Source organism: Labrus mixtus, chromosome 3 (genome assembly GCF_963584025.1).
Source record: "Labrus mixtus chromosome 3, fLabMix1.1, whole genome shotgun sequence".
NCBI lineage: Eukaryota > Metazoa > Chordata > Actinopteri > Labriformes > Labridae > Labrus > Labrus mixtus.
Genome location: NC_083614.1, coordinates 8,651,446 through 8,795,624, shown reverse-complemented (window position 1 = coordinate 8,795,624; position 144,179 = coordinate 8,651,446). Strand labels below are relative to the sequence as shown.

General features: G+C 39.2%; 2 protein-coding genes across 2 annotated transcripts in view; one reads left to right on the top strand and one right to left on the bottom strand.

Annotated features, from left to right (window-relative positions):
* Nucleotides 1-36,064: 36,064 nt before the first annotated feature.
* Nucleotides 36,065-111,084, top strand: LOC132957753 (uncharacterized). The gene is made up of 5 exons (XM_061030599.1): nt 36,065-36,338; nt 39,430-39,551; nt 44,929-44,976; nt 99,719-99,924; nt 109,311-111,084. Exons 1-5 carry the CDS (start codon nt 36,281-36,283, stop codon nt 109,531-109,533), a joined length of 657 nt encoding a protein of 218 aa, XP_060886582.1. The 5' UTR covers nt 36,065-36,280; the 3' UTR covers nt 109,534-111,084.
* Nucleotides 111,085-136,163: 25,079 nt separating this feature from the next.
* The window catches only part of lmo4b (LIM domain only 4b), an 11,336-nt gene continuing 3,320 nt past the window's right edge, over nt 136,164-144,179 (bottom strand). The window contains exons 3-5 of the mRNA XM_061030598.1: nt 140,639-140,735; nt 139,290-139,445; nt 136,164-137,114 (exon numbers count right to left, since the gene is read on the bottom strand). Of these exons, the coding sequence (XP_060886581.1) occupies nt 137,106-137,114; nt 139,290-139,445; nt 140,639-140,735 (262 nt within the window). The 3' untranslated portion in view covers nt 136,164-137,105. The remainder of the gene's footprint in view (nt 137,115-139,289; nt 139,446-140,638; nt 140,736-144,179) is intronic.

Below are 144,179 nucleotides of genomic sequence, written 5' to 3'. Positions count from 1 at the left end.
ATGCAAACCTCACTGCAATGAATACTTGATCAAATATATAATGAAGTCAAATTGTTACTTGATGTGTTTCCAACATTATGATAAATATGCTCTCACATCATGTTAAAAGGCTACCCCTGAAATGCAGAATAGCTATCATCCACTCTGTGCTTCTCCACGTTTCTTTATTTGACATTCATTGATGAAGATTTTGTATGGCATCTCCTCTACAACTACATACATTTGAATATTCTAAAGACTTGGCCTTTATCATTTGATGAATGTTTTCCTCTTGAGTTTGTGTCGAGTCTCCTTACAAGAATTCCACGGCGTTTACCAAAAGCCATCGCACCAGGAAGTAATCTAATAATGAATACAACAGCAGTTTACGCACGGCCTGCCTTTGTACCCTTAATATAAACAATAGCACTGCAAGCCTCCAGACCTCCTCTAATGGAGTACCAGAGTAAACACATTCATTTAATCACAAGGCTTTCTTTCAAAGCAAACTGGCCAAGCAGCAGAGGATGAGAGGCTAATGACCCATGAGCAATAAGCAAGTGTTTGACTCAATGGACTCTGAATGCAGAAAAAAAGCTTTTACCGAATAGCGTATCAATATTTTAAAGCAAAGCCTCTATGGCGTCCCCCTCTAACTGGATTAGCTGTGTGATGTGTTCTGACAGTATGTTGTTAGTGATACTCCATTTGCTTTGTCTATCATCTGATTTTCCCTTGGTAATCTACACAGCACCGTTATATTTCATAATTTGTTTTGCTATCAGAGCTGATTTGTAAATGTGCAAATTCTAATTAGCCATAGCTACTGTTTCTAATTTATTAAATATTAAATGAATCCTGTGGTGTGGAGTCTTTCTTCACATCCCCCAGATGAAAGTTTGTGGTATGCAAATTCAATTGCCTTTTAGATGTCAGCAATTTTTTTTAAACGTCCCATTTTGCGAGTGAAGCCATTTTCCCTCCTGTTGTTTGCCTGTCTCCGGCCCTCCTGAAGTTGATATTTATTCATCCCCTGTTTGCTTAAGGTTTTAAATATAAGTAACACAGGCTCCACTGCTTTGTTTAACTTCCTGAGTGCTGTCTTAATAACCTACTTGGTCACTTACAGAGAAGGACGCTTTGCAAATACTCCATGGAGTGAACTTGAAGATCAGAGCGTTTCCTTTTTCTCCATACATACCAAACTAAGTCGCTTTGCACTTTACAAACCGGGCCTGGCTGATAACCATTGATCTAGGATGCTTAATTTGTTTTCACATATGCACTAGGACTGGGAATCTTTGGGTGTCTCACGTTAAGATTCGATTTTGATTCTTGGGGTCACGATTCGATTGAGAATCTATTTTTGATTCAAAACGATTCTGGATTCATGGTTGAGAGACTGGCTGAATTTCTTGCTGCTCCATTTGGCAAGTATATTCTACTAAGTTAAAGAGCTAGCCTTAGCACTTAGCAGGGAGTGACTGATTAGTCCAAAATAAAATCGATTTTTAAAATCTCAGAAGATAAGAATCTCGATTTTTACATAAAACATTTCTGAGGTATGACGCAAAAAAGAAGACGTGGAAGTTGCAGAACAAGCACCAGAGTCCACTATACGGTGCTATAATGATAATACTTGTCTTAATATCAATGCTAAGTGTAGTTTGGCGGAATCACAATGTCAACCAATGAACAGAGAACAACAAACTGATGAGCAGAAAACAGAATGCAGCCGTTTAATTACGTGCACGGAGATCGTAGCGGTCGCATGCATACACTCTTTGCACCGTGCAGCAGTCACAGTATATGAACGTCACTCCCCCCTCCTATTGGCTCAAGGTGAATTCTCCAGAGATTATCCTGCGGCGTTCTAACATCAGCTCACTCGGTCTTGCTGCGGAAAAATACTAGACGTCTGGCAGGAGAAACTCTTCATGAAGGTCGAGCGAAAAATGTGGCTGTTTGTGTTCACACATACTGTACAGCTCCTCCTGGAAATATCAGAGGAGTTGTTCAGGAGTTTTCTGAGAGTGTGAAAGCCTTATTAGGGTATGCCTCCCTAGTATTCTGTATTAAGAGGAAGCATGTAAACAGAGAGAGTCAAATAGGTCTATGTGAAGGGATTTCAAAGTAACTAAATGTTGATTGATTCAGCTGCTAGTCAAAGCAGACAATGCTATTAAGCCCAAATTAAAAGTGAAAACAAGCAGTGAAGATCCACTTTAATCTCATTTGTATAATATCAACTATCAATGTCCCCTTTTCTGGATAAGACAAACTGTATAAAAATGTAATACAACCAGACTGATGTTGAATTTGAGGCCTTCACTGAACAATCAACCTGTCAGAGCTCTCTGCTTTATTGTAAGTGTTTCAAAATGCCGCATTTGCATTCACTCCACCTGCTTCTTCACGACTCTTTTCCTACTTTGCTCTCTCAGTTTTATGTGATTTGAATTGTTTTTGAACGCCACTTGTATTCAACTGCCAGACATTTATTGAACGTCCACTTATCTTCACACTAATTAAGTTTTAAGAAACACATCCATCAAGCTATTGAGGCAGTTAATGTCCTATTTCAGTGTGAATGTGAGTTTCTCCTCAGGAAGATGTGCATATCTCTCACCATATTAGTGCGAGGCTCAAAGACAAACCAGATCCACGTTTTTCAGTTCAATATACATCACATATTGTGTACCAAGAGGGAATTGAGATGTTTTTATTTGAACCTAAATGAAGTAAAAATCTTCATATAAAGAGTTACTGTCTTGTCTCTTTGTTCTTTCAAACCCCAAACACAGCATGGACTTTAAATTTGGCCGCAGTAGTTAACACCCAAGCCAAGATTTTACAAGTCATTACCACGTTTTTTTTTTCCCTTTCTAACAACGGCTCCTTTTATTTTAGCTCCTCTCCGTCTCTCCTCCGTCTTCCCCTTTTGCATAATAAACCTCCACCCAATTTGTCATGAAATCCCTCATTTGCTGGATACTCAGAAAGGCAGATTATGCTTATTTTTCATTCGGACAGTGGGAGATGGAGCCAGGTGTTTGGCAGCAGCAGAGTGTTCAGGTGTAACTGTGCCGGTGACGGGACATGACGAGCAGCCGCAGATGAAGGATGAGGCGTGGAGGATTTTGGGAAGAGGGGCACCCCACGACCTGCTCCCTCAAGAATACCCCCACTGATGGAGAGGAGGTAAAAACTTTCTTTTGAATCACTTATTGCTAGAGTCAGCTAATTAGCCAGTGAAAGCCATATTGAAAATACAGCTGTTAATCTGGGAGAATAGGGACGGGATTCTGCTTTGCTCAACAAGATTAATTCATGCGTCCACGGACAATAGTGGTCGGGTCTGTAACAAGTCCATTAAAAGGCTGTGGTAATATTATAAGGGGATAATATTGGCCTGAAAGCTGTTGTGTTCGGGGTTTCATGAGTATCATTTCTGTGATTAGGACTTGATTTCAGAGCCTGATTACAAACAGCATATAATGGACCTCTCTCTTGCACTGTGATCTTCTTTGTTGTGTGTTAATGGGGAGACCCATTTCATTGACTCAGTCCACTCAGTCCGCTCTCTGCTCCATAAACGTGTATCTATATATACGTGTCTTTGTTACACCTCGATATAAAAGCCCCTGTTATTCTTATGTGACATCAAAGCCTTATTCTTCATTTATGGCTCGAACTCAATAATGCTATATCATGATCTTTAAAATGCAGTCCAGTTTCTATCAGGTAATGATCAAGTAATAATAAAAAAAACAACTCTTTCTGAAGGTTGTAATAAAGCACTTTTTTGAGTATTTTAAAGATATATTTTAAGAAAAGCCATTTAATGATGACACTCACAGTATAGAAGCTGCTGCTGGTGGTTTACTCAAAGAGACCATGGCCATGGCGCTGGCAGCCTAGTGGTGATGTTTCATGCCCCATGTCCGGAGGCTTTAAGTCCTCATTGCAGCGGCTGGGGGTTACAATCTGACATCGGCCCTTTGCTGCATGTCATCCCCTAATCTCTCCTCCCCACACATCCTGTATTTTTTCAGCTGTCCTATCTAATAAAGGAAAATAATGGCATGACAAAAATATCTTGTTGAAAGAGACCTCGGCCTTAGATTCTAAATTATATTTGTTATAAATCCAAGCATGGTCAGATGATATTTCGATCACATCTTTTAGTTTATTGTCACTGCCCTGCCAAATTTAGTGCAACAATGGTCCCTTTTTCTTCAGGATTTCTTTTCGCTAGTAATGTAGATATCATTGAGTCCTTAATTGCTTCTTTCCCCCATGGAGATGTCTTAGCCTGTGTTGTCGTGTGGTAATGTACACATTTGTTTTCACTTTCTTTTAAAGGGGAGCGATTTTTATGCTTTTTTTTATGTTTCGTGCCATGTTTGACATTTGAATCCCTGGTTTTAACTCTCCCTGCGAGTAAATTTAGTTGCTAAACAGCAGCCAGGCCTGCAAAGCCAGCTCATCTTAGCACACTGCACCTATCTTATAAGCCCCTGAATTGAAATATCCCCTGCTTGAAATATTGACTTTAATATCTCATTTGAAAAATTCATGTAACCTTTTGATGTTAAATCCATACTCAATTTGGCAGAATGTTATAGGAATATGCAGAAAGGGGATAGGAGGCATTATTATGTTTTTTTTTCCTGCAGAGAAATTTCATTTTATAGTTGTAACACCAACCTCCCCTGTGTTCCTTTTAGTCCATGGGGGGGGGGGGGGGGACGTGGCCATTAAGACCAAATGAAAAGAGCTATTGATTGGGCTCTTATGCCTTTTCTATTTGCCTCATTTCCTAAATGCACGATAATAAGGGCTCAGCCACTGAAACTAACAATATGCCTTAATGAATGGAACTCTAAAGAATTAACCTAAGTTTGCATAATGATTCACAGATGTTTCCATCAAAGGATGATGTGCATTAAGGTCTGTTGTTTTGTGGATTCATCTTCCATTTACTAAATACAAGCTCATCATCCTACAGCATTAGGATTCAATGGAGACCATATTTGATGATTTCTGTTTTGACAAATGGGTGGGTGGGTTTTTTATCAGAGATGATGTTTTTTTTTAAAAAGACATGTTATTACGGTAATGTTACAGCTGATGTAGTCAAATGAGGAACAGGAGGTTACAACATGTACAGAAATAACATGCTTTTACCTAATAGAGTCAGTCTTTGAACAGAGCTGTTGATATCAGAGCACTGAGAAATGAACATGTTCTCAGATCGCTAACAAATGAAAGCTATGCTAACAAAGAAAAAAGCTAATTGTTTACCCCAGGTGATCTAAGAAAATGGAGGACTCATGTTCAGCATCAGTCCAGGTTACACTGACAGTTTCTTTATGGTTTTATTGAAATGAGTACAACAAAAGACATTCCTTCTCTCCCTTTATTCAATAGGGATAGGGTTAGAAAATCATTTTTCTTGATATTTTCACCGCTATGTACAAAGTTTTCATACAGGATCCCATCAATTTTTGTCATTATCTACAATTTAATATATTTCACTTCATACTTTGGATGTACTTTGATGATAAATAATTATGAAGATGAAAAGAATCTTGACATTTTGAGACAAATTTGATTTATTTTTAATTTGGGTCTGGATCCTACTCAGAGTTGATCCCTTATTTGGGATTTGACTGTACAATTGCCGATGTTTTGTGCAATGTGGAAAGCATTTAGATTGTCTGTAAGGCCTTAAGGATACACGAACCATTTGGTAAACAATGCTGAATGCAAACAAAACAAATGTTTGTTTACAATGAAATCTCCACAGGGTGACTTTAATTATGTTCCTGAAGTTAATCCTGGCCTAATTAATTCTGTTGTTTTCTTTAACGTGTTTCAGCTTCTTGGACACATATTTTCCTCTCATGTTCTTTAGTATGACGAAGTGATCCAGGTTTGTCCTACTTTTTGTAGCTGATAATCTTCTTTATTCCTTTGGTCACAACAGAAGCATGTCAAATTGCCACGAGTCTTCCTATCAGCAACGATTTCCTGATGCTAGGTGAGATATTTCCTTCAGGGCACATTATATATTATATGTCCAACCAGCATATCTAAACATGAAAGCAAAACAAGGTTATCTCACAGCCCCTCACTCCTTTGATCCAAAATACAGTCACATCCTTAAGTAAGATGTTAATTGCAGTGTCTTTACTCTACAGAATTGTATCGTCTAATTTGCTTTGGCTGTTTAGGTTTGCATTACCTCAGGCTATGTATTTGCATAATGAGCATTTGGAGTTCAAGCGGTTTATTGTGGAGCCAGTGCATGGGGGTGAGGCTGAGGTGGTTTCTTATAATTGGTTTGGAAAATGACTTTTTTCTCCCAACACTCTTTCGGTAAGAAAACTGCATCTTTTGCATGGCATTTCTGATACAATGGAATCCTTTAAAAAGCACTAAGATGCTTGAAGTTGGGTTTTGGTTTATTCAGGCAGGAATCAGGTGCAGAAAGTCTACGAGGCTCTGGAGCCTATCAGACTTGGCGGCCAAACAGTGTAATAATATCTCCCAGACTGTTACCTGAACATCATAGTCTACCTTTGTCTTTTCTGCGGACTTACTGTTAAATTTGTGTTGTTGTTTTTTCAGAGCAGCTATAGCCTCATCTTTAAATAATCAACCCTTTTTATGATGTTATGTTTCCACTGTTTTAGCCTTCTCAGCTAGTGACAGTGAGACACCCCGAAGGATGTCATTGAACAAAGGGAGCAGTCTGCTTGTGGCCCGTGTGGCCCGGTGGCACATGGTCAGGTATAAATGAAATTCATCACTGTAACACTCTAGAAACAACAGTAGTGGGCCTATTACAGGGCTTTGCCTGCTACAGTAGCTTCATAGCAGGACAGTTTTCCCTGCTGCTCTCTTTGCTGTCTCAGCTTAACTCCATCCTCTATCCGGGGACGGTCACCTGCAGAGGGGCAGATGGTCTCATTTCTCCCACTGGGACTGTCTCTCTAACGTGCAGCAGAGTTGCAGTGCTTTCTTTTGCGACATCTTTCCCAGATACGTCCTTAGTGTCTGTAACGCTTTGTTAGGTATTCATTTCACTAACAGTTTTGATGCTTCTGAGTTTGTGTGGATATTTATCTTTATGATTTTTACCTTTCTAATACATGAAAGTAAGAGTAACAAGAGGTGGTTTGATTGTTGACCTACTTTGGCAAGTGTGTGAAAACTAGGTTGTTGGATAAGTCAGCTAATGTAGTGTGTGTCCCATCTGTTACTGTGTGAAAACAATACAATTTGCAAGCCCAACTTTTACATGTTCCTGCCCACACTGACCCCCACCTGCTAATCCCAAGTGTATCCACTTGTTCTCTCCACAAGAAACCTCTCTTCTGTGATATTGTGTCTAACTTCCTGTCTACACTGGAGGGCAAAATGTTTTTTTTTCAAGGAGATTTCCTGTTTTTGGTCATCTTGAGCCTGTATTTTAACATACTGTATAACTGATTTTTATTCATGTTGTGATGTTCAACCCTACGGATTACCAGAGCTAAAGAGATATTAGAAACTTATTGTAAACATCAACAAACACCAACTGCTATTGGCTGGTTTAATTTAAAAATATAGAACAAAACACATACAAGGTAAAATCTCTTAATACACTTTCTCAGAAAATGTCAAGGATAATTCAAGAAGGCTTTGCTCGTTTCTACAGAATAAAATACAAGTATAGCAAACGGTACTGTCTTAAAAATGGTATCAGTATCGACCAGTGTATGCAACAATCTAATATCCTAATTTATGAGTGTTGTACATATTTATCTAGTAACATTGTTATGTTGATGAGTATGTTTGTAACTCACCCAGTGCAGTGATGCACCTATTTGAGTTAATTTATCACAAAATAGAAAACAACATTATAGTGCTAGCAGAAAATGTAGCATTAGCACTATGTCCTCTGATGGTGTTTCTTGCACTGGCAGTGCCTAATTTCTATACAAAACCAATGCAGTTCATTGTTTTTTTGCACTCAGTGTCCCCACCACAAAAACACTTCACCATCATCTGCATTTATGTTGTGGCGCTCACAGGGCTCTTACATGAAAATAGTTCAAAGTTTGGACCACCGCTGCACTTGTTAGTGTCAATTAGTCCTCTCCAACCAATTAAAAATCCAGCAGGAGTAATGATAACAACTTGTTCAACAACAAGTGTTGTTCTTGTACGTTCCTTACAAATGTGGCACCGTTTAAAAGGGAATTAAAAAGGCTTTCCAACGGTGTAAGATTTATTGCCAAGAAGCATTATTACTACAAAGAAATAACCTACCAAACATAAATTTCCTTACTTTTTGTGCAATGTTTAGATTGGTACGCAGTATTGGCTGCTACAAACTTGTTGGTCCCTGGTGTTTGGGATATAAGGAAAGTACTCAGCATAAACAACTTCACAGCTTCTACAAAAATGCTAAATATATACAGCACAGTAAAAGATCTGGTAGATACATGTGGTATTGTTTTTTATTTATGTATTTTATGAAATGGACCTACCAGAACTTTAGCAATAGCATTGCCAATAATTGGCTGATTTACATGACTCAAGTCCTTGTGAACAGAACAATGCTCATCTCCAGTTATTATAGTTATAGTCGTGTTGACAAATCACTGTGTTTACTAAACTGTATATCATCAATTTGGATTGTTATGCCAGTTAGTCCAGGTTTATGTGCAAAATAAGGTCTGATAATCTAGCTATGTTATCAATAATAATAAAAGCAAAAACATTACTATTCTCACCTTTTTATGGCCCTCTATTTTTGTTTTCACTAATTACCTAGTCTTGCACATTCAAGTCCTAATGCTTGCGGAATAAAATATATTCCTGCATATACAGTGGCCGATTTGCTTTGCACGTCCCACATCTCAACACCTCATTCATAATGCATGATCTTGTTAGTGTCTTACCTCTTCTTTACCCCCTCACTCCCCATGTCCCACTCCCCCAACCACAACTGTTGGAGAAGCTGGAGGGTACATCTGAAAGTCAGCTTGCGTTTCCGGCTTCTTCCAGACTTGCAGACATGGGATCGGCTCATATCCATCTAAGGATTATCCCCCACCCTTCCAAAAAAATCATTATATGGAAGTGTCAAAAGAAATGAGATTAGTTCTCTCTTCTTCCCTCTTTGCGATGGAAAATACATTTTATGTGTGAAATTCACCCAAATAAGTTTGGGCTACAGATGAGTAGGCTCCTGACAGTTATGAATGAGGACCATAATACATGAAGGCACAGACAGAAGGAGGAGCCGCTGAAAACATTTAAATGAATCATTATCAGCTGTGTTGTGGCTCCGACACCCACTCACTTGACCTCTCATAACCTCGGTAGCATTCCTTTAGAAAATTTCAGTCTGCATTGAACTGGTGTCCATATGCAGAGTCTCTTCCTCATTACAGTAGGCAGACAGGGCAGAAGCATCTATATGCTGCGGTAATGAAGACCCCACAGAGGCCAAGGGAAAGGCTCCAATCGAGTGGGAGGAGAGGAAAAACAGGTGGAGGGCTTGGAAAAGAAGGTCAGGGCTGGAAGTGGAACAATGAAATGAAATAATGTCTAGGTAGTTATTTAAAACGCATCTGCAGAACAGTTTCAAATGTACATCTCCTAATTTTCTGAAAAACACTGATTGTGTTCAAGGCCCATGTGTGTGTGTTTGAGCCTGATCTGAATTCAGAAGATGCATATATTGGCCTAAAAATATTACATATATTGTTATCAATAGCTAAGAATACGACCAATCTGAAAGCATTAATCTGAATATGGTTAAACATTAAGATGGACTGAATCTCATTCCAACCACTTTAAACTCAGCTGCAACCTTTAGTGTCTGCTAGAGGTCACAGTGTGATGAAGAACCACGTCGTCTTCTGCAAAATGTAGTGATGCAATCAGAGGTCCCTAAACTGGACACTCTACCTTCCTGGCTGTGCCCTGAAGTCCTGTCCATAAAAATCACAAACAAACAGAATCAGTGACTAGGACCAACCCCTACTCACTAGGAGCGATTTTGTTATACACGGACAGGGTGGCTCATAGCAACAGCCCAGATAGTGATACATAATTGAAGGCCTTGTCCAAGTCCACAAAAATGACAATAGACTGGATCAGCAAACTTCCACTGGAGTCAACTGTTCCTCATTCAGGGAGGAATCTTCCTCTTTCCTCCAGTTCCTGAAATTTGAAGATTTGTTAGCACAGTCAACATTATTTCTTTGTACATTTTCCTGTGTTGTTCTGTACTAATTTATTATCTGATTGAAGTTTAAATGGAACATTTAGTTGTTTGGGGCTTATAAAACGTACAATCCAAATGTTAGGTTCCTCGTAAACATGTTAATTGCTAGAGAGTTGGCCAGTAAGTAAAACGTAGATAAACTATGAAAGAAATATTTCTTTATTGTAAAAACACATTTCCCATGTTTTAAATGATAAAACTTCTTGTGTGTTAGCTTGAAAATCGGACTGCAATGTTGTTTCATGTCAGTCTCTAAGCATGATGTTTTGTTTAGGTAAAAAAAAAACTGAAAGAACATTTCAGTTTGAGAAAAGAGGGATCATTTTGTCTACTTGGTCTCTAAGCCAAAAAATGATAGAAATGTCCTTTTCCATTATGATTTACACAGCAGAGAAACACATTTTATTATTTACATATGTGCTGGTAATCTGGTGTCTTTCTGCCATTTGGTGGCTATATAGCATTTATAAGTACTGAACTAGTGATATGTAGAGAGATGACCTTTTTTATCCCTCCTTAAATGGTGTGTTAGTGGATGGTTTCTACGGTCGGCCAAAAATACCAACCAGTGGACACAGTATTGATGAATTAACAATCTTTCACTTGAACTGGAAAGAAGCTTTTTTTTTTACCCTGACTGAATCAGTAATACCAGGAATAATGAACTGCTATTGTAATATGAACGGGATCTTTGTTGTCTCTGGATAGCAGACCTGGACTGCACACACTCCCATCTTCACGATGAGGCTTCAGAAACAAGGTCCTTTTGTTTCAGGTTGAAACGATGTTCAGCACAAATGCTGTTTTCATTGGAACAAGGTGTAAAATATGACTGATCAACTGCTGGTAATCGCAAAAGCAGGTCTGTGCAAACATCTTTAAAAACCCCTCAGGGTGACCGACATCACAGTTAAGCAATCAAATCTGTTTCAGGTTATTGTTAAAAATTAAACTGATAGCACAATAGCTTCCTTTTTCACTGTGACTTCAGATTCAAATGCTATGGTGAATCTACTGAAGGACTCCAAGCTACGTTTTACCTTTACTGTGGGCATGTGTTTGAGTGTGGAGGGGGGTTTCTGAGAACTCTTTGGAGATCACATTTTGTTAATTGCCATCATCCATCAAGCATAACATTCATAAATGGGATAGCCATTGGACATTTAAGATAATGCTCAACTATTATGATGGATTGTGGTTTCAGAGCTCTTGCTCAATCTGGTTAATGTCTGAGATAATAATTTAGCTCTAATCACTCTGATATTGTTCATGTGAAATGACCACAACCTCCTGAGGTAGCCCACAACTTATACAACAACAAAGCCGATGTAATCACTAAGATACATTTCCAAATAAAACAGTGAGTGATTTATCCTTAAAGGGATAGTTCTGTTTTTGTAAGTGGGGTTGTATGAGGTGGTTGTCAAATGTCAGTGTATATGTCACAAGAGGTGGCAGTCATCATGGCGTCCTTATTGAGAAACCAGCAGAGGAACATGTGGCATCCTGAAGTCATGCTAAAAACAAAGAGGCCTGCTAATGGCAAAGTAATGCACCGAAAAATCCCTTACTGTAGTGTAGACTTATACATACATTGTTAATAGATCACTTTTACATAGAATTAGCAGTCATACTGGTTAAAAGCAGACCTGCGTGTATAGCCTAGCTTCTAGTCCTCATACCAGTTTCTCAAAGAGCCATGCTGATCAACACCTCCTGTGTCTAATACACTTACTTTTGACCAGTACCTCATACAACCCAGCTTAAAAAAAAGATATATCCCTTTAGAATTGCACATAAACATTTCAGGATACACAGTTAGATGGATATGAGCTGATCCCATGTCTGCAAGTCTGGAAGAAGCTGGGAACGCACGCTGACTTTAACAGTTATTTTAAATAAGCACATTTATTCTAAAGGCTGTCACGAGTAAGCTTAAGTCAGAATCATTTTAATTATAATGTATTTATTGCATTTAGCTTTCAATTAAAAATGAGCTGTGCCCAAAACAATGTTTAGATTTAATTTGGTCTGGCTAGCTCTTTAACTTAGTAGAGTGCCAAATGGAGAAACAAGAAATTCATCCAGTCTCACAGATGACTGGAGTAGATCCTGAAGTATGTACTAATTCATAGAGTTTGAATCATGAATCCAGATTTGTTTTGAATCAAAAATAGATTCTCAATCGAATCGTGACCCCAAGAATCGAAATCGAATCAAAATCGAATTGAATCGTGAGACACCAAAAGATTCCCCGCCCTATCTTTGATGGAGACATATTTAACATAAAAGTAGTATCCAATGAAAAAACTGCTATAAATTACAAACATCAGAAAAAAATGATTTTAACATTATTAGTCATTCAGTTCATGTCATGTAATAAGAGTAATTTTCATTTAAAAGAAACAATAAGCCTGCCGTGTAAAACTACATTGTAGGAGAAAAAAAAAAAAACTAAGATGTGTTTCAAAATGACTGACAAAGTTCCCCTTCCTCCCCCGATAGTGTGTCAAACTTTAAATTACAACCCATGGCAAACATGAACTCAATAAAAAATTCAATTAATTAAAACTGAATGAGGCGTAAAAGGGTGCTTTTGATTGGTGTCACCATGGAAACTGGATCATTGTTGTTTTCTTTAAAGCACAATGATCTGAAGTCGTGAAAAAAACAATTGATAATGAAGCAATAACATAATTTGAATTAAAGAATAGCAGCAGCTAGAGATGACAGGTAGTACATCCATGGGGGTCTGCAGGTACCTCAGCTGATATGATGTGTTTAAGGTGTTCATGGTGTGTTCCATGGAGCTGGGGCTACTATGTGTTTGGTTACATACTCTTTCCTGTGTCAAAGGTTACATAAAACATCATCGCAGTCTGACTTTGAAGAGACACATGTGTCAGTGTCAGTATATGACAAGCAGGTGGAGCTGTGAGCAAAGTTAATCCCAGAGAAAAACTCTGAGTAACATTTCATGTTTTTTTTTTCAAAGAGAGAGAGAGAGGGAGAGAGAGAGAGAGAGAGAGATGAATGTTGATGCTTTTATTCCTGAGAAGCTTCCCTGTAGATGGAGCTTATTATTACTGTGCAGCCTGCCTCCACACAGTTAGCTCTGTGTAACATCAAGACCTTGCCTTTCTGCGCTTACTCCATATCTGGCATAACTAGAGGCTAACACTCTCATTTTAATTGATGTTACTTCCACATCTCTGCTTTCTTCCTGTGTATTCTGATGCTTCTCCTGGTTGTTGATGTAAGTGACAGTGTGGAGAGGCGCTTCTAATCCGGAGGTGGCAAATAATCAGAATAATTTGGGCGCTATGTGTGTGCGAGTGTGCTTGTGTGGGGCAATGGCCTGTATGTACTGCTTGTCATTTTTTCAATTACTGGAGCTGTGGTTAAATGTTCATTTTCAGCAGTCAGCCCGGAGCAAAAACTACTGAGCCCCATTAGGTTTTACCCACAGCCTCACACTCATTAGTTTTCTCCGGTCAGACGAGAGTGAGGGAGAAGCTGGGTCGGCCTCTCTAAAGAGGTCAGGGTGGAGTCTAGTCGCAGCAGAGATTGTTAAGGAGTTTCCAGCAAGTATCCTACAATAGTAAGATTGCTGTGAAGACTTGGGTGACCTTTTTGAAGCAAATCAGAACACAGGCCTAATTGACCTTATCTCTCGTTTTCCTTCTCTGTGTCTTTCTTCCTTTCTCTCACATGTGTAAGAAACTACTGACCAATGAGAGAAGCTGGAAAACAGGACGGCACAAAACCAACTAAAAAGTTATGTTTGAAGGGGCACAATTACGCATTTGCCTTGTTTTCTGTAGTATGTAGCGATATCAAATGTTCGATTCAAAGGTGGACAGCGTTTTGAATAACCGGTTTATAGAAGTGTATAGAAAGTCAGCAAAAAGCCGAGGCTTTAGACTGCTCTGAAAAGATGTTAAGCTTGTTCTTCTGTGAGTTTAGGTCAAGCCAGAGGACTTTCAAACCGTCCTGGTTCATTAACGTTTGCATTACAACATGACCATTGTATTAGTTAAGAATAATTGGTTTGTATGGACTCAAATATGTCGATATTGTTGTTAATATTTGTTGCTATGCATCACTTAAACAACATTTTCTGCGAGTGTTTTATGCTAATACATGCTGGTGGTGATTTAGAAAAGGCTTCATTCTGTAATATGTCGAGCAGAGAGTGTTTGCCTCTTTATAGTTAACAGTACTCCAGGCACTGTCTGCAGCACATATAGCAGAGCATCGTGGCTGACCTTATTGTACAGGAGAGTTGTTGGTAATCAAAGATCATGATACATTTCTCATATTGTAGCTTTTGGCTGGGGAAAGAAGATCTCTGAATACTTTTGATGAGACAAGTTGTCATGAAATCAGACGGGTATTCATATAGAAAAGTTTGGCTTTAAGATATGTTCCCATGTTCAACTTTTAAATGTTGCATTTATAAAAACGTGTGATATCAAGCTTGCAATATAAAAGCTAAATCCATAAAATAAAATAATAAATATCTAATAAGTCTGTTGGATCTGGGATCAATGAAAAGTTGCTATTTCCAATCTTATCATATTAATACAGAACAAATTTAGTGGGATAACATTTTTACCGAAAGCTCGCAGGCTTACAGAGTGATGGCCAATCAGGAGACCAAGAGTTCTTGAGAGGTGGGCCTTATAGGGACAGGAGCTAAAGTTGCTCGTCTAGGACAGGTTGAACTGAGTCAGATAAGATCCTTGTTTCATGGAAAGCTAATCTAGTGAAGTGCTAGTACAAAAATACAGAGTATCAAATGAGCATGGTAGGATTGTTGGAATCTGGATCTAAAGGAAACCTTTCAGAAATGTACATTCTGTCCGCTGCTTATAGGCACGGCTGCTTTTAGGCACGGCTGCTTTTATCTCCTCTCTTGCGTCTAGCGTGATGCTTTCAGAGGAGTACAGGCATCATTAACCAACGTCCTCTGTTTCCATTGACCTGAGGGATTCTGTCTTGATTTTGTGCCGCTCTGGCTCTGCCAGCTAAATGGAGGTTACAGAGAGATTGCATCCATTATTGAGGTATTCAATTCAAATGTCACCCGTTTCCACTTGGCACTGTTTTCTCTTCCCTAATGTTTGCTCTGGGCACGGGGGGCGGGGGTGTAGGACACCAGTTTTCGTGCTTGTTGTCTCAGCACTGAGAGGGACTTTTTTTTTTCTCCAGCAGACATTAGCAGAGACAGATTCAAGGTGACACTGTTGTAAGTCTCGCCACTTCACCTTGCACTCTGACACCTGGACGTTCTCTCACACTTTCTCTGCATGGTTAGTATCCTCCTGAGCACCGGCCTCTGAAACAAGCCTGATTGTAACTATTCATCATCCGGCCTCCGCTTAATTGGTCTAAAAGTAGATTGTAGGCTGGCACAAGCCCCTCAGGTTGCTGTGGACAGAATACAGTTCAGATAAGAAAATACTAGAGGTGCTCACATGGAATAAACTCACTTTGTCTCTAAGTGCAGGTTACCCATTCGTCCACTACAGACTCGGCTTTCATTACCCGGTTACCCTCCTGTCAGTGTAATTCAGTCCTATCATCCCTCAACCCAGTTGAAATTAACAGGTAATTTGTAAATGTCACTTTGGGTTAGACACCTCATTTTCTTCCTTTTCCAACAACCCAGCACCCACAAGCTAATTTTTCTTGTCTTCTGAATAAGGTTTTCATTCACAAATAGAGTTATGGTCCACTAAATAAATGAGAGTAATTGATGAGGGGAAAAAAAACTGTGATTTACCGTAACCTATTAGAGTCAATCAATGACATAGTACCCAGGATTCCTTTAGTTACTGTAATGCGGCATGTCTGCCGTGATTGTAAAGACGTCCAAATGAGATGAGAAATGAGATGTGGAGAGATTTTAGATGTATTGTGTTTCACTCACAAAAATCTCCCAACACACTGTAACGCTCTCGGATTTTAAAGGATAGATCATTTATAAAGTCAGGGACAGATTTGTAGTAAGCACCACTTATACCTACATTAGTGAACACTACGTAAAGAAAGTTTACTTAAGAGCATATTTCATACACAAGATTAATACAACGTGTTTTACTTTAACTAGGTTTATTGAAGATATCACTTTTGTTGTCTTTGGCTGCACCGATGACATACAGTAAGCTGTTATTGCAGTTTGTCTTCATCTCAATGTCAAATCTTTGGCTTTGAACTTCAAAAATAAACAAGGAACTGCTTTTTTGTTTTATCCACTAGACGTTTCGTCTCTTGCTGTATCTTTGTCAAATTCACAACTTTATGTTCTTCTCTTTTTTGCTCCAACTGAAACCTTTTCAACGCTGAAAAATGTGTTTTCATTTTTCTGTTAAAGAGCGAGGAAATTGTTGCTTTTGTCATCACAATTTAAAAAGAAACACTGAGATATGTCATAAGGCTTTGAAAATGAACGTGGCTTGACAGTAAAGCCAGGGTTCACATGTTGATGAGAACGACTATTTGTAATGTTTTTTTTAATTCCCTTGAAATCCCAACAGCAATCCATAAATCAGTTTCTCAGGAAAAAAAAATCAAAGAAAGAAAATGGTTTAATGCTTGTGTGCCTAAAGAATAGTAAGTTGTCCTCCGTATCTAAATGCAGGTAACATATTATCTTTTTGACTTAATGAGTCGTCTCTCAACCAGAAGGTCGAGGGTTCAATCCCCAGCTCCTGCAGTCACATGTCTGATGTGTCCTTGGGCAAGACCCTTAACCCAAAGTTACTCCCGCTGCTTCGTCGGCGGTGTATGAATGTGTATGAATGGATCATTTACTTCTGATGGTCACTTTGTATATCAGCCTCTGCCATCAGTGTGTGAGTGTGTAGGTGCGACTTTCATCATTTGAGTAGTCAGAAGATTAGAAAAGCATAATACAAGCACACGCCGACACAAACACTTGAAGGAATCTTGGTGTTCATCCGTTACTCTATCCACTATCCTATCTCTACAATAAAGGCACAAAAAGCCCAAAAAGAAATCTAAAAAAATAAATAATTTAAAATATTATTATTTTTTTTTTTTTACTTGACCTTCAAGGGGGGCGGGCGGGGTCGTTGGGGGAAGCACTGATGTTTTTTTATTTTATTCCCACTTCCCAGAAATATTCTTAGATGCCTTCTGATCAGACCTTATATATATATATATATATATTTTTTTTTTACAGCATAAATGACAGAACTGAATAAACAGGTCATCATGGGTGGTACAACACAGGTCATATGTTGTTTGTAGTTGACTCTCAGTTCAGGTTTACTATCACAATATTCCAGAGTATGAAGGGGGACGATAGGGATAAAACCCCAGATTTTTTTTAAATAGACGCACTTTCCTTGAAGAAAGGATGGTGGTTCCTTGTCTTACTGGACCTTATGGGGTTTACCTGTTTAACTAAGGCTGCCAAATCAACAACAACAAACATTACTATCTTGATTTCAAAAGTGTGTATTGGTTTGAAAATGTGTATTGTTTCTTTTAGAAGGTATGATTTTTTTTTAGAGATGATCATAAGGAGCATGACAATAAGTACCAGGCAGGTAAATCAATGCCTGTTTCACGTCACACATCCTGAAGAGTCTAATAATGACAACTTTTCCTTTAACAGTAATGCTGTGAAAAGACAAAACATTTAGGTAACATCTTATATTATGACAACCAAAATCCTGGATATCTGCTCATCTCATTTTGGAGTATTGCGTTGTATTGATGCATCGGCCCGCTTCAAATTGCATGTACTCACAGTAAATCAGTTCAGTCAGAGCATCTTTGTTTTCACACATGATGAACTAGTGAGGGAGGGTCCAAATTATTTGACAGATTTTGAATAAATAAGCACAGAAGTTTGGATTTGATGTGAATCGCTTCAGTCTTCCGTCAACATTATGACCTCTTCAATTCTAAAGATAGAAAACCCTCTTAAATTTAAGAACATTTAATGCTTTGTTCTTTTGCTGTCGGAAAACAGTTTCAAGCACATCATTCAAAATAACATTCAAGCTAATTCCCCAATCAGTCAGTGCATCGGCTAAGTGGAATTCAAGACTGATTTCACCATGTGATACCCGTGTGCCTCCAGCCTAAAAGCCTCTGTGTGATTGATAATAACTAGAATTGGGGAGACGTTTGGACTGGGAAAAGGCCTCTCTCATTAAAAATATGGTGTTCGTAATGAAGAGGAAATAGAATTAGCACTGAGAAGGATGAAGGGGAGCAAATTGCTGAGAATATTGTGAAGACTGATCGGCAAACCTGCTCTCCTCCAGCCACAGCAGAAAGTCATTATGTGGGTTTTGGATATAGGTTCCCCATGACCGCATATTTATTATCTATCTAAATAGAATCACTTACCTCTGATGCTGCCTCTGATAGCCAGTCACCACAAATATCAGTTCCCCTCGGTGCCTCTGCTGGCAATTTTACATAAGGCCCAATGATTATGCGCACAACCAGACAGGATTGCATTTTGTTGTTAACTTGATTCCTGTTTTCCTGTGAGAAATAAGTATTTGTGGGGGAGATTTTTCGTCCTTTAAGGGTGTGAAACGAACACTGTTTGACATCCTGCATGGTGGAAAATGAGGTCAGTGGTAGAAAGTCTGTGCACCTTTTAAAACACTGAAAGAAAAATGCCTCCTTGTATTTCTCTGACAGTGATATGGCCTCCTCTATGATCTTGTATCTTTATTCTCTCTATCCTTGCTGTCAGTATGGTGCAATTTAGCTGTTTTTTTTCTGCACAGCCATTGTTCAGGCATTAAGACATAAATATGTCTTACAACAGGGGATGCGGCACAATGCCTATTCATAAAGGCAACATATGCAGCGCTCAAAAGCATGTATGCACATAGGTATTGGCCCATTTGTCAAGCCAGGAGAGCTAATTATCTCATACCGTGCGATATTGTTTTCTAGCCACGCATTTCATTTTGCAACATTAGAACATACGTGGTGCGGGCAGCAGAAATGGTTTCCATGAGCATGAATGCATTAGAAAATTTTGGGAGGGGATGTTGTATTAGAACTCCACAGGGATATCAGCATGCTACACCTCTTTTGGTTTGTCATTCATCTTCCTCGGCGAGGGCGGAGAAGGAACCAGTGGGTAGTGACGCCTTCAGCCAACTTGGCAGGTTAATGAAGGTAATTTGATTTCATACATAATGGCTGCCCATGCCACGCAGGGCTTAATTGCACTCGGTGTCTGGGCGTCATTCCGTGGTACCATCCGAGGCCTTGTGTATTTCCTGAAGGTTGTGCAGAGGCAAACAAGTTCCTGATTCAAGCGAGATGGAACCGATAGCTCTTTTTCATCTTCTAATAGTTTATCTTATTTCCCAGGCAGCTGTGAGCTCTGCTGTCACAGTGTGACGGCGGCAGCTCGGTTTTAGTGAAGCAAACTAGTTCATTACAACATGGCAAACAAACACCATAGTAGGCCTTACAGTCCCGGGATGACTCTAACAGAACGTGCTGGTGTTAACTCAGTCCTATTTGTTACACCTCGAGTAGATATTATCCGTGTGGCATCTTTTTATGTGAGATTTTTGGATTGAATTTTGGTTTGGTTGTCAACTTGCAGACATGTTTCCCTGATTTTCAGAGAGGTTTTATTTGTTTTAATGGTTAAGATATCTCTTTGCATGTGCAGCGTTTGTGTTTGTGTATAACCAGGACTCCTACACAGTGTGGAATAAATATGGAATAAATATGGAACTTAATTTTAGTCGTTACCAGAACTGGATTCATTTGGAAAAAAGAGAATGGATTATTACATCATTATTGTTTTCTTTGCAATCACATTAACAAATATTCATAAAAACACATGTTACTCAATTTTGTTGTATATTTAAACAAGCAAGAAACAACAAAATGATGCATATTCAATGTCTTTAGAAAAATGTATGAGTTCAGGTTTCACTGGTTAGTTTGTGAACAAAATAAAATCCTATGTATTTTTACTCCAATGTCAAATATGAGCTGAAAAATCAGAGAGACAATTTTTTGATTGAAAATGTTTTTTTTAACCCTGAATGATTTTCCACTTATATTTTTTAATCTTTCTACAGAATATAGCAGGGTCATCCTAAAACTGCTGTTAACATGGTTGCTCCTCTCAATCAGTGAAATAATGACGACTGTCCGTTTGTAGCCGTCATTCATATGAAGTATCCTTATAATTAACATTTATTCTGTTATTCTGTTCATCACTTCAGTTTGGTATTTGGATGCTAACAACAACAACAAGATGAATGCATATAGAAAGACAAAGCCTTTAGCAGCTCTTTATTAGCTGTTGATTGTGTCAGCTTGCGGATATGGAAACCATGGAAAAGCATTTTAAGTAATTTCTCTTTTCTCTATATTTTTTACTGTTTTACTAATTTTATTATTCACACAACATCCTTTTGTATATAGATACTAGTAATCAATGGAAATAACAACTTTCCTATTGAACCCCACATTCATTTGAATGTATTATATACAAATATGTGAAACAGCACACGAGCTTCATCGTATTATATGGTCACATCTAAGTCATATTTGTTCAGTATATGGAATCAAAAGAAATGCTAAACCAGCGGCAGGTTAGAGGAATCAGAAAAACACCACCCTAAAGTTAATTATAGCTTTTTTCTCACCCTATAATTGGATCCTAATCAGCATGGGGTTCAAGCTATTTTCCTAAGACCTCTTCATTTGATCATTATCTACAAAGCTGTTGTAGATATTATAGGCCATATTCCTTTACTCTGCCATACAATCTAAATGGATCTTGTTTCAAAGCCTCAAGGACAGTCTGTGATGAGCTTGACTAGACTGCACTTTGCTGCTTATCTCCATCTACAGAGATGTCTGTAAACATCAACACATCAAAAGTATGTTGCACGGGCAACAATTAAAAACAGAAGTTGACACCGAGGGATTTCTCAATATTATGAATTCAAACATCATGATGTAGATATTAAAAATATATCATTTATTGACATTAACTATATTAACTATAATAAAGACTTTAGTGCTCTTCTAGCTTGGGCTGTGCAAAACTTGAACATTCATCACTTTAATATACAAACATCAAATTTTTCTCAATGCTTTGACAAAACATCTCAGGAAAGTCTTGAAGAAGTGTTTTAGAATTAGGCACAAAGAAGACCAAGACTAAAGAATATAACTATATTTAAAAGGTCAGCGGTCAACACTAGTGAGGCAAGAAATCTAAAAACTCTTTTCTGTCCCTTATTTAATATCCCAACCCGAGAACAGAAGGCTGGTAAATAAACTGTTTGAACTTTGATACTTTTGATACTTTTTTTAAACTGAAACAAAGCTTTTTTAATCATCAGTAGTATTTAAAAGGGGTGAAGCTTTAAGAAACGACAGATCTCGGTTGTGATTTTGAACCCAAAGCTGCTGCAAGAGGAGAGAGAGGACTGTCTGTCATTAACACTGAATTTACCGTACCAGTGTATTTGTACAATTTAGACAGTATGAAGAAGTCTCCCTGCAATTGTTGTTGATAAAAAAACAAGAAATTACCCAAAAATGGATGCCTAGGACTTGTATATTGTTGCCGTGGTAACATGTTTGTTATCATTGAGTATTACTAGTATCATATAAGAGTTTACATTTCTGGTATCTTTGTAAGCCTGGAGGATTGTGACCATATAAATATTTGATGACATGAGTTGCCTTTTAATGGCAATTATTTTTAAATGACTAGATTTCTTGGTACAAGGAGCTCTAGTTATGTGACATCTAATGTTTGAGAGGAGTCGTTGTGAAGAGGAAATGTGTCAATTGAATAATTTCTCAAAAGTTTGAAATGCTTTGTTAATATATTTTATTTTTAACAGAATGACAACAATGGGCTCAAACAAAGAAAAAGACTGAGGGACAGCCATAGTAAATAAAATAAAGAAAAGATTAAATAAGATTAAATGACTTAAATAAAAACATAATGCAGCACAGAGATTTGACTGTTGCTTGTTTAAAACCAAAGCATGCTGTGGCATTCTGTCAGAAATCTCTGACCATGTCTGAAGCGTTCATACTGGACAGACTTTGAAGTGTTGTTGTTTTGGGCTGAAAGGGAGGCAATGCTTGCTAAATCATGAGATATATTGGCGGGGGCGGAGTCCGTACTGATGAAGATTAATGCCAATATGTTGTTAGCAACAACCAGGCTCATTGTCCTCTTACTGTATAACAATGTTCACCAGATGCCAGGCATGCATTGGACATCCACTGGACTCTTGACTCTGCACAGTGGATAAGCACTCCTACAGATTCTCTTAATAATGAGCTAAAAGCCTGTTTGTTTTCCTCTCCTCAGCCTTCTAGTGTCTGTCAAATCATCTGAATAAATGCCTCGTATAGTGCGTGTGTCATAAATCTAACCTTTTGCTTTTTTATTGTTATAGCCTACAAAAATGTAGGCTTTGTCTTTTGCACGTAGGCTTACCTCTCTCAATCTTTTGCAATTTTTTACGGCAATGAATGTGTATGTGGGTATGTATGACATGTGCTTGGATTGTGTTTGTGTGCTGTTGTATGTGTACATATTTTAGATTGTATATGCTGCAGCTGGATTGCTCCTACAGAGTTTTGTTGTATATATTTACAATGACAATAAAGATCTATCTATCTCTCTATCAGTTGTTTCGATTGATTTTGATTGAACAAGCAGAAGAGTAAGTTTCTCTTCTCTAAACCAGTATTACACGTCAAGTAGTGAGGGAAGGATGACCATGTAAGAAAATATTGGATTTGCAAAATAGGTTATGTGTATAAAAGCAACACTGATACGTGAACTTTGAGGATACCAATACTTTTTTTTTTTAAAGAAAATAGTTTTCAAATACCGTTATAGTGGATGATACATAATGAATGAATAGAATAGAATGCCTTTATTGTCATTATACAATTGTACAACGAAATTATTAATAATATAATGTTTCTAAATGTATTGTGCACCAATTTTGCCCTGATGTGATTGATTAAAAAAAGCAGCCTTCTGAATGCCTCTTAACAACTTTATCAAAGAAAAACAAATCTCATTGTAAATAGTCAACCATTTGTGTGTCTGGTACAGTATATGCTGCAGACAGTACTAAGAGTAGCGCTACATTCTGCTTGACAAAATATGGGATGGAACCAGTCCTTATACACCCCAAGCATCCTTTACATGGACTTGAGGATCCCGGTTATGAGCCCTATCCTGGTTTTGTTCATATTCAGGATTTGGCCTTTTAGATGTACACAGAGAAACTTGGTTTTTCATTACCCTGTATTTATTAAAATGACTAATATCCCAGTTTCTGATTACTGCATGTTATTTGCGCAGGCCTCTGAAATGCTCTGAAACTGGCTTCCTGTAGCCTGTTCACCACAAACTTGCATAGGTAAGTTTTCTCCCATCTGAACTTCCAATTATATTAGATTTTTTTTTATTACAGAAAGACAAAAATCAGGTTCTTTGTTTTTCCAGGTTAACGCAGCCATGTTTGTTCTGCTGATACGTCACTTGACCGAGGTTGCACCTGAGCAGGTAAGTGGCAGCTTTCAGAAACGTGGGTATGGCGTGTACATGTCACAGTATTCTGTTTTCTTTGGTAGTTCTCCAGGAAGCAAAATCAGGATATGATGTTTACATGGACAAACAAAAACAGGATATTTAAAAACCCCATCGACACGATAGAATACTCAAGTCCATGTAATTATTTGTCTCATATGGAAACATATTTGAATTACATGCATTGAAACCAATAAATCCTACGTGGAGTATATCAACCTGATAATATCTACCACCAATACATAAGTTGGGCTCCTGTTCCTAATGGCAGCCAACACCTTTGAGCATCATTGAATTCATTTCACAGAACACATTAAAGTAATGGAACAAGCACTGATGCAATTAAGCCCAATTAGATGAACATTTTTAATACCAGCGGATCTTGAAGTGATAGTGAGTGACATGTGGACAGTAATGAAGTACTTTGATAAAGAAAGATGGGCAGAAGAGGCTTTATAATGAGATGGAGCATATTTCCAATGACAGTATTAGCTTCCATTGCCATACTGGTATTGTTCCCTGTTTTCTGAAGCCAAGCCAAGTGAAAAAAAAAGTGTCACTCTCACTGGGAGTGTTGAGTGGTTTGTTGGAATGCACAATGTCTTTGCTCTTAGTTGAAAATTACCAACACAGATGTAAGGCCTGCTGGAAAGAAGTGTGCCCTTGACTGATAATCCGCAGAGTAATACTCAAACGCTTGAACATTTTATCATTATTACTACAAAACTCAATCATGCTCTTTCCAGTGTTTTTCTGGACCATATCAGGTTTATTATGTGTTTGACTCTCGACTCTGATAACATCTCCATCATATTTGAAGAGGTTGGGATGATCTGCCAGAGCTTGGCATTCCATATAGCTGTTCCTATCCAACAGAGTGTTAGAGATGACAAGACACACTAGATGAAGTGTCTATGCTTTCAAAGCAAAAATATTTTTTTACAGTATATGTGCAAGTGTAGTCATCATTTAGTGTCCTTTGTACTGTTTTAATCCACTGCTGTTGTATACGTGCACAGTTACTGAGTGCACTGACTTTTCTTTTGAAAAAATAGGGGGAAAAAACTTTCCTTTTATAAGGTCAACATCCACGGTTGTTTGGCTCCATAATCTACCATAAAGCCAAAGCCAAAGTCCACTTCTGAAAATGGCTCATTAAGATTTTGATCAATCTTGTGCTTTCGGTGAGACAGACGTAGGAAATGCCATCAGAAAATTGCATTTCCCAATGACATTAGGCGCCCAGTTGACCATCCAATTCCATGTGTTTCTATTGAGATGTTAAGATCTGATATGATTTGGGTCAGAAAACCTGCTTTTTTTTCTTTAAGTGAGGCAATTAAATTTCCTTGATGGTCTCTGAGAGCACTTAGCTTAAGAGAATACACTTTTAAATCAAAAACCTTTCAATCATCTCAAATCATATTTGGGAAAAATCTGCCCCCGAGTCTGGTGTCACATGCAATGCAATTGAGCATGTGACAGACCCGCGCTGAGATGGGCAATGTTGGGAAAGGTTATTGTGCGTGTCTCCGAGGGTTGTATATTGGCTGTGACATGTTGTTTGTCGGTGTTTCGATGTAGTTTCATATCAAAGGCGCAGGACAAGATAAAAGGGGCTAAACTTAACTGAAGACAGGCCTGTTTTGAAATGGAGACAGACTGTATCAAACAACATAAATAAGACGACATATATTAATGGAATTTTTCACCAAACACATGGGATCCAATTCAGCACTTCCTCTTTAAGACTAATGAAGAGTAAAGACAGCTTAGATTTCAATAGATTGATCGCTAAAAAGCTGGAACCTAAAAGAAGCTCTGTCAACAAAAAATATAAGAAATTAAATTGAGATGGGAAATTAATGTCACAAGTTAAGCTAACTGACCTACATGTAATCTAACAGACTACATGCCTATTTAAGATTAGTGATGAAACACACCACAGCTGATCTGTGATCTGTTGGAATCACCACCCAGGGCTCGGGCTGCACGTGCTCAGCGGCTTGTAAAACAGATTGTAAAGCGTTGATGTTTCATTGTGTATCGTCACACACTGATGAATGAACCACACTTTGGGGTCAGGCTTACTAGGGATCACACTCTGGATCTGGGCCCGAGTTCCTAATGTGAATCCACCCTCAGGAAAAGATGATTACAAAAAAGATTCCAGTACATTACTTTATTGCGACATACATACAAAAGGTTAGGTAAAGATAAAAATACTAACTTAACTGAGAAATCTACATTATGCTTGGGTTTGGTTGATAGTTTTATATGAAGTAGTTTTGTTTGTCTGTAGTATACCAAATGTATTATTATCATTTGTATAAGTAATAAGCATAACGTTTTTGAATGTAAGGTTGGTGTTTTTTAAAAGTGAAACATTTCAGTGTAATGAATAGAGTAACTTTTGACTTGGACATTGAGGCTCCTGTGAGGAACTTAAGGTGTGTGATGATTATTACGCCCCCTGTGGACAAAGCTCTACCTCTACCTATCAAAAATTACTATATAGAATAATCAATCTTGTCACTGATGGACCCTATGGTCATATAGAGGCTCCAGTATTAATTTCTGTCTGTTTTATAACCAGCTAACTGCTCACAGGAGCTTTAAGTATTCAAGAGTCATTATATTCCACAATATACGGCTGGCAGTGGTTTTGAGAGATTTGAATCTTAATGGCATTTTATTTAACTTCCTTACTCGTGTCCTTGAAGTATACAGAAATAATGTTTTTTATGGTGTTCAAAGATTGATTAAAGGTGAAAAATAAGCAAATTGACCACCTGGTAAGTCTGTAATACTTCTTTCTCTCTAACCTCCTGTTCACTGGTTTACCATCCTGTTCTATTTTCAGACGGCTAATTAGGCAAGTTTTATAACCAGGTTTACTTAACTCTGTCATGCAAGGATAAATTACCATTTTGCACTTCTCACTTAGTCATCTTAATTACCAGAGGCAATTTATCAGGCTGTCTGCAGGCTATGAATAATTAGAGAGATTATTAGATGAGAGGGAAAGCTGTATATATCAGGATACACAGTGTGTGTACAAGAGTATATGGTATGTTTTGAAGGGACTGGAGGAAGTGTGGTGTTTTAACTACATAAAATGTTACAGTCGATCATGTTATAGTAAAAAGGTTCAGATTAACAGATGTATTTTACAGTCTGTCCTCCCCTTTTAGAGATCATTGGAAACAAACAGAGAGCTCAGTGTTATGCAGGTTTACACGTTTTAATGCATGTGTATCAGGAGTGTGTTTGGGCGAGTGCTGGCCCTTTGCTGACTTTGTCCTGACATTCATTCCCACACTATATCAGCAGCCAGAGAGGGATGCATCACACGCCCCCTCCAAATAGATCAAAGAGTGGTGTGTCACGCCGCTGTGGGCTTACTTGAGAGACTACCAACATGAAAATACCACATCCCGGTCCTCAGTAGGGGGCCGGTCTGTAATTGTGTCTTGTCAGACCTCCAAAGTCCCTCGCGCAGCTTCGTACCTGACATTTTCCTCCAATGAATTTATTTTTCATTCTTTGGTGTTTTGGCAGCGGGGCCACTTGTGACCAAATTTAGATCTTTTCTCCTTCCATATGTTCTGTGAGACAGTGATAAAAGTGTGTGCAAATTGTACTTTTTATGAAAAGAGAATGCTCCCCCCCCTCCCAATCAAGAAAAGGTCACATCAAGCAGATGATGAACGTGAAGATGCAACAGTTTATTATTCATTGTTGGCCTCACTGTAATTTATTTTGCAAAATGAAATCCATCAAAAAACAGAAAGTACACATCAGTGATTCATCTCCAAAATCTTTTTACTGTCAGTTTGCAGTAAATGTTGCTGCTGCAGATGCTCTTTTCATTTAAATCAAATTGCATAAAATACAACACAGTCATATCATACAGGGCCTTGTCCACAGCAAAGGTCCTGAACTCAAACAACCCGTAACACATAATCAGTTTTTCAGAGACACAGACCACACTCAATGATATAACAAAAGCTCACTGTTTATGCTTTTATTACATTTGACCAAATGAGACGTGCAATCTCTTTGATGTTAATTTTTTTAAACAGATTTTTGGGAAATTCAGGCCAGACATGTTTATATATTGTACTTCAGTAGATTAGCTTTAAGAAGACTCTGATATTCGATATCAGTATCAGATCCTTGAATCCCTGTCCAAATGATTTGATGAGATCATTCCCCCCAAACCCAGATCAGCTTCTTACTTTAAGGACTGAGTGGTTTAAGTTGACAACTACTGCTTTTCTTCATAGGCTTGAATTAAAACTGCAGACATGCCCTATTGCCCAAAGAGTTAAAAAAAAAACAACAACTGCTAAATTGAGTCAATCCAACCTCTATTAGTTCTAAAATAAACATTAGCAATACATGAAAAGTAAACATGTGTACCTAACCGTATCAACACAATAAGTTTACACTGCGCTCTGTCAAAGGTAATCTTGTACCGTGCAGCTCCACACCTCTGACTTACTGTAGTGCTCCTTGAAATCTCCCCGTGCTAACATGCTGTGTGTTACTGAGCAGCCTGAAGATTAGCATATGACATGACAGATTACATTAAATCATGTCTGCGACGTACTTTATGACATTAGCCTCTTAGCCCAGGCATACAGATGCATGCAAATGCTCCCCCAAACCCTCTTATTTAAATCTGCTGCATGACATGGCACCTTTGATATGATTATTAGTCATCTAAGCGACTTGACTTCACCCTCATCAGATAGGAGGTGTCAGCCAAGGTGAGAAATGATGGCCACTTTGAACATGAACCTTGACAAGCTGCGGCGAAACACTGAAAAGCAGACGACTGACTGGAAATGTTATTTAACAAGGGATGTGTACGTGCAGAGATTTTTCTGCTGTACTTACCCCATTTCCTCACAAAGTGTGGAAAACTCGGGACAAAAAGAATCACCATCTTTTCAAACCTAACAGAATAAAGTTGTTGGATATGCGGTTGTTCTTTTCATGCTGTCCAACTCATTAGTAACAGAAGTCAGTCTCTCTCAGTCATCACTGCTGCCCAGATGGCTCCCCAATCTGCCCCGTGTAGAGTGAATCATCATAATCACACATAATCTGCTTTTTTAACACATGCCTTTTGCTTCAGTTTTTTAAAATTATACACTTCAGTTATTCATAGATGAGTCTTTCCTGCTTTTAGATCCGCTACTGACATGTAGATTGTACATTTAGATGCAGTTTGAGACTTCTTGATGGGTGAACCTCGTTCAAGTTGTCAGTGCCATCCAGTGTTTGCATTCAGTGATACCCGCAGCCACCTACTCTTTGGGGAGGTAGAGATTGTAGATACTTCTCCTCAATTATTCCCAGTTTCATTGGAGAAGCCCCCAACACCACTCGGGTGTCTTGTCTGTGCTCCCTGGTCTTTAATCTTAATTATAAAGCTATCATTACAGCATGAACCCTGGGCTGCCAACAGTGGAGCCCTGGGCTCATCTGCTCTGAATCAATCAAACTAAGTTCTGCACTGGAGGACTTTTCTCTTTTTTTCAATCAGGTCATTTTGATTCTCCCTTATCTCATTTTCATAATTATGCTTGTCCCCCTCACTAATGGAGTGAAAATGTTCTACCTCCCGAAGCTTTACATGGTCAAGTCTGAATATTTAAACCATGTTGCAACCTTGAACGTCTGACCTTGTCTTCAAACTTTGTGACAATAACTAGTTGTATTTTTTGGTAGCAGGCAGAGCTTCAGTGCATAATCCAAAAGATCAGATTGTGTTCCCTGCGGTGCTTGTTAATGGAACATTGTTAATAGTGGAGGAGGAGACGAGAGCAAAATAACTTCAGCAGTTTATTGTTTACGAGAACGTGTGAGATATGGAGCTATGTGTCTGTGAAACGCCCTCATTCACACTCAAATTGTCAGCTTCTGCTGTAAATCACGGCAGTAAAATTGGATGACAGAGAGAAAGTAGGCAGCAGCCAATGACAAATTTTCCTTATCTCAAACACAGCTGACATCTTTAAGCTGTGATTAGGTGGGACGATCAAAGGCATTCAGTTCAATTGACAAGTACAGTATGTCTGTGTATGTGTGTGAATGTTGGGGTGGGACAAAATACTGATACGACAACATATCGTCGACCTGAGTCAATATTATTATTAGTTTTCTTTATTTTGGGCTTTTCATGCTTTTATTTAGAGACAGGACAGTGGATAGAGCCAGAAATTGGAGAGAGAGAGAGAGGGAAAGACATGCGGGAAAGGAGCCACAGGTCAGATTCAAACCCGGCTGCCCGCTTTGAAAACTACAGAAATCCCAGGAATATCATTATTTTGCTTTTTTAAATACAGCCTTCTAAAAAGAATTCCAAGGCAATTTGACATTTGCCAATTCACGAGTCCTTATGGTGGCACTAATGACATGGACGACGGTTATGTGAACAGACTTTTATTGGCAACATGAAATGTATCATTTTATGTTGCAGTGTATTCTATAGTAACATCATCGTTACCATGCACATTGCCAACCCCAGTAGGGCTTAGTGTCAAGGGGTTTAGTTTAATCAAACTGATCAAGTAATCTGCAATCACAAGTATTCTGTGCTCAGTTTAAGTTTTATGAATGTTTCTGCAGAGATGGTGCCACCTGCATTTGTTCTTGAATGTGTTCAATATGTTCAATAACTAGGTGGGTGAAGATTACAAATATTTTCATTTCATCTTTATTCTGATGGATTTGAAAGAATTCAACCATCTGTTTCGTCCCATTAGTGATTTGAACCCTCCCTACACTACGCTGTGTCGTGACTAACCCATTGCTTGGCCTGCAATTTGTTGACTCATGTTTGGTTTGAATGAAATGAAATCCCATGATATGTTCAGACTTTTGCAGCAGTTTTTAAACATTGTTTGAAAAACATTCATACAAGGATTGCTAGTAGTCCTGTTACTTTAGTGTCATCTACAACGATTGTTGTAACGTTTGCATAAAAAACAGACCAAGCTGTCTTTTGTCTTGGCTTGATGTAAAAACACATTTAATAGTTATTAAATTAAAGTAATTAAAGGCTTAATATGTGATTTTTCACACTTAAATATAATAGAAATCAAGTATATCCTCTGAAAATAACTCTGTGAGTCATGACAGTCTACAATGGCTGTAACACCCGAGTCCCACTGTCTGTGATGTTTTCCGAGTTTTCCGAGTCATATTTTCTGTTTGTTGACATAGGCGGACCAGCCGGCAGCTGACTCCTCCCCTCGCGTATAAAAGTTGTTTAATTGAGGGACTAGAGAAAAGAAGAATAACATACTGTACTCACTGCTTAACTGTGTTTCTAGATCAAAATAAATTTACATGCAGTGTGAAGATACGAGCATAATAAAGATCGCTAGCATTAGCATGCTAACCCACAATGCACCGCAAGTTGTTTTGGTTTCATGCTGGTGCTCAAGGGCGACATCTGCTGGATCAAAAAATCACATATAAAGCCTTTAATAAAGTCCGTTGGTGTTAACATGATTTCAAGATTTTTACTTTATTGATCCCCGCAAGGGTAAATTCTGTTTTTACACTCTGTTAATCATGCAACACACACATAGGCTGGAGAAAAAGAGGATTTTCTGGTTCAAACTTCACCAACTGACAAGGTGCATGAAGAGTGAAAGGCTTAGAAGAGGTCAAAATGCTCCAGCGACACTTGTAGTAAGAAGATCAACTTTATTAACAATTTAGACCGACGCGTTTCGGCTCGTGGCCTTCATCAGGGTCATACACACACAGGCTGAAATATACACACATGCACACAAACAGGATCCTATGGACATGCACTAATGGAGAGATGTCAGAGTGACGGAGCTGACCACAGCGGGCGCTCCTGAGCTGGTGGTGGGGAGGGGGGTTGGTGCCTTGCTCAAGGGCACCTCGGCAGTGCTCAGGAAGTGATCTGGCACCTCTCCAGCTACCAGACCAACTTCCATATATGGTCCGCACCGGGACTTGAACCCGCGACCCTCCGGTTCCCAACCCAAGTCCCTACAGACTAAGATACTGTCGCCCAACATGTTGATATCGATGTGATTAAGGTTAATAATATTCATGTCTTTTATCACATTAATTATGTCCCTATGTGCATCATAGTAAAGCCACCTTCCTGCTTCAAGAGTGAGGGAAAGTAACGACTAAGCTGCATCTTTGAGTGGCTCATATCACTTCTCAAAGCTCACTGACAGCTCAGTTGATAAGTAAAAAGTAACCTAATGGAAGTTCCATGTTTTCTTTCACAACAAAAGCAGGTTTTATCCAGACAGGAAGTAAAGTACCTTTAGCTGAAGATATTACAGAATACAAAATAAAAGGGGTTTGAAAGATGAATTTAGTTAAATAACAAGAAGATCATGTATAAGCAGCAAACCTGTTTAACAGTAAACATGGCGGGGGCTCCAGGGAAACTCAAGCCCCTCCACACACAAGGACTGCTGTCACCGTGTCCTAACTGAGTGTGATGCAATAGTTTGATGCTTGCTGTTAATACATGTTAAAGAAAAAGGGAAACACTCGCAGCCTGCTAGCTCATATTGTTAACCCAGCTTGTATTACAGCCCTGATACCTGCAGAATATGAACATCATCAGTTCACCCCTCAGGTTAGACTCTGTTTCAAAATATTACTAAAGCTGCTTCATGTTGTCTGAAAAAAGTAGGTGTAGACAAGATCATTCAATTTAAAACCTTTGAGTTCAAGGTACACATCCGATCTCTGTATATACAGAGGTTTGAGCAGAACCATTAATTCCACCACCCATAGGCCTCTGATCTCTTAATTTCTCTAGGATTGAATATCCAAATATAGTGCTGCAATGAAAAGATAGTCATTGAGCTTTCAAACTTTTAGTCCACAGCAGAGATACTCAAAGGAAATCCTACAAAAAGCCAACCTGTAAGTCACATCATTCATCATTAATGACGGTGAATCAGATCAAAGAGTAGATGAATTGAGCTTTTCAGCTTTCAGCAGGCGCTGCAGGTACAGTCGTGCCTCATACTGTCCATGCCACCTAGTCCAAGCACAAAGGGAAAAGAGCTTGACAAGTGAGCGCATGACAGAGAAGATTATGTTGAGTTCAGAGGTCACTTTTCTTTAATGTGCAAACCCTTTCAAATTCCTTTTATTGCTGTCGGAGAGACAGCCAAAGCTAAGTTTAATGCGATAGAATGAAGGTCCTCATTGGTTTTAAAATATGCAAAGAAGTACATGCTAACATTAACCGCTGCCTACATTATTTATCCATCTGAAAAGTGTTTTATCAGCACTAGGCATGCTTTACTTTACTTTTAAATATTCAAATTAGAGAGGAACTAAAAGATCTACTGTGCAAAAAAGGCAGTTTAACTTTTCATTTTAAAATTAAGTTCACATATTTAATATGTTTGGTTAGAAATGGTTCGGTTTATTGCATATTCTGTGGAGCAGCATTTTTTAAAGGAACTGCTGGAGGCCTAACCCTCCTCAGTGATCAATATTTTCTTAAACAGAGCTGAAAAAGAGTCAAGCTGATGATCGTTCAACTTTTTAGGGAGACAGTCAGTTTTGACTTTGTGAAAAAGTAGGATGTCTTCAATGTTTTGACATTATAATTATATTTACAAAACAGCTAGTAGCTTGTTAGCTAACCAGCTCTGTTGAAACATGTGAATCCAAGGATCTCTATGTATGCAAGAACTATATTCCATAAAATGTGTCCCATTTAAAGCACTTCAAATCCATTTTAAAATGTATGAGATCATAAACTTAAAGATAAATCTTCACAATCTACTTTGTGTCTCATCTTCTTTTTAGTGGATGTTTCCTCGGCTTTGTTAAGATGGCAGGAGGTTTAAGAGGGAGAGGGAAAAAGCTTTTACTGTGGTTTACTTTGGCCATGCATCTTTGGGTTTACTAAAAACTGAAGGCTGTTCTTTGCTCTATAGCCCTCCATCTTCCCCCCTCGCTCTTTATTCCCTAACACCCATCGCAAATGTGGTCTGGTATGTGCCTGCTAATTTATCCTTTCAATGCATGATATCCTGTCATCTCCTCATTTGTCCCTGAGTGTTTCTAATCTGAGATAATCCCAGTCAAATCCTTTGATTGTGAGTTTGGACCTGATCCATCTCTAAAGAAGCAATTTAATGGGCTTCATGGCACTTGGAGTAAAGTCATTTATCTAGTGGATTGGATGTGAATGCTTGTTTTAATAAGTGCTTGTCACTAATAGAGGGAAATGTGCCATTTAATTACGCAGAGTGTAGACCTATGCCATCCCCACAACTTCAAGGATTTTGGTATTCTTGTAGGCTCGGCTTCAAGCCGGCAGAGAACAGCTAGCAAAAAACAAGTAAAATCCAGCTTGTCCTTCAGCATTTCTGTGGATATCAAGAGGTTGTGCACCACGATGATGTAAAGCATTCAGAGCTTACACTCTGGTTCCCCATTTCAAGGTGAATAGTTGTCATTACTAAACCTTTTAGCCGCGCAGCAATAACCGAAAATAATAACATCTCATCCACCCAAAATAAAAACCATCCAATTCAAAAATTAGAAACACATCTTCACTTATTTCAGGTAAGAGCATTTTAGGAACATTGTGAAACTTGCTAAACCTTTTGTCATCTCCCTCACACCAAACAATGAGTCAACTTCTCGTTTGTTTCCCCCACCCTCTAAGGTGATGCCACACCAATGAGGGAATGTAATACTGATTTTGTGGTTTCACCTTGCTTTATTTTGTTTTAATTTCAAGAATCAGAAGAAAAGAACTTAAACACTGTAAAGTTTAAAGATAAATAAAATTAGCACTTAAAAACATGCAGGGTAAATGCTGCTGTGATAGCAACAACTTTTGTTAGGAAGAGTTAGGGAGTAAGGTTACATTGTTTTTATATTTATCCTGTCAAAGTTCACTGACTTAGTGTTTACAGTTCTTAAAGTTTAAGTGGCAAACAACGATTGTCAGTTAAACGTGTTCAGCGGCCTGCCACAGTGCCAGTAGTCCATGGCTATAAGCAGAGGTGTAGTGGTGCCTAAAGAAGTGGGTATACTCTAAAGTATTTACCCAAAGTGGTGAGTCCAGCAGAGTCTAAACAGCCTATGATGTAAACAGTGACATGTAAGACTACTCTTACATATTTAGTTAGTGCACACTTTCCAGTTAGAGACAGAGTAGGGAGGGTCATCCCTTCACCTTCCTCAGAAAAGAATTGCACAATACTACTGAATATCGTCAATCAATCAATGATTTAGAAGTGTGTATACCCAAAGGAGACGGAAAAACAAGTAGGTATACTTTTTATACCGGCCTATACCCTGCACTACACCACTTTCTGAAAGCTCATTTTAGTTATCATTTGAGTGTTTTATCTCGTATCGTCTTTCATTGTTGTTTCTTTTCTATTCTTTCTTCAATCAGGCAGGTGCTGAGTAAACACTCCACAACAAGCTGTAACATTACGGTCAGCTCCGATTCAGGTTGAAAAAGAGCCAAGAAAGAACTGTTTGACAAAGCAGGGTCATTAGGAATCTCATACAGCTCTTTTCTATGAGATCATTGAAGCACTTTTATGTTTTATTTTCAAACGTAAAACAATAGAATACTGAAATTATTTCATGACTGATGACTCTTCCCCCCCTTCCACATTGTCATCATGACATTTTCCTGAGACAGAACCGTTGTGACCTGAAAACATAAAATAGAATGTCACAAAGAAACCACAACCTGCTATTGGGTACATTTCCTTTAGTAATGTATTCAGTCAATGTGCAGTAAGATGGGGAAATTCCTCAAATTGCTTCGTCATTTCCCAGCAGTGAGCATACATGATTACTTGTTGCAACACAGTGTTGTTTTTAGCAGAGCAGTCTTTGCTCTTACATGCTCCTGTTTTATTTTCAGCCTTCATCTATTTTCACATAAAACAAAGAGAAGTATGCTCCTAACACATATAGAATCCACTTCTTTGCCGTTTGAAGACCTTCGATTCCCGAATGATTCACAACTTCTGATAGGCAGCCTTTATAAAAAATACACCAAGTTTCCTTTTTTTCTTCACCATGTGTCTTCCTGCTCTGACGTGCCTGCACTGTGCAGCTGTGATTGGCTGTTTTTTTCTTTAACACTTCCTCAAAAACAAAAACACAGGATACAGCTGAGATTGAGTGCAGTAATCGAAGGTCTAGTTCTTTACTACTAAACTTCTATTTGGACACATAGATTAGTTTTCCAGCTGCTCATATAACCTCAGTGGGAGAACACAGAGGAATGTTAACAGGAAGTAGAACAAACAGCAGGAATTTGAGGGTTCAGAAGGAAAGAGAAGAAGTAGTCTCAAAGCCACAACAAAGAGGGAAAAATGGGCAGTGAGTACAAATCACTGTCGCCAGCTGGCTCATGCAGAAGTTTGTCCATCGGTATGTACAAAAGTTATTACCCTCTGCTTTGTATGGAACATAATATACACTATAGAATTTATTTTGTACATGTTTGAGTTAGCACTCCACTGATTATGCACATCAACATTTCTGTCAGTCTGTCACAAAGAGAACATCAAGGTAGCCACTGTGGAAGTAAAGCTAACTTGGTATAGCACCTTTCACAGAGCAAGGTCACAAAATAATCATCAAATGCTTGACTTACAACATTTCAATTGTAAAAGTCTTTTTTTTTTTTTTTTTTATTATATCTATGCTGTGTTTACACCTAGTGTTCCCACTTTGTTGGTATTTAAGACCTCTTCAATGTTGAGTTTTTGAAAAGCTGCAGATTCTTTTTTTCAGGTTGATTTTCAATTTGCACCAGTAGAAATAGTCCCTTTATGATGCTCTAGTCTCCCCTGGTTGCACAATTCTGCATGTACATGAACATCATCATGTACAATTAGAAATAGTGTCAGGTGAATATTCAGTAAATCCATCCTCGAGCTCGTTGTCCTTTCCTTCAAAGAGTTTGTTGAAATTAAAAATATCAGGAGATAACAATTGGATGAAGAGAAACTCACTGATTTAGATGCTTTGAGAGAGTTTTGGATTCTTGATAAGGTGCAACTAATTAGCAGGCTAATGTTCCCGTTTTTGCTCTGTGTTCAGTCTCATTTTGTCACGTTGATAACATTTCAAGCTCAAATGACAGAGAACATGTCAGGTGAACATTAGTTTGTATAATAACAATCCTATCTTCAGTCTAGAGGTGCTCTTGGCCTGTGCTTGGAATTCATGACGGCTGTGGTGTTAACTTACCAATCCCCCAACCCCCACTCAACCCCACCCCCCACTGTAGCCAGATGGCTGTCACACAGGCGGTTCCTCGCCTGGACCATGCTGATTTCCCATCATTCTTTAGTTAATGAGGTCGTTAGCAATGCAACGGACAATTAAATTATCTCAATCTGGCATTTCTCCTCATTTGTTTACTGTATGCTGCACTGTACAGTGTTTGAAACTCATCAAATAACGCTGCTTCTGTTGAGATCATGGCTTCTGTTTCTTTTCTATGATTCATCTCCCTGATACTGAGCTGCAGGGAATTAAAACATCTCTGACAGACGCCCACAACTAAAGCTGTTTTCAGACTGTAGAAGCAGAATCAACAGAGCTTGTAATAGATTTCTTGTGTGTAAATTTCCTTTGTGAGATCGGCCTCTTGTCTACAACAAACTTTGCTTCAGTAAAGAATCACTCTGCATGGAGACAACACAGCCTGTAGCTGCTGCTGCTGCTACACAGAGTAAGTTTTGTTAGCTGCTAAAACATGTAGAGGGTTTGACTTCAGCCAGTTGGTCGAGCACTCACCTTCATGTGAAATGTTCCTGAACACTGTCACCTCTGACAGTTAATTAAGGAGGTCACAGATCACGCAGACGTGTCAGCTCAGCTACGATTGACGCCGCCGTTTGTTTACATCTCTGTTGTAATGTTGTTTTCTCGTTATATTTTTCCCAGCAGCAGCAGCAGCAGTACATCGCTTATTTAGCCCCAGAGTGCCTCAGGGCTTGCCATAATGATGGTAAAAGCAGTTCAGATTTGGAGGGATGAAATGTTAAAAAGGACGTGTTGGTATAATTGGTGAACCTGCCATCACAGTAAGTTTGGAAATATTTTCGGTCAGGCTGTTGGAGCACGCACACTGCCTGTTAGCCACACTGTCATACTCTATAGGTTAGTGTCGGCATGGCTCCATTATTCTCCTCAACCTCTTCTACACATGTTAAGTATTTTGACAAGGAGTGAAAACCAACTAAACCTGATATTATGTTAGACCGGCAGATGGAAAGGAAGCAAAAAGATTAATTCTGACACACATTTTGTAAAGTACCTCACTGAGCTGATGTCCATTAGAAGGCCAGGTGGTTGGTGTAAGGGACAGGGAGGTAAAGGATGTGGCAGCAAGACACAACACAGACTCAACAAAAAAAAAAGAAGCCTGATTTTTGACCAAACTAAAGTTGGTGTTGGGGAAAGAAAAGTTTATCCTGCTTTCCTGTTTCCCAGCTTGTCTTAAAGACATTAATGAAAGGTGAGATATATGCTTGGTCAGTATTAAAAATCTGCTTACACAGAATCTGATGGCTTACATTAAAAAGCAGCCTTTGATTATAAGATGTTTCCATCTGAAGATAGATCTTCACCTGAAGCGATCTGGTACATTCAGAGGCCCAAAAGAGACAGGAGCTTCTGAGGCAGCAGTTTATCCTCCAGGCAGATGACAGCTAGCCCTTACTGCTGCATACGCATGTTTTTATGGGATGAGACCAACAAATCTGGCTTCTAGCTACTGTCCAATAATTAGCTTGAAAATCACTTACAGCAATACTAGTGACGTGCGAGGTTAGAATCAAAGATGCTGGTCGTGAATGAATCTTGTGGCTAACCCCGGCCCTGAGCTAAGACCACATACCCGGCAGGTAACGCTCAATATATTCCTCTGCTCACCTTCCATGTCCGCCCCTAATTGATCTGAGACTGTTCATTTTACTGTGAGATATGAGTCAGGGTTCAAGCAGCTTTTAACAGTGGTAAAGGTAGAATAAGATACAGTATATGGATGTCATCAGATTAAAAGTTCTTAACCCTTCACTTTAGCCTGGTTCTAAACAGAAACAAACATCAGGACGAGTCCAAATTGAAATTGCCTGTAGTTCGTCTGTACGACCCACTTTGTTAAATGATGGTTCACATTTTGCTGCTGCAGCACAGGAGACGCCGATAACATCTGAAACAGCTGCAGCCATAGTTTTTTGTATATTCCTACTGTCAAACCACTTCAATTAAAGCACAGATTTACTCTGTAATAATTCCACTGGGAATAAAACAACGGTAAAATGCTTAAGGGAGCAGTACTGTGTGTGTTATGAAAGCTATAATAGGTAATAAACCGCAGTGTAGGTGGCAATTCTTATTCAATTAACAACTTCCGTAAGAGAGTGAATCTGCAATTAGCCTCTGATGCAATGTTAAAACAGATCATAACATTTTCTAACCTGCATCTTCTCCTCTTCTTCTGCAGAGACGTCAGAGTGCTTTATATGCAGGGATGTTGAACTTAAAGCCAGTGACCCACTCAGGAATTTCTGTGACTGCAAGAATTTACTTGCCCATCACGTGTGCCTGTCCACATGGATCCAGAGGGTAAGATAGTCTTTCTATGTAAAAAAAAAACCAAGAAATTGATATTTTGAATTTCAGTGTGACTACTTTTTTCTCATCAGTCATTTGTCAGGATGTGAGGGAGGGAAAATGTCTGTGTTGGATTTCTAACCTTGAATAAATGTGCCTGCAATGTTAGCATTCGTCATTGAGACAAAACAATGCTGTTTGCCTTAAGGTAATGAGCTCTTGTTCAAATAGAAATACCAATTAATTTTAATGAGGGTTACTAACAATGATAACGCGTCATTGTTAAGCAGTTGGAACATAGAGGCTGAAACAGTGAGGAGTTCTTCATAATGGACTGGAAGAAATCCAGGAAGCTATTGTTCATCAGACACCTGTCACCAAACGCATAACTGCTCATTAACATCTGTAGCACTCTTTGAGTCAAATCGTTGTATTGATACAGCAGTCACTGATAAGGTGTTTTTGCCCTTGCAGAGAAGCACTTTACACTCGTCTTAGTTAATGAAGTGTTAGTTTTATGTAGGTGGCTCACATTTCTCTTCCTGTACATCATGAAGCTTATTGTTCCTCGTGCTAATTACTCTTAACTTCATTCATCTCCAGCCAACCGCTGCTGCTGCTGCTTCAGCCAGACTTGTAAAAACTGTATAATTGCCTCTTTTTAAGTCTTCTCCCATAAGTAACCAAAAAACAAAAAGGTGTGTTGATTTGGAAATGTAAATAACTGCCAACTTTTACATCTTAGCTCGGTTATAGGCATAAACGTTCCTCTCCATGCAGTTTTTTTTTATACGTCACATGACAAGAAGATGGACTTCAGAGGTGTTTTATGTTGCATGGACAGAAAACCAACAATATCCTTCATGGTAAAGCTGCTTTTATGGAACTGAATAGAACAAATTATGTGTAATAACAAAAGGGCCACCGACTCTCATGAACAGGACAGACACTTGTCACCAAACTCATTTTACTACCAGCCCTACATTGTTTCTTTTTTTCGTCATTCACTGTTATGAACCCTCACGGCCAACTAGCAAGAAACAAGCTTTTGGCTAACTCATCGTTAGCAACAAGCAAAGGTCATCAACAAGAAAGCATTGATGAACCTCCTTCAAAATATTACCACAACAGACTGATAAAACCAGTGGCTTGCTTGAGAACAGTTTGGAGTTTGGAGAATTTAGTTGTGAAGAACTAAGTGTGTTATTTAAGAGTTGGTGGTGACCAAAACAGAGCAAGACAAATGGTGAATAATGTACCCGTACTTAGCCAGAAAGAGAGGGAAAATAATATACTTAGAAATGAATGGTTTCCTGAAACATTGGTGTCTGCTGGATAAATAAACATAATTTATTATGTAACACAGTTGCCATATCAACTATCAATATGGATATGTATTTTTAGCTTTATGCCAAAATAAAAAGGAAAAAAGGTTGATGCAGCTACAGATAACTGTCAATAGGGAGCCATGTTGTGCCTTGATTTGGTTTTTATATGGTTGGTTTTTTTAAGTATAGTGCGTTGTACAAAATTAAATTACTTGCAAAGTAAGTGAAAGTTTCTTTTAAAGGAGCAATATGCAACTCTAACACGGGAAGGATTTAAAGTTGGCAGTGCAGTCCAAATTCAAAACATTGGAGAGCCCTGTCTCCCCTGCTTCAGTGTTTAACCAGCTCTGCATCGGTCTTGAAACCTTCCATTTTCAAAAAGCATCTCCAATATTGATCCTAGTTTGACCACTTTTCTGCTTATTAGAAAAATGCCAAGGCTATTAGGTCGGGGAGAATCAGTTCTATCTGAACCAGTTCGCTTACCTGCTTCCATCGTTGCAACACCTGTTGGTTTCCAGTTTGCCTGACAAACCGAGGGGCGGCTGTGTGGGGGGCGCCTTAAAACTGCCTACCTTCTCTGTTAAAAACAAAAACAAACCATTCAGGACCAGAATCTGAACTTAGAAGTATATACTGGCTGCTGTGTTGTCAGAGAAGCCAGCACTTCAACATAGCATGTTTCCTTAATGTCTGATGATATAGTAAGGTCACTTTATCATTTAGTTCAGTGGATATCTTACACATTTCCCCTTTAAATCAAAACTGGAGGAACTGATGAAGAGGTGATTTTGGTATCAAGTGAAAATAAGTAAAATGATCCAAACTTTGGATATAATGTATTTGACTCTGCTGAAGTTATTTTAGCAATCATGTCTTAAATCTGCATCTTGCACTTGGCTTCACAGAAGGGTAACATTTCATTGTCCAAGAGCAGCTTTGACTGGAGGTCCAGAGAGCACAAAGAGCAGGCAAACAGAAAATACCATCAATCTGTGTAACTTACAGTATGCACTTAAGGACATTATCTGTATGATGACTCTGCAAAGGGTCTGCTCGAATTGGAATTTCACACTGAGTGAAAATAATAACATCTTAGGTCTAATCCTGTATCAGAACCCTCTGTATCTGTAATGTGATCCACTGTACATAATAGATACATTAGTTAATATCACATACTGTCATTGTGTATTAATCAAGGATAAAATGTCTGCTGTTGAAATGCTTTCTGTAGTGTGGCTCACTCCTGTAAGCTTTTGGTCTCTTGATACTCCACAAGTGGTAGACAACGTGCTACAGCAGACCTTTCATCTGCACCACCCAGCTGTCAGAGTGAAGAGCCACTTCCATTAAGTGTGTGTCTTCCCACTATACAATTATATACAGACACACAAGCTAGCACTCATGAAGCAGACACACACACACACACACACACACACACACACACAGTCCCACTCTCAGCTGAGAGCGTGTGCTGATGCTACAAGACTACTTTAGTTTTTTGTGTGTGAGGGAGGCAGACAGAGAGGGAGAGAGAGTGTGCGACCTTTTAGAGTGCTCAGGGTAGGGAGCCCCTTTCCCTTTTACAGAACAGAAATCAGCAATTGACCTGTCACTTTTGCTCTGATAGCCATCTCTGGAAAAGAGGTCATGCACATATGTCTAAAGTGCCTCTTAACCGCATTTTATGAAGCCAGAAAATGTAATCCAATAATGATTTGACTTACGGGAGAGAAAGAGAGAGAGAGAGAGCTAGCCAGCTGGGAGTGATAGCATGCACCGTTAGCACTCCTAAAAGCATCTTGAACACAAAAGGCTAAATTCAACGGCTTTATTTAATTTGAACCACAACAGTGTCACACAGATGTTGTCACGAAACAGCGGGCACGCTGAATCCAACACAACAAAACAGCGCTGGCATTCATTTCCACAACTGTTGATACATACTTGAGTGTGTTCGCTGCAGAGGTTCAGACTATCTGAACAATTATCATCTGCACTGAGGCTAACCATACGCTATCTTTTTTTAGACTGCCTCATTTGTACCCCCCGCCCTCTCCTTCCCAAGTTCCCAAAGACAAATAGCGCGGCGCAAAACTAATTAGTAACCAGGAACTAGTTAGGAGATGCCCTTTGAAAAACATGTCCTGAGGCAGGATTTAAATATAGGGACAGAGTCAGTGACTGAGTGTGCCTTGGAGATCCTGGCCTCCAGGCGAGGCAGCACTCTGACCCCTGACCCTCATTATAGGGAGTGCATTCCTAAAGGGGTGAAACCCCTCGCAGCACAAAGTACAAGGGCATGGCAGGACTGTATTGCTCGAACCGCACCAGCCGATTGTGGCCTGGTGTGTCTCACTGCCTAACCCAACGACGGCTTGAGAAGATACAGAGCAAAGATGCAGACCTTTTTGGAAAGTAATGCTGTACACTCGCTATCCCAACAGATAAATATGTTTTCCATTTTATTACAGCTGGTTTCAATCCAGTGCAGTTACTGGTAATAGTATTCTGCTGTGATCTCATCCATCAGAAATAAAACACATAGTAGTAGGAAAAAGGCAGTGAGAAGAGAGCTGAGGAAAATGCTAACAACTTAGCAGCTAAATATAGCACTGATTTGAGAGTTTACAAAAGTGTGAACAGATGAAAAACATAATGACAAGTTGATATGCTGACATGGATTTGATGTGTTTTTCAAGTGTGATGTTAGTGGGTTTGTGCATGTGTGACAACAGCTAGTACGCCCTTGACTGTGAGTGTGCATGCTTACATTTTCCCTTTAATTGCAAGTGGTGTGAAGAGTGAGTAAAGCCCCCCCTCCCCCACCCCCCCACTCCTCTTGTCCTCTCCTACTCTGTCTCTCTCTCATGGGTTGATAATTCTCATCACTGCAAACAGACTTGGTTTACATTCATTAGCCCAACACTCACAGCAATCAGGCCACAGTGCCAGGGGCAATGGTCCTCTTTATAAAATCACATTGCCTAATAGCAGTGTTCTATAATTATATGCCATTAACATCTATCAAAGTGGGCTCCTACATGCAATGCATATAAGCAGTGGCTTTGGCAGTTTGTGTTTGTACAAATGCTTTTTCTTGTTAATGGCATCTCCAGATAGTTAGCACCGGCTTGAAGATTGTTGTCAACATGTTATTTTTGTTTCATGTGCACTTCTGTGATGTCGAGTGGAACATTAAGTGCATGCATTAAAACAACATCCACTAATGCAGGAAATGTCCAAACTATTGATAACGAGAGTCTATGGTGGTCTGAAGGTGCAAAACGAAACAACATTGTAGAAAACACAAAACACTCGTGATGGTTTGGTAGTTTTTTTGTGGAGATACAGTTTTGTGTTTCATGAAATGTTCTTGTGTATTTCACTTTCATTCAATGTTTTTTTCCCTTTGATGTGTCTTTGAGCGTTTTTCTTCAATCCTTGTGTTTTGTGAAATGTTTTTCTTAAGTGTTGTGTTGAATGTGGACTTTTTTTGTAATGTTGTGTTTTTTCTTTTTCTTTAAATACTGTCATGTTTAATCTTTGCTGTGTTTATGATGTATTGGGTTTTCTGTCTATGATTTGTGAACAGTCTTTCTGTTTTCTTTGTTTTTTCTTTCTGAAAATGTGTTGTTTCGTGAAATGTTCATTTTTATATTATCTTTGTTTCTTTGTTATTATTATTTTCTGCACTTGCACCGTTTAGGGAAAGAAAAAGTGTTTTTTTGGGGCTAAAGGCCACCATACTTAGCAGGCTTTAGGCTTTGTAGTTACATAAGCATTATTACCTAATGCACCTTTTGGTCTGAGGATGACTTTTATTTATTTAATTTTATTTCATGTTTATTTGTAAATGGTGTAAGTAACCTGTTGCTAAACACTACAGCCTTAGATATTTTGCAATGGCCGTCCCTAGATGGGCTTTTATCACATGTTCTAAACAGCTATAACTTCTTCTTGTTCGTCACTTATTTTTTTTATTCCGAAATCTGCTTTTGAATTGTTTTTTTTGATGGTGGACTGTCACTAAATGTCTTTTAAATGTTGTTTCTTTACAGGGATGTGGGAGTGAAGACAAGCTGCAGTGCATTGTCTGCAAAGCTAAGGTAAGTCAGATTTTTACTCATGAGGCCAAAATCATGAATCACAATTTTCTTCAGGAGGCTTTCAAATCTGTTGTGATGTTGGCAAGGAAAGAACTCCCACAGACACAAAGAAAGATATAAAGTAAGAAAGACGAGACCTCAGGAAGGATTAAAAAGATTTAATGAGACATTCGATGATGTCTCATTCTTTTAATCTGCCTTCGTGAAATGTACATAACACATTTAAACAAACACCATTTAAGTCATTAAACAGTGGCTGCATCTCACAAAACAGATTGAAGCAGAGCAGATCCATAATACTAATGAGCAATCAGGTCTTTGTTTTGCTCTGTGATTTAGTTGATTTGCTAGCAGTTGTGTTGCTTATGAGCTGTAAGCTGTCTTTTATTCCTTATTATTGCAGCAGAACACTCGCTGTGGAGAAGAAGGGAGAAACATTACAATATTTGGCAAAGGATATAAGCCATGTAATGACAAAATCTGTATTCATTTCATGAGCAGAAATTAATCACGCCTTCCTGTGGTACATTCCTAATGCAAATTCTCCATGAACACATTGTGTCTTGTGTTTGTGGCTTTCTTCGTCTGAAACGGTGGGGCTGATGTGTCATCACAGATGGGGTTGCAAGCTGGATAAGGTGTCCACATTACTAACCATCTGAGATTAGAGAGTATGCTGTTGATGTGTTGTATGTATTCATGCTTGTGCTGTGGGTCAAAGCATCAAAAGCTGGCGACTGAGTGTTTTATTCATTGTTTGCTCTACGGCAGCGGGTTGAAAATGTGATCTTTGCCGTCTGTGCTTGTGTGTATGCATGAGAGGGAAGGAAATGTCACAGTTACTCTTGACAACGACCTTTGAGGATTTTAAGATATTTTAAACATGAAATCACGCACACATTCAGAGACACACACTGATGAAAGTTAAATGAAACATTTAGTCTGAAAGGAAGTCCCCACTGACTGTGTTTGTCTCCATTTGGAGCCGAGTGAGTCCACTGGGGGGGGGGGGCCTCTCCTTTCATAGATAGTAACATGTCTCTATTAGATGAACTCTTGGTGTTGTTTGGATCTGCAGGTTTTTAAAGTTGAACTGAAATGGGTTTTTTTTATTTGCTGAAAATGTAAACTAAAATGGTATTTTGATCATTTTGAATATTTATACATTTTTATTAAAAAAAAGATAGAAACTTTTGTAATTAATCATTCTCTATTTGTATAGCTCCAATTCATAACAAATGTTATCTCAAGACATTTTTCAAAAGAGCAGCAGAACGACCTCTGTTATATATTATATAATGTCATCATCGTTGTTACAAAGAGCCGACATTAATCTATCATGAGCACTAAGCTACATTTATCAAAGTTACAATGGTTAGGAAAGACTTCCTCTAAGAGGCAGAAACCTCGAGCAGAACCAGACTCATGTTGACCAGCCATCTACAGAAACTGGTTTTAGACTGTTTTTTAATGCACCATTTGGCTTCAATGCCTTGGAAGCATTTGACATCTTAGACCTGAACCAGGGTTGCTCAGAGACATTTTGAATCTATGGATCCAGAATCGTTTTGAGTGGAATATAGATTCTGATTCAAATCGTAATCCCAAGAATCGAAATTGATCGGATCAAATAGTGAGACACCCAAAGATTCCCAGCCCTACTTGTAATGTGAGTCATTGGCCGCTCCTACATATTGTTGAATTTGTCCTGCTTTACTTAAAGGAGAAGTTCCAGATGTCTGTCTGGTATTCATGTGTTTACAACAAATCAAATCAAACTTTGTCATTTCACAATGCAACAGCTGAAGGCAGAATGAGAAAGCACTTCCCAGGGATCTCTCATCCACTAAAGACAGGGTCCTGCATGACATCATCACTGTCAAACAGCTTACTGAACAATGTTCTATATGTTACACAACGTGATTCAATTCATGGCATGAAATAACACCACCACCCAAACCAAGCAAAGATATCAGCACTGTTTAATTTCTGGGTCAGAAATATAGCAAAACATTTTTAGTGCCCACACAGGAAATCCGCGGTCAGATGACAGTCAGAAAAACAATGCCCCCTGGAAACCGCTTACACAGGAAGCTGTCACTTCAGAGAAACAAAGATAACATAAATAACTTACTCTTGGTGACTTCATGAGGACCAAACAAAAAGTGTAAATAAACAGAGATTACGCATTTCCTGATTTCTTTAGGGAAATTATTCTTCCTTTCAGTCGACTAGGATTGTCACAACACCAGAATTTTTAACTGGGAGATGATTCTAGTAAATATCAAATAATATGGAAACCTGTTTTAATAGTATGGCAACAAAAATATAGTCCTATGTTCTTAAAATTGGGTAATTCCTTACGAAATACGTTGTCAGTGGTTCAGTACTGGATTTTGCAGCAATTGGTTAAAAAAAAAGACTGGAGATCTGAAGTTCTTTGAAAGATTCAGTGCTTTTTGATACAATGGATCAATAAAATAACTGAGAATGTTTTGTTTGAATTCATGTGGTATCGAAGTATTGAACATATTCACAACCTTCCTGTTGACAGAAGAACAAAACATCCTGTGATTTTATACTGTATCAAATTTATAATGCAATCAGTGTTTCCCACAGGATTTCATGAGACTGTGGTGGGGGGACACCGAACCCTGTAGGGGGGTCCGGGGGCATGCACCCCCGGGAGAAAAAATGTGAACATTTTAAAGTTAGATGCATCAATTTTGTGCAAAATTAAGAGGTTAAATGTATCAAAAACTTTGTTCTCTTCTAACAATTTTGTGCTCTTTCAGTGCACAAATTGTCAAAACATAAAATCCAATGCCCATGGAAGTTAAATGGCTTTAGGCTTGGCCCATAGAGACCCTCAAGCAGGCATACTGTTCCTACTCCTCTTTCAGTAATGATAACCGCTCCTTTCCAGCCTCTTGTCCAAATTTGGATCACATCTCTACAACATGCTTCTATTTGATGACGTCATGCAGTTTGCTGCGCAAAAGCATATTTTATAAATTAATCGTAATGTTCAGTATTATAAATATTTAGAGTATTAACAGAAGCTCAAACGATTTAAGAACATTTCAAAATCAAAACGTTCAGACGTGGTTTATGACCAGTTTTTATAGTTTTTAATAAGCAGGGAGGGTGACGTGCAGACGCACAGTGAGCAGTTTGGACGCCATCAGTCTGTTTACAGAGACTGCAGTCTGCAATGTCGTTCACATACTTGTCTGGTAAACATGTAAACTGTAGAGTAATGATCAATTTAACTTTTTGTTTCTTGTCCGTCCACTTACATACGCAATTCTGGACTCTCGCTCGCCCGTATAACTCTCTCTCTCTGCCTCTCAAGTGTGGTCCGCGGACCCACCTTTATCTTTAAATGCACGTTTTTGACATAATGAGGAAGAGAGCCTCTTGAAAAAAGGTCTGATCCAATGTTTAGACTCATAAGTAAACTTTAAGTGCAGTTTTTCAAGACAACAGGTGAGCTGCGGAGCTGCGCGGCGTCTTTAGGCGAAATGGATTTGTTCTGCTCTTTCATAAGTTGTTTTGCAGGTTCAAAAAGACTATTCAGCTAGAATTTCGATATCTAGGTTTACAACTAGTTATGCTGCTTTGTCTGACAGGGTGATCAAACGTCTTTGATTGATTGTGTTTAAAAACTCCGAAACCTGCGCAGTGATTGAAAAGCTCCGAGCGGCTGTGAATTGTAACACTCTGCAGGAGGTAAACAAGGTACGGACCAATTTAGGGAACAGACATAAAAACAATCACACATTCCGGTGTAGGCTACTGCAGCCACACATCACATTTAACGGGGTAAACTGTACTTTAAATGTACTTAGAAAAAAAAAGTTCTTATAGTTGATAATAATTCCCTGACTCTAGCATGGCGGCCGCCACAGTCTAATTAATTAATGGGAAACACTGGCAATGGTCCAAATCCAAAATAAACTTTTTTCCAATGCTGTAGTATTTATCTGCTTTTCAAAAAGAGGTCTCACATATATATCTTGAGGTTGTTGAAAAGTATCATGAGCTGTTGGGCCAAGCTGAAAACTCTCACTTGATTGTAATAATGTAACTCAGTGTTTTATGGGAAGCCATTTTTTTCTGTTTCCCTGTCAGTTTTTTGCTGCAGGCAAACAAGTTTTCAGGTATTAAAACCATCTCTGCTGTTCTTTTACCTAAGAGGGGACAATTCTTACACTTCCTCACTAGCTCCAACTGACCGATACACTTGTCTTGGTCCATTGTACCGATGGGATGGTCATCAATTATTAATGCGGAGCAGTAAATGTCTGAGAGACATCCCACTGAGTGACCAAACAGCCATGAACAGGGTTAGTGGCAGTGGCCTGGTGAATGCTGTGAATGGCAGCTGTGCCATTTAGAGAATTATTGTAGCGAAGTTGTTGCTGTGTATTGATATGAACTTTGCTGCAGTAAGTTAATGCATCAGTATAATAACATTTTAATGTCTGCAGTGGCACGGTCATTTAATACTTCTCCACAGAGAGATGTAGATGTAGATCAGCATCGTCTGTAATGATGATAGTGATAATCATTTGGTCCTGTGCTGCTATCACTCTTTAATGCATAGCTGCAATCACCCTTGGTTAACATTAAAAAGATTTTACCATTAGGACTTTGAGCAAGCGATGCTCATTACAGTCCACAGTTTAATGTGGCAGCCATTTTTTGTTTCTTGTTGATGCTTCTTTTCCTGTTGTCTTCCCTCTTTGCAACGGGGTTTCAAATGTGGGCCATTTGTATGAGTTATGCTAATTTGTTGGGGCAATGAATGCATTAATTTCATTAGCACATGGCCTCAAAGCAATAATTACCAGAGTAGGTGTGTCACAAGCAATCATGTTAAAATTTGCCAGTTAATTATGAAGATTTTGTTCTGAGGGACCTGGATTTGACATGAGTCGCCGAGGGAAAAAAAGAGAGAGGGGAAAGTTAATGCATTCCAGTGGCCGAGGCTAGGTGCTTGTTGTTGAACACAGTGGGGGTGGCTGTGGCATTGTGGACCTACTGGCACGATTTTTTGCATGTTGACAGCTCACATTCTGGACTAATTACCGCAAATAGCAGAGGGCTAGCTGGTGCTCGGTCAGTCCAGGAGGGTGTAATTATAAAGAAAAGGAGGTCCAGAGCCGCCTAATGGCCTCTGCTGCCTTTGACTGGAGTCCGGTGGAGAAGACATTGGTGGGGAGATGTGACGGGGGAAGAGATTCGTAAGCTCTCTTCTTTGGCCCTGATTAGCCCATGTCCAACACAGAACTGGAGTCAGGGGGACAGACTGTGTGTCTAATGATGCAGACTTGATAAAAAAAAAAGAAGTAATCTCTGTACCAGGAGGGGCTCCTTACCTTATAACAGTAGGAGCTGTTATGGGACTTTGTTTTGAAAAGAAAAGGGATGCTTTTATGTCCTGTTTTTAATTTAATCTCAGTTGTGCTAAATCACTTGAATAATAGATTTCTGATTTCAGATTCAATTTTCATTTTTGCGACAGGACACCCATTTTTTTTTTCTGCGAATAATGTTAGTAAGTCAGAAAATCAAAAAAGCACCCCAAAGTTACTTGTGCATTCCCTGAAAATTACAACTTGTGTCGCTGATAGTTTATCATGATATTAATTGAAACAAATATTCAACTGCTGTATACAAGAATGAACCGTTTCCGAGTCAAATGAAATACCAAAATCCAGGGGACGCACGTTTTGCTCAGTAACTAGAGGAGGCGTCCAATGTACTAAGGTGGTCGCAGGTTGACTCCATATACTCCTACTACGCTACTTAGTGTGCATCAACTCCCAATCTCTCGCCCCACATTTCCTGTCCCTCTCAAACTGTTCTATCTAATAAAGGTGTAAAAGCCAACAAAAGATAAACAAGATCAACCTTGTAGGGCACGTCACACATTTGTAGCCTAGCTTTCTATCTGTTTGACTGCTCTAGTTGTATTAGTATCCAAGGCAACCACTACAAAGCCTTTTTTTTATTCAACCTATTATTTTATCCAAGAGACATGTCCTGACCTGAGCAAGATTCATAATAACATACAAAAATACACATGGACACAAGCATAGAAAAATAAACATTTAAGCAGGGAATTTAAAAGGAGGGATTTGTTGGAGTCAGCTGTTTAAGGTAAAATAAAAGCATCAACACTTTCAGGTATCAGCATCCTATTTTTAGATTTCAAAGCAATTGTTCTGATTAATTTCAACATGCTGAGGAGAAAGAGTACACAAATATTCTTCTTTTCAATATCTGTATGGGCCTTGACAACAGTCAGGCCATTTTCTGCAAGCCAAAGTTACATAGATATTGTTGAATATTTAATTTGCACACAGATGAGCAAAGCAGTTCTTCTTGATACTATAGTGGTAAGGTAGAGCTCTACAATTTGTGTTGAACCTTGAAGAAGCATCGTAGCTGGTTTTTTTTTTGTTTGTTTCTTTACAATGATTTAAAAGATTGATTAAGAAGTAAATAACAGAGTCATCAGCATAAAATGAAAGTAAGCACAAGTACATTAATTATGGATTAGATAGTCTCACAAAGCCTCTCAGATCAAGCCCAGTCAAACAGAGAGCCAGAAGATATCAAATGCTAGTTAGAACAATTCATTATCTCAGAAGCCTTTACAACAAAGGCAAAAAAAAATCATAAGTGGGGCAACATGTTGCCTTAGCCCAGGCCAAGTTACAATCATTTATAGTATAGGAATTTTTCTAAGTTTGCCCTCAATCACAGATAAACCCTAAAAGGAGCATAAACTGATGAAAACCTTTTTTTAAATATATGACAATCTGTACATTGTGAACTGTTGCAGTGAGAGGTCTCTTGGATCTAATAGTGTGTTGTGCTACTTCACTTATATATGAAAGTAAACTGTGATTCGACTGAGTGTAAAGCCTTTCGGTTAGAATGTCTAAACTTTTGAATAGGTATGGGCAGGTTCAATTTGGTAAGAATGAATAACTGGGGCAATATCATTTATAATTTGAGAATCAATTTTATCTTTTTTGCTATAACCCCCAGTGGCTAATATTTTTGACAAAAAGTATGTTTTTCTGAATTGCATGTATTTATTTATTTTTTGTCAATTTCACTGAATTGTTGACTTGAGTACACGTTCAGTTTTTAGGGATGTTGAGTTTATCTTCTTTTGAATAACCACTTTTCCTAACAGTTAGCTTTTTCACTTTATCATACAGTTGGATCAGTTCTTTCTTGATCTACTGTAGCTTGGATGTTACCACATTTATTATAGCTGGAGCCCTTTGAGATATATTGCATTGCAGACAACAAAATAGAGTTATTACAGTTCGTTTTGAATCGTGTAACATTTTCACTGCTAAATGGCCAGTTAGTGATTTCTGTTTTGGTTAAAAAAGGTTTTTGTTACTGACCTTGTCACTCAAATCTACTACCTCTAAAGGAAATGGGCAATTAAAACCAAAATACAGAGGGAAAAAAAACAGACAGAGCATCCCTTTAATAAGCAACAGCTAAGTTTAGACACTGTGCTCGTAATACTTAAAATCTTCAGAGACAAAATTCTGCACCGTTTCTGAACCTTCCCCGCCCCGTGTCTCTCAAGTGTCTCCTTAAAGGTGCAAGCATTTACACTCCCATCCCCCTCATTGGGAAAAAAAAATGTTAATCATCAGTTGATTTTATATGGAAAGCAGATTATCCTTTGATTTTGATGAATGCAGCAGCTGCCAGACTCTTCATTTGACTAAAAGCAGGACATTCTGCCGAGGCCTCTCCAATGTCACTAAGCCTCTGTCAGGACAGCACAGTGACAGGGGATGACACATGAAAGGAGTTCCTCCTCATGGCTCTCCCAGGACAATGGAACATAGCCTTGAGGTAGTACATGTGTGTGTCTGGATATGTGTGTGCTAGAGGATGGGTGTGTGTGTGTGTGTGTGTGTGTGTGTGTGTGCGTGTGTGTGTGTGTGTGTGTGTGTGTGTGTGTGTGTGTGTGTGTGTGTGTGTGTGTGTATGTATGTGTGTTGCTAAGTAGTGGACCACATATGAACATGAGACTAAACATCAGAAAGGTGTTTTTGTATCATTTACTGTAAGTATAAGTGGAGTTTGAATTCTTAGCTTTTTTGTAAGGAAATTGAACCATATTGATTATGTGTCTGTCCTGCTTTTTTTCTATTTTTCCAACGAAGATAAAACATTTTTTATTGAAGGCATGACCAAGCTTTCTACTGATGTTGATAAAAGGTTTGTAAATGGTAAATGGACATGGACTTGTTTGAGTCTTCTTCTGACCACTCAAAGCACTTTTATACCCCATGTCTCTCTCATTCAGCTGACCTCCACTCCCTGATGGAATATGCTGCTATGTAAGTGTCCAATTGCCCAACTGTACTATTCCATTCATCCATGTAGCGGGAGCAATTTGGGATTCAGTGTTTTGCCCTACGACACTTCGACATGTGGCTACAGGAGTTAGTCCGACAACTTTGCTGACATTTGTGTCTAGAAATCTGCCAGAAGAAAACATACCTTTTCGGGGGAAAATGCAAAGGAAACAAATGAATATAACGCCTATGTTTAAGCATTTTAAACTAACAGAAATCTCACATGGTGTGTGGCCTTCCTCATTACAAACATTTTCAGAAGTAACTGCACGTTTCATTCGTATCTTGACAAAATTTAAATATTTTTTTGTCAACACTGCAACAAGTAACACTGATAGTGATGTGACTGATTCCCTTTTTTTCTGTTCTAATACACAAAGGGAGACCGGTTTAGCGAGAGCGCCCTGTCTCTTCTTATGTGAATGAACTCACAGATTGGACTGAGCATTTGCTAACAACCTTAACCCCCAACCATCACCTGTATGGCAGTTGAGATCAATTGAAGTGACATTATAAACTATTTTTTGCCCCCACGCAGACACTGCACAAATTAAACTACCACTAATGACCAGCTCTAAATGGCTTTACAGCTCAGCATATGAGACATTCTCATTAGACACAAACCAGCAAGAACTCTCAAGTCCCAAAGCAACAGTCTTTTAATCAATCCTTGCTCTAATTTACAGCATGAGATAGGAACACATTCGCTGAAGACCTGGGGACCGATTTTTCAATTCAATCAAACATTCAAACTCTTTAGTTGTTCTTGCTGTCAATAGTGTCTCCACAAATGTATTTATTGGTAGAAATTCCACACAAAAGTTTGGCCGAAGCTTGTGTTCGGTTTAGACTGAATTGTGACCAGGCAAAAAAAAATATATCACTGCAGGTGGTTTGGTTGGATAAGGTTTTAAACAACATTTAATTTCCATCAAAGCAGGGTTAGACTGTAGCCATTATTCCATGGTGAGACTTGTACTCAGTAATTTCACCCTTTTTATTTAACCTCCAAGGCCTCCTCCTCTTTCCTGCCATCGTCCCTGAGCACAATTCATTTGAGTTCCTGTTCAGGAGGGTCCTGAGGCTGATTCAATTAAGTTTCCTTTAATTGGTTTTCAGGCATCCAAACTGAAACTGATGGAGAATTAATAACAGCTCCAATTGGTCTCAACATTGTTTGCAACCTTGGAAACATCCTAAAAAAATAGAGGTTGGTACAGACCCATTTTCCATGTGTCTGTTTTGGCAGTTCAATAATAAAGCTGTGAGGAAAGCGCGGTCACAGTTACTGTGTGGTCCCACATCTTGGTATGCAATTCATCTCTTTGTCAACACCCTAGACGTTTGGTGCAAACTTTGCAGCCACAAAAACACAGCAAAGGCCAAAGAAAGCTCTGCATAAGAGCTATCTGACTCTTCTGCTACGAGATGAAGATGTTTTTAAACACGTTGTGTTTGTGTAGTGTTCTCCTAACCCATTAAATCCATCAATTAATGATGAAAGATTAAAACACTCTGTGCATTCCTGTTAAGCCTTTCCAGTATGTTCTCTCTATTCGTCCTTCTCTGAAGCACATGTTGTACAAAGCAAACATAAGCCTAAAAGGAGCAATTTTCTGCCGTCTGACAAGTATTTCTCTGTGGGTATGGCTCAGTCTGAGTCCAGAGAAAGAGAAATCATTTGCAGATGCATTACTATTTAGGCCGGTAACAAAAGAAGAGTTGTGAATTGGCAGGAAATGATGGCTGCTAGAATTAAGGTTTGAAGTTCACGTATCATTAACAGCCATGAAATCAACTTTTCCTCTAACTGTGCTCTCCCCCCAGAGTCTGCCTTTGTCTTCAAACAGCGCCAAAGCAATCATTATGCTCAGACATAATGCACCATAATGACAGTAATTTCAGTATCAAATTTTCAAATGTTAGGCCTTAATTCATTGTGGTTAAGTAGCTTACTTGTAATTCACATTTTCTACCCTTCTTAGCAGAGTGCTCAAGGAATGAGACATCTGAAACAGGACAGGGGAGCTACGCAGGCAGGAAATTTGAACGGCTGTATTCATTTAAATGCTGTGTCGAGCACGGGAGGCCTGTGAAGCTTTCACAATTTATTGGCAGCAAAACAAAAATATTCGGTCGTCTTTCAATTTACAGAAGCTTACACATAGTTAAAAAAAAAGAATAAATTCATGAAAAAAAACATGTTTCTCAAAGAGGACACACACTTCATCAGAAATAGAACTCCACTAAAGACGTCAACTATGATATCAGGTATTTCCATTAATAATTAACTGAAGTGAAAATAAACGTTAACATTAACCAGTAATATAAAACAAAACAAAAAATCACATCAATGTCAATAGATTCTTTAAGAGGCCATGATGACTTACAATACCTAAAGTACACACGACCTGGCTGTATTGAAAAGCTACAAATAATAAAAACTTTCTTTCTTTTTTCAAGATGTATTTTTTGGCTTTTTATTTGATAGGACAGCCGAAAAGAGGCAGGAAATATTGGGGAGAGAGATGGGAATGACATGCAGCAAAGGGCGGCAGCTGTGATGAGGACTATTGCCTCTATACATGGGGCGCATGACATAACTATTCAGCACCCCATAACAGAACGTTTTTTGGATGTAACACCTCCCTTGATGGCCTGCCGCAGGCATTAAGTATGTTTTCTCATCTTCACTGTCATTTTAACAACTGCTGTTTTGTTTACCACTCATCCTATGCATTGGAAGAAGCTACGATTCTTGCAATATTAACCATGTAAAACAATTCAAGATCCAAACAACACAGCAGCCACATCTGTCTAACTAACGATAAACAAACTTTCTCATTCATTTTTCTTATCGTGCGAATGTCTACTGGACTCAGCCAGGGTCCCCATGATCTAAATACAGAACAAGATTTAATCCAAATAAATTACATCCATAAAGATCCACAAATTGCTTCAAAATGTCCATCGCTGTTCAACTGTTTACTCTGCACTAATTCATGTACTCTCAACTTTCACTTGACATGTCATTTGATCAATTAGGACCTTCCATTCACTGTTCCTTGGTTACCACAGTCATGGAGAGCCTGAGTAGAACCAGGACATTCCCCTCCATGGAGAGCATCACAAATGATATAGATGTGTCAGTTTGAAAATGAGATAACATCAGGGACGGTAGTGCCGTCTCTTCAGAGAGTCAGGAGCAAACGATTTGGCTAAAGTCATTCAAGTATAGAGAATTACGCTTACAGAAACCCAATTTACAGGAAGGAAAATGTTCAGATCATAATTTTTCAAATTTACGTCCTCTTCAACAACTAGTATAAAGAAAATGAACGCTGATAATGAACATGTTACGGATTAACAGATGTGTGCCCAGCTCTGAGCTAAAGAATTAGCTAATTTCTAAATGAAACTCAAAATATATAAATAGTTCTTAATAGATTATAGATTGCCATGACAACTGTATTTTACTTAGTATTTATAGCAATAAATAGTTTGTATGGAAGTGAGTCCAGGAAGTAAAAATATTTTTCTCATTTTGATTGAAATGAAGACACATTAGTGGTCAGTAGTTATTTGGGTATAAACAAAGCTCTTTAATGCAAAACAATTGATTCTAATCTTTGTCTTCTTTTTTTTTTTTTTTTTTTACAGATTTGTTTAAAAGAAGCACAAAAAAAACATCCAGACAAAGAAATGGACATTAAGTTTGTAAAATCTTTAAGTTGGGAAGGTAACTTAGGAGAAACCAGTAAGAGTAAGCCAGATTGTTAAAGTATCCAACGAAAGAATTTGTCAAATGTTCTAATGAAGTGACTGGACGGCATTTGATTTAATGATTGTAGTGGTTATATCTGTAGAATAATGATTCTAATAATGATCGATAACACAATTATTATATTTGTTAATATAATTCAACACAGTTTCCCTCACACATTGTTTTATTTACTGCTTGTAGTAAATTATGAGGCATATATAATGAGACAGAATGGTGGTGTTCTCATTATAATGATTTGTTGGCTTCAACAATATGGACATAAAACCCAATAACCACTCGGGGTTGATAGTTAGGCAGCTGGCTGGGAGCCTTTATGATATTCAACACAACTACAAAAAGCAGTTGTCTTATCAAAACCAGTCAAGTAAACAAACGTAACCTCAACTACATTTAATGACGTTTATTTCAGCTTCAAGTTTTTGCTTCTTTAAACCAGTTCTAACCTTTTTACATTTGCAGCCGTTCATTAATCAACATCTTCCTCATAGCTGACCTTGCTTGGTGAATCACTATTTTCCTTATAAGGCCCCTCACAGCCATTATGCACAGATTCTTTAGGTTCCAAACTGAGCTGTAAATTTTGAGAGAATCTGACACCCGTGCCCGAGGGTTACAGCAGAATGCTAACGAGGCCACAGCGACATTTCCATCACCATACAGTCAGTCGCACCATACATCAGCTCTGCGCCGAACATCTCCCAGCGACACATGAAGTCAGTGACAATTCCAGACGCAACACTTTATTAGTATCCCGCCCATACCCGCCGTGTAATGAATGAGGCCATTTAAACAGGATTTACGATATCTTTAAAACTTGATTGCTTAGAATTTGAGAATTATTCATAAGACTAAAGCATCGTTTGTCATAGAGCGAGTGCTGTTTTGCTGGGAACAAATGGTTTTGTTGTAGTTTTTCAAATGAACTCCTTTTCATTCACTCCTCAAATAAGCCATTTGCATGCATATGTGTCCACACAACGGATGTAATTAAAGGGAATGAGGCTCAGGTGACAACTCACAATCAAGTTCTCTTCATAATGCATTGTGCCACTGCAGAGTTATAGTAACAGATACAAATGCAAATGAGTAAGAGTATGAACATGTTTTGTACTACACTGAAACTTTGGGTGGCACAAAGAGAACAGTGTGTATACCAAAACACGATTGTAACTCTGAGGTGTTACAGGGTATACAGAGCCTATAACACATGCCAGATTTGACTTTTCTGATACTGGTGAACTTCTTGTTATGGATAACAATACACTTAAGGAATTTGATTATTTCCCCCTGAGTTACAGTTCCTTATTTCCACCATGAGAGAGGATGAGTCTTCCTCGCCTTGTTACAAAGATTATTGTGCTCACTTCCTGAGGCAGTGTGACCATGCTTTGTGTGCGATGCCCAGATCATCTCTCAATTACACAAGGATCCTCAGGCAGAGGGTGGGGACCCAAGTGAAGGACCAGTTATGTCCACACACACACACACACACACACACACACACACACACACACTGCTATAGCTCGGAGGCATGGCTTACTATAGCCACAGCCAAGAATGAGGCCTCTCAGGATAGATTTACACACAAATAAAACCAGTCTTATCTTGGCCCACATGTGAACGGGAACTGATTACACGGTCTACATTTCAATGCTCAGATTAAATGGAGTCAATTTTCTATGGCCTATTTAAACTAATTCCAACCTGCAAACACAACAAAACCAAATCTGATATTATTGCACTAAGGCCTCAGATAAGTTCCACCGTCCACTGGGAAAGTGGGAAGAAAGTTTTTAGAGAATGAAGACATTCACAGTTTTTGCAAGTGAAAATTGAATGTTTTTGACGACTTGTAATGTGTACAAGGGAAATGTTCCATATCTAGACAGGTAGAGAACAAGGAAATATGTGTTTCCTTCACACATTTTACTTATTTTGTCACTTTCTTTCCATCAGTATCATCACATAATTATCCTGCACACCTGCTTGAATACATCTGAAACTTCAATCTTTTCCAGAGTGGCTTGTGATGAGACCAACGTAAGACCGAGTTTAGTTCTGTCTTAAACAAAATGAAAAGCAAGCGTGACAGCGATACACTCTTTGTTGATTATTTGCTGATTAATTGTAGATAAATCACATTTACCAGAACCCAGGTACTCCCGTTATCAACTTTTTGTTTTAGCTTTATCACACAACTTATTGCTTCAACAAAGCCTTCACAGAATACACGTTAATGTCAAACAGGTTACAATTATTCTGAACACTTTAAAGTCAGGATCTTTGACTTATAGTAAACACAATGAGCTATGGGGAAATAATAAGTGACAACTTTGAGCTTCTATGAGATGCCCAGGAAAAGCACATGAGAATTGCATCCGTTTCAAAGCTAAATTTCTCTTCACATTCACTGATATTAAATCACATTAGAGCTGGCATCAGCAACCATATGCTAGTGGTCATAGTGGACCAAGTAATTCTACTAAACCCTTGAGAACAGTGAGCCAAGCAAGGATGCTCTTCATCTGTCGGAGGAAGAATGTGGTTTTTTTTTATGTTATTAATGTAACTTCCCATCACGTCGCACACTGCTTCGCCTGGAATGTGGAGACTTTAGCATCTCATCATTCGATTTTTGAATATGTTTTGAAGGCCACAGTTGCTGCTTCTTCCATTAACATCTCATCTACTGATCACCTGAGGTCATTCTGATAGTTAATAAATGTATTCAAAATCCTTCAGTCAGAATTGGCTTTAATTAATTTAGCTGGAAATCACAAAGGTTGGCTCTACCCAATTTTTTAATTCATTTTTGAAGAATTCTTCCACGGGAAGAAAAAACTCTTTATTAACCATGAAGTCTTTTCAAACTAAGTTTGTGTGCTTGAGGGATGTTCACACATATGTGGGAGTGTTTTCAAAACCCACACAGTTACACTGCAACGCATCAGCAAAGCTCATGATGAGCTGTGGTTTTATGTTTGAATGGTCCATTTAATTAGGTTATGTACGAGATAAAGGCCAGCCAAAAGTAATCACAAGGATTATTTATCCTTGTTAATTGAGGTTCCATCTTAACACCACAGCTAAAGGTTAATGTTCTCTTGGTATATTATTTACCGTCCACGCTCCAAAGGCCGGCCTCCTGCTGCATATAGCTGAGGAGGCGAGGCTCCACAGGTACGAGGGGGAATGTAAAATGATTTGTAGCGTGATACTGACAGTATAGTTGAACTTTGGATATTTAACGGCCCAGCTCTAAGCTTTCTGAAATATTGTACAACCTTCATTTTAATAATCTTACTTTGGCTCAGGTGTGATGCTCAAGTTTCCTGGAGCTTTAGGTGGGTGCAGCTCATCGCCACCCCTAATCTCTCCTTTAACTAACCACGTATAATTCTCCATGCACATGTAAATCAAAGAGCGAGCTTTAAAGTGAATTGAAAGGTAGATTTGAAGTGACATTGTGTGATTAATTCTGCCGCTCTCTAAATGACCCTTCGTTCTGTCTTCATAGGAAAGCTGCTCTAATAGCCTTTCCAATAGTGATTAAAATTACACAAATGTGAACCTGTAGGTTAATAAAAATGGTAATTTAACTAGTATCTGATTTAATTGACTCTGAAGAAGTACTTAAACGTGTTTGCACTCTAGAAAATCGACATGGCTCAGCGGCAAAGAAATTGGAATATCCAGCTGTCAAGATAATAAATTTGACTATTTCATCACTGTAATCTTCATACAATCTCCCTTTGTGCTGGTCTCTACCGCTCACCGCTAATGTCATAAATCACCTCAATGTTTGCAATAGTTTCATGTGTTTCAGAGTTATTGTAGTATACTCAAAAGACTCCGAGTGTGGTGATCAGCTGGTCTTCTTAACCTTTGTAGATTCAAGATTTGGAAAGTTTGACTTAATATTCCAAAAAACTTCTTGCGTATTAAAGAAGAATGAAACTTTCTCCAAGTAAGTCTCAGATCTCCCCAAAACATGTGTGTGAAGTTTCTTGTTCTAAATCCACTCTGATCCTGTATTTGATCATGCCTATAAACCCCTCTATTTCAGCCCTGTTCAGAACAGTCTGTTTCTGTGTCTGTACCTTTAAATGTAAATGAGCTGTGTTTGACCACGCCCCTCTAGAAGGGCTTGGGTGGCTCGGGCTTTCTTGCATCATGCCTGATTGTTTATGGTGAGAAGGCAGACTCAGAGGGCAGAACAAAAACATAGCTGTGGGAGTGTCACCCACCTGGGGGAGGCGTTACTTCCCTTTATGATGTCATGAAGGGAAAATCTCCAAACGGCCTGTTTGAGCACACATTTTCTGAAAAGTGGAGCAGGCAAAAGACTTAGAGGATGGACTTTTCTCGTAAGTTGGGGGTTTAGACAGACTAGGGACACATATTAGTGTTAGAGAAACATGGTAGAGTGTATTTTGCACAATATGTGACCTTTAATTCCATAAAATAATACATGCATTTAAGAACAACTCAAAATATAAAAGTCATGTTTCAAAGTTTAATAGATCAAGCACTTTCCAACTGTTAACAGAAGCCGTTATGGACGCTTGAATATGCTTTGAATACATTAAATAAGCTCTAAAAGTGACTTTACATTGTTTGATAATGTTTAAGTGTGGTGTGGAAGTGTGTTCCCTTCATACAAAATGTGCACACACTTCTTTTAACTCCTAACAGGAGTGTTAAAAACAGATTTAGATGGACTTGATTTGTATCTAAAACTGTACCACAGGCCCGTATTTGTGGACCCCTTCATGGCTTGCAGAGCAGATGATTCTTTCAGGGCTATAATTTCCCCCCCTTTTTTTCATATCTTATTTATATGATGCCAAAAATATGCTCCCAGGGCTATCATTTTTCCATGGCTGCTTGCAAAACCAGAGAGCTAAGAGGATTTATCTTCTTGACCCATCAAACAAAGACAATGAGCTACACAATAGTGGTGTCCAACAGGGCGGGCTGAGGGTGGGGCACCTCCAACCATCCTCGGGCCTCCTTCTAAAGAAAGAGTCATGTTACAGGTGAGAGAGCCCTTCCTCTTGTCTGTATCAACTCTCACTGCCTCTCTGAAACGCCGGTGCATGTGTGTTGTTTGCAGGGATTACTGTATGTCACAGTTATATCTCTGGCCTGTTTTGACCAGCTGGGGTTCAGGTTTCTGACAGAACACAGCATCAGATATCCGCGATGGCAGTAACAGGACAAAGCAGCTGCTCCCTGTCTCCAGTAAATACCAGTAGAGCATCAGCCTTTGCATGGAGACTTAGTAATAAAATGGTGTTGCAGAAGTCTTCACTTTTTAAGGAGCCATTTGCCCCGGGGCCATGGCTAATGGTTTACTCACTCCCCGACAGCCCCTCAGGCTCCAGGTACTCTCACATTGTCAAGCTGCTCTCATTAACTCCTATAAGTCCTGCAGAGATAAGTGTTAGACAGTCACATACTGGAGGCCGTACAAGTGAGGGAACTATTGACTGACAAAAACACTTTTTCAGGTGGATGTACACATTTAAATTACTGTGTTTCTGCAGGTTGGAGACAACTATTTTCCACAAGCTGTTATTGAGACGGACATTTTGGGGTGTCTTTTTGCCTTAAGTAGTACACGGTTGTTGATCATGAATTTGTTATATATTGAGTGCTCCTTTTAGTTAAAGTAACTTGTTCATAATAGCTCATGTAGACAATTGTGACAGATGTTGGGTAGTTTAATATCTGAAGGTGTGATGCATCACTTCTTATAAACTACTCGTGCATGTTATATGTATCATCATTATTTTAAATGATACAATACAATACACTTGTCCTCTGTGGGACAATTGTCTTGGACAAAGTGTAAGTGTAGATTACCGTAAAAGTAGTGGGGTAATAGAAACCATATATTTTTCTCTCACTTCTAATAGAACAAAAGCAGCAAAAAGAGTAATCCTCAGGTAAAGTACCATTCTAGTACTAGAATGCTTTCTTTGTCATCTACCTGCAGTTTGTTTTTTCATGAAATGATTCAGTCGACACAGTGTATCTCTTAACAAAATGATACTTAACGTTACTTCAGTTCATATCATTGCAAAGTGTAAAGCGTATTAAGTATTAACATAAATAGTGAATTTCAGTTATTTTGGAAAAGAAAACTGACATGGCATTGTTGCACCTTTGATTACACAGAACACAAACCCTTGACTTTACCCAATTTAAAGGCCTTTAAAAAGGTCAGACTTGTCTTTGTTCTATGTTATGCACTATCAGAGTACTCTCACTAAATGTGCTTGTTTTCACCACTGTTTGGCGGTGGCAGGCCATTCTTTAATGTCACCAGAAGCGAGCCCTTAAAGTGGGCTATGTTGATCAGTATTATGATGGCTGACATCATAGCCAGCTTTACTGCTGCAGACGATCTACTACGACCCCTAACTTTTTGTACCTGTAGTTGTTTTAAACCCACAATATGAATAAGAAGTTCCAGGTTTTTGTATAGTGATGTAAATGATCAAAACCTTTTCTGCTTGTGTAAGAACAGTAAAGATCATTTTAAGAGATTTTTATTTTTTTTAAATTTTATTGCTGTCTTCTTTTTGGTTTTTAATCAATCAATCAGACTTTATTTGCATAATACTTTCCATACAGTGATGTAGCACAAAGTGCTTTACATAAAAATAAATCAGGCAACAACAACCTGACCCCCACACGTACCCCACAATCCATAAGTAAGGTAAGAAGGAACTCATTAAAAATAGGTACTGACGGACTGAGGAATCGCTGTCAAGAATTCTTAGAGAGGAAACCCAGGAGGTCAAAATGTTAAAATCAAGATGGAAAATAACAAAATAAAATGAAAAGAATAAATCATAAAATAAAGACAATTCAATAAGAAATGCTAAAATAACAAAAACACTGGTAGTTAATCCATACAAATTAAATAAGATAAGAAAACACTAAAAACAAATCCAGAAAATAAAATGGAATCAAATTATATTTAGATATAGAAAGTTTTAGTAACTAAATATGTGCATTAATAAAACTACATGAGATAAAATGAAATTCCGTTAAAAGCCGGACTAAAAAGGTTCTGTAGGTTTTGAGTTTGTTTCAAAAAATTATTGACATTATGTTGTGCAGGTAAACTGTTTCCCAGAAGGGGGCCGTGGTAATAAAAAGAGGCCTTTAAGGGGCTGGCCTCGTCTGGGAAGGCTGATCATGTTAGATTGTTGCTCATTAAGTCGTGATTTTGCAATATTTAACTGAAGTACAATTTTTCAAGTACATGGCAAGGCCTTCATGGGCAGTGACACTGATTAAGATTAGGCTGAAATTCATATATAGTACAACTATAACATATATAACTCCTAACCGGTAAAAAAATCTGTACTTTAGAGAAGAATATTATTTATTTATTTCTATTTAGGTTTTTAGGACGATTTAAATTAGGATTAGGGTAAGTTATAGTCAAACTTATATAACTCCTAACAGTGAAATATTGATGCTAGTAGAAGTGGCACCAGTTTTAAAAAAATAGAGAAGAATATAATTCATTGTTTTCTATTTAGGTTTTAAGGACGACATGATTGTTAAATAAATGAACCCCTTCAAATCCCCTGTTTCACAACCATGGGCATAAAAGTCTGTAGAGGTGAGAAGGAGAACTTTATCCGATACAGTGTAGGGTTTTTTTCTCTTCTGACTTCATTAAATAATTTTGTTTTTATGAGTACAATTCCAATAGCTCAGTGATTAATTTAACCAAGATATTTGTTTTGCAAAACATACTAGATACTGACTAACACTGCAACTCTCTTTTTTATTCAACATTATAAAAGTCATTTTGTAAGAAGAATTAGTAGGTGTTAAAAAAATGCAAAAGGAGTTAGTTTGCAGCTTCTCAACAACTGCTCGACTGAAGTTTTAAACATCACTCCTCCGGAACGAGAAATCTGGCGGAGGTGCTCTTCACTACACAGATGTTTAACGCAGACATTGTGCGATCTCATAGCAGAGAAACCTCCCACCACTGTCAGCCAGTCTCCAGCATGTCGAGTGTGTTGTAAAAACTTAAAAAAAGTCTTAGTACCTATACAACACATTTTCTCCCTCCCCCTTCCTTTCACCGTGCACTTGTGCTTGTTGAGGTTGAAAAAGATTAGGGGAAAATAGTGCATCATAAACTGGCTGCAGGCCTCGGGGCAACAGTGTCTGCTCTAAAGCTGGATAATCTCATATCAGTGTGGCGTGTTCATTTAGCTTAAAAGATAGGACCGTTTTAGAAGCACCTCCTAAGGTTATTATGAAGCTTTTCATACTCAAGATGATAACTCAGTCTGGCACCTGTGTAATTTACTAATGACACATGATTTTAGCCTGCACCGACTGTGAGCCGGGGAGGAATTACAGAGCACTGCAGAGCCTCTGCAGATACGCCAGCCACTGACATTGAGGCACAACCTGGTAGGGTTGTGTTTTAACTTCTTTAATTAGGTGTGTTTACTCTCTATTTTATTTGCAGAGATCATGGGAGAGCCTGGGGAAAGGTAGATTTAATTAAGGGACACTGATGAAAGCACACAGCTCACACAATCTCCAAAGTGTTTCTTGTGATATTGCTGAAAAATATCCTGATGACAGGTGGTGCTGGGGAGGAGTTGACACTGGCTGTGAAACAGAACGATTTGGATTCATTTTCACCATGTGTAGGTGGAGAGGTGTTATAGGTCTTCTGTTATATATCACTGAGCTCAAATTAACTGCTAAATAAAATCCATTTAAATACACTATCTGACTGGCGTAGCAGAGTGGGAACACAAAAAAAAAGGTGATTGCACATAAAGGAATACTGATGGTCGCTGAGATTGTGGAAATGTACGAGCAGCTTTGCAATTAGCAAGTGCAGGCTTGCCACATTGTCAAATGCCCTCACGCTCTGTCTCTGCGATAATTGTCACAGCCCCTCTCTTTTATTACAATCTGTCATAGAGTCAACCATATTCATTATGAATTCTTATCTGCTTGTGCTTTAACATTTGCCAGATGGCACGTTGGTATCAAACGCTAATAATGATGTATTAAGGAAATTAAGACTTTATCAAAAGCTACTTTATGTGGTAAAAAAAGGAAAATCTAAATACATTGATGCAATGGTTGATCCTCCATGATCCCATCTGTGGAAGAGGAAAAGGTGAATTATTCTATTTTATAGCTGCACAATATGCAAATTGGAGAGCAGAGCTGAAATTAGATTTGGTTTAGCTTAACTAATCTCCTTTGGTCACAATTTAACTGTGATGTAGACATTAATCCCATATAAAATATAAAGATGTAATCTCTATTACTGACATATAGCAGTGGGAAATTAAACATGTGCAGTTAGATGTGAGGACATGGACATCAAAACAAATTACCAGCAGCTTTTAGACATTATTTACACCTGTAAATTCTCCACAAAGGGATTTACCTTTGCCATCAGCTACAGATGCACCGGCCTAATTAATACGTGCACAGAATATCAAAATCTCCATGTATTAATGCAGATAGAGGGAACCCATGTAAAAAAAATGGACTATGGTGAATTTAAAGGTAACAAAAAGACACTATTCATTAAATCTGACACTTGTTATCTTTTCTTAAGCATTGGTTATTGGTAATCCTAATCAATAGTCTTGATTTTGTCTTTTAATATTAAAGCAGAAATAATCAAACAACATTTGTCCCCAGCGACATTTTGTTCTCCATCAGTACAACAACATCTGTCCATTCTAACCAATTCCCTGCCAAGTGTTTCTCTTTTATACGGAAAAGATTATTTCCCATTTATTTAAGTTCCAAATGTTTCTGCTCTGCCGTTAGAATAGACTTTATGCCCCTTGAGCTGCTGGAAACTATTATTTTAAAAGCGCGTAAAGTTAAGATTGAGTTACTTTAGAGTATAAATAAGACAGGATTTTCAAAGAAGTCAGCGTTGACCAATGGTTTGGCATGGAACCTCGAAACCCACGTCTCATAGATAAAATGAATACAACGCTGTGTCTGTTTTACCCATCCATTGCCCCAAGCTATGCTAACCAACCCCACTTTATTCTGCATACCCTGACTGCAATTGTACATCAAACCATAAGAAAGACGACATCATCCAGACATGGCTCTACAGGGTTACGTACAGAGTCTAAATCGCAAGTGTAGCGCCATTGACCAAGCTTCTGTATATGACGTTATGAAAGGTTGAACATTATTCCAGTATTGATTACAGTGATGAAACCGATGCAGAAGTGGAAACAAACTGCAGCTCCTTGAGTGTCCACCGGGGGCTGGCTCCATACTCAAATGCCCATTTTTACTGCCGAATTGAACATATTCATGGCCTGGTACAAAATATAGCTCATGCGTTTTGATTTTATTAAGTGTAAGAGTTATTCAAACATTGTGCGCATTGTGGCTGTTGACCAGGAGACTTGAGGCCCACCTCGGTTCCAACTCTTGTTTCTAGATTGACCAAAAGTTAGATTGAGACAGCATCTACCATGGCACCGCCATCGTTCGGCTCCAAAACTCCTCTTGGTGACGTCAGTAAGACTGCATCCATGTTTTTGTGTTTAGATTGACCCAACAACCAACATACAAATGCTGCCATGAGTTTGATTTATGTGAATTATTGAAGTAGCTTTGGAACTGTACATTGAATTATATCAGTGCCAAAGGCTTGGATTAGCACAAAGAACAATCCATTAAAAATGGTTGAGATAAGGAATCACAGGTTTCTTACTAGTATACAGTATGCTAAACAAACAATGCAAACTTTCATATATTCTTTTTCAAAGCTGCGATACATCTGCTATCTAACCATTACTTGTATCCAAAGTGACAGTAAATCCTCTTTCTAATGTGTCTTTTCTCTTGAGGAGTAGGCTCAGAACAGAGGGGGATTTCAGTGATGCACAATAAATAGCTGAGCAAATGAGGCTCAAGGGAACAAGAGGTACGGTCCTAGATTTTCCTCCCTCAGTGACATCTTGAATAGTTCAGGAGTTATGTGCAAAACTTGTGGAAGATAATGTCTGGTGACAGAGACTTGTTGTCACATTTTTCACCCACTACTATCCAGTCCCATTGCATTCGGATCACACCTCCTCAGGCAGATAACTGTTTCCTCAGGATTAATGTCCCAATTTCTGCATCCTCCAACACATCACAGTTAATGACCTTGATTTAAATCACAAGACGGTGTGTAGGAAGTCATATGACTTCCAAACAAGAAAATAGATCAGCCTTTGATTTTGTTCCTGTCTAACCCTTTGCTACACAACTTTTACTCTGCTATCAGTGAGATTGTCGATCGTCTCTACTCTGGGATTGATTGATTCGGTGCAAGTCTACCAAGCTGGGACACCTCAGACATGAATATAGTCTTTCTTATTTTTCTGCATTTTTGTACTTTTTAAAGTCGCTTACTTCCTGGGTATGTAGTCTGATTGAAAGCTCAAAGACTACGACAAGCTAAATAATCGTGTGAGTTACGTGGCTTTACAAAACTGAGAGGTATGATAAGCTCAAAGGATGAATTAGTTCTACTTTAGAGGTTGCTCACCTGTTTTCAACATTTCCAGTAATTCCCAACATCAAGGCTAAGCAGATGACAACATCGCACAAATGACAAAAGTCAAGTGGAAGCAAAGCAAACTACTTTGAGGCCTATAAATGATTTTAGACTCAGAGGGGGGTGAATCCTGAAATGTGACATATTCACATTGCACAAACACCTCCCCCTCATCATACACCAACACACTCTCTGTCAGACTTCCTCATTCTTAGAAGAATGAATACCTACACATTTTCTATTGGTAAAAAATCCTCACACACACACACACACAAAAACGCATTAAATTCACAATTAATTTAAGTGACAATACATTCAAGCATGGGAATAATGATTACACTTTCTTCATAATGTAGCTTGAAATGAGCTATAAAATGATTGTTTCCTATTGCAGCATTTTTGCAATGATTAAATTCAAATTAAATTATTTTGCAAATACTTTTGGTACTTGTTTAGGATGCACTTTAAGTACTGTTTGGTCTGACAGTGAATAATTGTGGACATTTAACATCGAAAGTTAAATATTTAAATGCCTAGTAAAAAAATACAAAGTACAAAATGATCCCCCCCCCCCTAAAAATAACAAAGAGGCATTTAAAAATGTTAACATTTCTCATCAAACTCTTCTATTTCTCAGTTACATTTTGTACTACCCTGGTGTATTTAGTGCATCTGCCCAGAAATTCCTTTAAAAAAGAAGGAAACTGTTTCACTGACAAGAGCTTTATTGTACTCAACGGTATCTTCATTCATTATGTCAACAAATATGGAATAAGTGGAAAGTTTAAAAATCATAAAAATAACAGTGAGTGTATTAGGCCTGACATCACAGTTTTACCACTCCTAGTCTTTTTAGTGACAGCATGTTAAATAATAAATAAAGAAACTGGATATAAAGCTGTACCGTGTATTATCTGAAGTGTTCAGAGACGCAGCAGGTCACAGTGACGTACGTGTGACGAGGCTGAACTCATGCCTGCACTGAGCCCAGAGACAACCGCTTTCATTGAAACGAGAGCATTTATGACATTCATGTCTATGAGACAAATGACTCACAATCATGAGTCACTTCTAGTGCAGACTTTCGCCTCAAAATGTGATCTTTCTGTGATACTGTATAAAAACCCTGCCTGTAGGATTTTGTAGAGATGAATAAGATCAGTTACCACTGTGAAAGTCTGTTTGAGAAGACAAATTATTTCAAATAATGTGGATTATAAAAGGTAGATAAAAAGATGTTGTTTTTTTCTATTACGTTATCTTAGCTGTTAACGAAGAGCAACATCTGGATTTGATCTCATGAGGCCTGAGGAGTCTGACTAATCACCACAGTAACCTGAGTAATCTATCGCAGATGTGAGGTAATTGCAAACACTGACTCTCCAAATAACCTCATTCAAATGTAGAGAACGCACTTGGTCAAAATACAAGTTGATAGGCGATTGACCTGTCTCATTTTCCTTCAGTGCAACCTGACCTGGCACAGTTTGTGAAGAGCCATGCTATTAGAAATAAATCAAATAGTATAAACACAAGTTCAAAGATCCCTGTAATGTTGTGATTTCATTTAAAAGGCTTTAAAACTGAGTCGGTGTTGATAGGTGAAGAGTTTGTGCTGACATGCATGCAGTAGATGTTTAAAGACAAACTCACACAGACAACAATAGAGCTTGGACTTTGAAAAGCTGCAGTTTCCTCATTAATAGTGTAAAATAGGTTTCTCTCCAGAGAAGTGACAGAAATGGTGTAATGCTGGGCTTCATGGGTAGATCTGCTGGCTAATTGGCTCTTTAAAAGAAGGTTAAGGCATTTTAAAGGCCTCAAATTGGTCTTTTCTCCTTCAGAGCAAGTTTTGAGTGCCAAAAATAATTAGGGCGGTGCTGATTATTATGGACCTCATATCACACTAAGGCAAAACAGACAGCAGGGAGGATGCCAAGGGAAGCTTTATGAGTCTCATTTGAGGTAAGCTGAACTGATGCTCATTAGAAACGGAGAGGGTTGTGTGAGAGATAGTCAGCAATACAAATTACATAACTATTTTATAGCATTTTGAACAACCATTTGTTTGTTTGTAGCCTATAGTCATCATTAGTGGGATTTAATTTCTGTATGGAAACATTTTTATTTTGTGTACAGTGATGTCTGAAGCCAAGAGGAGGTCTGATTATATAATCAACAGAGTGTCCCCACTTACAGAATATTAGTATATATAAGATAGGCAGATAGGCCTGGTTCAAATTGTTCAAACAACAACAATTGATGGTTGTTCTTGTTATCGTTCTTTTTGGGCCAGTCTGAGTAGTACAAAAAGCCATCAGCACAACACTTTCAAGACACCTTTTTAATATGTTTTGTCAAAAGAGTTGCCCATTTACACATCCAGTAGAAAGGCGCCCCATCAGGAGTCAGGTTGACGGCCTACAGAAAGATGTAAGTCAATTATGAACTAACCTCTAAGCATTTTTATGTTCTCCACCTGCTACACTGGGAAATGTCTGTCTTAAGCAGGTAAATATCCTCTATTTGACCAAGCAGTGCTAAGTCTGTCTATAGTTAATTGACTGGCAGGAGTGTAACCTGGTTAGAGCACTCAAAACCTCTCGAAGTGTTCAAGTATTTGGTTTGGGATACAACCAAGGCTCTCGTATGACCACATTCTTTCCTGAATATTAACCAAGACCTTTATTTTGGTTAATCTATTACAAAACTTTACCTTAACGTAAAGGAACAGAAATTGTGATTCTTATAATAATAGTAATGTCAGTCATATTTTCAGACTGTGTTTAGAAATAATTCATCTTAAGGTCACTCAAAAGTGGAGTTGTCCTGGTAACTAGGAAGTTTGTGCAAGACATGGCATACAAAGGCTGATGAAGGCTTTATGCTGAAACGTGTCCACTGTTGATCTGTACGCTGCTGCTCTACCCAGATTATAAAACGTTAAAGGACATTGAGTGTGCTGACGTTATGTTTTGCTCCTTTTTCTGCTGTTTTGATCCAATACAAATACCCAGTGCAATTACCACCAACTCACAGCAGATTATGAAGTTTTCACTCTAACCGCGCATGGACGTTTGAGTCGGTGTTTTTGAATTTGACGGTCTGTGCATTGCCAATTTTGCCCTAAATGACTGCGTTATGGCACATTTACATAAGCACAGAGAGCACCCGCGCACAGGGACGCTACCTGCTTTGCAGCGAAGTTTGGTGAGCATTCACCCTTTGTGTATTCTCTGTGAATCAGACAATGTCATTTTTGTACAAAGGTGAAGCAGACGCAAACGCTGCCAAATCATTTTTCATCATGTGTTTTACAGTGGCACTGATTCATTTAAAAACATACACAATTTCCAAACTGCTTGGAGCTCCATGTCCATCAGCTGCTTAGTGCTAGGCACAACAAAGACAAGGACATTGGGTTTATCAGAGCGTTCTCTGTTGAAAACAACTTCCTGCTGCTTATGAAAACACGTTTGACAAGAGCAGGGAGACAAGAACACAACAGTTGAGGCCCTTTAAACGAGAAACAGAAAAAGAGAGCTGATAAACCTGCAACGCTTGTCAGGCAACCAGAAACTGCAACATTTATAATCAACTATTTAAAAGATGTGCAGTACCTTTCAAATGTAGTTTAATTATTTTATCCATTTTACATTTTAAAATAAAGAATTGTGAAGTTTTAAATCCTGGATTTGGTTAAAACCCCTTTATGTTTCATCCATCTTTATTCCATTGATGAATTTAGTTGTTCTACTGCTTCTTAGAAAGGTTAGGGGATACCTAAAATGTTCACCAACATGGAAAATAAATGTTTCTCTTATACTTTTACAGTTGTTCGTGTCAACCCTATTCTCAGGCAATGACAGAGATAAAACATTAATCCTCAAATACTCCTCCAAGCACTCATCCCTCCAGGCTGCAGCTGTTCAGGGACCTCCACATTGTGAGGGTCCACGCAGCAGACATGGAAACATGGGGAGTAGTCGGATGTCCTCGTGGCCTCATTCTCCCTGCTAGCAGAGCATGTCCCAACTGTTGTCAATTTATCAATGTAGCGTGCACTAGTGGGCACAGTTTGAGCCACCATTAGGACAGGTGCCTCCATCCATCATGGCCAAGTCACTTATTCCACCTTGTCAGGGGAAACTAAATGGAGCTTTTGAAGAAATGTAAACAACTCTCAGTGGACAATCAGAGGAGCCGTCTCAACACTCCAACAGAAGAAGTGAGTACAGAAAGTTCAGCCTCACATTAACATCCAGACCCCCTGTGCTCTTACTAATGTCTCCCCATATGCCCTTTAATTGCTGACTGAGACATTCAGACTATGAGCTGTCTAATGTTACGACTGCATTTCAATTGCTGCATGATTCCTTTAGATGTAGTCATATAGTTGTCTTAAGTACAAACAAGAACACCCTACTGCACCAGTGTTGCATCTCTGGCAAAAAAACATCAACAAATCTTATAATCCCATTTCTGAAAAAGTTGGTTGAAACATTGAAACCCCATATTTAATTGAAAAATAGCACAAGACAACATATCGAATGTATAAACTGAGAAATTTCTTTGATTTTGGAAAATTGTATGGCCATGTCCTGTATGTTGCCAACATCACATTTAAGAAAAGTCATCTGTCATCTTCATGGTTCTGTTGCATCACCTCTTTATTTAACAGTACTCTGTTGGAGTTTGGGAACTGATGACACCGATTTCTGTAATGTTTTGTCATTCTTTCTTTATGTGTTCCAGCTGTTCGACAGTTCAGGGTCCTATTTTACATTTCATATTCCTCCAAGAATGTGTACCGTAAAATACGGGGTGTAAGACGCACTTTTAATACCTATTTTTTAAGTCTTAAAAGTCGGCTGCGTCTTATACACCGTGCGACCAATATACCAGTATAAAATACTGAAACACGCACCGTCATTACAGCGGGGCAGCAGCCACTAACTGCAACCTGATGCGATTAAAAACCCAGCCCCATTCATTGTGTATTGAAATCTGAGTGCACGCTGTGCTGGGTAATACGGCGACACAGACCAGGCTGGCTACGCAACTTTTTCCACATCTTTTCTCCCTCACGAGGTCATAATCATGCATTTACAGAAAACAGTTGTATATTTTTTCCGTAAATAAACCTTGTTGAGTGCTCTTTTGATTTAAAGAGTCCTATATTAAAGTTAAAGAGTGACCAGCCGGGTCCTGCAGCGCAACGTCGCAAGCTAGGAGTCTGTGCCTCACAACTTTCCCTGCAGGCTGAGAGCTCAACTACCGTACTGTAGCTAGTAGGAGTGCAAACTCCCGAACGTGAAAAAAAACGGGACTTTAAGAGCGACACAGCTGCACAGAAACTGCACGTTGTAGACATCGCTGAACACAATATTAATCGTCACTCAGGAAAACAGTTTAAACTTTTTTTCAAAACAGGGTGCGTCTTATGTACCGGTGCGACTTATATTCCGGATTTTACGGTAATTGGTGAGAGGTTGGGACTGCATCACCCAGACTGTTTTCGTGGGTTTTCACATTAGGCACGATTGTTTCATAATGTGCCCGAGCACGATTGAGTATGTAAACGGCCGATACAGCAGGTGGCAATATGCAGATAGTGGGTTTGTAAATTCACCAGAAAGCAGATAGAATTAGAAGCAACCATGGCAACAACTCGCGGGCTGAGTCCATCCTGCTAAATGGATGTTTTTTGTTATTTCTGATACGCCAACAACGACCTTTTCCTACTTCCATGTCTACTGTGGAGGATGAAAAGGAGGAGATGAAACAAGCTTGTGCTGTGCGGATACGATGCTTTTGGAAACGACAGGAGCTGTTTAGAATAACGTCATATAGCGGTCCACTTCCTTTGAACACTATTGCGTTCACATCTCCCACGGACTGTACTCAAGTACACATCAATCGTGCTCAAGACCAACTCTTCAAGCGGACTCGGGCACGGTACCTGAGTACAGTAGGAGTACAATAAGTTTGTGTTCACACTGATCAGATGACCGGACTTTGGGGTCAATTGTACTCGGATCCGAGCCCAGGTCCCTCGTATGAAACCACCCTTACTCCGGAGCCATGTCATCATCATCATCATCATCATCTTTATTGCCAGACTCAAGAGTCCATTAGAAAACATGTAAAAAGCAAGCAAAATAAAAACACAGGGTAAAAAGACATACAGACAGACAAAACATCACCAATATTATAAAAGACACCCGTACCAGTGTCGCCACAAGGCTGACTGGTATCGCACAGAACTATGACTGGGATTTGTCAACAGCATAATGATGGAATTCTGAGAATCCTTCAATTGGCAGATAAATTTGTACATTAAGTTTCTCATAAGTCCTTGTAATACGTGCAGAGTGAGGTCTGTCATTGTCTTTAATTGTCTATTTGGCAGCATGTGTCCCACCATGTGCACTGATCATAACATATTGTTTTTATTTACATTTTACACGACATCCTAACTTATTTTGGAAACCGGGTTGTATCTGATTGTTGTTGGTTTGGATTTCGTTTTCCTTTTGTTTCCCCCAAAATCATGTAAATTATGAAAGAATGTGTCATTTATTATTGAGCATTATGTATTAATAATACAACGATTACAAAATATTAGATGCATGTATTCTCTGTACAAGGGAATGCACTAATCTAATTCATGTTTGAAAATGTTTTCAGCTGAAGCTTGTTTAGGAGAGTTTAATCTTGACAATTATAATCTTATGAGGAGTGCTCTCAGCCCAAGGCTGCACTCCATTCATTTTCATTATACTGCAGCACAATACAGCCAGAGGTGAAGTGAACTAGGTTTTTAATTAAAAGACAAAAAAGAAATTAGAAGTTGGGGGAGGCACAAAGCTGTTAATCAATCCCCACCAATCAGCCTTGGCGTTGATTGCACAACAGAGTCTGGATTGTGTCAACAGAACAAAGCAAATAGAGAGCAGACAGATTGATAACTGTTTTTTTTCTTCATCAGGGATCTAGATCAACATTTGCAGTCCTGGTGAAAGGGTTTGTCTTCTAAACAATCATTATTTTGTAGTTTATACAACACCTACTTCGTCCCACACACCACATACAACACATTTTTCTATACTATTTTTCAACCCACTGTAAACAGAGTAGACATATTAGCAACACACACAACCTGTGTTAGGGAGAATGTGCTGTTGTTTCATGTCTATCAACATCTGGTAGATTGTAATGCCTGTGTGTATTTCACTCAAGTCCATACTATGGTTAATAAACCTTTACTCATTCTTCAAAAATCATCCTGCACAAATGACAGGTTAGTTGCTTACATGCCTGTTTTCTGTTAAAGGAATTTTTACCTTTCATGGTGTGTAAACCTTTGGGCAGGTGTAGCTCCCAGTCAATACCAGCACGCAGTGTGTAAGGATGGGACTCAAGAAAAACAAAGGTGCCAGGTGCAAAATCATGACTGCACATGATGAATCTTACCTGTTCTTTCTTTTATGAACTTTGTCTACAGCTATTTGATTTATAAACATACAAGTCCATTTTTAAAATCAGAGTTAAAACAAAGTTTTGAAATAAAACTATCTAAAGCAATGAAAGGGTATTGTTTTTTCCAACCCTGTTACAACTGAATCAGAACATAAAATATGAGCTTTTGATGTGTAAGCACAAGAGCTGTTGTAAGTTTATGTGTGCAGCACCATCGCTCAACAACAAGAGGGAGAATGAATTCATGCTAATGTGCGCCTGGAGACTCAAAAATGCTATTTGGTGCCGTACAGTTATTTGCATGATGAAAGTAAATAAATGTAAAGTTTAGCAAGATTTTTTTAGTTTATAGCAAAAGTCTATCAGCGCCTAGATTCTCTGGATGGCATGAAATTGTTTGAAAATCAAATCTTTCAATATAAATTCCTTTAAAAAACAAACATATTTAAGGTTATTTAAATGTCTTACGGACTAAACCGACCGTGAAAACATGTTACACTTTTTCCCAGCCCAGTCTCACTCCTTAAGTTCAAATGCATTATCATAGTAGTGTACAATAAGTAAAGCTAAGGGAGCAGTATTGTGGCGCCAAATGTGAGTGGATTTTCCATTTGATGTGTAAATCTCAAAGGGCGTTTAACCACATGATTTGTTTGTACCAGAAAAGTTACGTTTTTAACACAAACTTCGCAAGGTTTTTTTTTTTACTGCGTTGGGCGTAGCTGCAGCTTCTTTCTCCTGCTCCTCCTCAGCTGTCTGCATGTTGGATCTCTGTATGACCTGACTGACACAAACAAGCATACACCAGTGCAGACACAGCAGCACCACCAAGTGCCACTGAAGAACTCATACAGCGTTACATGTGTGACCCAGCTTTTTGTTTTTGCCTCACTGAATATACTAGGTAGGAAAATAATTAACGGGATACAAACGTATGACTTCTCCGGCCACGGCTTCAGCTTTAGTACACACCGAGCCAGATTTCAGCAAAAACAACTGTTTTACGGCAGCTACGGCAACTCTCTAGGAACATATTATTACACTGAAAGCAAAAGCGCAACAAATACAGAACCGTCTGCCACACCTGCGACATGTCAGTCAAGAAATGTGATGTCTGGAAGTAGTTCGACAAGAACGATGAAGTTAATGTGCAGTGCAAGATATGTGGCGTTAAACTCGCATACCATAGAAATACTAGTTCGATGCTTAAAGCACAAGGAGAAAACAGCGGAGACAGAAAACAGGCAGTCTCGCATCACGTCATTTGTTAGCCCTGTTAGCACACGTCGTTGTTAGCGACGTTGTTGAAATTGAAATCGCTTTCTGCTGTTGGTTATTTATTGATATTTATGTTTAAATATTGGATGTTTATGTCATTTTACAGGCATAAAGTCTACAATTCCGGTCCGGGAGGTCTGTGTCCGACGGACCCTTTTTTTGTTTACGGTTAAAAAAAAAAAATAATAATCTGCGGGTACTCGAGTACTCGTTCATTAGGTCATTTGAGTAATCGAGTACAGGGATTACTGTAAATTCCCATCCCTACTTTCAACCCAACAGGTGCTCCATTAAAGAACTCCTAGCAATAGTGAAGCTGAGTCTGACCTAGCTAGAAGGTCATTACGACTTCAATGACTTTGTGCTAAGCAAAGCTAAGCATGTCCTGGCTTCCCATTGGACAGGATTGTTTGGTGTATTACTCCACTCATCAAACATCAAACTGTTGCCTTTCCACAGTAAATGAAGACTTGAATGAAGCTGTGAGAGGAGTTGCGTATAATGAGAACTATAGGGGCTCAAATGTCATGAGGTGAGGTCAGTTAAAGCTGTGTTACACGTTAGACATGTCGATTCATTTTCCTCAAACAATAAGACGTTTATTTTCATATAGGAGAAAAAAATAATGATCTTAATCATCCTGCTTTCCAAGACTCTTTTGTTTAGGTTCAGACGAAAACAACGACAACAACAGACACTTAATCATTTCAATTTAATTTGAGCCGAGACACAGAAGAGAAAATCTCACACTTTAAATCCAGACTTCTTTCACCTCATCCTGATATATTGTTATGAAGTGAATTCAATTGGACATGAAAGTAATTACATCTATTATATTCAAACAAAATGTTGTAAACCTTTGGCCATGCTAATCACATCTTCTTTTATTGCGAATGAAGAATCTAGTTGGCTGTTTCTTTCTTTTCATATTTTATATGCTTATTATCTAATTTTCTTTTGAAGGCCATGATTATCCTCGCTCTGAAAATGAACAATAATTGCTGCCCTACTGCTTACAAAGTCTGCAGAACAGAAGAATAAAAGAGTAGTCTTTTCAATGGTCAATCAACAAAGAGGCACATTAATCATTATATCACATTACTATTTCTTGTTTTGTGCATGAACACACGCCTGTGGAAGAATTAAAATGTCTTTTACCCTCCCAATTATGCATGTGATTTGTACGGTTACTGTGAAACACAATATGAACAACAAGGATAAAATAGAATTTACAAAGAGAGGAGTGCTTTGATCACATACTGTATGCCTTAAGGAGTCTTGCCTGAGACTCTTTGATGTGAATCAGTGCATGAAAGACAGGTCCAATTGGCCCGCGGTAACCCTCAAATTTGCACTCTTTAATCATGTGTTCCATGTCAGGTGTATTAAAAAATGCTCCCTCGTGGTTTAGCTTTTTTTTTTTTTTTTTTACCATTATTACATGAGCCGCATTTCCTGACAGAAGCGTGTGAAACAATTCTCTGCCCTTTTCCTATAGTTTAAAATATCACACAAAACACTTGTGCTCACTGTGAGAGGCATTACAGAGGACAGAGACAGGATGGAGGAAAAGCCCAAACAGTTGTTGTGTTAATGCCTTCATAAACACTGGGATTGCAGCACCTAATTACCATCAGATGGCTGGAACTGAAAGGTCAGTCATTGCCTTTTTTTAGCCACGCTACCAACACATCTCCAGGGATATCTCTTTGGGTCTGTCCATCCCTCTGTCCAACATTTAGGCTCGGTAAAATGTCTCGACAATGTGAATGGCTGGATTTCTGTCTTAATTCTCATGTCAACAGAATTTTGGAATTTGCACTTTTCCAACTCGCTTTATGTTAATGAGATAGCGTCCTATGATTTCTGCGATGTGGAGAACATGGACGGAATTATAGAATTTGACAATGAAAATTAAATCAACTGAATCACAGAATATTGCAGAATTTGCTGACATTTGCTGCCGCTCTGCTGTCTGCATGCTGGAGCAAAACCTGGACACAAGCACCATGCACGCAGACACATAGGAACGGCAGCCATCATGCACACTTGTTAACTTTAAGTGCAGTAGAACACAGTACTTGATCTGTACAGACCGAGTCTTTATGGTCGAGTATGCACATGACCCGGTCATATGGTCAGTTCGACTTCTCTTCATCCTCTCTCACGGTGTCTGCATCTATATGTTAAATCCAAACACTGAAGATAACACACGCTCCACTGTTTACTCCCAACCGGCCCAGCCAGCCACGAGCAGCAGTGATACAACACTTTCGTTGCATTTTAGATATATTTGAATGTAAACATTGTCATACAATTCTACATACTATACCTTTAAAGAACTGTGTATGTATGAGGTTTTAATCCTTTAGTCTGCTAGTCGTCTTGAACCCGACTTCAAACCCTATAAAAACACAATATTTCCTGCAGAAGGACATGGATGGTTTTGCAGGACAAAGCAGTCCACTCTTCCATGAGCTCTATGACTGTCCACAAAACAAATCCTTTAAAGGGATGGTTGTCACTGTCAATATATCAGACTTTTTGGTTTGGTTGTATTTGATTTTGAGGCCTGCAGACCGAGCAGATGATCCTTCACTGCTGGAGTCGCAAAATAGTGTTAGAACATAGAGGCTTGCTAACGGCAAAGTAATGCGCTGAAAAATTAGAACATTTAATACACACTACACACCAACATTGGTTATTAGGTTGGTTTTTCTTAGCTAAATGATTTGGTAAAACAGAGATTGTCTGCAGCGATGTATAGCCTCGCTTCCGTGTCGGTACTCCGACCGGTTTCTCAATAGAAAGGCTTTCTATCCCTTTAAGCAGACTTTATGTCAGCAGTTCAAGAGTGTTCAGTGCAAGAGAAGCATTTAACTTAAACACAGAGTTTATTCCTTTGGTGTACACGGTTCCTGGAAACTTGTGAGGCATGTTACTTTATTTATCCCTCTTTTAGTTTTGACTTATTTGCATACATTACTTTTGTCGCCTATAGAGCTGGTGAAACCTTTCATAAAAAGTAGGAGACACAAGCCAGACGAAAAGATGTGACATTAACAGCCCACACAGAGAATATCAATCTGAAGTTTATCCATCCATGTATTTACAGATTATGTTAAGTTATTTTTAGCTTTTTAATAAAAAACACACATATGGTACCTTAATCTTGACTTGGCAAATGCAAATGGCTATCTGTCCACAAACTCAATTCAATTGCTCCCGCTGTATAGACATTCCTGTGTGATTTAATGGGCTCTTCTTATTTCTATATGGAGATAGAATTGGAAGACAAATAGGATTTAAGGAAACATATTACCTCTTGTCCCTCTCTGAATACAAAGGGCAGACCTTAGTGCTATCACAAAGAAAACAGCTTAGCAGCAGAGCATTTGTTTTCCATTCAGATAGAGAAGCACTTTGTCTTTCCAATCGTTACCTGTCTGAGAATCAGTTGCTCCATTAAGGACAGCCTAAAGAGGGAGGTGCTGTCTCGGGCTAAATTGCAATTAGTCGGCCTGCGAGTGAGGCTGGCACCAGTTAACTCGGGATATTGGAGTGCAAGGGCCCCGTAATCAGGCTTTGGTCATGTAGAACAATGCATAAAATTAAATTGACATTAATGAATAATTGTGTAATGAAAATGGAGGAGTAGAGTTAATTGCATGTTACAGTGAGTGTAATGCCCAGATAACCTTGTGTCTAATGCTATTCTTAGTCTGACTGCCAAGGCTCTCACCGTGGCTCCTCTCGGCGGGAAGTCATTAAAGCCAGGGAGTAGATAATGCCAGAGTGCCCAAACCCAAAGTAGCTACAATCTTGCTAAGACTTTCTTTCACTGGCTTTTTTTTCCTTAAGTGCGCTATGCTGAAGTCATTTGTACACAGTCTGAATGAAATTAAAGGTCAGCAGAGCTTCGTATCTGTGTCTGGATGGGCTTTTAGAGGGGGGCCCCAATCACCTAAATAAGAGATGTCACACGGTACAATTAGCATTTGAAGATGATGTATTTGCTACAGATTTGGACGACTTGATTGACAGCTGCTCTGACTAATTCATAACTGAACTACTCTTTCCATTTTAAAAATCATTCCAACAATTAGGTACTTTGTGTAGAATAACAGTGAAAGTTGCAATCACTCTATAAGATTAGACATATAAGACATTTTGAAAATGTCACTGACTACTCTGTGACAGAAATATAATAGACGTATAATATGGGGTTTCCTATACCAGTTGTTTCCAACTTATGGGCCAAAGAGGTTTTAAGATAAATGTAAAGGGCAGCAAGGTGATAGATAGATATAATAAGAAAGTAGAACTAATTGGTAATTCTTTATATACATAACTTACATCCACTTTTAGGCCATTTGATATTTTCTTTTAGTTTATTTTTTTCTAGTTACACATGGAGGACATTGTTTCCATTAACATATGATGAATTGTTATTGACTTAATTTAAAGAGACACATTTCTTTTTGCCTTTATTTAGACAGGACAGTGGACAGACTAGGAAATTGTCTCTATTAACATGCAGATACGTACTGAGGGGCAATGTTCTGTAAACGCCGTCTTAACACCGAGTACAGGCCCATCAGCAGACTCCTGTGTGGAAAATCAGTGGAAAGAACAGTAATGTATCAATTTACTAGCCGCTAATGTAGCCTGGTCTCACCTCATTAAGTTCAAATGCACCACTTACAATACCTTATCTCACCAACATGCAATAAATACATCTAAGGAAGTAATGTAGTAATGTACCTGATAATCTTGGTGTTTACTGATTTGTTTGTTCATTGCTTTTTTTTATCCAATCCTGAAACAATCGGCCCTTAAGAAGCATGACAATGATAAAACAAACAAACTTTTGACAAATATTGTAAATTTGAAATAGGACTGTCAAAATCAAAAGTCATCATTTGGAATCATTTGTTGCATTTTGTCTGTCAAATCTTCTAACTTTCATTTTAGAACTGTGTCATTACAAAGAGAAATGCAAGACCAACATGGCAGGCTGTCATTTTAACCAACCTCAAAATGAAACTGTCAATTGAGTTTCAAACAGGAGCTGAAATATTTACAGAATGTTCCCCTACCAGAATAAACCTCTCCACACACTGAATGAAACAGTTTAATGATAACAATCATCATTTGGTGGGGCAGTTAGCCTAGCGTCTGATAGCTTGTGCTGAGCTTGTTTATTGGTTAAGATTCCTTGAGTGTTCATTGATCACAAAGTTTTTGTGATTTTTTTTTTTTTTACATTTTTAAATCTGTAAATCTCCAACGCTTTTTGTTGGTATTTTTAAGAACTGTGATCTGGGCTGCCACTTAGCTTCTGTTTTATGACTAAAATCCAAAAATGAATTTAAGTCAAATAGTCATCTCTATTTACACTACAAGGTTGTCTGCATAAAACCTAGAATCTGTTGGCAGGAAATGTTGCTTTTGTTTGTTGTGCATGTATTATCATCCAGCATTGGACATAGTCTCAGTGATGTCACCCATTGGTTACCAAAGAGGCATTTTAGATGATGGCAAGCTAGTAGACAAAGAGTTGGAGTTAAAGGGATACTTCACTGGTTTAAACATGAATCTGTATTGACATTGGGTCATATATGTAGTAGAAATGTGAAATACATTTTGAAGTTGGTGCCTTCTTGATTGAGAAAAGACAGAACTGATCTAGAGAACACCGCCTCTCAAGCTAGCTACTACCAGACTGAGGCAAAATTCATTCCACACAAATTCTGGTGAGTTTTTCCGGGCAGAAAAGCGCTGGTTGTACGCTCGGGAGTGTCTGCAAGAAGCATTTGTGCGATTTGTCCGCTCAAGTTGAAAATCTTTCAACTCTTCAGAAAGGCGCTGTTGACGTCACGGGCGCTCTTTTCAAAATGTATGATATTCCCTGTATTATAGCGACCATGGATCGTATCTTGTACTCACATCGTCTTTGCTATGCTTTTTGCCATTCTGCATTTGCTTCATTTTTGAACACCCAAGCTTTCCTTCTTTCTTTAAAGAACAACATTTAGAAACACAAGATCTCGAAAACCTGTTAAGATATTTTAAATACCTTGAACTGCTGAAATGTAAATGCACTGCTCTTATTTATTACCTCTTCAGTCTACTGACCAAATAGAGTACCTCACACTGCATCCAATTCACACAAACATCCCCTTTCAGGATTTACCACACACACACATACACAGACACAAACACACAACCACACGCACACACTTACTGAAGGTACAGCTTTGGGAGCAATTTGGGATCCAGTATCTCACCCAAGGACACTAACATGTTGCCTCGAGGAGCCAGGGATTAAACATAAGATGTAGGTGAAAGAATGTTTTTACCCTCTACATCAAAACTTCACTGCACTACAGGCGAAAAAGCAAAAGGAATGATGATTTGAGAGAGAGTTAAAGTCCCCTGGTTAAGTAATATAAATACGAATGATGTAACAGTATTGAGTTTCACTTCTCTGTTCTCTGCAGGACTTCTATCTTCTGTAGTCTCCAGACTGGATAAACTTACCCTAGATATGTCAGTCTAATCCTTTTTCGTAGTTTCATATTTCTCTGGAATGGATTTTGCTCGATGTTGGGAGAGATCATAAACTGCTGTTGAATTCAGAGATTAACCTGCATGTTGATGCATGATGTACTCTGGCATGATGTAATGCTTTCTATCTTATCATAGGCACTTAGCGTACATGCATTAGACCCCATTAGGCCCCCCATGTCCCCTACTGTGTGTCTGTGTTTGATTTCATTAAAGATGGTGGTGATGAGGCAGTGTTTCTTTGAACAAGTCCTATCTTGTACAGTTTTACTGCTGCCTTGTTTCTATGGTGAAAGAAGCAGGATGTCACACTGGAGGAAGCAGACCAATTAATCTACAGCACCCCCCTCCTACACACACACACACACACACACACACACATTCTTCACTACTATCCACTAACCAGGAGTTTCCCAAAGAGGAGCCCCGGAGAATCTCCAGCGGGTTTCTGAAACACTTCATCAGAGGAGGAGCTCGATGTGGCAATTGGCGAAGTTAGAATGTTGTCACCTGTTGAATCCAACTAACACTTGTTAGTTATTTTCTCCAAACATTTTCAATGCCTCTACACGTAATGCAGCACATTTGGTCTTGTTTGACAGCATAATCAACATAATCAAGTCAGCCTTACAAGAAACACCAAAATACCCAACTGAGTTCTTTATGTAACTGTATGTGCACAAGCCAGTTAATTTGATTAAACCCAAAATGATTTTTCTTTCCCTTTGGTAAACATTGTAAGCCTTTGTTCTATATTGGCTACTGCTGTGTGAGCTAAAAGTGTCAACAACCTCTTTTCTCAACACGCAGTAACTTCTATTTTATCTGGATATCTACATCTGTTGTGTGTATTATAGTTGCGTAATAGACATATATTACAACTAACTGCAGTTAGTTGGACATACCAACACTTTATGTCTCATGTGGATTTGACATATATATATAATATATAATATATCAGCTACATTTCAGATTGTTATACTTCATGCATGCAATGCATGTAACACACTACATGGCAGGATGGACTACAACAATGGCTTACTTGACAACTGTCCAAGGTCTAAGGTCTCATGAACATATCTTGAGCCTGTGGGTGGTGACGTTTATTCCCCTAGGTAGCTTTGTTATGAAGCTCCGGAGATTCTCCCGAAGTAGCCATTCACATATGCTCCTCACAGCGGGGGACTATACCTGTCAGAGGGGAGGGGGCGCGGGGGATTTCCCAACGTAAGACGTGACATAAATAAACAACGCGGAAGTAGCGGCCGAAACAACAGAGTCCGCTACACAACGTTATAATGAGAATATTTGCCTTTATATCAATGCTATGTGTAATCCAATGGAATGACAACATCCACAAAAGAGAGGAGAACATCATACTGACGAACAGAAAACATAATGCAGCCGTTTAATTACGTGCACGGAGATCGTAGTGGTCGCGGGCAGACACTTTAGGCAGTCACTGTATATAAACGTCATTCTCTTTTCATTGGCTGAAATTGATTTCTCCGGAGAATATCCTGCTGCACTCTCACATCAGCTCCTCCGGATTATCTGCGGAAAAAATACTAGGGGTCTGGCAGGATAAACTCCGGGTAATATCGGAGTAAAAAATGTGGCTGTTGCGTTCACACATACAGCTCCTCCTGGAAATCCTGGAGTCCTTAGCTTACTGTTTTAATATGGTCATGTTACTTTACATTACTCATACTCTACCTTTTGCCATCTTCTTCTGAAAGGCCCAACTATGAGTCAAAGCATGCCCCAGTGGATTCCAGCAGAGTTTACAGGACAGTAAATCTTATTGACAAGGCTTTGTTTATAGCCTGTGTCAGCTTATAGCTCAAATCTTTATTTAAGTTTAGAATGAAATTAAACTTGATTCTGGTGTGTTTTTTTGAGTTTTCTCAATTATCCATGCAACATATCCACATAGATTGTAAGTATTGGTCAGAGTGTCTGACTTGTTATCAGGCAGCTACTGTACATCAAAGGATGGTCTTTGGATTGACTGCCTGCTGGGGTCCACAGTGTCTATAATAGGGTCCTCACAGCAGGCAGCCATGCAACCATTTGTTTTGCTCCGCTCTTGTACTTGGCTCCCTGGTGCTTTGTGGTTTCCATCTATACACCATATGTAAAAATACAAGGGTTTTCTCTTAAGATGAGAGATAGGCTATATGTTTGTTAGATAGGAGAACTGTAAATGTATTGGTCAAAAGCAACACCATACTAATACAGCAGTTTGGCCGATGGCCCAAGGACAAAAGATCGGAGTACTCCACCATGGTCTAGTTAACGATAGTAACATCTAGTTATGATTGAAACAAATAAAGCTTGAGCATTGTGGCTTGTACAGATTAGTAAAATGGTAAACAATGAGCTTCTGTCACAGTTGTGTGGCTGTATTGAGGCACCAAACTGCTTTAAATGTAAGGGGGTGGGGGATCATAGTTTGGCTTTAAATTAAAAGAGGAATATATCTTATATCATGAACTACTCTCCTAACATGTTTGTCCATAGTTATACAATACAACTGCATATGGTAGAACAACACATGTACAACAAATGCCACATAAATAACTTAAACAACTTACAATCTTACTTTTACTCAAATGTTGTGTTTAAGTAACAACATTCACTTCTTGTGAAATGTAACAGGTTTCTCCTGAATGATATCCCAGCGTTTGTTTGATCCCTATACATTTCCCCTGACCACCACCCCTAGCAGACTTTCTTACCAAGTCCCTTGACCTCAATGGAAAATGAACACATTAAGCTCGAGACAGTCAAAATCAATATGTTGAACAGTATAAAATATCAGGGCAGAGGAAAAAAAGTCACTTTAACTTTCTGTAATGTAGCTTCAGGCCTTCGCTCTCACTCTAAGCTGCAGCAGTTCTGAACATGCACTTTGATCCAGTCCACTGCAAACCCTTCATTGCCTGGAGCCCATTTTCTAGATGTCTCAACTTATGCTGATCTACATAAACAGATCTATCTGAGCAGATCAGGTGGATGTATATTGTGGATATTAAACAAATTAAAAAGTCAGGGCTTAAAGTCTTCATATGCCTTGGGAAAAAAAAAAAAAAAAAGCGTTTGCGGCACATTGACGCTCAGGGCTATGCTGACTTACCTGTCTGAAAGGGAGCAATGAATAATTTGATCACATTTTTCATTTCACTCGAGTGCTGAACAAACAGGAATCTGTGATTAACAGTTTTAATTAGGATTCTAACTTGACAAATTCTTACAGCCTCGCAACGTGTCGAAGATGAATAAATCACTGGCCTGGGATCATCAAGCTGCCTCCTAAGTGAATGTGCCTCCAGATTACTTTGTGATTTCACAAAGTGTGAGTCAGCCAAGGCTGAGTGTGTTTAACTAATCCTCTTGCCACCACATGTCAGGTGGAGGAAGTTTATGTCCACTCCATGAGCTTACTACCCTGCTCAAATATTGGACCCCCATGCTCTCTTCAGTGTTTCTTTGACTCTTGAAAGCTGGATGTCAAAACTGAGTGGAGCCGCTGCTAGTTAGCCTCACAGCATGCAGGACGTCTGAACACCTGGGTTATAGGGGCACTGTAAAAAAAAAATACTGGGGAACTTTTGAGGAGTTCTATTAAGAATTTGAGCTTTACTGCGTGTACGGTTCATTAACAGGTGAAGCTGCATGATATTCAGTGAAAAAAAGAATATAGCCTCTTTTACAGTAGTTGTTAAACTTTGTTTATTCCACACAAACTGAAACTTATCCAACTTTTTACCAGTACTTAACCCGGTCACTGAGCAGTATTGAAGTGAGACTAGATGACTTTGTTTGCGTGACTAATAACGGGCAGTTGCTCATCAATGGTGATTGTAAATGACTTAACTTCACTCATTTGTATTAAAAAGTTTATCTAAAAGACAAAATAGATTTTCTCTCCTTCGTGCTTGGTTAGAGCCAACACGTTTGCACTTTGCCTTTGAAACACACAAAAAATAGTGTTGTTACCTTCTTTTATAAGCGTTTATCTATTTTTAAACTTTTTATACTCTCTGATTATCTCAACTAATCATATTTTTCTTTATCTGTAACGCTCTAACTTGTTTTTTTAACTCTTTACCTTTTCACTGTTTTAACTGCATATATTTTATTCTGATTAGTGTGCATTAGGCTTTACTTCTAGTCTCGAAATCTATTTGTGGTTTTGCCATGTTTTGTCTCTATTTAATGTTTTTTTTCATGTTTTTCAGCTGCTGTACAGCACCTTCAATTGCATTTGATTTGTATAAAAGGTGCTATAAATAAAGCTTGATTTATTGATTGATTTAAATTAAAAATTAAAAAATAAACATTTATTTAGTTTTCATTCATTTTCTTTGCATTCCATTAGTTGATGATATCCAAAATTGATCATTGATAATGGAAAAACTACAATAAAAAAAATAAATAATAATAATTCCTTTAAACTATTTTTTTTAAGGAAATTATAAGGATTGTGGTATTTTTTTAATATCTCATGATAACCAATGCCACCCTTTTGTCATGAAGTTGCCCTTTTTTCTTTATTTCTTTATTTCTTTACTGAAAATCCAAACAAAGCTGAATTTCTTGTGAGACTGAACGTTTGTTTTCTGGAGATTTTGGTGCTTTTGGTGCCCCCTATGGACTCTTAACTCTTGGTTGATTTTGTCCTGTACATGTTAGTTGTGTTTTTAAAAGTAAATCTCATCTTGCCTCTTTTGACAGTAAACCTAATGACACATTGAGAATATTTCTTGTTTAAATCTTTTTATAAAGGCTCTTTGGGTAGCGTGTAATTATATTTATTTGTCCTACCCTGCAGAATATATTACGAGCATTACAAATAACCTGATAGAAATAATTAGTCACTGATGATTTGGTATGCTTTCATAGTTCATAAAGAGTCATCAGTATTAAGTTTAGTCTGTTTTTATAACTAGATAAAATTCACCTCACAAGAGCTTTAAAAAAGACTGAATAACTTGGAAAAATCAGGGAAAATAATCACAAGATGGCTACTATAGCTTCTATGAAAGCCCTTGGTTTTTAAAGTTTGTAGTCAAGTGTCTAGTTGAATCACAAAACATACTGGGCTTGTTATTGCAGACGGTGTTGGACGAGAAGCTCCATAAAACACTTATCCCATGTAATAATGGATCAAGCCTGCTCTTCTGTTCATAAAGTATAAATTTATCACCAAAAAAGTACTGCTGTGTAATTTTTGTAGTAGCAGTTTGGTTAGAGTTGTAGATGTGGATACGCATCATCCCTCAAGCCCTGCGACACGCCCTCATACCAAATTTAAACATCAGTAATGTGCGCTGGTGTCTGAAATTCCATTGTGAAATGTGAAATTTAAATCTTGATGATATGCATCATAACTATTGTAATCAGACATCCCAAGCTTCGCCTCCATTATTAATTGTCCAAAGCGTAATGATTTATTGTAGTCCTGCAGAATGATTATTAATTTTCTGGTTGATTATACCTGTGGGCGGCAACAACACTGTTCTGCATTTACTGTAAGCATCTGCTAAATGAAAAAGAACTCCTCACATGAAAAGACGTCCTTGGAGGAACAACGGCTCATTTCTACTTTAATCAAACATATGTTAAAGTGTTGTTGATTAAAGGTACCGTGGCACGCTTTCAGAGGGGAAACATCTAATGAACATTATCTGATGATTTTCTTTGTTCGGACTTGTAAGAGAAAGAAACACTTTATTGTGCAAGCAGTTAAATCCAAGTAAGTGTTGTATTATTCAATCATTTGCACATTAAAACTTGGCAAAGAACATCAATGCTGAACCCCAAACTGCACCTGCACTGCAACACAAACGTGCAGTCGCACTACACGCTGGTGTGACACCGGTGGTTTACATTCCAAAGGAAAAGCGGAGAGTGACAGGAGTGTGTGTACAATACAGGCTGCTCTCAGGCAGGCAAGTCTGGGTACGCCTGAGCTGCAAACAGCAGGCCAAGTTCAAACTCCACTCTATGATCTCAACACTTAAAGGAATGCACAGGTGCAGACACTCTGCAGCGGACAATCCCAGCTCACACTTGATCACTTTGACACTTTGCAGGGAAGATGCCAATGACAAGTTCCTGAGGGATTGTGATTGGGCCTCTTTCAACAAAAGAAAGTCCACTGAGCTGCTTTTTCAGGCGGTATTCAGGCCAAGTAAATCCCTCCACACTCTCCTGCTCATTTACAGCATCACAGCTGATGGTTGTGTAATAACACTTTTACTCTGATGAGCTTGGCATGGGTATCCAGTGGCATATTAATCTATCCATGTCCAATTAATCAATGCTGGATCACATGCTGCTGCTCTTAACTGCAGGCTTCCACTTACATTTACTGATATCAGCCGACATGTTTAATCAGGGATCACCTTCCAAAGAACAGACATGTTGCATATATATTTCCACATTAGCAAATAGTCATTTCTGCATTTATTTATTAATATTCTGCACTAAGCAGTTTCACTATTACAGACAGATATGATCAGTCAAATCTCTGGAGAGCTCTATTTGCAGCTTCATTGATCATATGAGATATCACTGTCCCTCAAACAAAATTTCCCTGCACTTTCATTAACTAAATTATATTAAATATCCAATTAAATACCGTCACTCATGGAATTAAAAAGGAAGGGAATGATGTACTCCTGATTAGGGATGTTGCTCAACATCATGGCTGTCTTTTCCATAAATTAGACGTGTATTTCTTTGGAATGGTACATCTGACACACCTTTGCCTAGGAGGAAAGACAGCGCTCTCTGTTCACCCCGTCCTCTCTGGCCACTAAAAAAAGAGGCAGATTAATTAACAGACCTTTGCAGCCAATGAAGACAGGTGGCAATAATCCTGACGAGGAACAGATCTGAAGCCTCTCATACAAAACCAATTTCAACTGCACTCCATTTTTCAAAAGCTCATCAGGGTGAAGAACGGCAGAGTTGAACCCATGTGGCTGCAGAATTTGTTTCTCTCTGATTGCCTTGTCAGGATATCTTATCCGATGGCAGATGACCAAAACCCCACCCTTCACAGACAAACCCTCGCTTTTTCTCCCTCTGACACACAAACTGTTTCACACAATGCATTCTCTGTCTTCCCCAATCTCACACACACTCATGCACATCCTCTCACACTGTCCCACACTTCCTCACAAGCAAGAAACAGCCACAAATTACCACTCGCTAAGTTATAGTTGTTAGAATATCCATTTTCGCCCAACAAAAATGCAGTTTACAATGACTACAGGGCGGATTTAGTCATTAAAATGGTTTGGTTTACATTTTAAATGTTGGTCAACAAAGGCAGTGTTCTGTTATCTACTGCTCAACTTTTTGTGGCTGAAAATACCTTATTAATCTGATGCAAGCTCCTTAACTTGTTTGGAAACGTCGTATTGTCTGGACTTGATATTTAGAATGATCCAGGATTTTGTCCTGCATAGCTGTCTTCATAGTGGTGAATGAGGATTTTAAGTGAAGTAACCTTTAACTTTGTAAAATAAGTTTGGTAATGAAATGCTTGGCCTCAGTAACACTAAAATGCTACTGTACTATTAAACTTGTTTGATAGACATTTAAATCATTTCATTGATTTCAGGGGTTGACATTAAGCTAAATTTGCCAATGGCCCGTTTTCAAAGATCACTGGCCCGACCATTGTAACCGCTGGCCAAGGAACATTACTTTTGATTCGAAGAATAACAGTCACCAATTTAGGCTACTCTTGAACCATTCTGATGCAGTAAGTAAAATTACAACTTTTATTTAATTAATTGAGCTCTAATATATATATATATAATATATAAAATATAGTGTATTTTTCTTATATTTATGTGCTCATGTTTATTCACCATGCTGGTGACTGTAAGATTCTACTTAATCTGATTGATATTAATATGAGGCTGTGATAGAGCTGGAATTGTTAGGCTCACCTTTCTCCCCTTATTTCTTCTCTGTGAGAAACTCTTCATCCTTAGATCTTTACTTTAGGAGCTCTCTTAAGGGCTAAGATGCTTTGTGAATAACTTTTATCTTTACCAGGATCTAGTCTTTAACTTTAACGTGTTCCAGCTCCTCCAGCTGTCTGTCACTGTGGCTCAAACTTTTCTCCGTTCTGTTTTCGTCATGTCCTGCTGTCACTCTCGACTCTTCCGGTGATTTTTTTCCTTTGAATGCAGATTTAAGCCCGGTTTTTGTCGGGATCTGATGGTTTTAAAACTTTAAAGGTTTTTTTATCAGAGAAAACCTGCGCTAAAATCTGTGTGCGAGTTTACAATTCGAGAGTAGCGAGCGCGCAAGTTATGGTTTGTTATGATACGTTGATGCTGTTATTAGCGCAACGTTTAAAAAAAATTACTGACAGGAAAGCGCTGTGAATCGAGAACGTGTTACTGTCTTCTTTTTTTTTTCAGGCAGTATTTTAACTGGGCCGAGTAGGCCAGCTAAACGTGCAATCAGCTGGGCTGGGCTCTATCAATCATTTATCCGGGCCAGAGGGCCACTTATAATGTCGAGCCCTGGATTTATAACAGATTAACACTGTTTAATCAAACACTTGGATTAAATTGTATCTTGTGTGTTTGGTTTTGAAAGAAGACAACACAACCTGAACTGTTCAAAAAGACTATTTCTCACTACAGCCTTAAGTTCTGGTTTATACTTTGAATTGAATGTACACCGCAGATACACCATAGTGGCCTAAGCCACTACATACTTGTGTGTTGGCGTGTCTACATAGCTCTGCAATTCTACAAAAACTACTTGGCAGTTTGATTTCTATGATTGTAATATTGATTTTCATTTGAGCCAAATACAAGAAACAATGTCGACTGAAAGCGAGCGTATTGTATTAGACTTGGAGCTGATAAATAATAAGCAGCAGTTGATTAAAGTAGCTTGTAGCGTTCTTCCTTCTGCAGAGTTTAAAAAGGCAGCAATACTGCAAATATTTGGGAACATAAGGTGCAGATTTGACGCAGAAGTTAATCAGGTTTGATTGCACCTCTATAACATTTGGGTAGGTAGTAGGACTAGCTAAGATTGCTTTGATTGGACAACTGTTTGTTGGGAAGTGTATAGCACATCACGTCAATGCTATGGCAGGGTCATACCCAACAAGGTTCCTGATTATGACAACCGTGTTGGGCAGTATCCAATTTATGCCTTAATCACTTCCCCTCCCCCCAGAAATAGTCCTATAGTATATATATTATATATAATATATATATATTGTTGTATATATTTTGTTACAGTTTTTTGCCATCTAAAAAAATCTAAAGACACAACTCTGATCCCCTGGTGATATTCGAGGGGTAAACACCTGAAACTGTTTCCATTTCATAAATAGCTAATCGGCAGGATGCTGTTAAAGTTCTTATTTTAAATGTGACTATTCCTAACTTACATAACATGGTTCCTGTGTTTCTTTAAAAGTGCTCTAAAACAACTTTTAAAACAAAAGAGAACACAATGAGCTACAGCACAAACTGAATCGTCTCCATGGAGGGCATTGATTCTGACTATTTGTCTTGGTTATTGTCTTCAGTACAATGAGGTTATTTATCCAAACAGAATGGACCCCACTTGGTTTGCAGCATCACAATCAACAGCACATTATAGTAATGATGCTATACATTGGCAATTAGTACATAATAATGTGCTGCACTTGCACGAATGTGATTGTGCTTGTCGGCTTTAGGGATATGCTTATGAAACATTCCTTCCTTTCCTTTCTTCCACTCCAGCTAACCCTCATCAGGACAGCCTCAGTGGTCGATGATGGGATCCACCCTGTGCGTCCAAACACTACTCCCCCTGGAACATTAATTTCAAAGCAGTCCCAAGAGTAAATCAAAAGAGAGAAAGCTCACTGGGCGAGAGAAGTAGGGAGTGGAAACCACACTTTTCATTTGAAAAAGGACTAAGGGAGCAAGTATTATGGCAAATTAATTTCCCTGAGATTAATGTACAAAGTAAATATTTTAGTGCAAGTACTTATCTTCTAAAAAGTCGGAGGAGGCACACCTTCTCTCTCCCTTCCCCCTGCCTCGCTCTCCCAGTGTGTGTGGAAACATCTTAGATGCATAAGGAGTCTAATGAGACAAGAGATTCCAAGCTGGCTGATGGCTCTCATCAATCACCTTTCTCCTTTGGAGGTGTGATGCCGGCCGGGGGGAAGGGGCCACAGAGGGTCGGGTGGGAGGGAAGGCATCAGGCTTTTAATCTCAATAAGTTAATAGACTTTCTGCTCTGGTCCTGCTAAGTAGAACTTCATCCCTGTTGTTAGCAAACAAGCAGCAAGTACACAGGAGGCTGTCTCAGGAGCTGCTTGGCATTTCCACATTACACAGTTAATTTGTGTTGCAGCTGAAATTAGGAGATCTAACTAAAGTTAGTCGATACGCCGATAACAGCCAGTTAAAGGTTACTAAGTACTGAGTTTAAGAAAACCAAGCCAGATCCTGCAGCAAATGCTATACTTTCCTTTGGTTGTTAAATATTTCAGCAGTATGTTCTCGCTCATGGCAAATGTTTATGATTCCTTGTACAGCTGAAGGCATAAACAGTGATTGTTGCAAACTCGTCAACCACACAGACACAGTACAATGAATTAATAACATTTTCAAGCACTGAATGTGCGCAGATGTCATGTTGTGTAGACATCCAAAGGTGGAATTGGCCATTGGCAAAAACTTCTTCCCAAAGCAGTGAATGTCTGGTCGAAGCTGAGCAACTGAAAATCAGAAGGGCTGGCCTGCCAAGCCTTAAAGGTCTAGTTACTCAAAATATGAAGAATGCATTATGCAATGTGTTTTCCCTGTGCTGAAGACATATGCACACATTTGCAATGCATTTCTATTTGGCTTACTACCTTACACATTAACACATTAACACAGTAGCAAAGCAGTTGCTCCATTCTTGTCCTCATACAAATAAACCTGAAATAAATACAATATTTAGGAGCTGTTTTTGTGTCATCTACTCAAATCAAGGTGACAATGTTTTCTAAATTTAGGTGATACAGCTCTTGTAACTGTAAACTGCATACCCGTCACATTAAAATACAAAACTTTAGAGGTAGAAATCCTAACAAACGGGGATGAAATGAAAAGTTTTACAGTGGTTAATCTGACTATGATACTGGTATCGTTCCCTTTTTGTCCGTATCAGTTTGTTCCACCATGGTTATTAATTCAGAGAGCATTTCACATGAACTTTTGTGTTGGTCTTTGATAATATGTCAGAGAGAACGTTACAGTCATTTTAAAGGCAGGTCAAACATTGCTGACCATGGCTTTAAGAGATAATGTTGTATTTGTGCCTTTGTCCTCTTTGCTGTACTCATGTGACAGTTCTTAATTAATTATCCACACACTGGACCGTACCTCTGGAGGAAGAGGGGGGTAATGTGAAAAAAAATATGTAGAAAATGTATTTGGGTTGACTGTCCAGCTATTAATAATGATTGTGTTTGGATAAATAGTGCCCTACTTTCAGAATATGTGGATCTAAATATTCCCAATAGGCTGCTTCCCCTCCTGTATTGATTGATTGGTATAGTGTTTAAAGGTCATAGCCATAAAACATCAGGATGTAATTAACACACTGTGATTTTTAACCAGTGGTTAATGTATTTGGTGCCGACTTTTAAAGTTATTGCTTGTGTCTCAGTCGAGTGTTGGGATTACCTCGTGTTATTTGACTTTAAGATTAGGTGCAGAGGAAATGTAATTTCTGATGAGTCCAAAAGGGGCAGATAGGTCTGCCAGGCCTGTGATACATGTCCTCATATGGTGTGTCTTTAATCATGTTCCCTTTAAGGTAAAGATGGACTACCGTGTGTCCTTTTCCTCTGAACAACTAGCCTCCAAAATACTAAAAAACCTGCTTACATTCACAGCAGAGTCCCCATGAAAACATGATAGATGTGATGGTTTCCTTATGGCTACTTTAATCACCTTCTTCACAGGAGCACATTTTGGCTGAAGGGAAACAATGAAGCTGCTTTTAACCCAATGCAAACTGGCTTGGCCTTGATATGACTAAAAGCTCCAATCCCACTGATGGATGGGTCGCTAACAGCTTTATTCAAATTTGCCTTTTTAGGACCGTCACCAAATGTGTTCCATTGCTTTCAGTCTCTCAGACTGTAAGTACTCACCACTATAATTAGCAACATGTTAATAGCTCGCTTTATAAACGCCTATTCCTCAATAACAAAGGAAACCTGTGGCAACATATCCATTTGTTCTTACCTAGGCATTTGAGTCTGTTTATGTTTCCTCTAAGATTGAAATCACATGTTGGTTTGAGAAGACATTTGAATGTCTAAGCTTCCTTTGTCAACAAACATTGTGTTTCTCTTCTTCACAAATATCCTAAAAGCCAGAGAAGGCAAAGGTTTGGATTATGGCAACAAATTTAAAAAAGCTGTATTATTTCAACAATAGCTTGTGATTTATAAATGATTGCTTAAATAATACATTTTATAGAAATCTAATTTTAAGTTCAATCATTTGAATTACAAGAAGATTTCAGGTAGCGCTCTCTTGTTTCCAAATGAATTGCAACAGGAATTCTGAATGTAACAACCTTAATGTGATCCAGATCTAAAGCTTTGTCTCAACATGAAATATGTGTAAAATCAGCTGGATTATTTAAAATAATTTTTTGGTAAAATACCAGATTGATTTGGAAGGCAGTCTTTTTTTTACTGACTTGACTTTCTGCAACAGCTCCAGCCCACATGCTGTAAAGAAATGCAGAATGTAGCCTCTTAGTTTCAATCTCTGCATGAGTGTGGAAAGACATTAAGCTGTCATTTCTCTAATGGCCTTCAACTGGAGACTTAGTTGCTTCTAAAAGGAAATCTAAATGTATGCAAGGCAGCTTCAAAATGAGCCATTTTTCAGATTCTCAAAAATAAATGTTCTTAATGTTTTGCTGGTCTCAATTTGTAGTTCTAAGGCTTCGATATATGTTAATACTTGTTTTTGGTGTGGAAATGTTGGTCCCATTTAGAGGAAACATAGAATACAAAGCTATAAACCTTTGATAACGCTTTCCTTAGTTGTAAAGCCACTGCAACAGCAACCTGATAACCTGGGTTTGGTAGACATGTAACAACCTGCTGCCTTGCTCCTCAGAAGTGTTCAGGAAGTGAACTGGCACCTCTCCAACAACCAGACCAATTCCCAGATTTGGTCTGCACCTGGACTAGAATTGGTGATCCTTCGGTTCCCAACACAAGTCCCTACAGACTGAGCTACTGCCACCCCCACATCCGCTCCTATATGCAGTCTATTCTCTTTGCCTATTGCTCCATTAGGAAGATAAAATGTGACATTAAAAGAGGATTTACAAAATCACTTTGCTGTAACACTTATCTAATATTCCTTCCTTTACATCCATAAACAGCAAGCCTACCAAATTGCCTGCAAACAGAAAAAAAACACACTTTTTGGATTTCCTTTGGCAGCAGCACTGTTCCACCTTTAGAAGGAAAAATCAGCACAAAAGAACCTGATATGAGTGGAAACCACGACCCAGTAATTTAATCAGAGCGACTCAAATCAAAGGAGGCAAAAGTTCAGGATCTGAATGCAATGAAATGTATCAGTTCCTTAGAACCTCCTGACATCGCTCACTTGTGGAGGAGCAAGCCGAGACAGAAAGGCCTGAGTAATGAAGATGGATGCATTCTGTTATCAGGCAGCCACTTACGGAGGCCTGATGTAACCTTAAACATTGAGGATAGCTCAGTTGCACAAAGAATCTAATTAATGAATCGCAGCCATGTAGGAGGACAAGGCAAGTGTGCATTTGCAGATGAATTCCAGACACTAATCAAACGCGGTTTAAGTGGTTTGGTTTGTCTCCAGAGCAAGGCGATATTTGGTGAGGATTTAAGGCTGTGTTTGTACACTGACATGATGACTGCACGTGTGCTCAAGTGTTTATACATATGTGCCTGTGTGAGGATTAATGCTGCTTTTTTTAGTGTTGTACTTAAGTGTTTTTGAAGTGCAACGCCAAGGGTGAAACACAGGTCTGGAGGGACAGAACAGGTGTGAGGCTGGATTATTGAATTGATGCTAACAATAGGGGTTTGTTTATTTTTCATTATTGAGAAGCTACAATCACAAGAGTTATACTCTTTGGCGCCGGAGTCACTGTTTTTCTTTGAACACGTAAACACATTACACAATTTTGTGTCGAGCCGAAAGGTTATAATAAAGAGACAGTTCTTCTATGTTTTTAAAAAGGGAACAAAACCTTCCCCTTGAGTGAGCAGGAAATAGTTTAGTTTCTTAAAGATGTGTGGGATTGATGTTTTACTTAATTAGAAAAACTTAACTTAGACAGGTGGTATGCCTGTGATTCATCATAGTTTAACATTGAACAAAGCTCAACCTCTTCTCTGTCTGTGTTGCTTAATTTTCAGACCTCTGAAATGCCGCAAACCTGCTCTGGCAGGTGATGTTTATCATTGAGGTAGCATGTTAGCATGCTAACATTTGCATAAGAGGGAAAGCGGTCATGTTTCTGATTATGTACACCGTGTTGGGAATGATCCAGTTTATACTGTGATCATAAGCCAAAGAAAGAAAGAAAAGCCGTCCATTACTGAAGGTTTTCACAAGATGTTTAGATGCTCAGTTTTTATACAAGTTCCTGTAAACATAAAATACTTCACTGTCAATGTACCGTTTTCAAGACAAGAGCGTAATTAGATCCTGATTATAATGTAAACTTTTGACTTTTTTGCCTGAGCTGTAGTTTTTTCTTATTTACATTTGTGTGGGTGATAAGTCAGAACTGTAACATATATAGACTGTCTCCCATGATGAATAATAAAAGGTGTTACACCTCTTGGAGGGTTTAATCCGCTCTAACTCCGCCCTCAGAGGTTTTGGACAGCACTCATTGTGGCGGGCAATCCACACAAGCTCACAGAGTGGAAGTGTGTAGGGAGAGGTTTGAGAAAGGCCCCGACTTTTCAATTCATCCAATAGGTGTTTAAATTAGGGCTGGTGGATGTGGACTAAAAATGATGTTTATTTTTTATTTATATATTTTATACATTTTATTTACAGTGGTTTACTTACATTATTAACACAAGCTGACCATACATAATTAAGACAAGCAAAAAAAAGGTGATAATGAAAAGAACCAAGAGTGCTCATAGAGGGAGAGGGGCGGAGAGGGACAGACAGTGAGAGGAGAAATAGGCGAGCCGCTCTACGGAAGGAACGTATAACGTTAATGCAGCAAAAACTATCTTGATATAAACAATAATGTCTTACCCTAGATCTGGTTTAGATATATATTGATGTATCTTAAAAACTCAATACAATGCCCAGCCCTTGTTAAGATATAAGGGATGTAAGTGGTGGACTGAACCCCCGACTCCTCCATCTATAGAGTCATGATCTGTAGTGTTTGTGGCTTTGCATTTGACTATTTTCATGCATCTTAACATGAACCATGTTGACGATAGATTTCTGTTATTTCACAGATCAGTCCGTTACTGTGCGGTGATTTCATTCGACTTGTTTTGTCCTTCTCTCTCTCGTCCAGTACCAGCTCCAGAGGACTTCTCCGTGGTGGTTGATGAGCCTCCAGTGGCAGACGTGGCTCGTGCTCATCACTGCTTTAGCTTTGCTGTCTCTGGTGCCGTATGTTGTTTACCGCATGATGACCGCTTTCACCAACCCTCCTCCTCCCGTCACCTTTAAAGTGGCAGCAGCCTCTTTTGGACTGCTGACAGAGATCCTGCTTATCAAGTGAGTATTTGATGTTTTTACCGTTTCTTTATTGACCTTTAGTATCTGTACTTTATATTTCCGATGTGCCCGTGGTCTGACCTTTGCTTTACATGCAAACACGATGGCAACATGAACGATTAAAATAAGATACATGTGTTCTCATCAGCTAAATACAAACTATATTTTCATTTTTTATGCGGGTTTCAAAACGAGAAGTAACAAGCGTCATCAAAATAATCATCTCTGAAAACATGCCCCTGACCCCCTCCACCCCTCACCTCCACCTCTCTTGTTTTCACTTAGTCTTATTTCCCATTTTGATATTGCTAATTGGAATAATGCCTGCGGTACTGTAAACCATTAGTAAATGAACAGTCTGTTTTTATCAACATCTAGCTTGTAAATAATGCATTAGACGGCCGCCATGAACAATATCTACTCTATGATTAAAAAGCAACATACGGCTGGTACTGTAATCAGATTACAAATACTCGTTATGTAATCTGTAATTGCCTAAAGTAGAAACTCAAATCAGGCTGTGGATCTCGATATAACATACCTTTTGGATCAGTTTGACTTAAAAAACACAGGGAAAGTGACTTTAATGAACAGAATGTTTGGATTTGGATGAACACCCTTTCTACTAACACTCATTATAAAACACGGTAGAAGTAGGAGTGATGTAACCCCCCCCCCCCCCCCCCCCCCCCCCCCATAACTCCAAGGTGCTTTTTGTGCCTGTAGCAACATTCAAACTTTATGCTCAACATCTCCCCTTCCTCCAGTATTTGTCTTAAGTTAAATAAGAGCGGCTGTTTGTAATTAACTCAACAAGGCTCGTAACTTTGTCCCCCATTCACTGCCTTTGCAAGGAATGCAGCTAGTGAACTGGTAATTAATAAATACGGTTGCACTGGTAATGTGCTTCTGCATCATTATGTTGTTGAAGCCCTTCTCCACGCTTGTAATGAGCTGTAATTCTATGACAGGAAATTGGTTTGTTTACAACACTTTGAGCTGCTTCAGACAGGCTGCGTTCTTGGCAGATCTCAGCTGCAGGTATTTGTTCATTGTTAAGAGCTGAAAGAGGTTCAAACATGTCGTCATGCTAACAGTTAAAACACTGCCACTCTGTTAAGGTGCTTTCAAAATAACTCACCATCACATGTTTAGCTTGTTTTGAATCTTCAGAAAACAAGTCTTAAATGAAAACAGTAACCCTACCATAACATTGTAGGTTCTGTACAGTATAGGAACAGAAACACTCAAACTGATTATGATCTGAAATCAAGGAAGTCTACTGAGTGCTTTAACTTGTTGAAACAAACCCATGAAACTTTAAGACCTTGACTTCCTTTAATAATGTTATTTCTGAGACAACAACAACCCTCTTCCTACATCCTGATCTACTGGACGGCTCAGATGATAAAACGGGCCTGTGCTGCTCGAATACAACTGTTTTTAAAGCGTCAGAAGCCGTTTTGAATCACGTATAGCGGCCCACTTCCTTGTTTGAGCACAGAGTTCTTTCCCATCTCCTGCGGACCATACTCGAGTACACATGAATCGTGCTCAAGACCACCTCTTGAAGTGGACTGGGGCACCTGAGTACAGTATGAGAACGGGACATTTGTGTTCACACTGATCAAACTAACCGGACTTTGGGGTCAAGAGTACCCGGTTCCGGGTCCGGGTCCCTAATGTGAAACCACCCTTAATCTCAATGAGGATATCCTGGTTAAATGCATCATTTCTTTTCCATTAAATGTCAGATTGAATGTTTTTAGCCACGTCATGCACATATACTGTATCTGTTTCCATGTTTTTTATTATTTTACAATGCATTCAAATACAAAGAGGATTTTTTTGTAAGTTATTGTATCCTTAAATCTTAGGTAGAATGGTTTGAATTAGAATATCACATTGGATCTGGTTCTGATTTGCTCTTTGGTCTGCAGTTTGTGTTTTCACGACATATTCATATGCAATATGAAAGTCTGATTTCTAATATCGTCCTTTTTGAGTCTATAGCTTTACCTCCCTTTAAATTACAAATCCATTTATTCTTTTGTTAATTATCACAGTTTAATGCAAATAATGACTACATTAACATTAAGATTTTTTTTTGCTGTTCTAAAGGTTTTAAGACAATTAGTGTTTTAAACATCCTACAGCATTGGTGCGATCCCACTGCTCTAAACAGGTTTTACCGCCAATTGATGCTCACATTATTACTGGTACAATAGGAAGGATGGTGGGTGCCCTTATTAGCATTGTTGGGCCTCACGGACCCGTGCCCCATGGTGCTTTTGCTGCCTGGGATGTGCCAGCCTCCTGCTGCCCCCTGTCAGGGTGCATCTCAGTCACCCTTCAGCCTGAGGGGGGGGAGTTTTTATAAGGAGCGAGCCCCTCGTCTCTCACCCACCACAAGGCCTTGTTGTGTTTGCAACAGGGAGAAGATAAAGATAAACAACGTGGTTTTGAATTTAACAGTTCAGCAGGAGCTTTTATTGTGATGGATCCATGTTGTGTACTCACATGTTCATTTGCATCAACTACTAAAATGGTAACTTGTAATATTGCCAGTTTATTGGCAGGGGGAGGCTGAAGCTTTTTGCCACTTGCCTCTGTTACCTGTAGTCAGTTGCCATGGCTACAACACTTTAAACACAAGTTTGGTATGTAACAAAGCCATTAAAAGGTTTAGTTTTTATTGTTCTGAAAACATTTGATGAAAAGTTTTGGCTCAATCTTCACAGCATAATGAAATGTATTCTTTATGTATTTAATTAGTGCGTTGCTTTTTTCTCTTGCTCTTCGGTTTGTTTAAAGGATAAGGGGATAATCTACACTTCTGTTATGTGCCATCAAAAGACCTACATATAATAGTTGTATTTTAGACAGAACCATACTATTTCCATGTGCAATACATCTCATATATAAAAAAAACTGAAACTGAGAGGCTCAATATTGCCCTTGGTGACACGTTCCTGCATGCCCGTGAACATGCTCTTAATTAATGCACAGCTGAAAGTAGTCCCTAACCATAGTGTTACTACACCCCTTTAAAGTTTGCTTAAAAGTATAGTTGCCAGCTCTCTGAAGAAAGAAGCACGCTTTATTTATGTTATTGAAACTCTTATGGTTTTATTTGGGGAAAAAAATCTCTATTTTACAGATACCTGCAACTAAATGCAGAATCTGAAGGCAAAGGACAATATTTTGGTACTGGAGGTGTTCTGGCTCCCATTTTTTGACCATGTATTATTGACAAGTCATATTTTTTAGCATGTTTTGATTGAATGCAGGAATTTTTTTTGGAAGAGGAGCGAAAGAATGGCAAACATTTACTGCAATACAGTCCCAGAACTTTGGTATGACAACAGTTTGGCTTTTTAATTACACCGAAACACTTCTGAATACAAAAGAAGAAAACTGTGGACTAGTGTAATGTCATTGTTCAGTGGTTGTGTACTGTCTTACTGTTGTGAAGATGTTGTTAGTGTATGTTTTGTTTCTTCACAGAGACATTGTCTCTGTCTCCTGCCCAGGGACTACATATGTAATTTAGCTTATAGCTAACTCTGGTACAGCTAATTGGCTGTACACTGTCCCTGTCGAAATAAACAATCCAGTCAAAGACGGGGGGTCGGCTTCCACTCAACTTGAGCAGCTCAAAGTTGTAGTCAGAATGTACGTTTACATCAGGCAACCCTGAGGTCGAAAAATTGGACCTGCAGTTCCTCGAGTGTCCACTTGAGGAAGGCTCCAAAAGACCTGGAAGTCCCACCCCATATTAAAATTGACCAAAACTTTTATAGTCAACATTTTCCACTATTGTAACTGCCATGGATGGGCTTCCAAACAGCCCTTCAGAAACCAGTGGATGACATCACTCAGACTTTGTCCATGATTATATACAGTCTAATGTTTACATGCAAAGTTAAGTCAAGCTACAGTCACAGCTTGATTTGGCTGTTTTATTTGGTCTAATGAGCTGGTCCCAGTATACAAGTACTGGGTAAGAATCAACGTAAGTATGTCTGACTTCAGACGGAGGCGATATGCGTCCTTTCATCTGGTTTATAGTGGACCTTCTTCCTGTTGACCTACTATGACCGATACCGAACAATCAACAAACAAGTTAGCAAGTGGCAGACTGGTTGTGTGTTGAGTAGTAAAAAACCTGGACATCTTTACAGCTCTTTGCATTTCATGTGTACTCTACACTTTACTTTTGGAACAAATTACATGCATGATATCTCTTGTGCTCATGGAGATATCAGAAGTTTGAGGACAATGCTGTTCGACTTCTGGGTCAAAGCTCAGTATGGGAACTAAGACAGGATGCGTAGATTGCCTAGGCCAGTTTGGGGCCGATTGATATGTATCCCTGCAAGAGTAAATGGATCTCCATCCACATTATCTAGGTGTGTTCATCTGACTGAGAAATTTCACTTCAGTTTATGTATCTTAAAAGTCCAGGTTTAGTGGGACTAACACAATAAATAATCGTTTTTAACCTCTTGTAAACCAACTGACTGAAGAGGAGGTTTGTCAAAGTCATCTTTATTGTCAATTTTTGCGTTACATAATGGACAGACAGATAAATCAAAAAAAACGTTTCTCTCCGAACCACGGTGCACATTGTTAAAGTATAAAAAATACAAAATGTATACAGGATAAAGAATAAAATACAGATTTAGAAAAGTACAAAGATATTGTGCAAAAAGATGTGCATTCAAAACAACAGCAACAACTAATGTGCATGGACGTGATACAGATGTTTCAAATGTGCTCGCTACACTGAAAGCCCTGAAACATTTACCTGATTTTAAGGTTGGTTATCAAGGCTAGTTCCTCAGAGACTTCTTGCAAACTTCTTCCAAAATAATCCTTCTAATCCCAGTGGAAGTCTTTTGCGCTCTCACTTCCTACTTGACATTTCAAACCTCTAAACTGATCTGTTTTACGCCCTCCTTGTTGCGCTGCAGGATTGTTATTGGACACATTCACAAAGTCACATGACATTTGTCAGGCTTGAGCTGCCTTTCAGAGGGCTGTCACACAATATGCGCCCTCTCCTTCCTTTACTGTCAGGGCGAGAGTTTGGGCGCTGAGACAGTGGCCTGACCACGCAGCTCTGCTCTGTGAATTTTTATATGCCACTGCCTGGAGGTTAGAAACTCTAATTATGCCGTGTTAGATTTATTAAAATAGATTATGGAAATGTTAATTAAGTCATTAATTACATTATTTAAGCAGCATTGACAGATAAGGGAGTGTGTGTGTGCATGAGTGTGTGTGCAGGGGGTTGTCGAGCTCCCTGGGTGGTTTAAAAGGATGTGATTGGTGACAGGGGACACTGTGGAGATGGCGTCTAACCGCCAGCGCTGACATGATACAAAGTGGCCTACACTGCTCTCTCACCTCACGCTACTGTCTGCAGCAGTTTGCAGAGCTGCCTGAGGACGAATAGCTCATCACCCTTTTGCAGATATAAGTGTACACAAGGGGACTAATATGTTTTTTTTTTGATGTAACAACGACACATAAGTTAACCGAATTTAGAGAGAGAGAGAGTACTTTGTTTAAAGTGTAGACTTGGTGCATTCTGCTTTACATTTTGTCTTGTTTGAGCATCCAGACGAAGCATCTGCAGTGACATTTAAAGCAAAGGCCTCAAACCATATTTCCAAGCTGTTCCGAAGGAAAACACAACAGCACTATTGTGAGATGAATTACCCTGCAGTTGATACTATGGACTCTCTTATCTGCTGACAGTTTAGTTACCACAAAGCACGAGAAATGTGTTTTCCAATTCTCTAAGAATTGAGCTTTTCTTTGTCCCATCAAACCTATATTAAGGGAGGGAAAATTGCTCTGATCACACTTGATAAGAAGCAAATGATAGATGTTGTAAACAAGCAGAATGCTTCAATTCTGATCTGAGGCATTGATTTGCCTCAGAAGCCAATTACCATGTGGACTGAAGTTATGTGTTCAGTGAGTCTGCAGGGAGGGGGCTGACTTTTCTTTTTATGTCCAGTGTATTACTTTGTACAAAACAGGCCTTTAAGGGTTTAAACTGTAACATGTATTAACGGTTACTGTTGGAAATAATGAGCAGCAGAGTTGACTCCTCAGGTCCTCTGTCAGGTTACCAGGCAGCACTTGAAGGTGTATGTCTTGATATTAATTTGCCACTGATTGTAGTAAATTATATGGTAAAAGGGTGGACAACCACCTCAGAGTCGAACTGTCATGATTAGCTCCCACACAGAGCTCATGATAACTACTGTGATAGTTAGTATGCACCAACATGAAGAATCATATGATACCACCACCTCCCCACCACCACCACCACCACTAAAGGACTTAAACATTCAAATGTTCCTGTGCGGTAGTAGTTGAAATCAGTGTTAAAGAACAAAGTACTACTACATGAATATTTTTACCTGAGATATTATCAACCCTCAATCTTTGAACCCATTGGCTATGGTCTGACAAGGTTATATCCTCTGGGAATGGTGGCCAACTTTTCAGGGCCTCCGGTGTTGCCAGCAGTCAGTGATGAAGGACTCCCGGCAGAGACTTCATTTTCTGTGCATTGCCTTTTTTTATATCCCACACTGACTATTTTCCTGTTTAAACGCAAAGCCTTCTGAAAAGCTATTGGATGATTAGCGTCGTACCACAAAGACGCACATCCATGTTGTTGTGTATTGTGATTGTACTGTCGATATTTGTTGTGTGTATGAATTGTTATCTAAGAAATGAATGACTGGAAACAATTTACAGACACAACAAACTAATAATTATAACTGTTGTTAAAACTGCCATATTACTGCTTAAAAGTTTGTCATGTTGAATACAACGCACTGCTCTTACCCATCATAATGTAAATAATGTTTCATTAGCTTCAGATAAGTTATTCCTACTTTATTTTTTCTATTGGCACTATCTTTGTAGTTGTGCATCTGTGATGTGAAGTCCACCACATGATACTCTTAACAGCCCCTTCCTCTCTGCTTCATTTCACATGATGGAGGCCCACCAGTGTTAAAGAGTCCAACCTCTTTATATCAATATTTGTTTATCTCCTTTTTACCCTTAGTTAATGACATATGGATTTTTATTTTGCCTTGAACTCCCACGTTCAGCTGCGTAGTGGAATTTTAAGATTACTTTGCTTCTGTAATCTGACCAATTAGGGATCGCAGGTCAGAGGTCAGGTCCCAATTCAGGGTTGACCCTTAAAGATCTCATGACCTCAGCAGGCTCTTTCAAATGTCTTGATGTTTTTGTTCTTTTGTATTTTAATCTTTTGCTTTATTTTTATTTGTGATTTATGTCTATCATCTAAGTTTTACATACATCATATAAACTGTACATACTTGTTCATTTAATGCCCGTATAATGACATTGAGCGATCACCAGACAACTCTATACTGAAACAACCTTGGCTTCAGAATACTTCCATGTACACATAATATACATTAGCTAATTTATTTAGTAACAAATATCATTTTGTACAAAGTGCATTGAACATAGAGCGTCTGTAAGCTGTTCAATGTCAACTTGTTTGATTTGATTTCCTACCATATGTGCTCTGTAGGGAAAATGATGTTAGATCATGCTGAATCCTGAACAAAGGAACCTTTTTTTTCTCTTGATTGGAGTGACTTGAAGCTCTGTGCTCAGGCAAAATATTAACATTGATTAACAAATAGGAATGAGAACTCAAATTGTCCTTAAATCTCATCTGCTTTCCACCCTTTGCTGTTTTGCCGTAACAAGGAAACACTGAAGGAAAAAGGTGATGAGCTAAAAGACGCAAAATCAACTGAGGGAAACTACGGTTTAGATTTGGTAGTTTGGGGATCATTACTTGCATCCTTTATGGCACATATATACTCCAAAACATTCATTGAGGAAGAACACAGTGGAGGCAGCCATTGCTCCTTTAACAGAGCACAGCTATAAGGCATGTGCATACTGTAAGTTAGTGAGTTATATGGTAAAAGGGTGGACAACCACCTCAGAGTCGAACTGTCATGATTAGCTCCCACACAGAGCTCATGATAACTACTGTGATAGTTAGTATGCACCAACATGAAGAATCATATGATACCACCACCTCCCCACCACCACCACTAAAGGACTTAAACATTCAAATGTTCCTGTGTGGTAGTAGTTGAAATCAGTGTTAAAGAACAAAGTACTACTACATGAATATTTTTACCTGAGATATTATCAACCCTCAATCTTTGAACCCATTGGCTATGGTCTGACAAGGTTATATCCTCTGGGAATGGTGGCCAACTTTTCAGGGCCTCCGGTGTTGCCAGCAGTCAGTGATGAAGGACTCCCGGCAGAGACTTCATTTTCTGTGCATTGCCTTTTTTTATATCCCACACTGACTATTTTCCTGTTTAAACGCAAAGCCTTCTGAAAAGCTATTGGATGATTAGCGTCGTACCACAAAGACGCACATCCATGTTGTTGTGTATTGTGATTGTACTGTCGATATTTGTTGTGTGTATGAATTGGCCCGGTGGCAGATGAGTTTCCCCGCTGAGGATTTTTATTTTTCTAATGTTATCTAAGAAATGAATGACTGGAAACAATTTACAGACACAACAAACTAATAATTATAACTGTTGTTAAAACTGCCATATTACTGCTTAAAAGTTTGTCATGTTGAATACAACGCACTGCTCTTACCCATCATAATGTAAATAATGTTTAATTAGCTTCAGATAAGTTATTCCTACTTTGTTTTTTCTATTGGCACTATCTTTGTAGTTGTGCATCTGTGATGTGATAGTCCATGTCTATAAACTCCTCTATTTCAGCCCTGCTCAGAACAGGCTGTTTCTGTGTCTGTAGCTTTAAATATGTAAATGATCTGTTTTCGACCATGCCCCCTCTCTGGAAGGGATTGGGTGGCTCTGGCTTTCTTGCACCATGTTTATGGTGAGAAGGCAGACTCAGAGGGCAGAACAAACACCTAGCTGTGGGAGTGTCACCCACCTGGGGGAGGAGTTACTGCCCTTTGTGATGTCACAAAATGAAAGCAGACATTTTGTGGAGCAGGCAAAAGATGGAGAGGATGGACTTTTCTTATAATTGGGGGATTTGTAGCCAGGCTAGGGACACATATTAGTGTTAGAAAACTATGGTTAAGTGTATTTTGCATAATATGTGACCTTTATTAAGCAGCAACCTGGATTTCACAGAACATATCCAGCACTGTAAGTTACAGTTTGTAGAAGCAAATGTCAACACAAGAGGTTATGCTATTCTACCCTCAGTGTGTGTAACTGTGAATGTTGCAAATGGACTTTTATGAAAGAACTATAGGGTGACCTTATGTTTGTCCCTTGGTGGTGTTTTCTCAGGTGTCTGTCCAGCTACCTCAGCAGTCGCTACCAGCACGCCGAGCAGATCTCCTTCACAGTCCGGCCAAGATGGTTTGAGGAGGACCGATCGAGGCCGGGCAGCTGGGATCGCTCAGAAGCCGCTTCAGCAGCAGAAGGTCACGCTACATCTGCGGCCTCGTACAGTCGAGTGGAGGAAAGAAAAGTGGATGTGTTGAAGAGTGGATGTCTGAGCTTTTACTGAACCACTAACAGAAGAAGACTACAGAACACAGGGTGGGAGTAAATCCTCTGGGTATTATAGGTTTCTAACAGCCGTTCAAGATATCACATCAGTTTATCAGCGTGGTATTTATGAGATCTTGCACTTTAAAGCCCATTTTTGAGGTGTCAAATATTCATATTTTCCTCTATATCAAAGACTCTCACTTAATTCAGCAAATATATTCTCACATATTGCAAATTGATCGTCAGGCAGCTAATGCACGCAGCTTTCATGAGTGTGTTCAGGCTCAGAGAGGGAAAGAAAGCCTGAAATCACTCTCTTTCCTTAATGATGTCCACACAGAGACAATGGGGCGCCGCTCTGATTAGTGTCACCTGTCCTTGTGCATCTCATCAGCTCCATTATGGCTCCGGCTCCCATGCTTCTCCTGCTAATTGAATAGCCTGTGAAGTGGTGACGAGCACGGGGGCGAGAGCAGCGTCTGTCCCGCTGCTGCTGCACAAATGAGAGTAAAGCTTCCCAGTGAGACGCTGCTGTAGTTCTTACAGCATAAACCATTATCATACAGATAGAAAAGGTGCTAACAAGTAGCGCTCATCTTATATTACCATCACATCATCAACGGATTATGTTCATATATAACAGCTTGAATCAGCTTCCACTCCTTTCAGGGGGATGCAATGCCACAGGAAACATTTCTTCAGTATCAGCGCGTTCTATTTGAACACAGCCATTAAACACTCGCTTATAGTTTGCAATTATACATGAACGTATCTGCACATGGCAAAGCAAACGTTTGACATTTCTGGAGATACACTCCTTTGTTTTTCTATCAGAAGTTGGACAATAAAATGATTTGTACTCACCAATACATCTGTTGAGTGTACCGTTAGCCTAGCTTAGCATAAAGACTAGGTTTAATGGCAACCAAGTCTGCCTTCATGAACCTCGATAGATGACAAAATAACACAATATATCATGTCTGTTCAATCTCTACTGAAACCTTCATTTTTATGGTGTTTTTTTTTTCACTCGTCTCTCGTGTCAACTTTGCAATCCTAAATAAACAGATCTTCTGCTTTCAGCTAACAGCTAGTTGAGAAACACTTCACATCTAATTTAATGTGACTGTAAAGCAACACATGACAGACTTTATGAAACCGTTCAGTAATGTTAAGGAAAAAGAAATGGGTTGTATTCTAGGAAATTCTTTCATGTTATTGATGACTTGTCAGTATTCATTATGTGTCCAGTTTTAAATAAATGGGTAGTCGGCTCTAATCGACCTGATTGGAAGAAAAGTCTGAATTGTTGCTCTGTCATCACCAAAGAAAACATTATGTGGCTTTTTTCAGGAAGTTCTCTTTAAATGCATTCATTGCTATCTGTAAATAAATGCTCCTTTATAAAAGTTACCTGCTCTAAACAGTTATGTGTCCTATATTATATTGAATAACTGAAAATTGTGTCACTTTTATAAAACGACTGTACTTCTTCACTGTTCAATAATGTTTATATGTGGAAACAAATAAAAAAGCGAGGCTGGCCTCTATCTGATGTTTACACTGACTAACTTTCAGGACTATCTGTATTTAGCCAAAAGAAAACACGTTAGATATTTTTCAGATCTGCAGAGAAAGTCTTTTATTTTGAGTTGATAAACATTGCCAGCTGTGATGCAGGGCTGTACTGTCGGTTCCTCTCCTGCCAGCCAGGAGCTTTGCTGTTATCTGCGTGTGCCCGAGGCACAGCTAATGTAAAAAGATCCTCCTCACTCTGCTCTGCTCTGTTAGCAGTGAGCTCTGCAGGCTTATCCTGCTCAGTCCTCTCTCCGTTTCACCTCTCCGTCACAGCCAACCGACTCTCAGCTGTGCGCCGCCTCGGCTCGGGCCTTTCTGCGGACAGAATGGAAGAAGTACAGCAGTATCTCACACGGCTGTATCTGCTAAATGCCACGACAACAGGACTGCAGAGGCTTCCCAGTGTCCCCATGCCTGCATGGTTCCGGGGGCTTAATGTGTGCGTGTGGGGCCAGATGGACACTTTCATGAGTGTATGAGTGTGGATTATTCTGCCGGCTACATCTGGGGCTCCACATGGTACAGCAGACTGCAGTAAGAGAGGCAGGTGGCCCCCTCCAGTGGGCTCTCTTACATCTATACCCTCCGACAGGGCATCGCAGCAAATGGCAGACAGAAAGGTTACGAGGTGATCTCGCAAGACAAATGCTTCTCTGAATCCAGGAAAACAACATGTCCTCTTCTGTCCTTTACTACCTCTCTGACAGCTCACCATGTCCAGGTGACACAGACGTCCTTTAATTACTCTTCCTTTCGTTGTTTTATTCTACACATGTTTCTACTTATAGGCTACACACATTGGAGCAGTTTTGGGTGCAGTGTTTTGCTCAAGGACACTTACATTAGTAATGTGAGCGAGAGGAGCCAGGGTTGGGAAGCCAGTTGAATGATTAATGGCCTACCACCTGAGTCAGAGCTGCCCATAACATGAACATGCAACCATCATCAACACATTCTGACATTTTGTTCTGATTCATTTTTGTCAGCGTTCATCTCTGGGTCAAACAAGCAGATGATATCAGCTAGGCAGCAGGCACACGATAGAGAGCGAAGCTGGAAGCACTGAAAACACCAGCAATGTAACATTTAGCAATTTCTGACAGCTATTTAATTTAAATAAAGCAAACAATATATATAAGGCAGTATTTAGTGGTAATTTTTTTTGCTAATTTTGGTGTGCAACAACTTTAACTCCCCCCTGGCAGATTATCCCTTTACATCATGGACATTGCCAACATGTTATTAAGACCTTGTTTATGATCAAGCATATACAGAGGAAGATTAGCATTCTTTTGTCATGTTTACATCCATATGTATTTGAGTGTAACTCACAGTCACTTTTAGCATTGCCCAATCTCAGTACACATTGCTTGGCCCTCCCCCTGGTTATGAAGTTTCAAATGGCCTGGTTAGTGGTCTTCAGTAAGAGAGAGTAAGAGTAGGGGCTGAAAACTTTAGCGGGTGAGTTGACACATCACACGTTATATATTTCAAGTTTAATACTTACAACATGGACATTTCTGGAAACATGGAAAGTTCTATCGACTTCCATAACAATAAAAACATTCTTCTTTGCCTCCTTATCAGGGGTGTAACAAGACTGTTTTTACTGGGGTGGACCACTGGGGCACTGGGTGTGATGTGCGCACAAACACACACAAATAAATCTCAATTATTTACCCTTTCAAACCTCAACAAAAATAAATAATACATAACAGATAATGGCAACATTAGCTTAGTTTTTTAGTCACCATTTAAAGTACCTGCACAGTCTAACTTTGAATATTTTGGTCCCGACACATTGCCAGTTAGTTCATCGACAGTCACTACCCCCTCCCCACCGGATCGTGGGTTGGCGGCCTGCCAGAACAACCCCCCACACCCCCTCCCCTCCCCACCGGATTGCTGATGGACGGTCTACCTCCCCCCACCCCCTTGCTCTCTATCCCTCTTCCTGCATCTTATCCCATCTCTCCCCCTATCCCTTTCCAAGCCCGGCGCAGTCTAGGCCTGTGAAGACTGTTTCGTCATGAGCCGGGGATCCGGCCGAAGATTTCTGCCTTTTAATAAGGCAGTTTTTTCTTACCACTGTAACTTTTGCTGCTTTGCTAAAGTGCTCATGATGGATAGGCCGGATCTTTGTAACATAGCAATAAGTAAGGTCCTTTACCTGCTTTTTGTAACATAACAATGAGTAAGGTCTTTTACCTGCTCTTTTGTAATGTTAACAGACAATGAGTAAGGTATTTTACCTGCTTCTTGTAAAGTGTCTCGAGATAACACTTGTTATGAGTTGACGCTATACAAATAAAAGTTGATTGATTGATTGATTGACAGAGTGCATTACTTTTCTGTGAACCTGTCTCATGAAAAAGATGTGCAACGTCTTTATTTACAATTTTACAATTTTTACAAAAAAGTACAAACAATACAAAATATGCTACATTGATATGTAAAGAAAACTACGAGCAGCCTTCTGCTAAAAAAATGTCTGACAGAGCAATAAAAGAACAGAAGAGGACAAATAGCCTCCTGGGGTGGCCGATAAGATTTCTAGGGGGGCCCATGCCACACCTGGCCATTTCTGGACACGCTCCTGCTCCTTATTTAAGATATTTGATGGATTCAAACCATTACCTCACACAGACCAACATTTCCTTTGACGGATAAGAGGATGCGTATGGAAGTGAACAGTCATCAATACAGTTTATTTGACCCAGGTGTCTGTGATAATTTTCTGTTGTTTTCTCAAGATCTCAACTTATGAACAGCGTTATCTCCAGACAACAACGCAGTTTTCCCTTGATGAGATGATTTTTCAAGAGAAACGACTAAAATGAAGTCATTGTCAATGGGAAAACCAGTGTTATGAATTATATCCCGAGATGATGAGACAAATAAGTTGAGATCTCGGGAAAACGGCTAAAATTTACTCGCATCACGAGAAGACTGTAAAATGATTTGTATGGATGTATGGCCTCTTCTGTAGATGTGAAGATGAAACCTTTGTTCAGTTTAATAATAAGATAACCAAAATTACACTGATAAAGTTTATGTTGTACTTAAAAATATCAATGAAGAATTTGTTATGTTAACTTTTTAAATGTTTATATTGAAAATCATTCGACTTCAGACTTTGGATTCAGCTTTGATCCTGCTCACAAAAACTCCTCTCCTAACGCCTCACGCTCATATTAGTTTGAACTCAAGCCAAGGCCTTTGTGAAATCAGAGCTCATTAGACGAGTCCACCTCATAACGAGTGTCCAGATCCATCAGGAGAGATAAACCTCCCGCTCTGCGCTGACTGAGATCCAGTTGAACACACCCACAGCGCCTCAGACAACATGTGAACAGAATATTTGCTTTGAAGCCCCAACACACAGACTGGAACCAGCATGTCAGAGTGCCAAAACGTCCTAGGATGTGAGTGACGGGGGATCTGCTTTGGACTTGGCTACCTGTTGAGGAGGATTAAACGAAATACAGATGGTGTTTACATATTAAACACACAAAGGAGATCTCTTGTGGTGATGGTGAAAAATGCTAAATAAAATGGGTTGTTGTTAAAAGTAAAATATGTCAGATAATAGACCATTATTTACCATGTCATTCATCGCCACTGCTTTGATGAAGACTTTTCTCTCCTCCAAGTGTTTCCACGTTTGCTCGTCATGAAATCAGAATCCCTGGCTGCAGATAAGAAGTCATGAATGATGCTTTTTTTTCTGTCCAGTGATAGAATCACATGCGACCCTGAGATCACCTCTGAAGGACGAAGGCTGCTGAGTGTCCGGCCGTGGACTGGCCGTCACCGTGACGCGAGCGGGGGTCGACTTGAATAAATTAAATGAATTACCAGCTGCCTTGTGCAGGCTCGCAGGATGCAGGGTGGCATGAACACGCCATTACAACAATGATAAGGATATCTGCGTGGCCTTGTGTTAAAGGAATTACACATAGCATCCCGAGCCTTTAAGGGAGGCTGACAGCTTTGCGCGCACTGGCAACTTGGTATGACATGAGAATGTGTGTGGCTGCAGAGCGTCTCGGCTGCTGTTTGGCCTGAGTCGAGTCAAGCGGGAAGGGGGGGGACACCGAGCGGTTGCTGAGAAGCAACAAAAAGAGAGAGAGTGAAGAGTTATTGTGATGCAAATGGACACAGTCTTGTGTTTAAACAATGCATTAATACATCCAGATAACATCGCGAGATGCACAATAAAACAAAATGATGTCCTCTGAGGTTATTTAAAGAGATATGACATCAGATCCTGACATTGCAAGAAGTGCTTACGGCCTGTCCGACTGCTTTTGTCTCCAGCTTTGATAAAAAGCAGATGAAGGATAGAAAGCCGCATTTAGAATCCTATCCATTATACGGGGACGTCTATTTACATAATATTATGTTAACTATATTCGACTTGCTTCTAACGTTTTAATGTAAACCGAATTGAACTCCTAAGGAAGAAGTGATGTAGCTGAAACGCGGGACACGTGGCGAGGTGTCCGATAACTTTGTCTTGCTACCTGTAATCTGATGCCGCGCTGAGAGGAGGGATCGGCCCTCACTTCCACGGGGTGATTTATGATTGAAGACACGTTAATAAAAATATCAAAACAATCTGAGCTCTGGTGAGGAAGATACCGGTCCGCTACGTACATCATGCTCGACAGGCCCGCGCAGGGAAGGGCCTGCTCTGTGATATTATGCTCCAGCGGATGCCCCGCTGCCCTGCTCTTGAATAGAGTATGCAGCTGTTGTTTGTTTTTGGGAGGATCGGTGGGGGTAGCAGCACTCACACAAGGTGACATTAACGTAAACATGTGCACCTTGTAGCCTGCTGGGTGAACACTCAGCCACGATGTATTTCCATCCCTTTAAATCCTAAAAAACTCATACAAGGTCTTTTCAGTTTAAAGGAATGAGGAACTGCCTTTACTCGATTTAAATCTGCTCTCACTAGAGGATGATGATAAATAAATAACTAATAAATAGCTCATTAACTGCCTAGAAAGGCTGCATGAAATGATATAGCTCCCTCTTCCCCTCTCGTGCTTTCTTTTGATGGATTTATGTGGAGTATGGATGCAGAGTCATTTAGTATGTGTTAAAAGCTGCCGCAGAGAAGTTAGCCTGCAATACTCACACCACCCCACTCCTAATATCTCAATATGTTCCTGAAATCTCACTGACTTTCTGTCTCCATGTTACATCCCAACAAAACATGACAATCATCACTCGGTATGCCGTCGAACAGAAAATGTTCTAAAAGACACCAAACATGCTTTAATGCTGTTATCAGAGAGCACACAGTGAACTCGTGTTGTATTACACTGAAGACATTTTTAGTCTTACAATGTTCCTTAACAAACACCTTTACATTTCTCGGGGGTTTTGGGATGTCTTTTTTAGTTGAATCAAAAAAAGCAGCAATTATTTTTTCTGTGTTAGGTGGTTTAAATACAGCATTTAATGATATTCACCTGCGTTGCCTCACCTTGCAGTTTGTGCATGGATGCTGAACAAACGTTATTCTAAACATGAAGAATCTACCTCTAAAAGGTTGTGTATCAAATGTGTGATTACAGAGACCACATTTAGACCTTTTTGTGTTTTTATTTGTGCTTTTATCATTGAAAACAAGAGAAACATTTAGGTTAAACAAAAAGACTTGAATGGAAGAATTAGTGTTTGGTGTCATCATGAACTCTCTGTAAGTCCAAACCATCACATGTCAGAGGTAAAGGGTTACACATGCTAGTGTTTAGCTAGGTGAATAGTGATATTAAGTGTTTCCTCATTGGAACAGCTGTCTTAAGTCCTGTAATAAAGTACAGTTAAGGCATCAACATGCTTCAGCTGCAGTTACCTAATCAAACTGTAGTCCCAAACAGAGTTGGCAGCTGCTCCGCTAACATGTTCTGTTGAATACTGGGCTTTGCAGATCATTTTGCTTGTGGACATTCAGATCAGCTATAAGCTTTGGCCTTTGATAGTCAGACAATACATCATACATGCCTGTTAGTTTAGAGATTACCACCATCATAATGTTGCTGCAGCTTTTAGTTTTGTGAAGGAAACAGTCTGGTAACAAATTTAAGTTTTACTGTTTTTTATTTTTTTTATTTGTCTGTTTTCAAGCCTGTATAAAAGAACTTCTAATGTTTTTTCTAATCTTTTTTAAGTGAGGTCATCATTTCCTCAGATCTCATATTCACTATTACGAATATAAAATGATCTTATCAGACCGTTCAAGTGCTCTCCATCAGTTATTATCACTGCCATTAGAATACTTCAGACCAGGCCAACGTCACTTACCGCTGAAAAACTCAGTAATGGGAATTTTGTTGCCAAAGTAAGATTAATAAACTACTGATAGTAGATTTAAACTGTTGTTAGACACCTCAAGGAAACAAAGACAATAGCTTTTTTACAGCAATGAGCAGCAGGTAATAAACAACAAACAACACATAATAAACACCTTTGTAACATGTGTCAGCATCAGCTAACATGAAAACAAAGCTTCTCAGTTCGTTTAAGCAGCAGTGCCTCTATTGATTTCACACACACAGTCGTGGTTTCGACTCACTGTCTCCTCACAGAGCAGGAAAAAACATTCCTTCCAGATAAATATCACCCAACATGAGCTGCTGCACCCTGACACTGGCAAAGTTGGACTTGTATAAATGTCAAGAGAGATGTGTCCTCCTTTTGTTCTGCAGAAATTGCCAGCAGCTCATTTCCTCCAGGAACGCATTAACAAAGCAGTTAATTCTGTCATTAATTAAAAGGAATCACAATTCAGTGAACACTTCAAATTAATCTACTGAGATTTGCTCTCACACAATGCTCACATTCTATTTTCTTTGTCTCATCAAAGAAATTGCAGCCCCAGAAGCTTGTTGTTTTTTTCTTGTCATTTGCGTCAGCCCAGTCTTTGTAGCTCCGTTAGCAAAGCATGTCACCAACAGTGCCAGGTTTAGAGGTTTGATTCCAAAGGGATTCATCCATGCAATAGATGAACGCACATGTAGCATTATTAAGGTGCACGAGTGGTTTGGATGAAAAAAACAACATAATGAAAGTCATATCATGAAGGTGTAAATACATCTGATCCTGATCTCAAGCTAAAATTAAATGAACAGAATGGTTTGTATTTGAGCTTTCAACTTCCAAACTGGATACAAATCTCCATTTTTTAGCATGTTTTGACACAGATTTCAAACTAATGTGTTCAATTGTTGGTACATTTTATTGCCTGCAACACAGACCAATCAGAGAGAAGGGTGTTATTGTAGGATGTAGTGGTAAAGTGCCCCTTAGGGAGGAAGTTAGGTTAGGTCTCAGGTTACGTATAGGTCAAACAAACACTTGACTTCGACTTAAGACATTTGTATCCTGAGTAAGACCAGAGGTCAGAATTGTGTTATTTTAAGTGACATAACGTAACCCAACTTCCTTCTTTTATAGTTCTGTATTCAAACCAAATCAGCAGTGACCGCCCACTTTGTCGGCTTCTCTGGTTCAGGAAGTAAATTTCCCCGTTCACATCTCTCCCCTGACATTTCTGAACATCCTTCTATCAATATTTGGAATCCTCTAACCAAGCCAACCAGCTGCCTGAGTACTGGTGACTACAAAACATTTGATTCAGCGCAGAAAAAACGATTGGAAAATAAAGAAGAAGGCAAAGGGAGGAGACTGTAAACATAATTTCTCCGGATGTAAAGGAACTACTCATCCCACAATCCATTGCGATTCCACATAACCAGTATTCAGTGCGCTCCATTCTGAACGTACATCAACCTTCTTTCTACATTTATCTTTATTGTGGTGTTTATATTGTTCTGAAAACTGTTGTAATATATTGTAGTTTGTGTACATGACACTGGGATGAAACTCATATATTACAAAACTGAGAATTATTTTAGTTAGGCTCAGAATCCAGTCCTATATATTTTGTTTCTCTGAGCCTCTTTTTTCACCTTGCTAATGCTAGTGCTGCATCTCTAACCTGTGGAAAGGAAAGTGTGCCAATGCTAATGATTCTATACAATAAGTCTTGACTTGTCTCACGAGCTGTGTGACCTGAATTACAGGTGTATGTCTTAAACAGATTGCCCTTTAGAGTGGAGTGTTTATTTGACCTGTAAGTCTTTGTTTTCCTCGTGGTAACACGTTTTAAAGTAAAATAATGTAACTGCATAGTTCCATAAAACAGCAAAGTGTTTGATCTGGCCACTGGCCACACCGAGCTGTTTATCTCCTCCGTCACAGTCGGGTTATAAATACCCCGAGCTTGGCGTCTCCACAGTATGGAGCCACTTGGAGGGTGATAAGGTGCTAATTAGCAACTGTTAGCAGAAGTATAAAACTACATTCACAGAATGAGGAGCTTCTCGCTGAGTGTTCCACCGACGATCCTTTTTCTCCTCCGCTCACAGACACAGAGACTTGAGAGATGTCCCTTATTAACACTGTGTACAGGAAACTTTCTTTTTCTCCCTTCCAGGCAAGCCAGGTCTGACAAATTAAAGCTGTGGAGTCATTAGATTAAGATAAGAACTTATCTTTTTCTCTGAGACAGACTTTTATCTATTGTATTTCTCTCCTCTTCTCTCCCATCTCTCTTTCTCTCCTCTCCCACCACCCGTTCACACTGAGATTGTTAAAGTAATTGGGATGTTATGTGACCAGAGAGGCCAGATACGTTTTTAACCCTGTCATGGATTAACCTCTCATGTCTGAGGTAGGTCACTAAAGGTGCAGTTGGAGACATGTAAAGACTCATTTAGGGGAATCTTGATGTATTATTGTTCGAAGACAGCTTGTTTTTTCGGCAGGTACATGTGCCAGGAAGGTCTGGAAATGACTTCTGTATGCTGTCAGGGGTTATTAAAGCATAAAGTGTATTTTTGGGGTCGCTGAGCAGGACCGCTCTTCATCTCCAAGAACATCACTTAGAAACGTTCAACCTTGTTTCATCACATGGTGTCCTGAAAGCTTTTTTAAATTACCTTTTTTAAGCTGATCACAGTCATGCTCTGCTGAAGTGGTTTTAAAGAGAGTCTATGTCTGAATTTCTCTCGTAAAATAATGCACAGCAGGATAATTAGGAAGGCAGCTTTCTGAACATCACATTAACAATCACCATCAGATGCTTCATCTTTGTCTGAAAGCTGTGTATGCATTTGACCCGACTCTGTTGCTTCTGTATATTTTGCTGTTATTAATATCTAAGTGTAGCATCAGAGCCCCGAGCAGCATGATTAGAGCATCGAGATGTATTATTCCTCAAAGCAGAACATATGAAAAACACCTGAAATAAATGAGTAAGAGACCCTTAACGGCAGCAGCCAGTGCACATCTATGATCAGCGTGTTTATAATCCTTTGTTTTAAAGGTCATCGCACAACCTCGTTGATATCTAGACATTTCTTTAAAGCACTAATTGTGTCTACATTCTTGACCACTTTGTCAGACAATGCCACACTAGAGCTGCGAGATTTCAGAGGAGTATATGCTGCTTGTTTACTGCGATCAAGATAACAAGGGCAAGTCTGTGAAATAATGAAGGCCGGGGCTGATGCAGAAAACACTATATTTTCCATTTTAATGGTGTTTAAGCGTGGAAGCTGGGGGAGAGACAGCTTGAAAAATGTAACTAAAGGATCGGATTCAGTGGGATCCAAATGGCGAGGGTAGCTGTTGGGCATGATGACGTTCCTTTGATGTGAGCTATAACTAGCTTTAAGCTCGGCTCGGGCGCATCACGGCTGCATCCTGACTGATGTGAGTATTCCGCTTAGATCAGGGCCACTTTATGGTGTGAGCCAACTGTACCTTTAATTTCAAATTCTCTAATGTCTCAGATGGGATGACATTAAAAGGCCCGGGTCATTAGAGTATTGTACTGTTTGCCTACAACTGTGCGAGCTGGACTGTCATCTCTTAGAATTTTGTCATATTCATCAATGCTCTGCATAATGGGATGAGATACTATTTACATATTGGATCAAAATTGCCAGAGGAGAGCATTAATTATTGACAAACTGACAGAATCAAAAGCTTTTTCCTCTCCGTAGTTTGTTGTCTGCATGGACTGAGAGCCACTCTGTGCCCAGTAAACACAATTATCTCAATTTTAAAGACATTGCAGGCTGTTTTTAAAAAGAAAACATGCCCGACACAAAAGGCCACAGCGTCTTCTGTCACCATAGTAAAATGAAGGTTTGCCCTTCATGCTGCACTGCCCTGATGGGCTTTAACAAGCAGCCTGAGAGAGGCCGTGGTGCAGCCTCTGGAGAGCCACCTACTGTACAGGCTGCATCTTTGTTTGTGTGTCAGGATGCTGATGTGCTTAGCAGGCTCTGAATAATAGAAAGTGCATCATATTGATCAGTGACATTGAGCGCCAGACTAGCACTGACTTAATTATGTAAATAAAGCCGTGTGCTAACAAGGAAGTGGACGCAGCGCTGCTTACTGTTGTACACACTCACTCCAGGTAGTACAGTGTGTTTACTCTTGTTCAGCCGCATATTATCCCATTAACATAAGTGCATACAAGAGGGCCTTTAATGGCACTGTTTGACCCGGGTGAAGTGTGGAGAACTTAAAACGAAAGTGCTTGACTTGAAGTTGCAGCGCTGCACACTCGAACTTTAGGATTTTGCTGTAATTATTTGATTTTTATGCATTTTCCCTTTGGGGATCATTAAAATTTCATCTTGATCTTATCTTCTTAATCATAATCTTAAAATCTGTTTGAATATGTTGTAACCTGCTTTTCCACTGATGCAGTAAACTGTCTATTCCAGGCTCCAGCCTTGGTCCCCTTAAATTCAGCAGACTCTGAGGTAAATCAAGCCTTTTCTGACTTCTTTAAGGTGTCTCACAGCACAGATGTTGTTTAAACAGGGCCATAATGGTCCATAATGAAGTTTGTTTTACAGCACTGCCCCAGTATGAGCAGTAAATTATACACATAGGCAATGGAGACAGTAGGACTAGAAAATGCAGACGGATACATTTTACTGCATCTCCCCCGTCCACAGTGTCATCCCCTTAAGCTGCCAAGTGAGTGTAGGGGGGTGAATTCATGAGGGTCTTCTGTAATAGGCTGGCACACACACAGGCACAGCCTGTGGAACCTTACAGGCTGCTGAAGCTGGTCCTGGCATTGCTTTTGGCAGCTCTGTGGTTATGTGCTCTCGCACTACACATTCTCTCTGAAAAAAGGAAAGTTTTAACTAGCTGGTCCTCGCGCTCCTTTATAAACGAGGAAGCCCTTGGCATAAATAGATCTACATGTTCATTTGGTATATTAAGAGAGACACACAGTTAAAGAGTGTTCATTACAATTGTAAATTTCTGCCCTCGGGCCCTTAGCCCGGCGCTAGATTACATGAGGTCTATGCTCACGGACAGCGCCTGGCATCTGATTGAGGGTCCAGTGCAGCTAATTAATTTCATTAGAAAGTGAAGTCATCTTCTAGCAGGAATTAATATTTGGAGCGTCATGTTGCTAATTTATTTCCAGATTTAATTAGCTCAGAGAAGAAATGTTGCTTGGGCAAGAGGACTTTTTAATTATCAGCTTGGATAAATTTGAAAATGTTGATGCCTTAGGGTTGAGTTAATTAAAACCTGCATTATTTTAACTTTAATTAGCTCCCATCTTTGTTTTTCCTCACCATATGGCCATGTCCTGTAGTCAAATTTAGTTAATTAAGCTAATTAAGCTAATCATTTTAATTACTCAAGACAATGTGATTGGATAGAGGATGACTACAAGTTTATAGCCAAGTACTTGTTTTTCATTAAGTTGAAGGGACAGAGTTATTTCTGATTGCAGTTGGCAAGCATAGCAGAGTAGTTTGAGAATGAGGCAGCCTCTGAGATATTAAGGCTGAAGTCTAATTGCATTTCTTGATGATTAAAAAAAATCTTGTCACCAGCACGGCTCTTTTAGAGGAGAAATGGTTTACAACAGCAATGTGAAGCTTTCTGCTCGTATGCTGATGTTGGACCTATGTAGTCTATCAAACTAAATAAATCAGATTTAAAGAGGTTCAGTGTCAGAATGGATGCTATGTTTCAAACCAGGAGCATGCAAGAGACAAAACAACAGATATCATGATTGGCAGATAATCTCGTTGTTGGTTGGACAAACAATTCTCCTCATGTGCAGGGTAGAAAACGTGTCAAACCTTCACATCAAACCAGTTTGTTTTGGCCACAGCAGGCTATGAAATTGAATTGTAACTGGGTAATAGTCGTGTGTCTGTGCTTGCTGGTGGGTTAGGATGCTGCCCTTCCCCTTCATGACCCCGGCGTTTGGGATGGCAGGGGCGTCTCTATGAGCCACTAGCAGCTGTGCGTCAGTCTGGACACAAGCTGGGCCCATCCAGAAGCCAGGCCTAGCTGACAGATGCAGAGGCTAAACCCAATAATGAAATAATACTGGGAGACATCATGTCCGTGGTTTCCATCATTGTTAAAAGATTTTGGTAGCGTGTACCCCCACTTAGGTAATTTGTTTCCATGTATAATCCTATTGCTCACTATTAAATTAAACCAACTGGTCATTTTAGTTTGGAGCCTATAAATAAACTGGTTGCTGTGTGCCTGGCCACTCTGTGGGACGTCTCATCTGATTAGAGGGGAAGCACTTAATAATTTGAACTGGAAAAGGTGACCTTCAGTGTTAGGTGACCTCAGTGGTCTGCCACACATATGGCCCAGTAATATTACTAATGTCTGGTCCTAATGTATTTTTACAATCCTGATCCAAGGCCACTCTGCACAAATTGTTCTGGGCAAATGTTGATGTGTAGTGAGACGGCAAGTGTGCTACACTGGTGTTATTTACACGGTCAGGAGCAGAGATGTCGTGGACAACAGGTGAACTGGTCAAGAGGTGAAAGGCCCAGAATTGCTTCACCAGATTGTTGCTAGTTTTTCATAGTGTGTGTGTGTATGTGTGTGCTCAGGTACAGAAGAGCACCCACTGAAGGCAATACAAAAGTGGAATTAGTCACCATGTCCCCAACAGGCATTCACCCACATTAGTAAAGTGTCTGTGGCTTCCTGTTTACTGGTAATGGTTCTGTCTCCAACTATGGCTGCTTAGCTGATCTGCTGCTAGTAAAATACCCTGCTCACCTCTCACCTGTGTTTTTAAGACATTCAATAAATACTTCAGTCACAAAAAAAATTATTGTATTCCGAGGCGGAAAGTCGCACACCCCATGTACGGAGGCTATAGTCCTCGTTGCAGCGTCCGTGGGTTCGAATCTGACCTCAGCCTTTAGCTTCATGTAAACTCCAACTTTGTCCTCTCAATATTTCCTGTCTCTCTTCAGCTGTAAAGGCAACGTTGCCCAAAAACACAAACAGATAAGTAGAGAATTAAAGGGCAAATACATGCTTTTCATTCATGTATGTCTACACCAACCTTATGCCACCCCAGTTTGTCCCAAACGGTTAAAACAAAATGTCTGGCTCCACAACTGAACCTCAGAAAATGGATCTTCGTCGAATAGATGTGAAAAAATATGATGCTGAGAGTCTTCATTGTTGGTTTCTTATTCTTTAGTTGATTCCTCTGACTTTGAGAAGAACAGTTTGCCAAGTTTCTCCCTCAGGATAAAACAGACAGCACATTGTTAGTACTACTGCCCACTGGCGGCCAGGAAGCTAACATGCTAGCTTTTGGCTAGGATTATAAATGCTGCTGACTGTCCCAGAGTTCAGTCAAGTAGATAGTTGTCACTCCAAGAGAGAAACGTTGTTGTATTTGTCCCTCAGGTGGGCCAAGAAGATCGGCATGTTCACATCGCTAGCTGCCTGCTAGGGGGTTAACACGCTAGCTTGAGGCTAAGATTATATTTATCAGCTGAGGAACCATTACAGAGTCTCTCCCCTCTTGCTTTTTTTTAAAAACTTTTATTGTAAATAACGTGTGTTTTGACTGTACATAGATTACAGTTTTGCATCAATGTTGTCACAAACTAAACAGCTAATAGTGTGTAGCTGTTAGCTTGAATCTACTCAGGGCTTTGTTGAAGGAAGGGCGTCACAGACTCTGCATACAAATGGTTCATAGACAACCAAGAAACATCAAGATTCAAGGCTGTGTTTATTGTAAGTCTGTGAAGTGTCCAGCTGGCTGCTAGTGTTCAAGTTTACGTCACTTCCTCAGGAGGTCATAGAACCCCATCCACAGTTATTAATGTGTTACCAGGTAAGGCCCTCATTAGATTTACACAGATCAGCTAAAAGAATCTATCAGTAGTTATTTATTTCATAATTTATTAACTCATTCTGAATTATATTGATGTTTCTGCTATTGATGCCATATTTTCAGCCAATTAGACGTTTGTGGTCACATGTATCATTCGTCAAAAATATATAACTCAATAAAGTTTACAAGTGAGTCAACATTACGGTACAATGAAGTGTATACATTTCTCACTGAGCTCTAAAACAATCCAATAAAATGGCGGATAGCATAATCACCTGGTTTTTCAATCTGAGCGAAACGGACATGTCAGCTATCATCGTTAACTTTCCTTTCACTTTGAGTACAAATGAGTAGTAGAAGTTTTTGCTAGCATCACACTGATCTAATCATCTTAAAAAAATTAGAAGAAAAAAAAAAGATCATATTTGTTCCAGGTCCACATTGTGTCTTAACGTAAGCTCCTCCATCAGCCAAGGAGAGCTCGGTGAGAAGCAGCTTAATAGATTTAGATGAAAGGAGGGAGTCATGGAGGCCTGGACCAGCAGAGAGCGAGAGCATCTGCTCAAAGGCCACCTCCCCACGCCGGGATCACCATCTCCAGAAACAGTCGGGCAGGCATGGAGCCTCCATCTCCACGGCTCCACACTAATTCCAGTGCCCCCGCCACACGCAGGCTAATTAAGGCCATGCATTTATTTATGACTGAGCTCATTAAACAGCGAAAAAGATGGTCGCCGCTCTGAAAACACATTAGTCCCCGAGGAAACTGCCTGTGAAGTCGCTCCCCTCAGGCTGTTTCAGGTCACAGATTCTGAATCTTTGTGACATATGAAGAAACAGCAAACTGTAATGCCTTGAAAAAAAAAGAAAACATCAGTTCTGAGGCGATGAAGGGACAGTTCAGGACACTCTTCAGGGTGTATTTGAAGCTGCATGAACTGGTCCCATAATTACATGTATAGGTCATTGACCGGGGGATGAATTGAATTTAACTCTCAGGTCTTGTACTTTGCATTTTTTCTCTTGAGGTATTTTGTGAAATCTGTTGTTCTTTACATTCATGATGTAAGTTCTTTAACAAAGCATGACAACTGCAGCAAAAAGGAAAAGACACTTTAGGCAAATGTAATTAATGGACATAACTCAACTTCGATGAACAGAGAATGCCCCCAACCTCTCACACAAGCGACCACGTGTTATGTTACCATGGTATTTAAGTTAATTTAGGCCTTGCAGAGCTATGAAATCATAGACAGAGGGTATCCTCCAGGTATATTTTCTGAGCCTGGAGTGCTTGCCTTCCTCTCTCTTTCTGTGTGTATGTGTGTGTGTGTGTGTGTGTGTGTGTGTGTGTGTGTGTGTGTGTGTGTGTGCGTGTGTGTGTGTGTGTGTGTGTGTGTGTGTGTGTGTGTGTGTGTGTGTGTGTGTGTGTGTGTGTGTGTGTGAGTGTGTGTGTGTGTGAGTAAAGGGCATAGACAGAGATCTTTTGCAGATCCTACTCCCTCCCTTGTAATTGCAAAGATAATGCCAAATCACACAGTCCTTTGCTGAGACAACTGGCAACTTGATTTAGTGCTCTTTAATGGCTTCAACTTTGAAGACTCTGAAATTCCTTGTTTCAACTTGCACTGCTGAGCTGCTCATCTGGACTGGGAACGAATGAAAAGTAAAGTCTTTTATGCTTTTCCTCAGAAAGCCCACGCCTTCTATTATAAGCAAAAAGTTGCAGGAGTTACAAAGAACTCTGTGAAATCTCTGTAGTGTGTGTTTGGCAGCTTTCAAGTTGAGCTAGCGGTCATGAGTCTAATGCTTACATCAAACTGCCGGCTTCAGCAGACCCGCTGCTGTTAAACGCCGTGTCCCTCCTTGTTCTGGTGTAAATGCATCAGACTGGTGGAGCTTCAGTTAAGAAAGACTCCTTGTGCATCTCATGTAGCGTCTTAATATCTGTGCATATCTGTCATTCACTTGAGCAGGTGTTGTTAGCATCTGGAGCTACAGTAAACAAATTGAGCACCTTGCAAAAAGTAAGCGTTATACCTTCAAGTTGAAATGTGTCAATTTTACATCACGAAAACTGTTACAAGGTGCGAAATAAGAGAGAATTCAGAGTAATTGATCAAGGCAACATTAGCAACTACTAGCATACGGTTTCAAATCTCAAACCAAACGCAAACAAATTTTAACAACATTCCCCAAACCACATAGCCGCCATTTTTCTCTGCAGTGCGGTGTATGGGAAACAGAAATGCTGCAACTATGTGGCTGCATTTCACCACTATGCAGTTTTTCCGGTTCATTACGTTCCAGTTGAACGATTTCATCCTTATAATAAGATAAAGATATCAAAAGACCACAGTTATCCAGTTAAACTTAAGAACTTTCACAAAAGTTTAAACAGACTTTATATGCTGCTCGGAAGATTCAGTAAAAGTTCTAGTTTACAATAATAGTGTTAAGAAATGCTGTTAAAAGTCATATTTAAAGACAAGCTGCTTTTAAAGCTGTTACATTCAGAAACACAGTTTGTTTAATTGTTAATTAATTATTCCAGTTACATACAACAATACAACTCCAGTTATACTTAGACAAGCAGGTGCACAACTACGACATTTCCATTTAACACATTTCTTTCCACCTTTTGTGCCACATAACAGAGGAATAGCATAAAAAGGGTCACAGTTTACTGGTTACCTGGGCAACACCAATGACAGTGAACTGATGCAAATAAGCCTGTTTGTTTCCAGGAGTGTGAAAATGTAGTTTATTACAAACCTTTTTTTGTTATGATAATTATTTTTAATCAGTTTTCAGAGCTTTATAAGTGTCAGAATACTCAAAAACTAAAATAATTGGATTTATACAACATGGGTCACATCAGGTATTTAACATCTTACAGTATTTAATGAGAAACAGGTGCTATCTAAATCATGTCGTTTTTTGATTGACTCAGGGCTGATTGTTGACACATTGAATAATTAATTGCTATTATTTATAGCTTGAAATCACCTTACTTTTTTATTATTTACTGAGCAGTCGTATGAAATGGAATCATCATCATGGCGTGTTTGCGTTGCTGCAGGAACAGAGCGGCTAAAATCAATCCACAGGATACCAGCTCAGCGCTTCATTTTAGGATGGCTGATCAACAACAGCATTTGGTGACCTTTTGGTGTTCTTATGGGGGATTTAACCCCCTGCTCAGAGCCGCACCACGCTGGTGGATCGAGCAGACAGGAGCATGATGTGTGCTGGAACTCAGATGGGACTTTTTTTTTCTGCAGGCATCACAGGACACTAAAATGGTCATATCACACGTCCAGGTCCTCTGATTCACTGGAAAGTGCAAGGCCAAGTCTGACAGCGTTTTTAGACTCATCATCCGGAGTCACAGACAGTTTGTAGGAGTCTATTGTGTGTGTGTGACAAAAAAAAGAGGGACGGGGGGCTGGGGAGGACCCTTCACTCTCTTTAGGACTCTGTATGAGATGCTTTCAACAGCAGGCAAACTGGTTCTGCACTTACTGTGAGAGGAAGCTCTGAGTGTTTAGAGTACTCAGCCCACTTAATGCATTATTATTGTTACTACATTCTTGAGGAGAATGGGGGAAAATGGAACAAGGAATGCTTTTCAAGAGTCAAACCAGTAAAAGGTTTAAAGTGTGTGTGTGTATGCGTGCGCACACACAAAGGGGGAAACATAACATGAGTGTTGACTATCTCATTCCTTTTAGTATTTATGCTCATTCAATAAAATCTCATAAAAACAGCCTGAGCTCAGATGTCATATTTGTAATATTCTCCAGAGGAATAAACATTTATGCCATGGAGAAAGAGTGGCTTCTATTCCTTTAGTGTGTTTGTTTTTTCAGAGGAAAGGATGATGCAGTTGCTTTATTATAAACAAGTTAAATGTCCTTATTTTAATTATTGTTATTTCTGTCAATATGATATAGAAGGACTGTTTGAGAGGTAAAGGAAAACTATTTTGGGACTATTTTAGGAAATTTAAGAAAGTTTCCCATTCGAATTTGAGAAAAGATTCCTTCATCAGTTGTTTATTTTCCTCCTTGCAGACAGTTCCTACTGTGGGTAATGTGACTTTAAGAAGATAAGAGTCCTGAGGGCACGAGGTGCTTTGTTTCTCCTGTTGCGTTTTGAGTGCATTTCCCCTGCAGAGGACATCTGAGCGTAAAGTGAGCCTCTCTTCGTCAGGAGGTAGACCTTTTAACAGTAAAAAGCAAAGCTTTAACAGTGCTTCTTGCACCAGAGTTCACTGCATATATAATGGAGAGGATAGAGTTACCTGCTACTTTAGGCCAAACATGACTGCCAATAATTGCCTTACCAATATTTGCATGTCCCTCTCTGTGTTATTGAACACCGTGCTAAGTAACTGAGCGCCCCGGTACAGGCACTATTTAAAGTTGTTTGCTGATTCCACGGTGGGCTGAAAAGGGACAATTATAAACCACATTTCACACCATTATGGAGTTTTAAGGGGCTTCAGCTTTCACTGACAGCTTGGATTCTGGAGTGCAATGCTCATATAACAACATAAGATGTGGTCTTTTTTTAATATCCACAACTTATTGTTTGATATGTTAGAGGAGAAGTCTTTTAAAGTTCTGGACATAGAAATATTCACTCCTAACTCTGGCCAGTCGGTAGTAAATTCCTTTGTTTAATAATGATTTGACCTGTAATCATTATAATCTGCAAAAGCTGGAGTGTAGTAATGAGCTGCTTCACTTGCCCAAGTTTTTGTCAAACCGGATAAATGGTTTATGAGATACAAATGAACAAAGGAACAGACAAAACCCCTTGGACCTAATCAGTGTAATTACAGAAATGTTGGAACGCAATGGTGGGATGCATAATTTTCACAGGTTTTGGCAAAAACTGGTCGAGACTGGCCAAGCCAACAGATGGATGGATGAGCTAATGAAGGAACAAATGAAAGTTGAATGATGGTATGGAGGAACTTCTATTTAAGAAATACTGGAAATGCAGCATGCCTGGTTTTTTTTAGATAAATTGTAGGAGACACGGGACATGAAATTACCAACTAACCAACCTATAAGTATGTCTGTACACAAAGAAAAGAAAATCAGCTAAAGTAGCTTTCAGATTTAGCCATTTATTGATGTTAGCATAAAAAAACAAAAACACCATATTTGTTATGTATAGGTCCAAGAAACCTGTGTAACGACATGTTTAAATCGCTTGAATAGTTGGTTTAGTTAGCCAGCCATGCTAGACCAATTTGCAAACAAAAATTCCTCTTGAAAGTTTAAATACAGGATATTTTTTTAGGATCAAAATGCTTTGGAAACTGCAAATAGCAGAGCAACATACTTTGCAGCGCAGGCTACTTGCTAAGCTACATTGTTGGCTAGTTCCAAAATCCAATCCATTTTGTTTCTAGCACAACAGACATTTGGTATGACATGATTTATGATCCAGTTGTTCCGAGTATGAACAACTGTCCTTCCCTGCTTAGAGAAACATTAAGGAGGAATTTACGTTGGCACCCACTTAAGGTCTCTGAGTGCAATTGTATTGTTGTTAAACACAATGTATTGATACAGCAAGCTCGAAGTCTGACTAGCAGCCTTCTCGCTAACATGTAAAAGCTTATCCCGTCGCTGTCCTCTTCCTCTTAGCATCAGCTGTTATATCAAACAGTACTGAGTTGGTCTAACTGGCTTCTTTTTAAAACTGAAGGCTGGTGTGTGAACTAGTGCTGTATATACCTTCGCACTTCTCACATGAGAGAACCCCGGCCTGCTGCCAAAGATACATATGCTGAAAGCAGGTGATAGGGCGCTCTGTGGAAGTGGGAGAGACGACATTCTCCCTGTTGAGTTATTGTACAACTAGGTCGTGTTTGAAACTACTACTTTTAGATGGAAAGGTATTGTTTCTTTAGATACTGGATGGCTGAATAGCATAAGGCTGTGATTAATAGTGAATTATCAATGGCAGCGCTCTTGGTTGTTTACAAAAATGCGTTGACAGCTTAAAACCCGTTCCATTAGCTAAATGGCTGTGATTGGGCTGACCTGAATCAGGCTGGATGGAGATGGGGACCTCTGGGGCTTTTAGAGCCAGCCTCAAGTGGACACTCAAGGACCTGCAGTTATTTTGCACTTCTGTAATGGCTACATTTTTCAATGCCGGAGGTTGCCGTTAGGTTTAGCCACATTGGTTTTCTAACGTGCCGACTGTTGACATCTGGGGTAGTTTGCTGTTGTTGCCAGGCTCTCTGAGTAGGTCTCCATTGTTTGCATCCAAACTTTGATGGATGTTATTATAGTTGTGAATATTTTGTGTTGCATATTTGAAACCAATATATATATTTTTTGGTTCTTATTGTAATTTCCCCCAGTCCTCAACTAATGATATATCATTGTCCCTATATTTCATCAAATAAGTAGTTTCTCAACTTCAGAATGAAACTTTGTTCCTCAAGTTGGCCAAAGTCGACAACAATTCACTCCAACAAGAAAGTAAACTGAATCCCTGCAACTTTTATCTTAACAAAATGTATGTTAGCCACACTCTTTTTGATTCATATCATGTCTGCCATGCTCAAAGAAAATCTGTCATTCTTCTTGAAGAAACTTTAGTGTTTATGCCAAAATTATTTTAATATGTTTTACATATTTTACTCCTTTGTTGAAGGGACATTTTCACATGTGGCCTGTACTTTTTATTGAAATCTGCCCAGAAAAAACAACCAACTGTATTTATATTGTTTAATCATGTTCATATTTAGTTTGCTCCAAGTATGACAAGGAGTTGAACGTTTGTAAATTGCCTGTTTTACTGTACCTTTTTTAATTTGTGTTTCTCCACCAGCAGCTGTAATAAGCTGACTTTGTGTAGTAAAAGTACAAATGAGAGATTACCACCAATCATGTTGCCTTACTGTTGTTCCACTTAAAGGTTTGTTTCTGTACGAAGCAAATTTTTTGAATGTATAGTGATTATGAAAGAAGCAGGGTAATGTCCTATCACAGAAATGTTTTATGGCTTTCAGTTCAGTTTATGAATTTGGAGGCACTGAGGCCTGTGTTGCAACAACTCAAGATGAAGTTTAACACAAAAACACACCCTCTTCCTAGGTCGTAAATCCTTTATGTGTCCAATAAATAAATCTTGTTGAAGTTATTATCTAGAAGTATGTGGCAGGTGTTACGTACAATGTTTCTGAGACAGTAAACAAAAGGAGAGAAAACCAGTTTGGCAGAGTTCAGCGTGAAGACTTTTTGGCTCACACAGCATCCTGCAGAAAACAACGTGTACCCTTCCATAAAAATCCCCCTATCACGTTGAGATCTATGCTAATCAAAAACTTGCGGCGGAATGAAAACATAAACTCATTATGAATAAATACAAGGTGACTAATCGTAAGTAATCCAGTTGCGGTGCATCAGCAGACTCCCCGGTGAGAGCAGGAAGGAGCTGGAGTTTCAGCAGAGTGATTTCCCTCAGGCAGACATGCCATTTAAGTGTGCTCCATTGTTGTGGGTGAGATCCATTAGCCCTCACTCTGGCTTGCCACATCAAAGCAAATTCTCACATATGGATTATGTGTAAAAAGAGTTTTTTTTATATAAATTCACTGAGTCTAGGGTTGACCTATATGACTTGTTCAATAAGTTGATTTGAAAAAGGAGACGTATAAAATGTTTGTGTGTGTGCCACATGTGTACAGCTTATATTTGTGTGTGTGTGAGAGAGAGAGTGAGAGAGAGAGAGGGAGAGAGAGAGAGAGAGAGTAAACAGCTTAATGGAACCAAGCGGATTTCATAATGGAAAAGGCCAACGTTAGTAGCACGACATAGTGTTGTTATGATGTGGATTACTGAGGGCACTTAAAAGCAAATCAAACCCAAAATCAACTTAAAGGATAATTCATTAAAAAAAATCTGATACTCAAAGGCTTCTTTGGCCTGACAGGCCTTTAATAAGCAGGTGAAAGTGGAATGCATGGACTGTCATCAGCTCCATCAAAACATCAACCATGGATGTGAACTGCAACATGTTTCATAATCAAATCATCCTAAAAGACATTAAATCAAATGCAGCAGTTAAGCTACATGAGGATGATGTTTCTGATGCATTTTGCAGTCATCTAAGTCTTAATGCTGTCTACATTTTCATAATGTCTGCATAGCTATTCCCCAAATATTCCAGTTTTAAGTGGTTCATAGGACGTCCAGCCAAAGGTCCATTTAAACGCCACGTGAAAGAGCAGAATTATCCCTTAAGATTGTTTTATGTTCATGGTAATCTGGATGTGCTGCTTTTGTGCATTTGCAGTAAAAGAGTGGAGCTTTGGAATGACCCGAAATGTGAGGTTGGGCTCCAAAATTGAACTTTATTTAATTCATTTACTTACTTTTAAAATTGCACATGTCCTGCAAACTCTTGTGTTTAATTTCAATAAACGCAGGAGTGCTGAACAGGGCCGTTTTCAAACCTTAATTCTTCTGTTACCACCGTGAGTCAGGCCAGAAACCTGGGTGTTGTCTTGGACAAAAATGATGGCAGTCATACTAAATCAGTCACAGCATCAGCCTTATTATTCTAGATTATTGCAACACTTACAAAAGTCCTGTCCACACATGATCGGGAAAAGTGAGTCCATGCGTTTGTGTTTGGCAAGTTAGTTTTGGCAACTAACTACAAAAGTTCCCTAATACAGACCATACAGACGGTATCATACACTGTCACTATTTACTGTTATGCTGTTGGATTTACATCTAGATACACAATAGACCTGGTGTGTGCAGTGGCATGTTATCTACTGGGATTGAGGCCGTACCTTTAGCCAACAATGTTTTTTGAAGCTCTAGGGTTGTGCAGCTTCATATATGAAGCGGCAGTAGCCAAATCTGTAGGGACTCAGGGTTTGGAACCAGAGGGTCGCATGCTCAAGACCTTGTTTGGACCAAAGTATGAATGTTGGGACTGGTTGCTGTAGAGTGGCCGGTTCACTTCCCATGCACTGCTTAGGTGCCTTTGAGCAAAGCCCTAAGCACACTTGAGCGCTTTTTCATGAGCAGAATTCCCCTTTTCTTCTTATGTATGTTGTGTGAATATTGAAAAAATATGTAATATGGTTCATGTTCAACATACACAATTGGTGTGTGCTTCTCTTATCCATTGCAAAATTGAAGAGTGGTTGATGACTGTGAAATGGCTTTGCATGCTGAATGTAGAGTAAATATGTTTTAATGATCTGAAGAAAGATCTTAAGTGATTGCAACAAAAGTTGATGCTCAGTAGGACTCTTGTTTCAGCATTAAGAACTCACCAGATTTATGGTTGTTCTGTGGGAGATATTTTCAGACACATTGGTATTCAGAACAGATCGATTTCTTTGAGCCTTGCAAGGTTTTAGTCCTGTTGAGACCCCATTATAGAACACAAAAGTCTGTTTACTCTTTCGGCCTATTTCCTCTTGTAGACGAGCGGATTTTTGCATAAAAGTCTTCTCCTGTACAGCAGCATTGTTTCAGTGGTGGCGGCGGCGGCAGGCTCATGAGGGGCCCAGACTCTCCACAGATAAGCGCATCAGCCATTACCGGGTTCCTCCTTCAGACCTATTAGGTCTTGCAAGGACTTCAAACACCAATTTGTTCTGCAAATAGCCCATTCAATTTGTGTCTGCCAAAGAGAGACACCTCTCTCCCTCTCTGCAGTAATTGAATCTTCAAAGGGACATTTTCCTCCATTTCTGTCAGGTATTAGAGTGATGAATAGCAAACGGTCATTTGAACAGAGAGAGAGGATACATGTTTATCCATTTTCAGTTAGATGCTCATCATGCGCCTTGATGATTGCTGGGTTGGAAATTGAATGGCAGCACTGCAGGATCCTGAATGGAGGATTTTCAATGGTGAGACTGACAAGTCATGCACTCAATATCAGGCTTCTGCTTGAGAGATGCATTCTTCAGCACTTGGGCAAATGGGATCTTGGAGTAATTATGTAATTCAGACATAAAGACAGCCGTGAAATGCTTTAAAGTGGAAACAAGGGAATCAAGAAAACACTGTCACAGTGTAATGTGTGTGAAGTAGAGACTCTCAAAAACACAGCATTTAGTGTGTGTGTTGTGTGCCTGACAGGCGTTCTTGTCTGCAAGCATTTGGCAGTCTGGCAGTCTTTCGGGTAAGATTGAAAAAATAAAACAACGAAAATGTTCATTATTAATCTAATTTTGTTCTTATCCCAAAGTTTAAACAAACAGGATGTGTTTGTTATATGATTTGTTCTTCTTGTAACTTTACTTCGGCCAACACTGGACTGGTGGAGATTCTCAAATGACTTTGACATGACTGATAATAAACTCCAAGAGAAACATTTTAGTGTTATATTGGAAAATATGTCCAACTAAAAAGTGCTGAAATATATTGAAATCAAGATGCACTAAATGATGTCTTACAAAAGCTATGGGGGTGTCTGTGTTCAGATATCTGTGTCATAGTTTTGTATGTTAATACTGAGACTAAAATAAGATCTTTTCCTCTCAACGTTTGGTACCGAACTTTAACCAAACTGTAAAGATTGAAGCTTTCATCGCTCGGTTAGGTTTAGGGGAAGAACATTTTTTTTGGGTTACTTGTGAGAAACAGCCACAACCTAAAAGATAAATGAATCAAATCAAGCACCTCTAAAACCACACTTAACATGTGAAGTAGCATTAATCCATTTTTCTTTTTTCTTAAATTCAGTCATCCCACATCAAGCAAATTGTGACTTTGAGTAACAATTCAATAGTTTTCAAATGAATTAAAGGAGGCTTTAAATCTTCCATATTTTTATTAATTAAATACACCATACTGGAGCAAATGTCTCGGAAAATATCACAAATAAATTTCTCTTTCATTCAGCATTTATATGTTGGTGATGATCTCTACGATACTGACTATGAGCAAATTTCTTCAGTTTGCCAGGGATTCAGGTTTTCGGGGGGGGGGGGAGGGAGGAGGACTGGAGCTGAGTGCGGAGGGTCAGATGTACTGTAGCCACGCCTGGACAACGACATTTACATGCATACTGTACATACATGGTAGTTTTACAAATACACCAAGAGAGTGTTCATGATTTGTTTTCCACAAAAAGCCACAGATTTTTTTAAAACCCCATCTTTTTATATATATAGAGAGACCACCAAAAAAAACACATTCCCCTTTGACAACACTTAAAATATATAAAGTGGAAACACCATGTTGTTGGGAAATAAGGATAGAAAAGGAAGCGAGACAAAAAAAGAAAAGTTCCCGGATTGCCCCCCGAATGTCTTTTTTTTTTTTTTAACAAATATGCAGAGTTGAAAGCCTGCATTGCTTTAACCTCATTAGTCTTTTTCTCTTTCCATCACAACATCCTCTTGCATGTTATGTAATTTCTCTCTCTGAAGAGTCCCCTTGGATTCTGATAGTCCCCTTTTTTTTTTTTTTATTCCAAGGTCATGAAGTCCCCACTGTTCCGATTCAGGTACGTAAGTGCAAGTATCCGCCCATATTTGGGGAAAAGCCACGGTTGAAGGTTGAGCGTTGGGCATGGGGTTTGCAGAAATAAAAAGTCAGGATACTGGTAAGATGGGCGGAGGATCCCTTTAGGACGAAAGGGCCCGGGAGCACAGCTAAAAGGCTGGGGTGCTGCTGATCCACGCTGTCTCGGGTGACAATGAGTAAGGGCTAAAATGAAGGCACACATTCTGCTTCCTGCACGGCTCCCGTCTAACACACCTGAATAATGAGAGATGAAAAATAGAACATTTTAACATTTCGGGCCCTCATTAAGAGTATCAGTTCAGAAAAATGCCATAAATATTTCACCCTGATGAGTCAACTTTCCAACAGCTCGACTGTTTAATTTATTGATCAGCCAGGCTTTGAAAACCATCTGGTGTCCCATTTACTTTGCATTAACTTAAAAGTGCATCCATGAAGCGATCTCTCTTTGGTATAATTATAACCGCGCTCACACATAACTGCAGGAGATGTTCAGTCCTGTGAAACAGAGAGATGTTTTTTTTTCCTCTTTCTTCTTTATGATTCTAAGGGTTGATTTACTTTTCCCTTCATCCCTCAAATCACTAGGAGGGCTTCAGTCTATTAGTAATTGCAAACTCCTACTTGGGGGCTAATTAAAGTGACTGACGCTGGGAGGGTCTCACTCCCCTGGGTCAAAGCAGCTCCATATGAGAGAGGTAATTTGTCTGTTCTGAACAAAGAGATTAGGAAGAAGCTGGGAAGAAAGCTTAATAACGGAGCATCGAATGTCGTACCAAACCAACGCGGACACCAATTATGTCACGGCGAAATGGCACATAATCAGAACAGTGTTCTGTAGATAAACCTGTGTTTCCGTATGAGCAGTTACTGCTTCATTTTCTCCCTGCTAAACCAGGCTGTGTTGTGCTGTTGAGGATACATGAGGTTTATTGATTTGGAGAGCTGTTATCCTACTGTACGTCTGTGTTATTCAAGGCTGTCCACATTCTGTTAGAGCAGAAGAAATGTTTATGTGATAAAGTGCTTCAGCAGCAGGCTAATTCTGCTTATTTCACTCAGCGAGATAACAAAAGCATCCTGAGACTGTTCCCACTGAGTGATGTGTCTCTGTTTATTTAATAATTCTCTCTCTCTGCTATAATTAAAGCACCAGGGCCAATATTCAGATTGCATTTTAGCATCAATAATTCAGCAGTTTTCACTACAATTGATGTTAGTGCATAAATAAACAATGAGGCTTCATATTTACTACACCAGCCACGCTACAAGAGACATCAGGGGTGGGAGTAAGGACTTAAACAGACATTTAAAATTAAGCTAGATAATGCAACGGCTTTCAATTTGAATGTGAGGAGCTCTAAGAGCTCTAAGAGCTGATTTGTAGAAGTGACAAGCCCTTAAAAGGCATGTGACGTGGAGGGAGGGGGGATGGTGGGGGGCTTAATGGAGTTCTACCTCTCCTCTACTCACAAAACCACTCAAGGTGAAATGCATGCTCCCAACAATATAATTCCTCTTTCAGTCAGACTGTGACACACTCCAAACAGCCTGCCATATCTCTCTGTGTGCTGTGTGTGCAGACAAGGTATCAATAAAGCTCCTTGTTGTGAGGCAAAAATGATTATATCTCCTGCGGGCAGAATGAAGCTATCCCGAAGAATGAAGTTATCCTTCGTATATGATTAGGCCTTCTGTTTTGCTTTCACTGGAGGCATCAAGATCAAATCAGGGGAGAAGCCATGATGACAGCTTCCATGATATACTGGCTGCTGCAGCTTGCTGTCTGTGTTCAACCTCAGGGCCTTGGATACATATTTTTGGCCTTGGTGTAATAACTTAGCACAGGTGATCCTAGTCATGTTGATACAGTAGTCAAATGCAGTTTTAAACACTCTGTAGGAATGGCAGCGGGCATCATTTCTCAGCACAATCAGAACTTTGGCTCTGGACAGAAAATAAATTCAAGATGAGTCAAATATTGTGCGTGCTCATAACAAACTGAGTCTGAGGACAGCAGCACAAAACAATCATTTTCACATGTTTTGTGCTGACGGTTAATACAGATTTTTTGTGGGTGCGTGTCCTGCGAAGAAGAATGATGGCAAAATCCATCGGCTGTCTAAGAATAAAAATGCATCTCCTCTCTGTGAGATTTAATATCCAGCGCATGCCTTGCAGTGAAGTTGCATCGACGACATCAATATAGACAGAGTGAGAAATGTTGCCGTGAAAATTACAGATGTTTTTCTTTTTGCTGCTAATGACTCCAGCTGACTGATGACAACCTTTTACTGACTTGTCCTTTACTTTGAAGCCTGCTGCGTCTATTATCACTTTGAAATGTGATCACAAAGAACTCTCAACGTTCGGGAAAAAAAGGGAGCAGGAGGAGGATGGGGTGCTTACCTTCTGGTCGGGCAGTAGTGGGTTCGTCTGCAGTGAACTCAAATGTCCGTTGATGAGTGCTGTGGGTCTGTCGTGTTCGCAGAACAGGCTGCCGTTGATGTAGTGGAACCGATCCCCGGGGACGAGCCGGTTCCGGCAGGTGGAACATGTGAAACACTGCGAGAGCAGGCAGAGAGAGAACCGATCAAAACCAGGCCTGAGGACCCAGAGGCTGCACACATTCCTATTATGAAACAACACCTTTGAGTGAACAACGGCATGAGTAAATGTAAACATGGAACCACAACTGTGGGCGTTATAGGCAGCAAATACCTTTTTCTTGACTAGTTGAGTAATAGCACATAACGCAAAGTAAAACACAAGATACTAATGTCTATCATGAAAGATGTGTAAAAACAATATTTCTCTCCATCAACGAGCTGATGTTTGGACCGTTTGCTATTAAAAAAAAAACCTTCAGCAATTATTTGGGTATTCCAATAGATGCAGATTATTTATCTGTTGATGTTCAGTCGACTTTTCCAACCAATTCAAGCCGCTAGTAAAGAGATTTTAAATACATAACTTGTGACTTGTATCTTTTGGTCGACATTTGAAACATTTGGACTTGACTTTGTTTTCAGAAGAAGTTATACTCATCGTTTTCTACTTCAACTTTCAACTTTTCAAAAGTTGAAACGCAGTGTTTTTACTGATAACGGGAAAGGTTTCTTCCTTTACTTAGACTGCACAGACACTTGTTCCATGGTGTTGCAGAGACTGTGATCATTACAAATGGAGATCCAACTTATCTGTTTTCATTTAGAAAAACAACTTTAAAACACGGGGTATTTTCATATTCAATAGAAAGACATCCCCTTGTTTACGGAATCAGTATATTTGCATCTTAACACCTATATGATAAAATTATTGGTTGTCTTGATGATGTCATCAGTGTTATTTTTATATTGTCATTAACAACAATTTCCATGACAACAAAGCATTTTTATTTATTTACAGATTTAATGGAACATCTTGATCAACACAAGCTATAAACGGATTGGACTATCTATTCAAGAAGATGAGACTCTATTATCCCTGTATGTGTGTGTGCACTAGCTCACCACCTAAAGCTGCAGATAAACAAACAATAGGCAGGAAAATATAGAGACATTGTTTAACCACAAAGCTTCAATCTTAAAGACTACAAATCTTCAGTCTTAAAGACTACAAATCTTCAGTCTTAAAGACTACAAAGCTTCAATCTTAAAGACTACAAATCTTCAGTCTTAAAGACTACAAATCTTCAGTCTTAAAGACTACAAAGCTTCAATCTTTAAGACTACAAAGCTTCTCGGAGGAAAGTTTACCTTGAGATGGTACACGTTGCCCTGCGCCCTCATCACCAGTTCACTGGCTGGAATGGACTGACCACAAGCGCTGCAGGCTCCGCTGTTTCCAAATAATCTGAGAGAAAGGAAAAATAGGTAGGAGACAAAGTGTTACTTCAGTACCATTGTTCAGCTCTGCATCGCCCCGTGTAGTGAACCGTGGCATCCACACTTTTTGTCCACTGAGTATTAAATGGGATCACAACTCCTGTATGTTCACTTTCCCTCAGCAGCATTTCTAACTCACAGGGAAAACATACAGGAGAATCAAAAAAGAAGGGATAACAACAGGATGAAGAAATAGAAAACCATCACAAAATCCATGTAAAAATGAATCCTCCTCCTCCTCTCTGCTCCCCACAAGCATCTCGCACTGAAACTGCATATTACTTTTCCTGCACATTTTTTGCAACCTAATAATAACCTGGAACATAAGCAATCAGGACCTAAGAGGATTTGATTGTACATCTAGGCGGAGACATAGTGCTTTTGCCATTAGGACTCCTGTGAACGCTCTGTCAGTGCCGCGTTTCCATTAGAAACCCGTAGCTACTCGGGTTGATATATAATGTGCATGGGTTAACCTTTTCAATCATGGTGTCAACACTTTAGATTTGCTTCTGCTCATCTCTTTCGTCCCTAACCTTCTCTCTCTCTCTCTCTCTCTCCCTCCCACCCTCTCTCCTTCCCTCTGCCTCTTGATAATGAAATGCTTGCTCCAGCTTCCCTTCTATCTTCCTTCTGAGTCCACAATTTAGATTACTTCATCTCGGTGAGCAGCAAACTGAATGAAATTTCGATTTGAGCAGAAAGTAATTTACTGGGATCTGGACCCATTTGTCATCATATCTCACCGGGTGTTTGCTCTATCACTGCACTTTTCCTAAGCAATCAAATAAGAGCACGGCATCTGACATGCTCCGGAGAGAAGAGAAGGGGAGAGAGGGAGGGAAAAAAGAAAGGGATAGGGAGGGGGTGGGGGGAGTGGTTAACATTGGTGTATGTGCATCACATAAAGTTAAAGAAAAAATTAGGAACAAGTGGAAACGCATGTAGGAATTACATTTTTTAATGTTCTGGCATTCTTGAGAACAATTTTACGTAAAGTATTTAACAAATTCGCTCAGAGACTGAACGAGGAAATGGATGCTTCTACCATCCCAACTCTAACCCAGGCAGTTGTTAGATATATTGACGAACAAACAAGCCAGAGCTCTTTGCAAAGGGGACACAGAAATGGCTTTCAATAAGACAGCCGAGGCAGAAGCAAATTTTGTCTTGGCATCATTTGGAAAGGCTCCATCAAAACTCAATTTCAGAAACTAATTAACTGGAGACTGTCGTCACAACGCTGCCAATTCCCTGCTTTCACTGGGACAAACATGATAGTGGAAATGAACATATAGGCCTTTGCTTTAAGACTCTTATGCTCGTGCAATGTGTGGGGAAGCAAAACTACACTTTCCCCCGCATAATAAAGCTTCCTCGTTCTGATATTCAAACTTTGCTTAAATTGGAAATATGTTCCTCGTGTTCACGTTAAATTTATTCCTCCAGGAGCTTCCTGTGTCGAAAAAAAAGAAAACAAGACTACGCCATTTATATTTCACCCATACCAGGTTAATTATTTTTACCAAGGGAAAGCTCTTGATAGAATTTGATTTAAGGAGCCAAAGCCTTTAGGTGCTCAATTAAGTTGCTATATCAGCTTGAACTTGGGCTGTAATGGCCTCCTCTGCAAGTGACCTACAGCGCCGAGGTGAAGTAGACAACCCGGGTCGCTATAATTAAGGCCAAGGGACTCTTTAATTGCAGTGACACATCTGGTTTCAGCTTTTCCCTCCTGAAGAAATCAGCGCTTGGTAAGATGTTTCTGGAGAGGGGCTTTATCTTGATTTATCTGTTTTCCTCCCCTGCGGATGAGACTTTGCTGCGACCATCGCGTCTGATTAAATTAAATAACAAACGAAAAAACACATTTGGAGCTGTCTGTTGTCTATACAGGCAATGACTATTGGATTTCATTTCAGCACTGACTGCCAGGTGAAATATAGCATGGCTTTGCTGCTAGGCTGTCTGGTAAATGCAGACCTCATTCACCAAGGCCTTTGAGTGGGGTAAAATTACCCCACAACAATGATTTCTGCAACACAGTCCATTAAAAATGCCTCTCTACATCAGCAGCCAAAGCACCTTAAAAGCACTAAGGCCATATTGATACTGAAGCGGGGCTTTGCATAATGGCAAGAGCTGCATTAGAGGGAAGGGTGGAGGGGCCGGGGACAGGGTGGGATGGGGTGGGGATGGGGAGATTGCGAGGATGAGGGAGGGTGCGCGTGGATCTGTGTATGTGCATGTGTTTTTGGGAGGCGGGGGATGGGGAGGTGCGCGCGCGTGTGTGTGTGTGTGTGTGTGCAAGCGTGGAGGATGGAGGGTGGCTGTGGTGGAGGGGGATCAGCCAAATTACACTTGGTTAATTCAGAGTAACAGATCTGGCCCCAAGTGAATTGAAGGCCTTGAATTAATTCTGTTATGACAAATCAAGATAAACGTTTCCCCTAAATTGCATGCGATTTAATTAATTTCTGAGATCCCGTTTTTTTCCCCGGCCTAATAGTTCACATTCTCTTGTGCTGTCATAGTGCTTGAGTGGGCAGACTTCAAAGTGATATTAAATAACCAACTATTAGATTTACCTCACACGTTCTATTGGAAAAGTGCCATTTAATTACCTAGGCTTATTCAATTAAGGGGGACAGCATTCTCCCTGAATCCAGCAGCCACAAGTAAATTAATTCTCCCTCTACTAGCAGCCCGCAGAAATAATATCACCTCCAGCTTAGAACAACATGATCCAACTTTGGCTTCAAGTTTGACATGAAAGCACAGACAGGGAGCTCATCTTGTGATGTTTAGTAATATCTGCACTTGATTGATGGGAGATTGGTATCATCCCAGTGCCAGGCATACATCCCATTATAGCTCTGATGTGATGTGTTCGACCCCAGATCAATCATATGAGCATTTTCACATCACATTTAATGGTATAAGTTTGGAGCTGCTTAAAAGCAGCTTAAAAATGTATGTCATACATTCACTTTAGCAGTCTATTATAAAAATGAGTCTGCCTCTTTAAGATGAGGGGGGGGGGGAAACAGCAGCAAATGGCCTTCGCAATAATCCCCCTTCTCTATCTGTCTTTCTCTCTTGCTCTCTCTCAAAAGCCAATTTGGTTAATTAAATGTTTTGTTTGCAGTGTGGCTCTCATTCATTTCGGACACGTCATTGGGAGCGGATACAAGCCAGGGACCAGATCTCATTAGATAAAACCCATCAGGACTAAAGGAAATGGAGGGGGACTATAATTAAAGCATTTAATTGTGTAGACTCACTGTCAGATGTTTTTTTTTCCCTCCCCCCCTCCTCGCTCCTTTATCTCCACTGAGATCTCATGGTTCCATAATATGCGTTTTAGCTCTTCCACCAAGCATGCTCTCATTACAAGTGGAAAGGTGTATGC

Excerpts from the sequence above, each read along its gene's own strand:
- LOC132957753 (XM_061030599.1), top strand. The coding sequence starts at position 36,281 with ATGGGCAGTGAGTACAAATCACTGTCGCCAGCTGGCTCATGCAGAAGT. Across the intron at positions 36,339-39,429 it reads ATGCAGAAGTTTGTCCATCG|AGACGTCAGAGTGCTTTATA; the intron begins GTATGTACAAAA and ends CTTCTTCTGCAG. Across the intron at positions 39,552-44,928 it reads TGTCCACATGGATCCAGAGG|GGATGTGGGAGTGAAGACAA; the intron begins GTAAGATAGTCT and ends GTTTCTTTACAG.